This window comes from Coturnix japonica, unplaced genomic scaffold (assembly GCF_054131305.1).
Source record: "Coturnix japonica strain WE unplaced genomic scaffold, WE-NBRP24 Scf044, whole genome shotgun sequence".
NCBI lineage: Eukaryota > Metazoa > Chordata > Aves > Galliformes > Phasianidae > Coturnix > Coturnix japonica.
Window position 1 is genome coordinate 2,807,890 of NW_028188947.1, and position 144,179 is coordinate 2,952,068.

The 144,179-nt window shown below is 48.6% G+C and overlaps 1 protein-coding gene across 1 annotated transcript; it reads left to right on the plus strand.

Moving 5' to 3' along the window:
• The first annotated feature begins 2,996 nt into the window (after nt 1–2,996).
• On the plus strand, nt 2,997–100,686 carry LOC146752610 (obscurin-like). The gene is made up of 3 exons (XM_085531783.1): nt 2,997–3,018; nt 99,842–100,108; nt 100,319–100,686. The coding sequence occupies exons 1-3, from the start codon at nt 2,997–2,999 to the stop codon at nt 100,591–100,593; spliced, it is 564 nt and encodes a 187-aa protein (XP_085387909.1). The 3' UTR covers nt 100,594–100,686.
• Nucleotides 100,687–144,179: the final 43,493 nt, after the last annotated feature.

The window sequence follows — 144,179 nt, forward strand, 5'->3', positions numbered from 1 at the left end:
ATAATGTTGTAATTTTGCTATCAGTATTCCACATCATAACATCATATAAAGCATGGATAATTTTACTGAATCTGCAACTTACAGAAGAAGACTACATCTCCCAGAGAGCAACACGATGGGTCACGGGACCTGGACTCTATATTAACTCTGTCGCAGAACAGACAGACGTCTTTCGAGTTCTGGCGTTCAGGGCAGTGTGTGGGAGCCTTCAGCCGTTCGCCCAGATTCACAGTAGGCCTCGGTTACGGGACTCATTCTTTCTCCTATTTTGCTTGATTCATTAGCTCAATTTTCAATTATATTGTATTCTATTGTGTTATCCTGTATTTCGATATAGTATTTAGTAAATAAGTGTGCCTCCTTACATCGTTGCCGCTGTTTTCTTTTCTTAATTAACTTTTTCTTTTCGGCTGAGGGCCCTTCGGGGGCCCACGGCCCTTGTCACGGACGCAGGTGGATTTTTCGTTCAAACCGTGACAGATTTGGTAGCAGAGGATGGTTCCACTGTTGCAGCCACCCCCATAAGGCATTTGCCACCATCCATGAATCAGTATAAAGATGAAGCATTGGCCACCTCTCCCGTTCAGCCACATCTAAAGCCAGCTGAACAGCCTTTACCTCTGCAAATTGACTTGATTCTCCTTTACCTTCAGTGGCCTCTGCAACTTGTCGTGTGGGGCTCCATACAGCAGCTTTCCATCTGCGATGCTTCCCTACAATACGACATGATCCGTCTGTGAATAGGGCAAATTACTTTTCGTTTTCTGGTAGCTCATTGTATGGTGGTGCCTCTTTAGCACGTGATACCTCTTCTGTAGGTGGTGTTTCAATTTTTTTACTCTCAGGCCAGTCCATGATCACTTCTAGAATTCCAGGACGGCTGAGTTTTCCCATTCCAGCTCGTTGAGTAATTAATGAAATCCACTTACTCCAAGTGGCATCAGTAGCATGATGGGTGGAGGGAACCTGTCCTTTAAACATCCAATTTATTACTGGCAAGCGAGGTGCTAGAAGAAGCTGAACCTCTGTCCCAACTACTTCAGAAGCAGCCCGAACCCCCTCATACACGGCTAAGATCTCCTTCTTAGTCGGAGTGTAGCGCTCCTCAGACCCTTTATATGCTTGACTCCAAAATCCTAGGGGTCGGCCTCGGATCCTCACATCCTGCCCCGTCCGTACTGGCCCCAAGGCCACGGCATGGGCTATTTCTTGTTTTCTCTGCTCAAAAGCCTGCTGCTGCTCAGGACCCCATGAGAAATTATTCTTCTTCTGTGTTACCTGATAGAGGGGGCTCACTATGTGGCTGTAGTTTGGGACATGCATTTTCCAAAAGCCCACTACTCCCAGAAAAGATTGGGTCTCTGTCTTGTCGGTGGGCGGAGACATAGCAGTGATTTTGTCAATCACATCTGCTGGGATGTGACGACGTCCATCTTGCCATTTTATACTTAAGAACTGGATTTCCTGAGCAGGCCCCTTCACCTTGCTGCGCTTAATGGCAAAACCAGCTTTCAAAAGAATTTGGATTATCTGTTTCCCTTTCTTGAAAACCTCTGCTGCTGTATGGCCCCACACTACAATATCATCAATATACTGCAAGTGCTCAGGAGCATCACCCTGTTCCAAAACAGCTTGGATCAATCCATGGCAAATTGTTGGGCTGTGCTTCCACCCCTGAGGTAAACGGTTCCAGGTGTACTGAATACCTCTCCAGGTAAAAGCAAACTGTGGCCTACATTTTGCAGCCAATGGGATGGAAAAGAAGGCATTAGCAATGTCAGTGGTGGCATACCACCTAGCTTCTTTTGACTCCAGTTCATACTGGAGTTCTAGCATGTCTGGTACAGCAGCACTTAATGGAGGTGTGACTTCATTCAGGCCACGGTAATCCACCGTCAGCCTCCATTCCCCACTGGTTTTACACACTGGCCATATGGGGCTGTTAAAAGGCGAGTGAGTTTTGCTAATCACTCCCTGATTCTCTAATTGGCGAATTAGCTTGTGAATGGGGAGCAATGAGTCCCTATTGGTGCGGTACTGCCGTCTGTGAACCACTCTGGTGACAATTGGTACCTCTTGGTCTTTTACCTGGTGCAACCTCCCAGCACCCGCTGGGAGACCCGGCGCTCGCTGCGTTGCTTCCGTCCTCCGTTCGGGGGGTTCCGTGCGCCGTCGCCGGCGCGTGGAAAGGGGGTGTGCGGCTGGTCGCGCGCGGGCGCGTGCCAGGCCCCCTTTCGCCCGGTTTTTCCCCATCCATCCATCCATCCATCCATCCATCCATCCATCCATCCATCCATCCACCTTTCCGCTTCGTGGCGGCGCGGGGTAGACCTGGGCGACCATCCACCCGCTCGATCGGCGGGTGCAGTTTCCCGTCCGTGCCGCGGGTAGACGTGTCGGCCGTAGCGGGGTTGACCTGTCGGCCGATGCCGTTTCCCGTCCGTGCCGCGGGTAGACGTGTCGGCCGTAGCCGCGTGTCACGCAGCTGTGTCAAGCGGTAAGGGTACGACGAACGGCCAGCCGCCCCCCGACCCGACCCGACCCGACCAGACCCGACCCGACCCGACCCGACCCGACCCGACCGCTTCCGCCCTTGACCCACCCCCATCTTTTTATTACTTTTATTTTATTTTATTTTATTTTATTTTACCGCGACATTTTACGATCTATCTGTACTTTTTCACACCTTCTTCTCTTCTACTTTTCTTTGACTTCTGCCTTCCCTTCCCTTCCCTTCCCTTCCCTTCCCTTCCCTTCCCTTCCCTTCCCTTCCCTTCCCTTCCCTTCCCTTCCCTTCCCTTCCCTTCCCTTCCCTTCCCTTCCCTTCCCTTCCCTTCCCTTCCCTTCCCTTCCCTTCCCTTCCCTTCCCTTCCCTTCTTCTCTTTCTCCTCGTCTCCTGCGCGTGAGTAGGCCCGGCCCGGCCTGGACCGGCACGGCCTCTGTCACGAAGAAGGGGGTCGCTTGCGTGGCCGGGTGTCTGCGGCGGGGTTGCGGGTATGCGGGTAGACCTGGCTGCCGGCACCTGATCATCCCGGCCCCACGTCCGTCTTCCACCTTCCCCCCCCCCCAGTCCACACCGCACGAGCGGGAACCCGACCTGTACCCGACGGCGGCCCGCCTCCGCCTGCCCCCACCCCGGCCCTCGCCCACAACCCGCCCTCTCCCGGACGCATCTCGCCCGACCGGCCCGCGACCGTGTTTTTTTATTTGTTTGTTTGTCTTTGTTTTTGTTTTTTTTTTTTTGTTTGGTCGGTCGGTCACTCGCTCGGTTATTTGTTTGGACCCGATTGGCCCGTTTGGTTTTTTTCTTTTCTTTCCTTTTTCCGACAGGGTGCTCCTGACGGCTCGGCCCAATGGCGGCTCGACTCGGCGACCGGAGCCCGCCAAAACACCTCGCCACCCCCGAGCCCCACCGCCACCACCGCCACCACCGCCACCACCTCCTCCTCCCGCCGAAAATCCCACGTACCGTTCCACCTCATCTGCCGGCTGGGAGAGAGGCTAGGCGCGAACCCCGCGGGGGACGCGGCCACCTCCCGCCGGCCCACCTCTCGCCGCTGCCGTCTTCCCGCCGCTCTTTCGCCATCCCTCGCCACGCGGCCTGCCCGCAGTCCGGATATCCGGCCCGAACAGACCACGGTAGGCGGGGCCCGCGCACGCGCCCGCGCTCTTCCTGCAGAGCCGGGGAGGCGGGGGGGGCGGGGCAGCTTTATCAAAATCTAAAAAAGGGGAAAGTAAAGAAGAACCCACGAGAAAAACAAACAAACAAACAAACAAACAAACAAACGGAAAATAATAAAACCGAGAGGGCGCGTGGGGGCACGGACAAACAATCGAACGGACCAAAGTACGAACGAACGGACGAACAAACACGCAGACAAAAGGGCAAAACCGCGGTGGCGGTGGCGGGACGGCCAGCTTCAAGCAAGGCCGAACCGAGAAGCCCTGGTGCGCCCCGACCCGGCGAACAGCGGCCGGCTCATACGTGCACCCAGGTCGTTCCGCGGCTGCGGCCGAGTGGCGTCTCCGTGGCGCCTCCGGTGCTCCGGCACGGTCAACACGGCTTGACCCCTGGCCATCGCGGCTCGAGTGCGCCGGCACGGTCCAGCCTCTCCCGGAGGGCTCCGCTCGGCTCGGACGTTCCGCGGAAGTGGCCAAGTGTCGCTCTCGTGGCGGCTCCTCTGCGCTGGCACTGTCTACCCGGCTCCGAGCGTCTCCGGAGGGTGGGGGAAGGGTGGGGGGGGCACGGCGTCGGTGGCTAGGCGTCGCTTCCCATGCGTCTCGACTAGGTCGGCACGGTCTACCCGGCTCCGAGCGGGCCATGGTGCTCGGCAGCGGCTGCTAGAGGTCGCTGCCTATGCGGCTCGACTAGGTCGGCACGGTCTACCCGGCTCCGAGCGGGCCGTGGTGCTCGGCGGCGGCTGCTAGAGGTCGCTGCCTATGCGGCTCGACTAGGTCGGCACGGTCTACCTGGCTCCGAGCGGGCCGTGGTGCTCGGCGGCGGCTGCTAGAGGTCGCTGCCTATGCGGCTCGACTAGGTCGGCACGGTCTACCCAGCTCCGTGCGTACGCGAGGGCTCGGCGGCGGTCGCTAGGTGTCGCTGCACGTCTGCCAGCCCGTCCGTCAGCGACCTCTAGCGTCCGCGGCGGAGCAGGGTAGACCGTGCCGACGTGAGCCGGCCGCCGCTCAGCGACCCCTGGCCGCCGCCGCATGAGATTCGGTCCGCTCGGAGCCGGGTAGACCGTGCCGACCAACTCGAGCCGGACGTGCAGCGACCGCTAGCCAGCGCGGAGGCTAGTGTGCGCCGGCACGGTCCTGCCTCTCCCGGCGGGCTCCGTTCGGTTCGGACGTTCCTCGGTGGTGTCCGGGGGGTCTCAGCCGCGGCGGCTCGAGTGCGCCGGCACGGTCCAACTGCTCCCGGCGGGTTCCGCTCGGCTCGGACGCTCCTCGGCGGAGTCGGGCGATCTGAGCCGCGGCGGCACGGTCCAGCCTCTGCAGGCGGACTCAGCTCGGCTCGGACGTTCCGCGGAAGTGGCCAAGTGCCGCTCTTGTGGGGGGTGGGGAAGAGGGGCGGGGTGGAGGGGGGAGTAAGGGGGGGGGGGGGGGGCTCGGCGTCGGCGGGTAGGTGTCACTGCCCATGCGGCTCGACTATGTCGGCACGGTCTACCCGGCTCCGAGTAGGCCGTGGTGCTCGGCGGCTGCTGCTGGAGGTCGCTGCCTATGCGGCTCGACTAGGTCGGCACGGTCTACCCGGCTCCGAGCGGGCCGTGGTGCTATGCGGCGGATGCTAGAGGTCGCTGCCTATGCGGCTCGACTAGGTCGGCACGGTCTACCCGGCTCCGAGCGGGCCGTGGTGCTCGGCGGCGGCTGCAAGAGGTCGCTGCCTATGCGGCTCGACTAGGTCGGCACGGTCTACCCTGCTCCGTTTGTGCGCGAGGGCTCGGCGGCGGTCGCTAGGTTTCGCTGCACGTCTGCCAGCCCGTCTGTCAGCGACCTCTAGCTAACGCGGCGGAGCAGGGTAGACCTTGCCGACGTGAGCCGGACGCCGCTCAACGACCCCTGGCCGCGGCCGCATGAGCTTCGGTCCGCTCGGAGCCGGGTAGACCGTGCCGACCAACTCGAGCCGGACGTGCAGCGACCACTGGCCAGCGCGGAGGCTCGTGTGCGCTGGCACGGTCCATCCTCTCCCGGCTGGCTCCGTTCGGTTCGGACGTTCCTCGGTGGTGTCCGGGGGGTCTCAGCCGCGGTGGCTCGAGTGCGCTGGCACTGCACAGCCCCTCCCTGCGGGCTTTGCTCGGCACGGACTTTCCTCGTCGGCGTTCGGCTATCTGAGCCGCGGTGGCTCGAGTGCACCGGCACGGTCCAACCGCTCCCGGCGGGTTCCGCTCGGCTCGGACGCTCCTGGGCGGAGTCGGGCGATCTGAGCCGCGGCGGCTCGAGTGCGCCGGCACGGTCCAACCACTCTCGTTAGGCTCGGCTCGGCTCGGACGTTCCGCGGCGGCGTCCCGCGATCTGAGCCGCGACGGCTCGAGTGCGCCGGCACGGTCCAACCGCTCCCGGTGGGTTCTGCTCGGCTCGGACGCTCCTCGGTAGGAGTCGGGCGATCTGAGCCGCGGCGGCACGGTCCAGCCTCTACAGGCGGAGTCAGCTCGGCTCGGATGTTCCGTGGAAGTGGCCAAGTGCCGCTCTTGTGGGGGGGAGGGAAGAGTGGGGGGGTGGGGGGGGGAGTAAGGGGGGGGGGGGGGGGGAACGGCGTTGGCGGCTATGCGTCGCTGCCCATGCGGCTCGACTATGTCGGCACGGTTTACCCGGCTCCGAGCGGGCCGTGTTGCTCGGCGGCGGCAGCTAGAGGTCGCTGCCTATTCCGCTCGACTAGGTCGGCACGGTCTACCCGGCTCCGAGAGGGCCGTGGTGCTCGGCGGCGGCTTCTGGAGGTCGCTGCCTATGCGGCTCGACTAGGTCGGCACGGTCTACCCGGCTCCGAGCGGGCCGTGGTGCTCGGCGGCGGATGCTAGAGGTCGCTGCCTATGCGGCTCGACTAGGTCGGCACGGTCTACCCAGCTCCGAGCGGGCCGTGGTGCTCGGCAGCGGATACTAGAGGTCGCTGCCTATGTGGCTTGACTAGGTCGGCACGGTCTACCCGGCTCAGGGCGTGCCGTGGTGCTCGGCGGCGTCTGCTAGAGGTCGCTGCCTATGCGGCTCGACTAGGTCGGCACGGTCTATCCGGCTCCGAGCGGGCCGTGGTGCTCGGCGGCGGCTGCTAGAGGTCGCTGCCTATGCGGCTCAACTAGTTCGGCACAGTCTACCCGTCTCCGAGCGGGCCGTGGTGCTCGGTGGCGGATGCTAGAGGTCGCTGCCTATGCGACTCGACTAGGTCGGCACGGTCTACCCGGCTCCAAACGGGCCGTGGTGCTCGGCGGTGGCTGCTAGAGGTCGCTGCCCATGCGGCTCGACTAGGTCGGCACGGTCTACACTGCTCCGTGCGTGCGCGAGGGCTCGGCGGCGGTCGCTAGGTGTCGCTGCAGGTCTGCCAGCCCGTCCGTCAGCGACCTCTAGCGTCCGCGGCGGAGCAGGGTAGACCGTGCCGACGTGAGCCGGCCGCCGCTCAGCGACCCCTGGCCGCCGCCGCATGAGCTTTGGTCCGCTCGGAGCCGGGTAGACCGTGCCGACCAACTCGAGCCGGACGTGCAGCGACCGCTAGCCAGCACGGAGGCTCGTGTGCGCCGGCACGGCCCAGCCTCTCCCGGCGGGCTCCGTTCGGTTCGGACGTTCCTCGGTGGTGTCCGGGGGGTCTCAGCCGCGACGGCTCGAGTGCGCCGGCACTGCACAGCCCCTCCCTGCGGGCTCCGCTCGGCATGGACTTTCCTCGTTGGCGTCCGGCGATCTGAGCCGCGGCGGCTCGAGTGCACCGGCACGGTCCAACCGCTCCCGGTGGGTTCCGCTCGGCTCGGAAGCTCCTGGGCGGAGTCGGGCGACCTGAGCCGCGGCGGCTCGAGTGCGCCGGCACGGACCAACCGCTCTCGGCGGGCTCGGCTCTGCTCGGACGTTCCGCGGCGGCGTCCGGGGGGTCTCAGCCGCGGAGGCACGGGTGCGCCGGCACGGTCCAGCCTCTCCCGGCAAGCTCCGCTCGGCTCGGACGTTCCTCGGCGGCGTCCGGCGATCTGAGTCGCGGCGGCTCGAGTGCGCCGGCACGGTCCAACCGCTCCCCGCGGGTTCCACTCGGCTCGGACGCTCCTCGGCGGAGTCGGGCGATCTGAGCCGCGGCGGCACGGTCCAGCCTCTCCAGGCGGACTCAGCTCGGCTCGGACGTTCCGCGGAATTGGCCAAGTGCCGCTCTTGTGGGGGGGGGGGGAAGGGGGGGGGGGGGCACGGCGTCGGCAGCTAGGCGTCGCTGCCCATGCAGCTCGACTAGGTCGGCACGGTCTACCCGGCTCCGAGCGGGCCGTGGTGCTCGGCCGCGGCTGCAAGAGGTCGCTGCCTATGCGGCTCGACTAGGTCGGCACGGTCTACCCGGCTCCGAGCGAACCGTGGTGCTCGGCGGCGGCTGCTAGAGGTCGCTGCATATGTGACTCGACTAGGTCGGCACGGTCTACCCGGCTCAGGGCGGGCCGTGGTGCTTGGCGGCGGCTGCTAGAGGTCGCTGCCTATGCGGCTCGACTAGGTCGGCACGGTCTACCCAACTCCGAGCGGGCCGTGGTGCTCGGCGGCGGCTGCTAGAGGTCGCTGCCTATGCGGCTCGACTAGGTCGGCACGGTCTACCCGGCTCCGAGCGGGCCGTGGTGCTCGGCGGCGGCTGCTAGAGGTCGCTGCCTATGCGGCTCGACTAGGTCGGCACGGTCTACACTGCTCCGTGCGTACGCGAGGGCTCAGCGGCGGTCGCTAGGTGTCGCTGCACGTCTGCCAGCCCGTCTGTCAGCGACCTCTAGCATCCGCAGCAGAGCAGGGTAGACCGTGCCGACGTGAGCCGGCCGCCGCTCAGCGAACCCTGGCCGCCGCCGCATGAGCTTCGGTCCGCTCGGAGCCGGGTAGACCGTTCCGACCAACTCGGGCCGGACGTGCAGCGACCACTGGCCAGCGCGGAGGCTCGTGTGCGCCGGCACGGTCCAGCCTCTCCCGGGGGGCTCCGTTCGGTTCGGACGTTCCTCGGTGGTGTCCGGGGGGTCTCAGCCGCGGCGGCTCGAGTGCGCCGGCACTGCACAGCCCCTCCCTGCGGGCTCCGCACGGCACGGACTTTCCTCGTTGGCGTCCGGCTATCTGAGCCGCGGCGGCTCAAGTGCGCCGGCACGGTCCAACCGCTCCCGGCGGGTTCCGCTAGGCTCGGACGCTCCTGGGAGGAGTCGGGCGATCTGAGCCGCGGCGGCTCGAGTGCGCCGGCACGGTCCAACCGCTCTCGGCGGGCTCGGCTCGGCTCGGACGCTCCTGGGCGGAGTCGGGCGATCTGAGCCACGGAGGCTCGGGTGCGCCGGCACGGTCCAACCGCTCTCGGCGGGCTCGGCTCAGCTCGGACGTTCCGCGGCGGCGTCCGGCGATCTGAGACGCGGCGGCTCGAGTGCGCCGGCACGGTCCAACCGCTCCCGGCGGGTTCCGCTCAGCTCGGATGCTCCTCGGCGGAGTCGGGCGATCTGAGCGGTGGCGGCTCGAGTGTGCCGGCACGGTCCAACCGCTCTCGGCGGGCTCAGCTCTGCTCGGACGTTCCGCGGCAGCGTCCAGGGGGTCTCAGCCGCGAAGGCTTGGGTGCGCCGGCACGGTCCAGCCTCTCCCGGCAAGCTCCGCTCGGCTCGGACGTTCCTCGGCGGCGTCCGGCGATCTGAGCCGCGGCGGCTCGAGTGCGCCGGCACGGTCCAACCGCTCCCGGCGGGTTCCACTCGGCTCGGACGCTCCTCGGCGGAGTCGGGCAATCTGAGCCGCGGCGGCACGGTCCAGCCTCTCCAGGAGGACTCAGCTCGGCTCGGAGGTTCCGCGGAAGTGGCCAAGTGCCACTCTTGTGGGGGGGGGGGAAGAGGTGGGGGGGGGGCACGGCGTCGGCGGCTAGGCGTCGCTGCCCATGCAGCTCGACTAGGTCGGCACGGTCTACCCGGCTCCGAGCAGGCCGTGGTGCTCGGCGGCGGCTGCTAGAGGTCGCTGCCTATGCGGCTCGACTAGGTCGGCACGGTCTACCCGGCTCCGAGTGGGCCGTGGTGCGCGGCAGCGGCTGCTAGAGGTCGCTGCATATGTGGCTCGACTAGGTCGGCACGGTCTACCCGGCTCAGGGCGGGCCGTGGTGCTCGGCGGCGACTGCTAGAGGTCGCTGCCTATGCGGCTCGACTAGGTCGGCACGGTCAACCCGGCTCCGAGCGGGCCGTGGTGCTCGGCGGCGGCTGCTAGAGGTCGCTGCCTATGCGGCTCGACTAGGTCGGCACGGTCTACCTGGCTCCGAGCGGGCCGTGGTGCTCGGCGGCGGCTGCTAGAGGTCGCTGCCTATGCGGCTCGGCAAGGTCGGCACGGTCTACCCGGCTCCGAGCGGGCCGTGGTGCTCGGCGGCAGCGGCTAGGGGTCGCTGCCCGTGCGGCTTGCGTGTAGCTGCCAGGTCTACCCGCTTTCGGCTAGGCTTTGCCGCCCTGTGACATGGGGGGGCGCTAAAGCTCCGGAGCTTGCTGGGGGGTCGCTGTAGTTTCTTACCTACCGCTACGTCGACGTAGAGCGCCGCTTACCCTCGGCGCCGCTGCCGGTAGTCGGCGCCGTTCTTTTCCGAAGCCGTTTTTTCTTACGCCTTCCGTTTTCGTCTGCAGGAGCGAGCGCGTGCTCGTCTCCAGAGGCGGCAACGAGCGGGCGCAGGTGAGCGCGGTTGAGCGCCGGGCTGTGGAGTTTTTCGGTTGCGGCTTCCCGCCGCTCTTTCGCCATCCCTCGCCACGCGGCCTGCCCGCAGTCCGGATTTCCGGCTCGAACGGACCCCGCTCAAGTGCGCCGGCACGGTCCAACCGCTCCCGGCGGGCACCGCTCGGCTCGGACGTTCCTCGGAATCAGCCAAATGTCGCTCCCGTGGCGTCTCCGCAGGCAAAAACGCATAGCCGGCGCCGCAAAGCTCGCGAGCCGCACCGAGCCAGGGAAACCGTGCCGTCGAGCAGCTGTGGGGCTGATGTGGGTGAGATCTATGGGGTAGGAGCTGCTGTGCGGCTGATGTGGGTCAGATCCTTGGGGCTGAAGCTGCTGTGGGTCATATCTATTGGGCAGCAGCTGCTTTACATATGATGTGTGTCAGATCTATGGGGCAGGAGCTGCTGTGGGGCTGATGTGGGTTAGATCTATGGGGCAGGAGCTGTTGTGGGGCTGATGGGGGTCAGATCTATGGGGCAGGAGCTACTGTGGGGCTGATGTTGGTCTCATCTATGGGTCAGGAGCTGCTGTGCGACAGATGTGGGTCAGATCTATGGGGCAGGTGCTGCTGTGCGACATATGTGGGTCAGATCTATGGGGCAGGATCTGCTGTGGGGCTGATGTGGGAAAGATCTATGGGGCAGGAGATGCTTTGGGGCAGATGTGGGTCAGATCTATGGGGCAGGAGTTGCTGTGGGGCTGACGTGGGTCAGATCCTTGGGGCTGAAGCTGCTGTGGGTCATATCTATTGGGCAGCAGCTGCTTTACATATGATGTGTGTCAGATCTATGGGGCAGGAGCTGCTGTGGGGCTGGTGGGGTCAGATCTATGGGGCAGGAGCTACTGTGGGGCTGATGTTGGTCTGATCTATGGGGCAGGAGCTGCTGAGGGGGTTATTTGGGTCAGATCTACGGGTCAGGAGCTGCTGTGGGGCTGATGTGGGTTAGATCTATGGGGCAGGAGCTGTTGTGGGGCTGATGGGGGTCAGATCTATGGGGCAGGAGATGCTGTGGGTCAGATCTATGGGGCAGGAGCTGCTGTGGGGAACATGTGGGTCAGGTCTATGGGGCAGGAGCTGCTGTGGGGCAGATGTGGGTCAGATCTATGGGTCAGCAGCTGCTGTGGGTCTGATGTGGGTCAGATCTATGGGGCAGGAGCTGCTGTGGGGCTGATGTGGGTCAGATCTATTGGGCAGGAGCTGCTGTGGGTCAGATCTATGGGGCAGGAACAGATGTGGCCTGATGTTGGTCAGATTTATGGAGCAGGAGCTGCTGTGTTGCAGATGTGGGTCAGATCTATGGTGCAGGAGCTGCTGTGGGGCAGATGTAGGGCATATCTATGGGGCAGGAGCTGCTGTAAGGCTGATGGGTGTTAGATCTATGGGGCGGAGCTGCTGTGGTGCAGATGTGGGTCAGAGCTATGGGGCAGGAGCTGCTGTGGGGCAGAAGTGTGTAAGATCTATGGGGTAGGAGATGGTGTGTGGCAGATGTGGGTCAGATCTATGGTGCAGGAGCTGCTGTGGGGCAGATGTAGGGCTTATCTATGGGGCAGGAGCTGCTGTGAGGCTGATGGGTGTTAGATCTATGGGGAGGAGCTGCTGTGGTGCAGATGTGGGTCAGACCTATGGCGCAGGAGCTGCTGTGGTTAAGATCTATTTGGCAGGAACTGCTGTGTGGCAGATTTGGGTCAGATCTATGGGGCAGGAGCTGCAGTGGAGATGATGTACGTCAGATCTATGGGGCAGGAGCTGCTGTGGGGCTGCTGTGGGTTAGATCTATGGGGCAGGAGATGGTGTGGGTCATATCTATTGGGCAGCAGTTGCTTTACATATGATGTGTGTCAGATCTATGGGGCCGGAGCTGCAGTGGGGCTGATGGGGGTCAGATCTATGGGGCAGGAGCTACTGTGGGGCTGATGTGGGTCAAATCAATGGGGCAGAGCTGCTCTTGGGAACATGTGGGTCAGATCTATGGGGCAGGAGCTGCTGTGGGGCTGATGTGGGTCAGATCTATAGGGCAGGAGCAGCTGTGCGACACATGTGAATCAGATCTATGGGGCAGGAGCTGCTGTGGGGCTGATGTGGGTCAGATTTTTGGGGCTGAAGCTGCTGTGGGTCATATCTATTGGGCAGCAGCTGCTTTACATATGATGTGTGTCAGATCTATGGGGCAGGAGCTGCTGTGGCTCTGATGTGGGTTAGATCTATGGGGCAGGAGCTGTTGTGGGGCTGATGGGGATCAGATCTATGGGGCAGGAGCTGTTGTGGGGCTGATGGGGGTCATATCTATGGGGCAGGAGCTACTGTGGGGCTGATGTTGGTCTCATCTATGGGGCAGGAGCTGCTGTGCGACAGATGTGGGTCAGATCTATGGGGGAGGTGCTGCTGTGTGACATATGTGGGTCAGATCTATGGGGCAGGATCTGCTGTAGGGCTGATGTGGGAAATATCTATGGGGCAGGAGATGCTTTGGGGCAGATGTGGGTCAGATCTATGGGGCAGGAGTTGCTGTGGGGCTGATGTGGGTCAGATCCTTGGGCTGAAGCTGCTGTGGGTCATATCTATTGGGCAGCAGCTGCTTTACATATGATGTGTGTCAGATCTATGGGGCAGGAGCTGCTGTGCGGGCTGATGTGGGTTATATCTATGGGGCAGGAGCTGTTGTGGGTCTGCTGTGGGTCAGATCTATGGGGCAGGAGCTACTGTGGGGCTGATGGGGGTCAGATCTATGGGGCAGGAGCTGCTGTGGGTCATATCTATTGGGCAGCAGCTGCTTTACATAAGATGTGTGTCAGATCTATGGGGCCGGAGCTGCAGTGGGGCTGATGGGGGTCAGATCTATGGGGCAGGAGCTACTGTGGGGCTCATGTGGGTCAAATCAATGGGGCAGAGCTGCTCTTGGGAACATGTGGGTCAGATCTATGGGGCAGGAGCTGCTTTGGGGCTGATGTGGGTCAGATCTATAGGGCAGGAGCTGCTGTGCGACAGAAGTGGGTCAGATCTATGGGGCAGGAGCTGCTGTGCAACAGATGTGGGTCAGATCTATGGGGCAGGAGCTTCTGTGGGGCTGATGTGGGTCAGATCCTTGGGGCTGAAGCTGCTGTGGGTCATATCTATTGGACAGCATCTGCTTTACATATGATGTGTGTCAGATCTATGGGGCAGGAGCTGCTGTGGTGCTGATATGGGTCAGATCTATGGGCAGGAGCTGCTTTGGGGCACATGTGAGTTAGATCTATGGGGCAGGAGATGGTGTGGGGCAGATTTGGGTCAGATGTATGCGTCAGGAGCTGCTGTGTGGCTGATGAGGGTCAGATCTATGGGGCATGGGCTGCTGTGGGTCAGATCTACGGGACTGGAGCTGCAGTGGAGCACATGTGGGTCAGATCTATGGGGTAGAAGCTGCTGTGGGGCTGATGGGGGTCATATCTATAAGGCAGGAGCTGCTGTGGGGCTGACGTGGGTCAGATGTATGGGGCAGGAGCTGCTGTGCGACAGATGTGGGTCAGATCTATGGGGCAGGAGCTGCTGTGGGGCATATGTGGGTCAGATCTATGGGGCAGGAGCTGCTGTGGGGCTGATGTGGGTCAGATCCTTGGGGCTGAAGCTGCTGTGGGTCATATCTATTGGGCAGCAGCTGCTTTACACATTATGTGTGTCAGATCTATGGGGCAGGAGCTGCTGTGGGGCTGATGTGGGTTAGATCTATGGGGCAGGAGCTGTTGTGGGGCTGATGGGGGTCAGATCTATGGGGCAGGAGCTGCTGTGGGGCTGATGTTTGTCTGATCTATGGGGCAGGAGCTGCTGTGCGACAGATGTGGGTCAGATCTATGGGGCAGGAGCTGCTGTGGGGATGATGTGTGTCAGATCTATGGGGCAGGAGCTACTGTGGGGCTGATGTTGGTCTGATCTATGGGGCAGGAGCTGTTGCGGGGCTGATTTGGGTCAGATCTATGGGGCAGGAGCTGCTGTGGGGCTGATGGGTGTAAGATCTATGGGGAGGAGCTTCTGTGGTGCAGATGTGGGTCAGAGCTATGGGGCAGGAGCTGCTGTGTGGCAGATGTGGGTCAGATCTATGGTGTAGGAGCTGCTGTGGGGCTTATGTGGGTCAGATCTATGGGGCAGGAGCTGCTGTGGTTAAGATCTATTTGGCAGGATCTGCTGTGGGGCAGATTTGGGTCAGATCTATGGGGCAGGAGCTGCAGTGGAGATGATGTACGTCAGATCTATGGGGCAGGAGCTGCTGTGGGGCAGATTTGGGTCAGATCTATGGGGCAGGAGCTGTTGTGGGTCATATCTATTGGGCAGCAGCTGCTTTACATATGATGTGTGTCAGATCTATGGGGCCGGAGCTGCAGTGGGGCTGATGGGGGTCAGATCTATGGGGCAGGAGCTACTGTGGGGCTGATGTGGGTCAAATCAATGGGGCAGAGCTGCTCTTGGGAACATGTGGGTCAGATCTATGGGGCAGGAGCTGCTGTGGGGCTGATCTGGGTCAGATCTATAGGGCTGGAGCTGCTGTGCGACAGATGTGGGTCAGATCTATGGGGCAGGAGCTGCTGTGGGGCTGATGTGGGTCAGATCCTTGGCGCTGAAGCTGCTGTGTGTCATATCTATTGGGCAGCAGCTGCTTTACATATGATGTGTGTCAGATCTATGGGGCAGGAGCTGCTGTGGGGCTGATGTGGGTTAGATCTATGGGGCAGGAGCTGTTGTGGGGCTGATGGGGGTCAGATCTATGGGGCAGGAGCTACTGTGGGGCTGATGGGGGTCAGATCTATGGGGCAGGAGCTACTGTGGGGCTGATGTTGGTCTCATCTATGGGGCAGGAGCTGCTGTGCGACAGATGTGGGTCAGATCTATGGGGCAGGTGCTGCTGTGCGACATATGTGGGTCAGATCTATGGGGCAGGATCTGCTGTGGGGCTGATGTGGGAAAGATCTATGGGGCAGGAGCTGCTTTGGGGCAGATGTGGGTCAGATCTATGGGGCAGGAGTTGCTGTGGGGCTGATGTGGGTCAGATCCTTGGGGCTGAAGCTGCTGTGGGTCATATCTATTGGGCAGCAGCTGCTTTACATATGATGTGTGTCAGATCTATGGGGCAGGAGCTGCTGTGGGGCTGATGTGGGTTATATCTATAGGGCAGGAGCTGTTGTGGGGCTGATGTGGGTCAGATCTATGGGGCAGGAGCTGTTGTGGGGCTGATGGGGGTCTGATCTATGGGGCAGGAGCTGCTGCGGGGCTGATTTGGGTCAGATCTATGGGGCAGGAGCTGCTGTGGGGCTGATGTGGGTTAGATCTATGGGGCAGGAGCTGTTGTGGGGCTGATGGGGGTCAGATCTATGGGGCAGGAGATGCTGTGGGTCAGATCTATGGGGCAGGAGCTGATCGGTGGTTTGAAGCATTATAATCAGCTCAACAACTCGGGGCCATCTGTCCACGAACCCTTTAGAACCTGTTACCAATGACTGTGCCATTCTCTCTGGTGCTGTACTTGTGATTTTCTGCCACATGTCAGGATCGGCCCTCACTCTCTCAGGGTCAAGTTCGCTTGGATCAGGGCTGTACAACATTTTCGCCATGGCCAATTCCCTCAGGCGCTGAATACCTTTTTGGACGGTATTCCAACTATCAAATTTAGGCTTCAAAGCATCCTTATAGGGGTACCTTTCTCTCACGGCTTCTAACAGCCGCAACCAGAGAGTGGCAGCTCCATCCGAACATCTGCTAATCCCTCTGTCGATACCTGCATCTTGGGCAATGCTTCCTAGTTGGCGAGCTTCATTACCATCTAGAGACAAGCTGTTGGCCCCGTTGTCCCAGCAGCGAAGCAACCAAGCAAGGATACCTTCATCTTGACGCCGTGTGAACTCCTTTCTTGAGCCTTGGATTTCAGTCAGCTTCAGAGGTCGACAATAGGTGATTTCCTCCTCATCATCAGTCTCTTCTTCATGCCTCTTGGTTTTTGCCTTTGCTTTTTTCGGTACTGCTCCATGCCCGGCACCTGGGTCTTCTGCAGCCCCCCCCTGTGCTTCTCCTTCTTTTCGTTCTAGACGCGTGGACACCCGTTTCCATTTCTTGCCTTCCACAGGGGCAACTGATATTGCTACTGATGCCTCCTGTGACTGATCAGAATTAACTTGGGCTTGAATCTCAGATCGGAAACTCTCTCTCTCCAGAATAGTATGATACAAAGCACGGTATGCATAAGCCAAACCCCACATAAGGTTTACCTCCTTAGATCTCTGACCCAAATACTCACTTAATTTCTTAGGGTCCCTTAGGTGTTCAAGAGTGAAATCCCATGACACTGCGGGTCCCCATGCTTCTAAGACTTTTCCTAAACCTTTCCATATTCCCTGGCAGTCATCATTCTCTGGTTCTGGAGGAGACTTCCGCATAGAACGAATGCATAGGAACATATATGCATTCATTAATAGTGATAACATGGATGCAAGTATGAACCCTATCTCAGTTATTGAAAGGCGTGTGGAAATCTGAGAGTACAACCTAAATAAAAAGGGTTTTGTTAGCCTGTACAATGAATTAAACATGGTGGTGTTTGTAAAATTGCCTGTTCCATCTGGGATGCAAGTACTTGTAAGATTCGCAATTCCATCTGGGATGCAAGTGTTTGTAAGATTCACAATTCCATCTGGTATGTAGGTGCCAAAATTCTGTCCATACCACATCTCATAAAAGTACCAGGCAGGTGTCTCCATCAGTATCCACCTTATTAGGCTATATACCTGCACAATTCCACAACACCAAATTATGGTGTTAATAGTTGACCAATACTTTAAGAAGATCATAATTGCTTTCAATCCCTTAAACAGAGCAACTGGGATGAAGAGTGGATTCATAGCTGGCAGGCTCTGTAAAAGTCAGAGCTAGCTAGCTTTGCTCTAAGGGAGAAAGAAATCCCTTTGTTTTCTACACAAAAGTTAGATAGCAGTGCTGAGAATGTACAGCAGCCCTTAATGTTGACAATTTGTCTGGTATTTCAAGGTCACGTTCTCAGTGAGCAGCTACGAAAAGATAACACTCCCCTAACGAAGCTCTTTAAGAGTAAAGAGAGAGTTGTTCTAAAAGCTAAAAAGCTCTATGCCCTCATTCTCCACCAAAAAATCTGTCACGGGTTACTTAGATTTACCTATGCCCGTGACAGGGGAAGCCACCCCGTGGGCCCCCCTCCCGGGGCCCGGAAAGGAGGGGGAAAAAAAGGGAGTGGGATAAAACAGCGACAATCTAAGGAGGAAAAACTTATTTTACTAAATACGATACCGAAATACAAGATAACACAATATAATATAATTGAGGCTAACAAATTGAACGAAACAGAGAGAGAGAGTCCCCGAAAACCGAGAGGCCTACTGTGAACTCTAGGCGACACGGCTGGAACGCTTCCCACTCTCCGAGAAGTTCGAGAGAAGAAGGAGGGCACTCCAGCCTGGGAACGAGATTATACAGCGTCCTGGTCCCGTGACTTATCATTAACCCTGTTGTTCTCTGGGATATGTAGTCTTCTTCTGTGGACTGCACATTCAATAGAAGTATCCATACTTTACATGATGTTATGATATGGAATACTGATACTGATAGCAAAATTACAAAACCATGACAGTAGCAAAAGGAACCTTAACCCTGATCATAATCCAAAAAAAAAATCATTATGGTAACAATAATCTTTACCTTAAGAGTAATATTAATCAGAGCCCAGATGATGCCTGCATCCAATCAGAAGCATGCTTTGCATTATTTAAGAGTTGTATTTTTTCCAATGAACTCTCTCTATTATCACGTTTATAAAGTAACAGAGTCTGTTCTTTTTCTCCTGACACTGTGCCTTACTCCTGACATCCCCTGGAAATGACCCAGATAGGGCACCATCAAAGTAATGCTAATAGTAATGTCAATCCTAAGGGTATCTCTAGCCTCAGTGTTAATGGGACGCTAACAACAATCCCAACAGCCTTAAACATTCTGGTGGTGTGAAAGAGGTGCTGCCTTGCACATGCTGGGCAGTCCCATTGCCTGTTAAATGCAGGCGGCAGCGTAGAAACATGATGCCCGTGGTCAGAATGCCCTGTGGCAGATCCTGGCACCGGAGAACTGACCGGAGAACCATGAGAGAACTGACAACAAATCACGCGACATCAGAACCGACCCAGTGGTTATTTACAAGCCTTGGGAGACCCAGACAGGATCTCAGAGTGGTGAATGTAGGTACAGAAGTTGTTACTACTCTGTTTTCTTCTAAAAGAAGTGTTTTTTTTTCATCTCAGAAGTTGGTGGGGGGGGGGGGGGGGGGGGCGGGAAAGGGATATCAATTTATTTACTCATTAATTTATTGACAGACATTCACGTTTGCTACGTTTGGAGAAGTTTTTATTTGTTTGCTGTGGTTTGATTTTTTTTTTTTTCTTTTTTTTTTCCCCCTTCCCTCCTCTTCCATCTTTGTGTTCTTCCCCTATAATCAAAAGAACGGATCCCCAGGGTCTGTCCCGCAGACGTTCTTTCCGTGGTCTCTGCTGCCACCTGCTGGCCAATAAGCGGAACTGCCACTGTTGGGCGTTTGGTGCCGCAGGAAGCACAACGCAGATCTGAGTTCTGACCGGTCTACGCAGCAAATCCGCCAATCTTTATTACGATAAGCCCTCCAGACAAGAGCATAAAGTCTTTGCCTGAGGGCAGGGTTAGTAGTAATGGATGTCAGTTTTGAAATTTCCAGTCCATTCACCACAGCGCTTTCTGCCTCCATGTCCCATAACCAGAGCAGCTATGCTGGCATGCTCTCTTGGTTTCTGTCTAAACCACTGTACTATATCCATCAGTTCAGCTGCTGTATTATGGGCAGCAGGGTTTGGGGGGTGGACACTGGTCAGGGCACTCCCACCAGCCTATCCTGCATTTTTTTTTTTTTTTTTTTTCATTTTTGGGTTACAATCAGTCAGATCTCAAATAGATCTAGTCCAAATGGAACCTCAAAATCTGACCTTTTAGTGCCTTCATTTACAGAGTCCATTTTATACAGATTCCCTTGTACAGGGCCCCCATGGTCCTCCAGACAGTTGTTACTGATCTTCCATAGGAGAATGATTGAATTAGGTTTTTTCCCATCAAAACTGCCACCTGTCTTTCCAATTTTTCAACACTATCATTCAATAGCTGATTTGCATCAGCCTGAGCCTCTTCAGTTATGTTCAGACAGTTCAAGGCCATTAAAAGTGGCCATGCCACCATGAACACAGCTAACTGTCATTCTCAAGTTGTAAGTATGTCTTTGCTAAGACCATGGAAATACTCAGTCAGGTGGGCCAGGGACTCATGGACCCTCCCTCCGTCCCACACAGGGCCCCATTTTTCAGTGACAGAAGCAGTGCTGCATTTTGAGGATCCTAGGAATCCCAGGACATGCCCTGACAAAAGGTCATTCAAAGGGGTAGTCTTTCCCCATCCAAACAACTCCATGATATTCACAGAATCACAGAATTGTAGGGGTTGGAAGGGACCTCCAGAGACCACTGAGTCCAGTCCCCCTGCCAAAGCAGGTTCCCTACACCACAAAAGAGGTTTAAAGAGGTAGATCTGAGTTGCACATTATATGATTCCCACAAAGATTAAGGAAATCTGAAGCTTTCAATATATTTTTTTAATTCTTTTTTCATTTCATTTTTTAAACACCTGACCCAGACCCCAACCCTCACAGGAGCTGTAAAGATAACAGCATTAACCTGCAATGTAACTCTAATCCTAACCCTTACCCTGATTCTACAGGGGACTGTCTGAAACGGACATCAATTCAATTACTCATTTATTTATTGACAGACATTCAAGTTTGCTACGTTTGGAGAAGTTTTTATTTGTTTGCTGTGGTTTGGTTTTTTCTTTTTTTCTTTTTTTTTCCCCCTTCCCTCCTCTTCCATCTTTGTGTTCTTCCCCTATAATCAAAAGAGAACGGATCCCCAGGGTCTGTCCCGCAGACGTTCTTTCCGTGGTCTCTGCTGCCACCTGCTGGCCAATACACGGAACTGCCACTGTTGGGCGTTTGGTGCCACAGGAAGAACAACGCAGATCTGAGTTCTGACCGGTCTACGCAGCAAATCCGCCAATCTTTATTGTGATAAGCCCTCCACATGGCATTGCGCATGCACTCGAACACGCAACAGGCATAGATTTCTCTTAACTCCTTGAGGAGCAGGCAAGCAGAACAACTGAGCGCACCACTGCTTGTGATTGGGCCACCCCCATCATAGAGATGTGTGTTAGATCTTTTACCCACCCCTGGACTGGCCTTGTTGTTTAACGATAACCTCTGAAATCTGAGCTACTGGTTCTACCACCTGTAGTGTAGAATATAGGTAGCCAATAAATGCTTTTCAACTGTGATGTATCTTTATTCTGCTCCATGCCAAACCTGTGGCCAAAACCTCATAGGGGTTCACAAAGAACTCTGGCTCTGCCAGAGCCCCCATCCAGACCCTTCTTGAGTTACATTCACATCTAGTTTGGCTGAAAAGGTTGGACTATAAATACTCAGTGCTTGGGCCTGTTTAACAGATATTTTTTCCTGATTATGCTGTCCATCGATCTTTTTAAACTGAACTCCTGCTCTAATCTGGTCTTTAAACATTTGTTGTCTCAAGACCCTAATGGGTCCAGACTGGATTACCTTAGGGGCTGGACGCCTAAGTCATGGCAGCAGATGGTTCTCTGCCTTTCTCAGACCTTTCCACCACCATTCAGAGCCTGCATCTGGCCGTAGGCACTCTTGTCTCCCCATCAATTGGGCAGCCTGTTGTATTACAGCACCTGAGGGCCACTGGGGGGTTCAGTATGGATAACATAGACCCATACTGATGTAAAGGTGATGGCTGTAGGATGAGATCCCTCGTTCCTGATGAAAAATTTATTGACTGGGCTCTCAAAATCATCTTCATAGATTGCCTCTTTCATGCCTAATTCTCTAATATAATTTTGTTAGTCCTCCATAGAGGACCACAGGCTGATATTTAATGGTATGTCATTCTTATTTGGCCATGTTATATGACACACAGCCATAAATCATTCACTGATCAAATGGCTATCCTCATTATGTTGGACAGAGCATACAGTCTTTGCCTGAGGGCAGGGTTAGTAGTAATGGATGTCAGTTTTGAAATTTCCAGTCCATTCACCACAGCGCTTTCTGCCTCCATGTCCCATAACCAGAGCAGCTATGCTGGCATGCTCTCTTGGTTTCTGTCTAAACCACTGTACTATATCCATCAGTTCAGCTGCTGTATTATGGGCAGCAGGGTTTGGGGGGTTGGATACTGGTCAGGGCACTCCCACCAGCCTATCCTGCATTTTTTTTTTTTTTTTTTTTTCATTTTTGGGTTACAATCAGTCAGATCTCAAATAGATCTAGTCCAAATGGAACCTCAAAATCTGACCTTTTAGTGCCTTCATTTACAGAGTCCATTTTATACAGATTCCCTTGTACAGGGTCCCCATGGTCTTCCAGAGAGATGTTCCTGATCTTCCATAGGAGAATGATTGAATTAGGTTTTTTCCCCATCAAAACTGCCACCTGTCTTTCCAGTTTTTCAACACTATCATTCAATAGCTGATTTGCATCAGCCTGAGCCTCTTCAGTTATGTTCAGACAGTTCAAGGCCATTAAAAGTGGCCATGCCACCATGAACACAGCTAACTGTCATTCTCAAGTTGTAAGTATGTCTTTGCTAAGACCATGGAAATACTCAGTCAGGTGGGCCAGGGACTCATGGACCCTCCCTCCGTCCCACACACGGCCCCATTTTTCAGTGACAGAAGCAGTGCTGCATTTTGAGGATCCTAGGAATCCCAGGACATGCCCTGACAAAAGGTCATTCAAAGGGGTAGTCTTTCCCCATCCAAACAACTCCATGATATTCACAGAATCACAGAATTGTAGGGGTTGGAAGGGACCTCCAGAGACCACTGAGTCCAGCCCCCTGCCAAAGCAGGTTCCCTACACCACGTTGCACAGCTCAGCATCCAGGCAGCTCTTGAATATCTCCAGAGAAGGAGATTCCACAACCACCCTAGGCAGCCTGTTCCAGTGCTCTGTCACTCTCACCGTAAAGAAGTTATTGCATACATTAGTGCAGAACTTCCTATGGTGCAGTTTCTGTCTGTTTCCCCTTGTCCCGTCTCCACACACTGCTGAAAAGAGTCTGGCCTCAACACTTTGCCCCCTACACCTCAAATATTTATAGAACCTGGATCCTGTCCCCTCTCAGCCTTCTTTTCTCAAGGCTAAACAGACCCAGTTCCCTCAGTCTCTCCTCATTGGGGAGATGCTCCAGGCCCTTCACCATCTTAGTGGCCCTCTGCTGGACTCTTTCTAAGAGATCCCTGTCTTTTTTGTACTGGGGAGCCCAGAACTGGACACAATATTCCAGATGAGGCCTCACCAGGGCAGAGTAGAGGGGGAGGATCACCTCCTTTGACCTGCTGGACACGCTCTTTTTAATGCACCCCAGGATGCCATTGGCTTTTTTGGCTACAAGGGCACACTGCTGGCTCATGGTTAATCTGTCGTCCACCAGGACGCCCAGGTCCCTCTCAGCAGAGCTCCTCCCCAGCAGCTCTTCCCCCAGCCTGTACCGGTGCATGCAATTATTTCTCCCTAGGTGCAAGACTCTACACTTGCTTTTGTTAAACCTCATCCGGTTTCTTACTGCCCGGCTCTCCAGCCTGTCCAGGTCTCGCTGAATGGCAGCACAGCCTTCAGGTGTGTCAGCCAATCCTCCCAACTTCGTGTCATCAGCAAACTTGCTGAGGGTGGTCATTGATGAAGATGTTGAACAAGACCGGACTGAGCACAGACCCCTGGGGGATGCCGCTCGTTACAGGCCCTCAGCCAGACACTGCACCGCCAACGACAACACTCTGCACTCTGCCAGTCAGCCAATTCTCGACCCACTTCACTGTCCAATCACCTATCCCATACTTCCTCAGCTTTGTTATAAGGATGTCATGGGAGACTGTATCAGTTATAGAGGTTATAGAGTTCAATTCCTGTAGTCAATTTGGCGGCCCAGGTGGGACCAGCTCTGTTCGCTGCAGGACCAGCTGAGAGGGAGACACTTTTGGCGCACCCTGAGATTTCTCTGAAGGACTCCCTTCCTCACCTGATCACTGCAGGGACAGACAAGGACCACCCATAGGTGGACCAGGTATGTGTATGGTAAGTGGAGCCCATATGTCTTGAGGAGACATCCTACACAGTTTACAGCCATACGTGCTGCTCCCAGGGAGGTGAGCTCATGGCTTTGGTTGCCAGCTGGGGTAGGAAGACTCCTTGGGTGAGTTCCTATGAAAGGGAACTCTATGTCATATGAATGGAAACAAGAACAAGTACTCTCTCCCAGGTGGGTGACAATAGGAGGGACCTAGGTTGGTCTCTCCTACGGGTATGGGATATAGTGGATAGCCTGTCAAATGGTAGCCTGGGTTCTCCAAGTTGTAATCACGGGGGTTATAGGTTGTATGTTCAATATTATCATCTGCTTTAAGTGTTTGGTACCGTGTGTCAAGCCGACTCTGGGAAAAACATTAACGTTTGCAACTGGTCGACCAGAGTATGAGTGTTATTAAGATTCCAGCTAGAAAACGTTGTCAGCATTGTGTAGTATGAATAAACCATGGTTTTTGATCTAAATGTCAGAGTGAGTGTGGTGTGAGTGAGACACAGAACAGCTGCAGGGTGAGTGCCGAGTCCCGATCCATGTTTCCTTCCTCCTGTGAGGGAAATGGCCAGACACGGACAAAGTGAAAGACTGTGTTGTGTGTCCACTCATAAGTACTTTCTGCTTGTATGTAAGAAGACAGGAGTTTGTACTCTGTAGATTAGTAAGATTGTCCTGAGGAGAGGTGTACATTCCACCCGACCAATGAGTGTCAACCCATTTATGTAATACTATGTACTGCTTGCGAGGAAGTGTGTGAGGGAGGTGGTTCAATCAGTGCTGGTTCTGTGGCACAGTGTTTATAACTGAAGAATACAGACTGTATTAAGGGAGTTTATGTGAACTGAAGAACTGTACGTTTTGACAAACTGTTTTGATGGTATAAGAAAGTGTAATTGTTAATGATATATGAAAGTGTAGTTGAGGGAATGTGGAAGTGTATCTGAGCATAGAAATAGAGGAAGCATTTACAGAGGAAAAAGGATTAAAGTGAGTTTACCTGCATTGACATGAGAGCAACACCCTGCCAGACCGCTGCCCTGTGAGCTGAGCAGAGCAGAGCAGAGACACAGTCCCCATGTATCAGGTAGTGTTATTCTGCTTACCAAAAGAATGAGTTCACTACAGAAGAGGCAAATCTTCCCCTCTGCTCCATCTGTGGCATACTCTGGAGTTCAAGGCATTGCAAAGCTATGGCACATCTACTTTCTTTCAATGATGAAAACTTAGTGTGCTCTGGGCTCTCATTTCAATTGCATCTAAAGAAGTCTAGGGTCATGCCAGCTGACAGGAAGCTGGCAAATGTTGTCTCATTGTAAGGAAGAGCAAGAAAGATGACATGGGCAATTATGGACCTGTCAGTCCAGAGCCTGGTAAAATTATGGAGAAAATGATGGTGGGAGTTATGGAAAAACAGCTGAAGGACAATTCTGTCATTGGTCGCAGCCAACACAAGTTTGTGAGGCAAAGGTCCTGTTTAATTTAAGCTCATTTTGTGACACAGTTATCCGTTTAGTTGACCAAGGGAAGCCAGTTGATGTAATCCTTGAGGATTTCAGTGGAGATTTTGATACTGTTTCTCACAACAACCTTCTGGACAGAATGTTCTGCATATGGCTAGACAGAAACACAATGTGGTGGGTGAGCAGTTGGCCAGTAGGTCAGTCCCAAAGGATTATAGTCAGTTTTTTCCATCAGGCTGGTAGATGGTCACTGTCGGGGTCCCCAGGGTTCCATTTTGGGGCCACTTTCCTTTCATGTTTATGCAGATGACTTGAATGCAGGACTAGAAGACGTTCTGAGCAAGTTTGCTGATGAGACCAGATGAGGAGGTGCTGTTGCCTCCACTGAGGGTGGAGAGGACTTGCAGAGAGATGTGGACAAGTCAGAGAAGTGGGTACCAGTTGGTACTAAGCACCAAGTGCATAACGTATAACAAGAACAAGTGCCTGATTGTGCACCTGGGTAGGGGCAATGCTGGACATACACACTGACTGGATATGGGACACTGGAGAGGATTCTGACTGGAAAGGGTTGGGGTGCTGGTCAGCATCACACTGAATGTGAGTCAGCAGTGTGCCAAGGCAAACAGGAAAGACATCAGTCCCCTGGAGTGCATGAAGCAACTTATTGCCAGCTGGGTGAGGGAAAGGGTTGTCCCTCTGCTCTGCATTGCTACTGCCTCACTATGTTCTGGGCACCACAGAACATAAAGGACTTCAAACTCTGGGAGAATGTGCAAAGGAGGGCACTGAAACCGAGAGATCTGAAGTTCAGAGTTTCACAGGGATTGGCTGCTTGTTCAGACTGGGCCCTTCTCACATCCCTGCTCACATCCTGCAATGAAACATAGGTCTCATATGGGACATGAACCTCACAGCGTCCTTGCACCACATGTAGAGCCTGGGATCTTCTGTCCCCATGTCTTTCATTTAACATCATACGGACCTCCAACCCATTGCCCCAGGAAATGCCAGGAGCCAACATGAGAGACAGGATCTCTCTACCACTGGTCTTGCAATCAGGGCTTGACCTGTCTGCTTTGTAAGGCAAAGGAGAGGTTTCTTAGCATGCCAGTGCCTTTGCCTGCCTGTAGTCATGGCTTCCAGTTATCTTCTCTAACAAGTCCCTTGGGAAGCTTACTTGGTAATGTTCCTCAGCGGGCCCATTAATACTCCAAGAAACTTCACTGTTACTTCTGACTTTGTCTTGTTGAGCACTTTGTGCAAACTTCTCTCTGCACTAGAGGCTGATGAACTCAGCATCAAATGCACCCTGGGACCATTATAACCTAAAGAATCTCCTGTGCCTTATGCCATCTTGTTATCTTCTTCAGGTTATCAGAACTTGTTCAGCAAAAAGGAGGGATATCTGGAGAGAGCTTAAAGAATCCAGTATAAATTTATTGTCTATTTATTTATAGTTGGGTTTAAAGAAGACATTAAAGCAGCACTGTGCAACTGATACCAATCCAGGATGTCCCAATGAGTTCTGTACTGTTACTGTGTTGACAAAGGTCCTTCTCAACCTCCCCACCCAATTTCTGCTCACAATGGACCTATGGGACTTGCATCACTTTTCTTCACATCACTCTTCTCCTCTGCATTCATCCGCTCAGTGTTAAAACTGCTTTGCACCAACTCACACTGGCTTTCCTCAGAGAACCAGCTACACATGGAAAAGGAAAGATTTCTCTTTTTTATCTGGCCAGCAAATGGAAAGAAAGGTGATGCAATTGAATGAACAGTAAAACACAGTGATCAACTGCATGCCATGTTCAAGCTGCATCTATTGAAGTTTGTCTTTCATATGGAATACTTTTAAAAGAAATGATTTATTCTGAGGTAGGATAGGATAGATTGAATCACAGTGAAGTAGTTGACAACAGAGGCCATCAGACTCTGGTAGATAGAGCAAATTCCAGTAATCTCCCTGGGATAGATCAGCCAGGTAGTTGAGAGGTATCAACTTAAAATTGATCAGGACTTGTGAGTATTTCACACATTGAGACGGGTTAACACATTCTCACTGATTCTCAGACTTTGGGGAGATGGAACAAATTCCAGTAATCCCCCTGAAAGTCAGAAATCAGACAGATAATTGGGAGGTATCTGACTGAACAAAGAGCAAGGGATGGAGAAATCTGGAGGGCAGTGGGAGTAGTTTGTGCCCAAATGGCCTGCTGAAAACATGCCCTTAACCATGGCCATTTATTTAGGAGAGCTGAAAAAACTTGGAGGATGAGACACATCAAATAGGCAGCAGGGAAGAGTAGTGCTGGGCACCGGGCTATAGTCACAGGGCATTGGCACTGGCACCACTGTCTGTGTCTCTGAATCTGAAGACATTTGTGTCCAGCGAACACAGTTCTGGAAAACATTGTAGTTTCAGTAAAAGAAAAAAAAAGACATCAAATCACCTCAAAGATTCATATTTACAACTTAAAATGGAACAAGACTCATGAGAATTTTTCATGTTGAGAAGGGTTAACACAATTTCAATGATTTCCATCTTTGTCTTCAATTATTTGTTTCAGTTTTATTGACATTTATGATCAACTATTAAGCTTACAGCCTCAAAATAAATAAAAAGAGATACATTTGCATCTTGCACGTGGCCTGATGCCCCTTTCACCTTCGCAGTTCCCACAAGTCCTTCCATGCCGGAGAGTATGAGATCCAGCAGAGCACCTCTCCTCTTTGGTTCCTCCACTGCTTGGTCAAGAAGCTGCCATCTGTGCTCTCCATGGATCTGCTGGATGCCACATGCCCTGCTGTGCTGTCCCTGCTGCAGATAATGGAGTGACAAAGGCCACCAAATGGGACAAGGGACAGACAACATCAGATTCCCATCTGTCTGCAGAGGGCACCTTCCATTTACTCTCCCTGATCAGGAAGACAGGAAAAGACACTGATGGTCTCCTCTGTTTGCCATTTCCATTAGCTCTGACCTGTCTGCTCTTCCATCCCCAGGCAGAGCTCAGTGCACTCTCACAGAGGGCATTCACCCTTCTTTATCTCCTCGCCCATCCATCCTAAAGACTCGGTATCCCCCTTGTGCTACAGTGCAGTTGTGGAAGCCATTAAACTGTGTCCCCATGGTCCAAACAGGAGCTCAGGCCTGCAGCTCTATCAAGATTTCTAGCTTCTTGTGTGTTGGTGTTTGCATTAGTGCAAAACCACAGAAGTAAACATCCTAATTGGAAAGCATCACTGGACATAGCCTGACTGGATAGCTAATCTATGGTATCAGTGTGCAGAAGGTGGCACACAAACATTAGACTGATCGTGGGCCTTGGAGTTGACACAGCAACATGGTCACACCATGGGCATGGCTTTCCTGAAGGCCCTGTGCTGCTCTTGCAGCTGTGAGTGAATTCACCAGACAGCCAGTGCTATCCCCTCTCTGGCCCTCAGCTGATGCCCAGGAAGGAGCTGTCTATCTCAGGGATTTCCCACATGGTTTACAAGCACTGGCACACATCAGGAGCAGCCCAGGCACCTTGGGCATCACCCAGTGTCTGTGTGTGAGCAGCTGCCTCCCAGCTGAAGGTCCGAGGACTCAGAGCAGGAGCTCACATGCAGGCATCTCCTTGTGCTCTTCTGAACTGAACCAGAGGAATCCCAGCTCCTGTGGGTGTGTAGGGAGCTGAATCCCATTTCAGCTCCAGGATTTCTGTCAAGGGATGAGACTCCTGCACTGCCTCAGCTGGATCACTGCCCTGCACAGGGAAAGTCCAAACCTTGCCTTCCTTGTCTGGTTGCCCTTATTGTTTCATCAAACGATCTCTGGGAGCACTCCCCATATGTCTCCAATCAGTCACTGACCACTGGACATGTGGTGGTTAATTGAGCGAATTTCAAAGCACAGTCATGATGCTGTTGTCTTTCAGGAGCTGTTGGCCATGAGGACCCAGGGACATGTCAGGGGAGACAAGTCGGAAAGATAAAAATGACATAATCTGCTGCTTGCCTGTCCAGGCTCCTGGGACACAGGGAGCTCATAAAAGTGTGCAGGGCTGCAGAGAGACAGCTGTGCCCAGGAGCAGCTCTTGTGCACAGCACAGCCTGCAGGTGACAGAAGGAGAGGAGAGAAACTGAAGAGAGCTTGCAGGATGTGTGTGGTGTGAGCGGGCTGTGAGCTCACTGCAGGAGCATTGCTCACAGACCATGACAGGGTAAGTCTCACTGCAGACCATGAGCTGCTTTTCATAGAGGGTCAACTTAATTTGGGACATCCCATAGGAGATCTGGATGCAGGCACTGCATGTTTCTTTACTGTGGAAAAAGCCTTCTGCTCCAGCTGAGGGCTTCCATACTGCAGTATGAAATCACAGCCCTGAGGGCTGCATGTCCCAGCACGGCTGCAGGCTGTGCAGCCGGGGCTGCAGGCGGGTGCCCAGGGCTGTCCTGCAGAGCAGGGTCCCTGCTGTGCCCCAGGGGCTGTGTGCCGGGTATGGGACTCTGCCGCCTGCCAGGCTCAGCACTCAGCCTGCCCGGGGAGCTGCCCAGGGTGCTGCAGGGAGACGGGTGGGGGGAAGGAGCCCCCCGGCAGGGCTTGTGCTGCCACAGCTGCTGCCTGGGGCAGGGGATCACAACTCCACTGCACAACGGAATGTTTCTGAGGGCACTTTGCAAGAGGAGAGCCAAGGCAGGGGGTTTCCATTTCCTGTTCTGAGGCAAAGAGGTTTGGAGTCAGAAATCTAAAAGGGGCAATAAGAGTTCTGAGAATTTTTCATCAATCAATTGCTTGTTTTGTGAACACTCACACATGATGTGCTTTCAGTCTCCCCTTTCTCGAAGGATGGAATTATCATTTTCTGTAGGCATGAATAATTCACTTATCCTACAAACAGGCAGCATTTTCTAACTGAAACTGAATGCCACAGAAGCTCGGGTAGGGGGCTCTAAGAGCACTTGGGGTAAAGATATGAGACATGAAACAGATGAAAATATCCAGGGAGAAGGGATAAGAAAATAAAAGGAAGGTTAGAGCTCCATATGCTGCTTCTGCTTAAGGAATGCTGAAATACATGAAATTAAATGCAAGTAATGGTGCTAAATGTACACTGTTGTAAGAGAATAAAAACATTTCATATTATAGCAGGAGGAGTGCCTCTGAGAATGGTCTGGACTTGTCATTATCTTCTGCACTCTGAGCAGGACTCCAAGCCCAACAACAGCAGATGTCCAACAGCAGCTCCATCAGCGAGTTCCTCCTGCTGCCGTTGGCAGACACGCGGCAGCTGCAGCTCCTGCACTTCTGGCTCTTCCTGGGCATCTACCTGGCTGCCCTCCTGGGCAACGGCCTCATCAGCACAGCCGTAGCCTGCGACCGCCGCCTGCACACCCCCATGTACTTCTTCCTCCTCAACCTGGCCCTCCTCGACCTGGGCTGCATCTCCACCACTCTCCCCAAAGCCATGCCCAACGCCCTCTGGGACACCAGGGCCATCTCCTACACAGGATGTGCTGCACAGCTCTTTTTCTTTACCTTCTTCCTCTCAGCAGAGTATTCCCTTCTCACCATCATGTCCTATGACCGCTATGTTGCCATCTGCAAGCCCCTGCACTACGGGACCTTGATGGACAGCAGAGCTTGTGCCACCATGGCAGCAGCTGCCTGGGGCACTGGGGTTCTCTATTCCCTGCTGCACACTGCCAGTACGTTTTCACTGCCTCTCTGCCAAGGCAATGTTGTCAACCAGTTTTTCTGTGAAATCCCACAGATCCTCAAGCTCTCCTGCTCTGGCTCCTACCTCATGGAATTTGTATTTCTCTTTTTTGGTGTCAGTTTAGGCTTTGGTTGCTTTGTTTTCATAGTTGTGTCCTATGTGCACATCTTCATGGCTGTGCTGAGGATGCCCTCTGAGCAGGGACGGCACAAAGCCTTCTCCATGTGCCTCCCTCACCTGGCTGTGGTCTCCCTGTTTCTCAGCACTGGTGCTTTTGCCTACCTGAAGCCCCCGTCCATTTCCTCCCCACTCCTGGATCTGACAGTGGCACTTCTGTATGCAGTGGTTCCTCCAACACTAAACCCTATTATCTACAGCATGAGGAACAGGGAGATCAAGCACGCTTTCAGGAAGGTGTTGCAATAAGCACTATTCCAGCTACAATAAAATGCACAACTTCCTCAATAGGATTCCCAGTGGTGGTTCTTTATGTTTTATGCATCTTTGTCTGTTTGATTATGTGAGATATAGGAATGTGCAAAAAAAAAATGTTATTGAACTTAAAAATAAAAATATATTTAAATTCTTTCCTACCTAATTTCCATTTTCTCACTCCAAGAACTCATGTAAACATGGAACCAGATTCCCTGAATATGTTATAAGATACCTAAAAAGCTTTCAAAATAGACTTACTTAGATTTTCTTTCTTCCTACTTTGCCTGGATTTGGGGAGGTACAGCCACAGACAGCAGCTCAACGTGCTCTTTTCATTCATGTGCTCTTACCAGTGCTGCAGTGCTCTTGAGTCCTCTCATTTGTGCAGTCCTGAAGGTCTTGTGTGTCTCACAACAGTCCTGTTGCCTCTACAGCAGCAATCCAGGGCTGCAGTCAGTAGCCGGCAATATGAACAGGTCTGTCAGAGCTGGTCTCCTTGCTGGCACTGCCATAACAAGAGGGCCCCTTTAGAGCAGGACCAGAGAACTGGAGGGAGGCCTCTTCCAAAGCTGGTGTAAGGAATATACCTCAGGAGCTGCTCCCTGAGAAAACCTTGAGATCTTCAGGTGCTCTTCACTGTGTGACCAGATCAGATTGAATAGTCCCAAGGAGATCCGTAAGCATCTCAAGGCAGTGCTGTGGTTTAAGGTTTATGGGTTGAGACAAAGAGAAAAAGAAAAGGATAATAATTATGACAAATGTATTTATACATATATAATATATTTAGTGTATTTTCACACATATACAACATATGCAGTTGCAAACATATATGAACTAATCCCTATGCGCATCTGTCTGCAAGTCCAGGATTAGTTGCAGGGGTTTTAACAGCCACAGGGTTCACTGTAGGAGCTGAAGTGGCTGTTGGGCTGTTGCAGGAGTTGAAGTGACCTCAGAGTTCATTGCCAGAGCTGGAACCACCACAGGACCTGTGACTATGTTGGAGCAGCCACTGGGCTCATTGGAGGGGTTGGAGCCACCGCAGGGCTGTACTTCCTCCCTTGGGAGGAATTTGTACCATTTTCTTATTACCATACTTGGAACAGCTACAGGACCCGTAGCAGGAGTAACTGCAGAGCTCATTATGAGGGGTGGAGTGACAGAGGGATCTGCCCAGAGCTTGGAGCAACTGCAGGACGTGTAGCAAAACCTTGGAGCTGCTGCATGGTCTGTGCCAGGAGTTGCAGAGGCTGCAGCACTGTCAGCAGATCCAGCTCTCTGGATCTGGCACACTGCAGTCATTTGTGCCTCTTGGGGGTTACCAGTGCCACAGCAGACCTGCCCCCAATATTCTACCAGTTTATCAGGATCCTGAAGTTGCTCGGAGATGAAGTTCCAAAGCCCTGGGGGTGCCCACCACTCCAGGCAGCTGCCCAGACCGTCCCACACCCTCTGCCATGCAGAGCCTTCTCACCTTGGGGCAGATCTCTCACTGATATTCCTGAATAATTGTTTAACCTCAATCATAGATTCATAGAATCACCAAGGTTGGAAAAGGCCTAAAAGATCATCCAGTCCAACCGTTCACCTATTACCTATAGCTCCCACTAAACCATGTCCCTCAACACAATATCCAGTACACCCCCGGACTCACAGAGGCGACAATGTAAATTGTGTAATTCCTAATCATATGGACAATATTACTTCCAAAACCCAAAGATGACCGCAGAGCTGAATGTGCACAAAACTTCACTTTGTCAGCTGCCAATTTTATCGTGGTACAAACTGAGGTCAAACAGCAGAGCAAAATAAATACCCTAATGCAGCATCCAAGCACCAAGTAAGGAGCTGTGCAGTGAAGCTTCATGAGAAGACTCAACAAGCTCCACACATAGGGAGCACATCCACACATATCAGCACCATGGCCTGCACTTCTCCAGCTCCCACAAAGCCCTGTCCGCTCTGGACAGATGTGCTGCTATCTCAACCCTTGGAGCCTCACATCAGGCACCAAAATGACAGTGGTTGTTGAACCCAACATGTGGCTCAGCAGCACACAGTGCTTTGTGCACTGCCCAATTCCCAGTGGGATGGGGATGAGAACTGGGAAAAAGAGTACAACTTCTGGGATGTAACAAAGCAGTTTACTAAGAGAGATAAAAGAAGTGGAGTAATAGTTATCACTATATATCCGTTGATATGGAATTGTATGTAACAACTGATGCACAAGCACTTGCTCAGCACCACCAGACTGATGCTCAGCTGGACCCTGGGCAGTGAAGAGACTGAGATGAACTCCCACCCCTTTCAATACAATTTCTGCTTGCTGTCAGCTGATAGAGAACGTCCCTTTGGCCACTATCAGTCAGCTGTCCTCACTCTGTTCCCTCCCAGCTCCATGTGCCCTCCACTGACCATGGCCTTGGCTCTGTACAACACTGCTTAGCAGCAGCTGTAAACATCAGAGTGTTATCAATGGTTTTCTCCTAGAACCAAAACACTGCACCACAGCAGACAGTCTGAAGAAAACAATTCCATTCCAGCTGTAACTCAGATTCCTGCCTGTCCCCTCTTCTTGTTCTTCCTGATCAGGAAGCAAGGAACAGAATCTGCCGCTCTCCTCTCTGAGCCCTTTCCATCAGTTCTCAGCTGGCTCCTCTGCCATCCCCAGGCAGAGCTCAGTGCCCTCTCATGGATGGCAGCAGCCTTTTCTCTTCTTCCTTGCCCATCCGTCATGCAGAATCTGTACCCCATTTGCTACAGTACAGAGCTGAGAATCAACCCACCATGTCTCTGTGAACCAAACAAGACCCTAGGCCTGCAAAGGCACAGAGATTTGGAGTTCGCTGAGTGAATGTTTGTGGTCCTCTCATTAGTGTAACGACTCTTCAGAAAGGATCCCCTTCCAGAAGCATGTTTTGATTTTGCCTGGCTGGGCCTTGCATCTACACCGTGCTACTGGTGTTCAGAAGATGGCACACAGGTACGAGACCCATTGTGGGGCTCACAGTTGTCCAGTGAACATTGTCACTACCCAGGGCATGTCTTTCCTAAAGGTCCTCAGTGGCATTTGCCAGCTGGCTGGGGGTGTGCTGGAGACCCCAGGGAACTGCCATTCTGTTGTAATACAAGAAGAATTTTACAGAGCAGCAGCCATGGATCAAGATAAGCACTTTACAGAGCAGCAGCTGCAGAGCAGGATAAACAGCATGAGAACCAAGGACACCTCTAGCAAAAGAGTTAAAGGCTCGTGGCTTTGAAGCGGGGTTTTAGGGTTCTTATTGCAGAAGCTTTCTTCCAATTAGTACGTGTGATTTTTGAACACCCTTGTTTGTTTGCTATAAAAGTACGGCTCTTCAGGCAATAGATGGACACAGCTATATTTAACTATATTGGTGTGTGGTTGTTTGTCCTAGAACGCTGACTTTTGCCTTCAGGTTCGCCAACACATGGGGGCCCGCAATGTCATGGGATTTAACTCTTGAACACCTGTGGGATCCCGAGAAACTAAGCCAGTATTTGAGTCAGGGATGGCGCAGCCTAGATAGATCTAAGGGGGTATGACTTATTTGGGGCTTGGCTTGTGCTTACCGTGCTCTATATAACACTGTTCCGAAAAGAGAGAATTTCCGAGCTGAGGTTCTAGCCAAAAAGGGAAATCCCCAAGTCAATTTTGATCAGTCACAGGAGGCACCAGTAACAATATCAGTTGCCCTTGTGGAAGGCAAGAAATGGAAATGGGTGTCCTCACGTCTAGAACGGAAAAAAGAAGTGGAGGAGGAGGCAACAGAAGATCCAGGTGACAGGTCTGGATAAGTACCGAGAAAGGAAAAAGGAAAAGTGTCATGAAGAAGAGAGTGATGAGGAGGAAATCTCTGTTACTGTTTGTCGATCCCTGAAGATGACTGAAATCGAAGGCGTAAGAAAGGAGTTCACACGGCACCAGAATGAATCTCTTGTTACCTGGTTGCTTCGCTGTTGGGACAGCTGGGACGGTAGCTTGTTGTGATGTGACAGGCCCTTCCCCATATTCTGGAAGAATCTTAGTGTAATACAGTGGGTGTAGACAAAAAGGCGTAGGTTATATAAGGATGTGTCTGTTTCAATAAATCGCCATTTTGCCACTTCATCTCCTTGGTGTCACTTGGTAATTGGCCTAGCTGCTGCTTCAGTTGAAGGCGAGAGATCGTAAAGAAATTAACGACCATAAAGCCTTCATGTGTATCATTAAAATTCTCAGCTATTAGACACAAGCGCTTTCCAGATTGAGCAAGGAACAACAGTAAATTGCACTGTGTGTTTCCTTGTGGTGTTACCTACGTGACCACAGAGAAGACACGAGGAAGTGGCATGACCAGCCTACTCCTGTACTATGAGCACGGGTGAGGGAACTACAAAACAGTCCAACCACCAGTACGGCTGCTCCAGTTATCACAGGTAACCAATAGAGGGGCCCTGCCCTCATTCAAGGGAGTGGAAGGGATAATAGAGTTTATTGGACTGTGTGGATTTGATGGCCTAGCACATCAGAACCACAGAAATATAAGGCACTGGTGGATACTGGTGCACAGTGCACCCTAATGCCCTCCAGTCATGAAGGGACAGAATCAATCCATATTTCTGGATATCTCTCAAGAATTGACTGTGTTGGAGGCTGAAATAAGCCTCACTGGTAAAGACTGGAAAAAACATCCTATGTGAGTGGTCCAGGGTTTCCGTTCATACTTGGTATTGAGGATACCTCAGAAGAGGGCATTTCAAGGATACTAAGGGGTATCACTGGGCCTTTGGAATCGCTGCTGTAGATATGGACAACATTAAGCAGCTGTCTGTTTTGCCTGGCCTGTCAGAGGACCCGTCTGTTGTGAGGCTGCTACGAGTAAAAATAAAAGAGCAGCAGGTACCGATTGCTACAAAGACAGTGCACAGACGGCAGTATCGCACCAACAGGGATTCCTTGCTCCCCATTCATGATTTGATTCGCCAGTTGGAGAATCAGGGAGTGATCAGTAAAACTCACTCACCTTTTAACAGCTCCATATGGCCAGTGCGTAAAGCCAGTGGAGAATGGAGGCTGACAGTAGACTACCGTGGCCTGAATGAGGTCACACCCCCACTGAGTGCTGCTGTGCTGGAGAGCAAATAATTCAAATTCTTCTATGAGCCAGTTTTGCTATTAAGTGAAGCAAAGTAAAAGGGCCTGCCCAGGAAATTCAGTTCTTAGGTATAAAGTGGCAGGATGGATGTCATCACATCCCAACAGTGATTGACAAAATCACTGCCATGTCTCCACCAACTAGCAAGAAAGAGACACAATCTTTCCTGGGTGCAGTGGGCTTTTGGAGGATGCACATTCCAAACTACAGCCTCATTGTAAGCCCCCTTTATCAGGTGATGCAGAAGAAGAATGATTTTGCATAGGGCCCAGAGCAGCAGCAGGCTTTTGAACAGATTAAACAGGAGATAGCCTGTGCCATGGACCTGGGGCCAGTACGGACTGGACAGGATGTAAAGAACATCCTCTATACTGCTGCTGGAGAGAAAGGTCCCACTTGGAGTTTGTGGCAAAGAGCCTCAGGAGGGACCCAAGGCCGACCCCTGGGATTCTGGAGCTGAGCGTACAAGGGGTCTGAAGAGTGCTACACTCCAACTGAGAAGGAGATCTTAGCCGCGTATGAGGGGGCTCGGGCTGCTTCCGAAGTAGCTGGTACTGAAATGCAGCTCTTTCTGGCACCTCGACTGTCAATGATGAACCGGATGTTGAAAGGGGAGGTTCTCTCCACCCATCATGCTACCGATGCCACCTGGAGCAAGTGGATTGCACTGATTAGACAACAAGCGCGGACGGGGAACCTCAATCGTCCAGGAATATTAGAAGTGATCATGAACTGGACTGAAGATAAAAAGTTTGGAACATCACCAGGAGAAGAGGTGTCATGTGCTAAAGCGGCCCCACCATACATCGAACTACCAGAAAATGAAAAGAAATATGCTCTTTTCACTGATGGATCATTTCATATTGTAGGGAAGCATCGGAGATGGAAAGCTGCTGTTTGGAGCCCCACACGACAGGTCGCAGAGGCCACTGAAGGTAAAGGAGAATCAAGTCAGTTTGCAGAGGTAAAAGCTGTCCAGCTGACCTTAGATGTGGCTGAACGGGAGAGGTGGCCAATGCTTTATCTTTATACTGACTCATGGATGGTGGCAAATGCCTTATGGGGGTTGTTACAGCAGTGGGAACAAAATAACTGGCAACGGAGGTGTAAACCTATTTGGGCTGCTGAACTGTAGAAAAACATAACTGCTCAAAAAAAAGATATGATTGTAAAGGTGTGTCACGTGGATGCACACTTGCCCAAGAGTCGGGCTATTGCAGAACAACAAAACAACCATCAGGTAGGTCGAGCTGCCAGAATTGAGGTGGCTCAAATAGACTTGGACTGGCAGAACAAGAGTGAATTATTTCAAGCTTGATGGTTCCATGAGACCTCAGGCCATCAAGGAATGGACATAACATATAATTGGGCTAGAGACTGAGGGGTGGACTTAACTATGGATGCTATTGCACTGGTTATTCATGACTGTGAATCATGTGCCATAATTAAACAAGCCAAGAATATGAAGCCTCTCTGGGGGGAAGGCCAAGGCAAAAGTATAAATATGGGGAGGAGTGACAGGTGAATGATGTCACCTTGCCAGGATCTCATAATGATAAGCGTTTTGTGCTTACCATGGTGGAAGCAACCACTGGGTGGCTTGAAACATACGCAGTACCCCATGCTACTGCCAGAAACACAATATTGGGTTGTTAGAAACAAGTCCTATAGAGACATGACACCTCAGAAAGAACTGAGTCTCATAATGGGACACATTTCAAAAATTCCCTTAATAAATACTTGGGCCAAAGTTCATGGCATTGAGTGGATTTATCATATCCCCTACCATGCAGCAGCTTCTGGTAAAATTAAAAGATACAATGGGGTGTTGAAAACTATGTTGAAAGCAATGGGTGGTGGAACACTGAAGCACTGGGAAAAGCATTTGCATGTGGTGCAAGGATGCTGTTAAAGTTCATATCCCACATGTGCCCTGTGTCTCATCACAGGATGTGGGGTGTGAGAAGGGCCCAGTCTGAACAAGCAGTCAATCCCAGTGAAACTCTGAACTTCAGATCTCTCAGTTCCAGTGCCCTCCTGTGCACACTCTCCCATAGTTTGATGTTCTTTATGTTCTGCATTGCCCAGAAGTGCACCCAGTGCTCCAGGTGAGGCAGTAGCAATGCAGAGCAAAGAGGGACAAACCTTTCTCCCACCCAGCTGGCAATAAATTGCTTGATGCACTTTAGGGGACTGTTGGCCTTCTTGGCTGGCTGGGCACACTGCTGACTCACTTAAAATTTTATGTTGAGCAGGACCCCCAATCCTTTTCAGTCAGACGTCTCTCATGTGTCCAATATACAGACAGTGTTTATGTCCAGGGTTGCCCATACCCAGGTGCACAATCAGGCACTTGTTCTTGTTATACTTTATGCACTTGGTGCTTAGTACCAACTGGTACCCACTTCTCTGACTTGTCCACATCTCTCTGCAAGTCCTCTCCACCCTAAGTGGAGGCAACAACACCTCCTCATCTGGTCTCATCAGCAAACTTGCTCAGAATATCTTCTAGTCCTGCATGCAAGTCATCTGCATAAACATGAAAGGAAAGTGGCCCTAAAATGGAACCCTGGGGAGCTCTGACAGTGACCATCTACCAGCCCAATGGAACCCACTGACTATAATCCTTTGGGACAGAACTACTGGCCAACTGCTCACCCACCACTGCTGGTGAACCTGAAAGGCAAAATGTCAGCGTGCTGGGTCAAACAGAGAAACACCAATATAGTTACATATAGCTGCATCAATTTATTGCCCGAAAGCCAGACTTTTATAGGAGACAGACAAGGGTGTCCAAAAATCACACACGCTAATTGGAGGAAAGCTACTGCAATAACAACCCTATAACCCCCCTTCAAAGCCACGAGCCATTCATTCTTTTCCTAGAGATGTCCTTTGTTCTCATGCTGTTTATCCTGCTCCGCAGCTGCTGCTCTGTGAACTCCTTATCTCAATCCATGGCTGCTGCTCTGTAAAATTCTTCTTGTATTACAACACACCACGTTTTGTTTCTGTCTAGCTGTATGCAGGAATTTCTGTCCAGAAGGGTGCTGGAGAAATAGTATCAAAAGCTCTACTGAAATCATCAAGGATTACATCAACTGCCTTCCCTTGTTCAGCTCAATGGATAAAGGTGTCATAAAAAGACCTGAAATTAAATAGGACCTTCCCCTCTGTATCTTGTGTTGTCTGTGACCTGTCCTTCAGTTGTTTTTCCATAACTCCCACCATCATTTTCTCCATAATTTTACCAAGCACTGTAGTGAGACTGACAGGTCCATAGTTGCCCGTGTCATCTTTCTTGCTCTTCCTTACAATGAGACAACATTTGCCAGCTTCCTGTCAACAGGTATGACCCTAGATTTATTAGATGCCATTGAAATGCGAGCCCAGAGCATGCTAAAGTGTCATCAGTGCAAGAACGTAGATGTGCCATAGCTTTGCAATGCCTTGAAATCCAGACTATGCCACAGATGGAGCAGAGAGGAAGATCTGCCTCTTCTGTTCTGAGCTCATCCTTTTGATAAGCTGAATATCACTACATACTCCATGGGGTCAGGTGCAAAAGACACAATGGGTGCCCTAAGCACGTGGCTGAGGTGGTATTTAGGATGGCCAAGAATACCTCCCTTCTGGCCCTCAGCTGATGCTCCAGAAGGAGGTGTCTATCTCATAGATTTTCCGTCACAGTTTACAAGCACTAGCACAAAACTAGGATCACCCAAGGCACCTTGGGCATCACTGAGAGACTGTGTATGAGTAGTGCAGTCCCTGTGGAATAAAAACCAAGGATTCAGATGAGGGACTCACACATAGACACCTCACTGTGCACATCTGAACTCAGCTAGGTGAACTTGTAGCTCCTGTGGTTCTTTGAAAAACTGATCCCAATTCAGCCCCAGGGTTTCCATCTGAGGATGAGATGCCTAACGCTAGAATAAGGATGGGATGGTCTGTTGATAACAGGACAAATGGAAACGGATTTAAATTAAAAAGGGGAGACATAGGTTAGATGTGAGGAACCTATATTTTTACACAGCAACACTGGAAAAAGTTGCCCTCAGAGGCTGTGCATGCCCAATGGATGGGATCCTGGGTTTACTCTGGGTTTACCCTCACGTCAGTCCATGTTTCTACTCATACTTTTGTCTAGGTGAACTCTCACTTTACTCAAGGTTTTACTCACAGTTTACCATCAGGGAGTGTGATCGGGAGATGGGCTGGTGGAGTGACTTGCTGGCATCCCCGAGGGAAGGCTGCCAGGCAGATACCCCCAGAAAAGTGGTTGACTCCCTGCCCTGTCACAGTCAGACAGACCTGACTGATGAGAAGGGTTGGAAGAGAGTCCCAACTCAACATCACAGGAGCCCCCCCATGCCTGCCTAGCCCTCGACCCCTGATCCATCTAAGCAACAGGTTTGACACTCTGAAATCTGAAGGAGATAAGAATGGGGAGGCAATGGAGGATCTGCCTAGGAGGAAACCTAATGCAAGGCAGTCACTACCAAGCCTTGTGACTTCCTCTGCCATGAAAGAAAGAAGGGTGGCCGTGGTGGGTGACTCCCTTCTCAGAGGAATAGAGGGCCCCATTTGCAGACTGGACCCCAGTTGTCAGTAAGTCTGCTGCCTTCTTGGTTTCAGGTCAGGGACATAATGAGGAAACTCCCAATGCTGGTTAGGTCCACTGATTATTTTCCACTACTCATAGTTTAGGTGGGTAGTGATGAAATTTCTTAGATAAGACTACAAACTATAAAAAGAGATTTCAGGAATTTAGGCCATTTAGTTCACAAAGTGGGAGATCAAGTGATTTTTTGTTCTATACCTTCAGTGGCAGTGAGGGACACAGAGCAGGCTTGGAAAGCAAAGCAATGAACAATTGTCTCAGAGGTTGGTACTGAGCCAGAAACTTTGAGTTCTTTGATCACAGGACAGTTTACTTGGCCCATGGTCTGTTATCCATGAATGGAACCCAACTGTCTCAAAGGGGGAAGTGAATCCTAGCATAGACGGTAGCGGGGCTTATCGAAAGAGCTTTAAACTAGCTACGATGGGGGAGTGGACAAAACAGGGCTTACCAGAGATAAGCCTAGGGAAATGCTGTTTGAGCTGGGAGAGAGGCAGATGCCTCAGCTGAAGTGCGTCTACACCAACGCACGCAGCTTGGTCAACAAGCAAGAGGAGCTGGAAGCAACTGTGCATCTGACAAACCATGACCTAGTTGCTATTACCGACCCATGGTGGGACCACTGCCATGACTGGAGTGCTGTGATGGATGGTTACAAGCTCTTCAGAAGGGATAGAGGAGGAAGGAAGGGTGGTGGTGTGGCCCTTTATATTAAAGAGAGTTTTGATGTTGAAGAGCTTGGGCTTCAGAATGAAGTGCATGTTTGTAAGGATCGGGGGAAAGGCCTGTAAGTGTGACATCTTGCTAAAGGTTTCTTATAGACCGCCTAATTGATGGGTGAGGCATTCTATGAGCAGCTTACTGAAGTCGCAAGATTGCCAGCACTCATTTTCTTGGGAGACTACAACTTCTCTGATATATGCTGGGAATATAATAAATAGCAGAGGAATCAGTCCAAGAGGTTTATAGATTGCATGCAAGACAGCTTCCTTACACAGCTGGTATGAAGTCCTACCAGGGGTGGTTCCTTGCTAGACCTGCTCTTCACTAACAGTGAAGGACTGGTAGGAGTTGAGAAGGTTGGGGACTGTCTTGGGCAGAGTGGCCATGAAATGGTAGAATTCTCTATTCTTGGAGATGTCAGAAGGGTGACTAGCAAAACTACTATCCTGAACTTCTAGAGGGCGGACTTTGACCTGTTCAGGACACTTGTAGCACAGGTCCCTTGGGAGTCGCTCCTTATGGGTAAAGGGGTCCAGGAAGCCTGGACACTCCTCAAGATGGAAATCTTAAAGGCACGAGATCAGGCTGTCCCTGAATGCCATAAGGTGAGCCATAGGGGAAGAAGACCAGTGCAGATGAACTGGGAAAAACTATTGAGACTCAGGAAGAAAAAGAGAATCTCCGTCCTCTGGAAGAAGGGGCTGGGTACTTGGGGAGATTACAAGGAAGTTGCTAAGGCATGCAGGGAGGAAGTTAGGAAGGCACATTAATTCCCTGTCCCTTAATCCATGCCCAGAGCTTCTCAGCCATGTCACTGCCAACTGTAAGCTCCATGCAGAGTTCAAGTGGGACACAGAGGGCACAGCCTTCTGCTGGGTGGATGCAAGTGTTGGTGGAACCAGATGGGACAAAGCCCTCCTACCATGCCCTCCTGGGAAAATGGCCACCCCAAGAATGGCAGTCTGCCTCCTCCATGACCCCATCTGAAATGCTCCTGCACTGATTGATTATAGGGCTTTAAACCAGGTCCAGATGGGGAAGGGTGGGGAATTGGATGTGACAGAGAAGGGCTGAGGGATATTGTTGCTGTTGGAGATTGAATGGAAAGCCTCTGAGTTGTTCTATAGGATTGTGTGAGGATTCCTCAGAGAAAGTCTTGTTGCCAATACCCCGTCCTAAATCTTTCTGTGTACCCTCTGGGGGTAACCCCAACCTACTGCTGCCCTAAAGTGCCTGTAGACCAGTGCGGGTAGCATGGGAAATAAACGGGACAAATCAAGAGAAAACCACAGAGCTTTTCCTTTCATGCAGGCTGCTGATTCTGAGCAAGGCCCTGAACATCAGTACCACAGTGTAGATGCAAGACCCAGACAGGCTAAATCAAAGCATGCTTCTGGAAAGGGATGCTTTCTGAAGAATCCTTACACTAATGAGAGGACCACAAACATTCACTCAGCGAACTCCAAATCTCTGTGCCTTTGCAGGCCTAGAGTCTTGTTTGGTTCACAGAGACACGGTGGGTTGATTCTCAGCTCTGTACTGTAGCAAATGGGGTACAGATTCTGCATGACGGATGGGCAAGGAAGAAGAGAAAAGGCTGCTGCCATCCATGAGAGGGCACTGAGCTCTGCCTGGGGATGGCAGAGGAGCCAGCTGAGAACTGATGGAAAGGGCTCAGAGAGGAGAGCGGCAGATTCTGTTCCTTGCTTCCTGATCAGGAAGAACAAGAAGAGGGGACAGGCAGGAATCTGAGTTACAGCTGGGATGGAATTGTTTTCTTCAGACTGTCTGCTGTGGTGCAGTGTTTTGGTTCTAGGAGAAAACCATTGATAACACTCTGATGTTTACAGCTGCTGCTAAGCAGTGTTGTACAGAGCCAAGGCCATGGTCAGTGGAGGGCACATGGAGCTGGGAGGGAACAGAGTGAGGACAGCTGACTGATAGTGGCCAAAGGGACGTTCTCTATCAGCTGACAGCAAGCAGAAATTGTATTGAAAGGGGTGGGAGTTCATCTCAGTCTCTTCACTGCCCAGGGCCCAGCTGAGCATCAGTCTGGTGGTGCTGAGCAAGTGCTTGTGCATCAGTTGTTACATACGATTCTATATCAACGGATATATAGTGATTACTATTACTCCTCTCCTTTTATCTCTCTTAGTAAACTGCTTTGTTACAACCCAGAAGTTGTACTCTTTTTCCCAGTTCTCATCCCCATCCCACTGGGAATGGGGCAGTGCACAAAGCACTGTGAGCTGCTGAGCCACATGTTGGGTTCAACAACCACAGTCATTTTGGTGCCTGATGTGAGGCTCCAAGGGTTGTGGTAACAGCACATCTGTCCAGAGTGGACAGGGCTTTGTGGGAGTTGGAGATGTGCAGGCCATGGTGCTGATAGTTTCCCTATTTGTGAAGCTTGCTGAGTCTTCTCATGAAGCTGCATTTCACAGCTCCTTGCTTGCTGCTTGTTTTCCCTGCTGCATCATTTGTCAACTCTGGATGCTGGATTAGGGTATTTATTTTGCTATGCTGTTTGACCTTGGTTTGTACCACGATAAAATTGGCAAAGTGAAGTTTAGTGCACATTCAGCTCTTTGGACATCTTTGGGTTTTGGAAGTAATATTGTTGGTATGATTAGGAATTACACATTTTACACTGTCGTCTCTGGGAGACCAGGGGTATTCAAGGAGAGACTGGATATTGTGTTGAGGGACATGGTTAAGTGGGAGCTATTGGTAATAGGTGAACGGTTGGATTGGATGATCTTTCAGGCCTTTTCCAGCCTTGGTGATTCTATGATTCTAGGATTGAGGTTAAACAATTATTCAGGAATATCAGTGAGAGATCTGCCCCAAGGTGAGAAGGCTCTGCATGGCAGGGGGTGTGGGACAGTCTGGGCAGCTGCCTGGAGTGGTGGGCACCCCCAGGGCTTTGGAACTTCATCTCTGAGCAACTGCAGGATCCTGAGAAACTGGTAGAATATTGGAGACAGGTCTGCTGTGGCACTGGTAATCCTAAAAAGGCCCAAATGACTGCAGTGTGCCAGGGCCTGGCCCACACCTACTGAGCTGTGTTCAACACTATTCAGCATCTTCAAGGGGAAGAGAGCTGGATCTGCTGACATTGCTGCAGCCTCTGCAACTCCTGGCACAGTCCCTGCAATAGCTCCAAGTTTTTGCTACACATCCTGCAGTTGCTCCAAGCTCTGGACAGATCCCACTGTCACTCCACCCCTCATAAGGAGCTCTGCGGTCACTTATGCTACAGGTCCTGTAGCTGTTCCAAGTATTGAGATAAGAAAATTAAGCAAACCACTGAGTGCTGCTGTAGAGACGACGGGACTGCTGTGAGACACACAAGACCTTCAGGCCTGTAGAAATGAGAGGACTCGAATCCTCTGTGCACTGTATCAGTGTAAAGAGAGGAGGAATGAAAAGAACTAGTTGTGCTTCTATCTGTGGCTGTACCTTCCCCAAATCCAGACAAAGTTGGATAAGAGAAGAGCTAAGGAAAAGCGTATTTTGAATGCTATTTATTTATCTCTTAACCTATTCGGGGAATCTGGTTCCATGTTTACATGAGCTCTTGGAGTGAGAAAATGGATAGTAGGTGTGAAAGAAGTGAAACAAATTTTTATTTATAAGTTCAATAACATTTTTTTGCACGTTGCTATATCTCACATAATCAATCAATCAAAGATGCATAAAAGATGAAGAACCATCACTGGGAATCATGCGATGAAGATGTGCACTTTATTGAAGCGGGAATAGTGAGTATTGCAACACCTTCCTGAGAGCGTGCTTGATCTCCCTGTTCCTCATGCTGTAGATAATAGGGTTCAGTGCTGGAGGAACCACTGAGTACAGAAGTGCCACTGTCAGATCCAGGAGTGGGGAGGGAATGGAGGGGGGCTTCAGGTAGGCAAAAGCACCAGTGCTGAGAAACAGGGAGACCACGGCCAGGTGAGGGAGGCACGTGGAGAAGGCTTTGCGCCGTCCCTGCTCAGAGGGCATCCTCAGCACAGCCACGAAGATCTGCACATAGGACACAACTATGAAAACATAGCAGCCTACGTCTAAACTGATAGTAAAAATGAGAAACACAACTTCCCTGAGATTTGATTCTGAGCAGGAGAGCTTGAGGATCTGGGGAATTTCACAGAAAAACTGGTTGACAACATTGCCTTGGCAGAGAGGCAGTGAAAACGTACTGGCAGTGTGCAGCAGGGAATTGAGAACCCCAGTGCCCCAGGCAGCTGCTGCCATGGTGGCACAAGCTCTGCTGTCCATCAAGGTCCCGTAGTGCAGGGGCTTGCAGATGGCAACGTAGCGGTCATAGGACATGATGGTGAGAAGGGAATACTCTGCTGACATGAAGAAGGTAAAGAAAAAGAGCTGTGCAGCACATCCTGTGTAGGAGATGGCCCTGTTGTCCCAGAGGGCGTTGGGCATGGCTTTGGGGAGAGTGGTGGAGATGCTGCCCAGGTCGAGGAGGGCCAGGTTGAGGAGGAAGAAGTACATGGGGGTGTGCAGGCGGCGGTCGCAGGCTACGGCTGTGCTGATGAGGCCGTTGCCCAGGAGGGCAGCCAGGTAGATGCCCAGGAAGAGCCAGAAGTGCAGGAGCTGCAGCTGCCGCGTGTCTGCCAACGGCAGCAGGAGGAACTCACTGATGGAGCTGCTGTTGGGCATCTGCTGTTGTTGGGCTTGGAGTCCTGCTCAGAGTGCAGAAGATAATGACAAGTCCAGACCATTCTCAGAGGCACTACTCCTGCTATACTATGAAATGTTTTAATTCTCCTACAACAGTGTACATTTAGCACCATTACTTGCATTTAATTTCATGTAGATCAGCATTCCTTAAGCAGAAGCAGCATATGGAGCTCTAACCTTCCTCTTATTTTCTTATCCCTTCTCCCTGGATATTTTCATCTGTTTCATGTCTCATATCTTTACCCCAAGTGCTCTTAGAGCCCCCTACCCGAGCTTCTGTGGCATTTAGTTTCAGTTAGAAAATGCTGCCTGTTTGTAGGATAAGTGAATTATTCATGCCTACAGAAAATGAAGATAATTCCATCCTTCGAGAAAGGGGAGACTGAAAGCACATCATGTGTGAGTGTTCACAAAACAAGCAATTGATTGATGAAAAATTCTCAGAACTCTTATTGCCCCTTTTAGATTTCTGACTCCAAACCTCTTTGCCTCAGAACAGGAAATGCAAACCCCCTGCCTTGGCTCTCCTCTTGCAAAGTGCCCTCAGAAACATTCAGTTGTGCAGTGGAGCTGTGATCCCCTGCCCCAGGCAGCAGCTGTGGCAGCACAAACCCTGCCGGGGGCTCCTTACCCCACACGTCTCCCCGCAGCGCCCTGGGCAGCTCCCCGGGCAGGCTGAGTGCTGAGCCTGGCAGGCGGCAGAGTCCCATACCCAGCACACAGCCCCTGGGGCACAGCAGGGACCCTGCTCTGCAGGACAGCCCTGGGCACCCGTCTCAGCTGGAGCAGAAAGCTTTTTCCACAGTAAAGAAACATGCAGTGCCTGCAGTCAGATCTCCTATGGGATGTCCCAGTTATAGTTACCCCTTAATTAAAAGCAGCTCATGGTCAGCTGTGAGACTTACCTTGTCATGGTCTGTGAGCAATGCTCCTGCAGTGAGTTCACAGCCCGCTCACACCACACACATCCTGCAAGCTCTCTCCAATTTCTCTCCTCTCCTTCTGTCACCTGCAGGCTGTGCTGTGCACGAGATCTGCTCCTGGGCAAAGCTGTCTCTCTGCAGCTCTGCCCACTTTTATGAGCTCCCTGTGTCCCAGGAACCTGGACAAGCAAGCAGCAGATTATGTCATTTTTATCCTTCCCACTCATTTCCCCTGACATGTCCCTGGGTCCTCATGGCCAACAGCTCCTGAAAGACAACAGCATCATGACTGTGCTTTGAAATCCACTCAATTAACCACCACATGTCCAGTGGTCAGTGACTGATTGGAGACATATGGGGAGTGCTCCCAGAGATCGTTTGATGAAACAATAAGGGCAACCAGACAAGGAAGGCGAGGTTTGGACTTTCCCTGTGCAGGGCAGTGATCCAGCTGAGGCAGCGCAGGAGTCTCATCCCTTGACAGAAATCCTGGAGCTGAAATGGGATTCGGCTCCCCACAGAACCACAGGATCTGGGATTTCTCTGGTTCAGTTCAGAAGTGCACAAGGAGTTGCCTGCATGTGAGCTCCTGCTCTGAGTCCTCGGTCCTTCAGCTGGGAGGCAGCAGCTCACACACAGACACTGGGTGATGCCCAAGGTGCCTGGGCTGCTCCTGATGTTTGCAAGTGCTTGTAAACCGTGTGGGAAATCCCTGAGATAGACACCTCCTTCCTGGGCATCAGCTGAGGGCCAGAGAGGGGATAGCACCGGCTGTCCGGTGAATTCACTCACAGCTACAAGAGCAGCACAGGGCCTTCAGGAAAGCCATGCCCATGGTGTGTCCGTTCTGCTACGTCACCTCCAAGACCCACGATCGGTCTAATGTTTGTGTGCCACCTTCTGCACACTGATTCTATAGATGAGCTATCCAGTCAGGCAATGTCCAGTGATGCTTTTCAATTAGGATATTTACTTCTGTGCTTTTGCACTAATGCAAACACCAACACACAAGAAGCTAGAAATCTTGGTAGAGCTGCAGGCCTGAGCTCCTGTTTGGACCATGGGGACACAGTTTAATGGCTTCCACAACTGCACTGTAGCACAAGGGGGATACCGAGTCTTTAGGATGGATGGGCGAGGAGACAAAGAAGGGCGACTGCCCTCTGTGAGAGTGCACTGAGCTCTGCCTGGGGATGGAAGAGCAGACAGGTCAGAGCTAATGGAAATGGCAAACAGAGGAGACCATCAGTGTCTTTTCCTGTCTTCCTGATCAGGGAGAGTAAATGGAAGGTGCCCTCTGCAGACAGATGGGAATCTGATGTTGTCTGTCCCTTGTCCCATTTGGTGGCCTTTGTCACTCCATTATCTGTGGCAGGGACAGCACAGCAGGGCATGTGGCATCCAGCAGATCCATGGAGAGCACAGATGGCAGCTTCTTGACCAAGCAGTGGAGGAACCAAAGAGGAGAGGTGCTCTGCTGGATCTCATACTCTCCGGCATGGAAGGACTTGTGGGAACTGCGAAGGTGAAAGGGGCATCAGGCCATGTGCAAGATGCAAATGTATCTCTTTTAATTTATTTATTTATTTTGAGGCTGTAAGCTTAATAGTTGATCATAAATGTCAATAAAACTGAAACAAATAATTGAAGACAAAGATGGAAATCAATGAAAATGTGTTAACCCTTCTCAACATGAAAAATTCTCATGAGTCTTGTTCCATTTTAAGTTGTAAATATGAATCTTTGAGGTGATTTGATGTCTTTTTTTTTCTTTTACTGAAACTACAATGTTTTCCAGAACTGTGTTCGCTGGACACAAATGCCTTCAGGTTCAGAGACACAGACAGTGGTGCCAGTGCCAATGCCCTGTGACTGTAGCCTGGTGCCCAGCACTACTCTTCCCTGCTGCCTATTTGATGTGCCTCATCCTCCAAGTTTTTTCAGCTCTCCTAAATAAATGGCCATGGTTAAGGGCATGTTTTCAGCAGGCCATTTGGGCACACACTACTCCCACTGCCCTCCAGATTTCTCCATCCCTTGCTCTTTGTTCAGTCAGATACCTCCCAATTATCTGTCTGATTTCTGACTTTCAGGGGGATTACTGGAATTTGTTCCATCTCCCCAAAGTCTGATGGAATGTGTTGTCAACTCCTTCAATGTGATTTGATCTATCCCTTCCTATCTATTCTTTTTCTTTTTCTTCTTATACTTTTTCTTTTTCTCAATCACTGTCTCTTTTTTATTAAGGCACGAAGTCTGAAAGATGTTCATTAATGTCAGTAAAAGTGAAAAACAGAGTTGGAGACAAAGATATAAATCAATGAGAATGTGTTAACCCATCTCAATGTGTGAAATACTCACAAGTCCTGATCAGTTTTAAGTTGATACCTCTCAACTACCTGGCTGATCTATCCCAGGAAGATTACTGGAATTTGCTCCATCTCTCAGAGTCTGATGGCCTCTGTTGTCAACTACTTCACTGTGATTCAATCTATCCTATCCTACCTCAGAATAAATCATTTCTTTTAAAAATATTCCATATGAAAGACAAACTTCAATAGATGCCGCTTGAACATGGCATGCAGTTGATCACTGTGTTTTACTGTTCATTCAATTGCATCACCTTTCTTTCCATTTGCTGGCCAGATAAAAAAGAGAAATCTTTCCTTTTCCATGTGTAGCTGGTTCTCTGAGGAAAGCCAGTGGGAGTTGGTGCAAAGCAGTTTTAACACTGAGCGGATGAATGCAGAGGAGAAGAGTGATGTGAAGAAAAGTGATGCAAGTCCCATAGGTCCATTGTGAGCAGAAATTGGGTGGGGAGGTTGAGAAGGACCTTTGTCAACACAGTAACAGTACAGAACTCATTGGGACATCCTGGATTGGTATCAGTTGCACAGTGCTGCTTTAATGTCTTCTTTAAACCCAACTATAAATAAATAGACAATAAATTTATACTGGATTCTTTAAGCTCTCTCCAGATATCCCTCCTTTTTGCTGAACAAGTTCTGATAACCTGAAGAAGATAACAAGATGGCATAAGGCACAGGAGATTCTTTAGGTTATAATGGGCCCCAGGGTGCATTTGATGCTGAGTTCATCAGCCTCTAGTGCAGAGAGAAGTTTGCACAAAGTGCTCAACAAGACAAAGTCGGAAGTAACAGTGAAGTTTCTTGGAGTATTAATGGGCCCACTGAGGGCCATTACCAAGTAAGCTTCCCAAGGGACTTGTTAGAGAAGATAACTGGAAGCCATGACTACAGGCAGGCAAAGGCACTGGCATGCTAAGAAACCTCTCCTTTGCCTTACGAAGCAGACAGGTCAAGCCCTGATTGCAAGACCAGTGGTAGAGAGATCCTGTCTCTCATGTTGGCTCCTGGCATTTCCTGGGGCAATGGGTTGGAGGTCCGTATGATGTTAAATGAAAGACATGGGGACAGAAGATCCCAGGCTCTACATGTGGTGCAAGGACGCTGTGAGGTTCATGTCCCATATGAGACCTATGTTTCATTGCAGGATGTGAGAAGGGATGTGAGAAGGGCCCAGTCTGAACAAGCAGTCAATCCCTGTGAAACTCTGAACTTCAGATCTCTCAGTTCCAGTGCCCTCGTTTGCACATTCTCCCAGAGTTTGAAGTCCTTTATGTTCTGCGGTGCACAATCAGGCACTTGTTCTTGTTATACGTTATGCACTTGGTGCTTAGTACCAACTGGTACCCACTTCTCTGACTTGTCCACATCTCTCTGCAAGTCCTCTCCACCCTCAGTGGAGGCAACAGCACCTCCTCATCTGGTCTCATCAGCAAACTTGCTCAGAACGTCTTCTAGTCCTGCATTCAAGTCATCTGCATAAACATGAAAGGAAAGTGGCCCCAAAATGGAACCCTGGGGACCCCGACAGTGACCATCTACCAGCCTGATGGAAAAAACTGACTATAATCCTTTGGGACTGACCTACTGGCCAACTGCTCACCCACCACATTGTGTTTCTGTCTAGCCATATGCAGAACATTCTGTCCAGAAGGTTGTTGTGAGAAACAGTATCAAAATCTCCACTGAAATCCTCAAGGATTACATCAACTGGCTTCCCTTGGTCAACTAAACGGATAACTGTGTCACAAAATGAGCTTAAATTAAACAGGACCTTTGCCTCACAAACTTGTGTTGGCTGCGACCAATGACAGAATTGTCCTTCAGCTGTTTTTCCATAACTCCCACCATCATTTTCTCCATAATTTTACCAGGCTCTGGACTGACAGGTCCATAATTGCCCATGTCATCTTTCTTGCTCTTCCTTACAATGAGACAACATTTGCCAGCTTCCTGTCAGCTGGCATGACCCTAGACTTCTTTAGATGCAATTGAAATGAGAGCCCAGAGCACACTAAGTTTTCATCATTGAAAGAAAGTAGATGTGCCATAGCTTTGCAATGCCTTGAACTCCAGAGTATGCCACAGATGGAGCAGAGGGGAAGATTTGCCTCTTCTGTAGTGAACTCATTCTTTTGGTAAGCAGAATAACACTACCTGATACATGGGGACTGTGTCTCTGCTCTGCTCTGCTCAGCTCACAGGGCAGCGGTCTGGCAGGGTGTTGCTCTCATGTCAATGCAGGTAAACTCACTTTAATCCTTTTTCCTCTGTAAATGCTTCCTCTATTTCTATGCTCAGATACACTTCCACATTCCCTCAACTACACTTCCATATATCATTAACAATTACACTTTCTTATACCATCAAAACAGTTTGTCAAAACGTACAGTTCTTCAGTTCACATAAACTCCCTTAATACAGTCTGTATTCTTCAGTTATAAACACTGTGCCACAGAACCAGCACTGATTGAACCACCTCCCTCACACACTTCCTCGCAAGCAGTACATAGTATTACATAAATGGGTTGACACTCATTGGTCGGGTGGAATGTACACCTCTCCTCAGGACAATCTTACTAATCTACAGAGTACAAACTCCTGTCTTCTTACATACAAGCAGAAAGTACTTATGAGTGGACACACAACACAGTCTTTCACTTTGTCCGTGTCTGGCCATTTCCCTCACAGGAGGAAGGAAACATGGATCGGGACTCGGCACTCACCCTGCAGCTGTTCTGTGTCTCACTCACACCACACTCACTCTGACATTTAGATCAAAAACCATGGTTTATTCATACTACACAATGCTGACAACGTTTTCTAGCTGGAATCTTAATAACACTCATACTCTGGTCGACCAGTTGCAAACGTTAATGTTTTTCCCAGAGTCGGCTTGACACACGGTACCAAACACTTAAAGCAGATGATAATATTGAACATACAACCTATAACCCCCGTGATTACAACTTGGAGAACCCAGGCTACCATTTGACAGGCTATCCACTATATCCCATACCCGTAGGAGAGACCAACCTAGGTCCCTCCTATTGTCACCCACCTGGGAGAGAGTACTTGTTCTTGTTTCCATTCATATGACATACAGTTCCCTTTCATAGGAACTCACCCAAGGAGTCTTCCTACCCCAGCTGGCAACCAAAGCCATGAGCTCACCTCCCTGGGAGCAGCACGTATGGCTGTAAACTGTGTAGGATGTCTCCTCAAGACATATGGGCTCCACTTACCATACACATACCTGGTCCACCTATGGGTGGTCCTTGTCTGTCCCTGCAGTGATCAGGTGAGGAAGGGAGTCCTTCAGAGAAATCTCAGGGTGCGCCAAAAGTGTCTCCCTCTCAGCTGGTCCTGCAGCGAACAGAGCTGGTCCCACCTGGGCCGCCAAATTGACTACAGGAATTGAACTCTATAACCTCTATAACTGATACAGTCTCCCATGACATCCTTATAACAAAGCTGAGGAAGTATGGGATAGGTGATTGGACAGTGAAGTGGGTCGAGAACTGGCTGACTGGCAGAGTGCAGAGTGTTGTCGTTGGCGGTGCAGTGTCTGGCTGAGGGCCTGTAACGAGCGGCATCCCCCAGGGGTCTGTGCTCAGTCCGGTCTTGTTCAACATCTTCATCAATGACCACCCTCAGCAAGTTTGCTGATGACACGAAGTTGGGAGGATTGGCTGACACACCTGAAGGCTGTGCTGCCATTCAGCGAGACCTGGACAGGCTGGAGAGCCGGGCAGTAAGAAACCGGATGAGGTTTAACAAAAGCAAGTGTAGAGTCTTGCACCTAGGGAGAAATAATTGCATGCACCGGTACAGGCTGGGGGAAGAGCTGCTGGGGAGGAGCTCTGCTGAGAGGGACCTGGGCGTCCTGGTGGACGACAGATTAACCATGAGCCAGCAGTGTGCCCTTGTAGCCAAAAAAGCCAATGGCATCCTGGGGTGCATTAAAAAGAGCGTGTCCAGCAGGTCGAAGGAGGTGATCCTCCCCCTCTACTCTGCCCTGGTGAGGCCTCATCTGGAATATGAGAACAGCATTGCAGGTTAATGCTGTTATCTTTACAGCTCCTGTGAGGGTTGGGGTCTGGGTCAGGTGTTTAAAAAATGAAATGAAAATAGAATTAAAAAAATATATTGAAAGCTTCAGATTTCCTTAATCTTTGTGGGAATCATATAATGTGCAACTCAGATGTACCTCTTCGTACCTCTTTTGTGGTGTAGGGAACCTGCTTTGGCAGGGGGACTGGACTCAGTGGTCTCTGGAGGTCCCTTCCAACCCCTACAATTCTGTGATTCTGTGAATATCATGGAGTTGTTTGGATGGGGAAAGACTACCCCTTTGAATGACCTTTTGTCAGGGCATGTCCTGGGATTCCTAGGATCCTCAAAATGCAGCACTGCTTCTGTCACTGAAAAATGGGGCCCTGTGTGGGACGGAGGGAGGGTCCATGAGTCCCTGGCCCACCTGACTGAGTATTTCCATGGTCTTAGCAAAGACATACTTACAACTTGAGAATGACAGTTAGCTGTGTTCATGGTGGCATGGCCACTTTTAATGGCCTTGAACTGTCTGAACATAACTGAAGAGGCTCAGGCTGATGCAAATCAGCTATTGAATGATAGTGTTGAAAAATTGGAAAGACAGGTGGCAGTTTTGATGGGAAAAAACCTAATTCAATCATTCTCCTATGGAAGATCAGTAACAACTGTCTGGAGGACCATGGGGGCCCTGTACAAGGGAATCTGTATAAAATGGACTCTGTAAATGAAGGCACTAAAAGGTCAGATTTTGAGGTTCCATTTGGACTAGATCTATTTGAGATCTGACTGATTGTAACCCAAAAATGAAAAAAAAAAAAAAAAAAAAAATGCAGGATAGGCTGGTGGGAGTGCCCTGACCAGTGTCCACCCCCCAAACCCTGCTGCCCATAATACAGCAGCTGAACTGATGGATATAGTACAGTGGTTTAGACAGAAACCAAGAGAGCATGCCAGCATAGCTGCTCTGGTTATGGGACATGGAGGCAGAAAGTGCTATGGTGAATGGACTGGAAATTTCAAAACTGACATCCATTACTACTAACCCTGCCCTCAGGCAAAGACTTTATGCTCTTGTCTGGAGGGCTTATCGCAATAAAGATTGGCGGATTTGCTGCGTAGACCGGTCAGAACTCAGATCTGCGTTGTGCTTCCTGCGGCACCAAACGCCCAACAGTGGCAGTTCCGCTTATTGGCCAGCAGGTGGCAGCAGAGACCACGGAAAGAACGTCTGCGGGACAGACCCTGGGGATCCGTTCTTTTGATTATAGGGGAAGAACACAAAGATGGAAGAGGAGGGAAGGGGGAAAAAAAAAAGAAAAAAAAAAATCAAACCACAGCAAACAAATAAAAACTTCTCCAAACGTAGCAAATGTGAATGTCTGTCAATAAATTAATGAGTAATTAAATTGATATCCCTTTCCCACCCCCCCACCCCCCCCCCCCCCCACCAACTTCTGAGATGAAAAAAAAACACTTCTTTTAGAAGAAAACAGAGTAGTAACAACTTCTGTACCTACATTCACCACTCTGAGATCCTGTCTGGGTCTCCCAAGGCTTGTAAATAACCACTGGGTCGGTTCTGATGTCGCGTGATTTGTTGTCAGTTCTCTCATGGTTCTCCGGTCAGTTCTCCGGTGCCAGGATCTGCCACAGGGCATTCTGACCACGGGCATCATGTTTCTACGCTGCCGCCTGCATTTAACAGGCAATGGGACTGCCCAGCATGTGCAAGGCAGCACCTCTTTCACACCACCAGAATGTTTAAGGCTGTTGGGATTGTTGTTAGCGTCCCATTAACACTGAGGCTAGAGATACCCTTAGGATTGACATTACTATTAGCATTACTTTGATGGTGCCCTATCTGGGTCATTTCCAGGGGATGTCAGGAGTAAGGCACAGTGTCAGGAGAAAAAGAACAGACTCTGTTACTTTATAAACGTGATAATAGAGAGAGTTCATTGGAAAAAATACAACTCTTAAATAATGCAAAGCATGCTTCTGATTGGATGCAGGCATCATCTGGGCTCTGATTAATATTACTCTTAAGGTAAAGATTATTGTTACCATAATGATTTTTTTTTTTGGATTATGATCAGGGTTAAGGTTCCTTTTGCTACAAACTTCTAGCATCATTTTTGTTGTTGCATTTGGAGTTAGGGACGATTTTAGAATCAGGGTAAGGGTTAGGATTAGAGTTACATTGCTGGTTAATGCTGTTATCTTTACAGCTCCTGTGAGGGTTGGGGTCTGGGTCAGGTGTTTAAAAATGAAATGAAAAAAGAATTAAAAAAATATATTGAAAGCTTCAGATTTCCTTAATCTTTGTGGGAATCATATAATGTGCAACTCAGATCTACCTCTTCGTGCAGTGACTGCCTGTAAATTTGCTGGAGCCTAATATAATATGGCCTTGTGCTTTCCACTAACTCACCTTCATTTCATTTTCATTACATTTGCTTGGTAGTCAGATTTTGGTGTGTGGATATTTTAAAACAATCTAACTGACATTAGCAAAAAATTAAAAATAAAATTAAAAAAAATGCACAACAGCATCGTATCAATTTTTATAGATAAGATAAAGAAGAGCAGTTTCCCTTAGTTTTCTGTGCCTCTTTACTTTCTTACCCTCTCCCCTTGTGTGAGATGGCAGCGATAGCAGCAGTGCTTATTCATTATTGCAATACTGCGCGCACATCCCCTATTGGCAAGGGAGAAACTGCACACCAGTCAGTGAAATCAATTCTGTTCTGTGCCCTAAACCCACTGCAGGTGATGCTCTCATGGCTCTCATTGGTTGAGCATCTCAGGCTCACAGACTCCTCGAGACTGTGGCTAGGATTCATTTCCATAGAAGGTCAATTACCAACCTCTTGTTTTTAGGTCTGCCTTGTACTTTTCTGCGGACAGAGAAGGGCAATGTTTCCAAAAGTCAGTACATTCATTCTGTCCTGTGCTGGGCTCTACCCACCCTGTATTTATCTTGTGCTTGTCTCAATTCTCCCCATGTCAGAATGCCCCCAGTCTGAACTTAATTCTGTTCAGCAACTTTCTTGGTGGAAAAACTACTTATACAGCTGTTTTACAAGAGGGTTATACATTCAGTTAGGGCCTACACTATGTACTGAAAATACTGGAAACTTCCACTGCAAAAACACAATCTACCTCTCCCATCTGTGCAGCCTTGCAGACCCAGAGCATGCCAGGTTATTTCTGCTTTCATAGCATTTGCATGCTGTAGGGTGAGCACAAGGTTCTGCTGCTTGATTCTTCTGCAAGAGCTGCCTACCGGCAAATGGTTGCAGGGATGGAGGATGTGACAGAAAGCATTTGTCTCCACAAGAGCAGAGTTACATTCAGTGCAGAGTGTGAGAGTCAGGTTGGTGTGGAAAAGCACTGACACGCTGGGGATGATGCAGTGCTCACATGTCTAACACTCACAGACATTACTGTCAGAAGGATGGTGCTGTGTTGTGCTTCTACCTTTGGCAGCCCCTGGAGAAATGCTATGGCACACAGAACACCTTTGTATTGCACTGACTGCTGCCATGCAGCATGGATTTAACACACCAAATCCAGAGGAGCATGACTGCATCTAACTGCCCTGAGAAAAACTACTGTAGCTGAAGAGATGAGGAGGCAGCTGCTCATCTGCAGAACAAGCAGTACTGCCAGACATTGGGCCAGGTGAGCACCTCCTGCTGCAGCGTGATGATGACAGGGCTGGAGATGATCTGCAAAGCCAGCTTAAAAGTGGGAGACGTGAGTCAACATGGCAGGAGGACAGAGGTGTTAGGGAGCAGCCAAGGCATCAAATAGTATCAAAAGGCTTTGAAAAGTATCACAAAGTGACAGCCAGGAAGACTGGGATATATCATGAGCAGCAACCTGGATGCTAGAGATTATTTGCTCCCATACAAAATGGTAGAGATCTTGCTGCAGACATCCCAAAGCCAGGCAAAATGGGAACCCAGAGCTCTGCCTGCACGAACCCCACAGCCATAGCATTGCAAGCTGAGCTGCCTTGCTGTTTGTTGCATTCATCCCAATCCCTGTGATTGAAGACTCAGAATGCAGTCGAGGCGATGACTGAGCATGAGAGTGACTTTATTCAATAAAAGACAGGAGGGCTTGAGAGGTCAAGGGTGAAGATGGGACTCCTCTTGTCAAGATGAGAGTGGCTCAGAGCTGGTGCTGCTGCCTGGTGCCTGGGACTGGCAGCCTGACTCTAAGTCCCCATCTAAGATGCTCAGCTTCACCTCACTGATGCTGCCCTGCTCCTGCATGGTGGTGCTGCTGCTGGGACACTCGGGCTGTGCTTGGGATGGGCAGCACTGCAAAGGCGCTGGGTCACAATCCAGGCAGGTGACTGCTGTGTCTGGCAGGCTCAGGTCAGGAGCTTCAGCAGAGCCAGGAGATATGAGAGCATGAACGTGGATGAGCCCCTTGTGTCCATCACTGTTACCATGTGGAAGGCTGTCATCCGAATTGCAGCGATTCATGCTTAATAAGAACTCTCCATTGATGGAAAGACACTGCTTGGTTTGGATCTTTGGGGTTGACAAGGGCTCAAATCACCTAGGAAGGCATAGAAACACAAGGGTTAGTTTCAAACATTTGCAAGTTGAATCATGAAAGGTTGTTGATATTTGGTAATAGAGTGGCGGCAGGAAGAAGCAAGTAGGCTTGAAGCAACAGAGCCACTGTCTTGAAAGTGATCCTCATTCAGGTCCAGCTCGTGTGTTGTTTCACTGTAATCTGCTTCTTTGGGTCTACCTAGTGGGCAGCAACACTCGAGCTGTTACTGATATCATTGAAAAGAACTGGAGACAATTGTTCTATTCCTAAGAGCTTCAAGGTGCCTAGAAGCACAAATAGAAACCAGCAGTATTTCATCACTTCACCAAAAGGAAGGTCAAACACCTGAGCTGTGAAGAGCAGTTACAGAACCTATGCATAAGATCACACCAGACATACTTTGTTCTAACAACAGTTATGGCACATAGTCCATTTCCTTCAATATTCCCAAAATGAAATGATGTGGAGCATTACAGGGAAAGAAACACTGCACACAGACACTATGACCCTGATTAGACTCAAGCAGCAGACTTAAAACAAGTCAGAGTTTTTGATTCCAGGATATTTCAGGACCTATCGTGTGAAATTCAGTTACACAACAGTGCCTAGGTGCCTGCGTTTCAAGCAACTTTCAGATCACAGCCATGTAAAATAAAAACAAATTCAGTGCAGAAATAGCAAGCCTGTACCTTAATACTCATGAGATTATCCATTTTTTACTGCATTCTGACTAAGTTCTAAAACTTGCTCATCCCAGTTCACTTCAACAAGTTCCACCAGTTCAAGCAATGCAGTTCTGAGATCCGGTGTATGTTAGGCAGATAGAATTGAACAGTGCAGAAATAATCTCTGACAGCTTTAAGAGCTCTGTTCTGCTTACAAACTCTCAGTCCAAAACTATTCACAGTTTTAAGGAAATGAACACCTGAAGCAGTTGGATCATCTGCCATTTGCCGCATTATGCTTCTTGGCATCATGATTAGCACAAAGGGTTTTCTGCTGTCCTGCAGAGATGGAAAAAGTCCTGCTTACAAATGGACCAGGTTTCAGTGTACAGCAGAGTTTGTACCAGACTAAAAAGCCACGCCATTCAATTCATGTGCTCAGGTTGTTATGCACTCCGAAAGGAAACAGAACTAACTGTTGGATTCTGAAGGCAATCTGTGGGGTCCTACATTACCTCCTGATTCTGGAAGAGGAAATTCTAATAGCAAATGCAGAACTTTGATCTTTGTAGACATGAGAAGAGCTGGCATTTAGGAACATTCATTTCAGGGAAATCAAATGATGTGTCTGTATTTTTTACTACAGATAGTATAGGGAGCAGCCAGTTGAAGAACCAGATACAAAAAATCCAGCCCATTGGCAAGAAAATACTTCTCCTTAAATTCTGTATGCTATCATGGTACAGAATTAGGCTACAGTGCCACATAGGCCAACCAAGTGTAGAACCAAATCCACAAAATACTGGTAGACAAAGCAGCAAAAACAGGGACAATATTCAGCAGACAGGCCTTTCTACCCACAGCTCAGCATGTTCTGCCATCCGAAAAGCAAGGCCTCTTGTCAAGCTCAGCTATTTCCCTTCTCAGTGTATTCTAGCACCACTGATACCCACTGGTATCCTCCTGTAGAGTGCCATCATATTGTCATCATCCAAAGGGAAAACCCACACAGCAGAGCATACAGCACTACACCCATGCTCCAAATATCCGCCTGAAAAACAAAAAGACAAGCTTACAAACCTGAAGCACCTCAAATGGCTTCCTGACAGACTGGATTGTCTGCCCTTGCCAAAGCCCACATATAGCCCATGAAAAGCTGGCTCTTTCCCTCAGGAAATAAAACCTTATCGTCCCAGAGAAAGCATATAACCCTCATTCAATTGCCCTTCCACTCAGCTTAGAGCACTACTAAAACCAGCATCTTCACCTTAGCTCATCACACTGCTGCAGTTCCTTTTACAAGGATTTCACTGGCAAAAATGAAATCAAAGCCGTCACAAGGGATTTAGCACAGTTACATGTTACTGGCTACGAGAGCTGTCAGCACAGTCACCTGTCAGGCTTTGCTGCTGTTCTATTTATGTAGAGGCACAACAAGGTTCAGACACCTCACAGTGCAGTTCTCACTTTGACTGTAAAGAAAAAGGAGGCTTGAAAAGCAGTGTGTGGAAAACAAAGAAACAAGAATTAGAACAACAGTGGGGCCATGGCACTTGTAGGAATTGCTCCGCCTTTAACAGCGATTCAAGAAGTACGAGGGCATTCCAAACCAGACCAGTTTGGACAGATTAACAACTGCAAGTAGTGGGTTCCAAAATTCCAGACATGAAATCAAAGCTGGAAAAACTCTTCACATTTTCATCTCTCAATTTTTAGTACATTGTGCATTACAACGGAAACAATTCTTCACATACAACTTGGAAGCTAAAGACAAGTCTGACAAAACAGACTGCACAGAAATGATGGATAATTAACAGAGCAAATTGCTCTTTCAAACACTTAGTAATAGAAAGAGATCTCTGAAGTTGCTGTTCTGTAGAGCACCAAAGCAGTCGCTTGAGGCAGTTCAGGATTAGCCTGAGACGAACCAGCCAGCTGTGTGAACTGAGACCAATTGCACTTCTTCTATTTTACTTTCATTCTATGTGACCTCACTAAGCAAATATTGTCTAAGACCATGAGTATCACATAAATGTGCAGATCTCAAGCTGCTCACTTATCTAGTACCCTTGGCATGATGCTTTATTTTCCTCAGCTATTCATCTAGATTGTGTCTGTTGATTGTGCAACAACAGCCTGTTGGTCTCGATTACCTGTGAGAGGCTCTAACTTTGGCCAGGAAAAATCATTTGAGGATAAGTAATTATCTGGGACTCAGTAAGGCAGTCTTCCCATGCTTTCATAACAGCCGAGATACACACACACACAAACTCATGGAACCCCACTGCTTTGCACAATCCTGTGCACACTCACATGTGTCATGCACTGATTTCCCAGCCAGTCCTCATGGGGTCTATTACTTAGGACAGGAGTGTAGGGGAGCAGCCAGAAGCTGTTTGCATTCCCTGCTGTCTGCTGGGCAGCTTTGCTGGAGATGCTTGGGTTGCTTTGCTTTTCCTTGGGAGGTGGGAAGGAGCTTTGGGTTGGAGGCACATCCCGTGCCAGAGCATCTCGATGGCACGTGTGTGGCACTGATCTGCAGCAGATGAAGGGGAGGAGGTCCCAGCACAGCTCTGCACCATGCTCTGCCACACTGGGCAGCTTGTTCCTGGCTCAGCAGCGCCATCAGACAAGGAGCAGGGAAGGAAATCAAGGATGGGGGGTACCATCAAACGCAGTTAGTGCATGCCTGTGCAAGACAAACAGACCCAGAGCTTGCGGGTTATTCCTGCTTTTGTAGCATTTGTGTGCTGTAGCTGAGCAAAAGGTTCTGCTGCTTGAATCTTCTTCTGCAAGAGCCACCTACCGGTAAATGTCTGCAGGGATGGAGGATGTGACAGAAGCATTTGTCTCCATGACAGCGTAGTTACACTTGGTCTAGAGAGTGAGAGAGGCAGGCAGCACTGCCTGATGTTGGTCAGGGCGAGTTCCTCCTGCCGCAGCACGATGATGGCAGGGCTGGAGATGATCTGCAGGGACAGCTCACAGGTGAGAGCCAGGAATGGACACGGCGGGAGGACAGAGGTGTTAGGGAGCAGCCACGGCATCAAAGAGCATCAAAAGGCCCTGAAAAGCATCACAGCCACAGCCAGGAAGCTTGGGGTTTTCATGAGCAGCATCCAGGATGCTAGAGACTATTTGCTGCCATACACAACGGCAGCAGAGCTCTCGCTGCAGGCATCCCAAAGTCAGGCAAAATGGGAACACACCCAGAGCTTGGCCGCACAAACCCCACAGCCAGAGTGTTGTAAGCTGAGCTGCCTTGCAGTTTCTTGCACTCATCCCAGTCTCTGCGAATGAAAACTCGGAATTCAGTCAAGGCGTTGATTGAGCACGAGCGTGCCTTTATTCAATAGGAGAAAGGAGGGGGTGTGAGGTCTGGAGGAAAGATGGGACTCATCCTCTCTTGTAATCATGAGAGCTGCTCAGAGACCGTGCTGTTGCCCGGAGCCTGGGACTCGTGTCCTGATTCTGTGCCCCCCTGCGAGATGCTCAGCTTCTCCTCGGTGATGCTGACCTGAGCCTGCATGGTGGTGCTGCTGTCGGGGCACTCGGGCTGTGCTTGGGCTGGGCTGCACTGCAGAGACATTGAGTCCAGGCTGGTGCCTGAGGTGTCTGGTGGGCTCAGGTCAGCAGCTTCAGTAGGGATGGGATGAATGAAGGCTTCAACGATGATGACCTTCTTCTCTTGATAGCTGATGTTATACGGAAGGCTTTCATCTGAACTGCAGCATTCTGTGCTTAGTAACAACTCTTCATTGATGGAAGATGCGTCATCGTAACATGCCCTGCGTCTTGGGGATATACAAGGGCTCGGGTCACCTAGGAAGGAGCAGATGTACAGCAGTTAGTGTCGAACGTTCACAAGATGAACCATGGAGATTCTTGACATTTGGCTATGTAGTGGTGGTGGGCAGAAGCAAATAGGCTTCTAGCAACAGTGTCACTGTCTTGAAAGTGATCCACGTGCAGGTCCAGCTCTTGTGTTGACAAGAGACTCATTTGGGAAAGACAGGGATCAAGACGGGCATGAACGCCAGAAGGAGGTACAAGCCCACTGAAAGCATGAATTCTACCTGTGTTGCTGACAAGCAGTGTTTTGTAAGCTGGACTTGCACCCTTACCTGCCAGGACCAAGACTTCTGCTTCAGAGGGCTCCCTGGCACTGCTCTGCAGTTGGCGTTTGGCCACAGGGGATGGTTTGCCCAGGCAGAAGCAGGAACACCAACTGCCAGCTGCTGACTCTGCCCTCTTCCTGGGAGAAATCATTCTGCAGAGAAAACAGAGCATGCTGTCAGACGTGGTGCAGGGTGATGGAAGAGCTGCACCGAGCCCTGGCCAAAAGTTGCCTGTTCTGGGCACTGCCTGCTTTCTGCTGAAACACAGCTTAGAAACGCCCTCTGTTTCAAACAGCAGAGGATGCTTCCATTCCTACAGCTCAGCCCTCAAGTCCTGAAGGCTAAATACCTCTCAACGATGTCAAGCAAGGACATGGATCCGGAGAATGTCGGAGGCTCAGGCTGCTTTGCTCTCCCGGGGCTGGCCTTCACCAGGGAACAAAGGCCGTTGATGAGCTTGCCCCATTTCTTTGGCTCTGCGCAACAGAACAAAGAAACCAGTTCATTTCAGGCCTGGCTCGGTTGGACGAAGCTGAGTGCAATGCATTCGACAGAGCATGTAACAACGGGAAGAACATTCCCAACAAGGACACGTAAGAATGGATTTTCCCCATCCCTGGAGGTGCCCAAGGAGATTACTGTAGTTCTCTTTCTAAGCTTGCTGAACTTGGGCATAAACAAACCCCCTGAAAGTAACATTCTGACCCTATTTGACTAACTCGCGTTGTCAAATGTAAATTACGCACCTGGCTTTGGCAATGAATTGAGGAGGGAATCGGGAACTTTTCCGCTGATGAGTTCCATGCACTCACCAGGGAAAAGCCCAACCTGTAATTAGAACAAAAAGACAGGTGAGCATTAGCCCGAGCCCAGAGCCAAAGGGAAGGTCCACTGACAGTGACACAGGGCAACTGTTTGCATCCAGCAGCCATCCTGTGCAGGCAGAGCAGCTCCAAGCTGAGATTCCCAACTCTACTGAAGTTGTGCTCTCTAGTCAAAAACGTGTGCCTACCTCAAAGCCACGCTTGCCTCTCCACCAGGGGCTCAGCCTGTTGATATGTCCTCATATCAACAATGCTCACCAGATCTCTGACCTGAAAGAGATTGAAACATCAATCCCAGATTCAGCAAATCTGGTAGGAAAACAAAGCAGAAAGGACTGCCCTCTTCTATGCACGACAACACGGAATGCCTGGAACTGCTTACCTCCAGAGAGAGCTCATCTGGCCCCTGGGTGACGTGGCTCTTAATAACATGGGCTGCCGCAAATGCTGGTACGTTTAAAGATGACATAGCACGCACCAGCTGCGGCTTCTGCATGTTATCAGCCTGCAAAACAGAGAACAGGCCGTGGTCAGGAGCTGAGGACAAACCAGGAGGATTTCAAGGTGAGGAGCACATCTGCAGAGAAAGCTGCAGCAAATGCGCTCCGTCCTTATCAGGAGCACTTCAGAAGGAGCTGCACGTCTCATAGCTCTGGAGCAGCACTTCTTCCCCACCCTTCACTACTCCAAGCAGCTCCAACAAACTTCTCAGAAGAAATCCAGGCCAGCACAGACCTGGCAGACCAGAACCAAGTGCAGCTTGTGTGACGGCAGTGCCCACTCCTTGCTTCCACCCTGCTCCAGCAGGTTAAGGAGTCTGAGCATCACTGGCCTTTGACAACTCAAGACTTTCAGCACCTCATGCCAACATTTCTCACTAAGATACACCTAAGGCATTGAATTCTCTTCTCACTACCTCCTCTCAGTCCTCCCCTAGGAACAGAAACCATTTAGATTCTACAGCAAACTACAGCATCTACCCTGCAAGAGCACACTGAACCACCTGCAACAATGAAACATGGTTTTGGAGAGTGGGTCTGAAAACACACCTTTAGACAGCTGTCTCCCTGTAGCCAAAAGGAAACCAAGTAGCAAAAGAAGAGTCCAGCCTGAAACATGCCCATGCTACTAGCCCAAGTTTCTCACAGTGAATGCAGAATCCATCCTGTTCTTGAGGTAACAAATGACCAGTGGGTCTCCTCTTGCTCCACCCCTTCTCCTTCAAAGCCAGAAAAAGAAAAACAGGTAGAAGAAAACCCAGACGTACCTTTCCACACAAAGAGCAGAAAGTGGAACAGCAGTTGTCTCCTTCCTGAGACATGGTGGGGAGCATCCCAGAGGAAGCCCAAGTTCTTTGCTTCTCTCCACAGGGACTTCAAGCATTCTTGGCAAGAGCTGCTTTTGTTCTTTCTTCAATTGCTTCCATCACCAGAATCTCCTTTGGAAAAGGAACCCGAATGAAAGAATCAGCAAATGAAAAAGAATGAGCAATAGCCACTTTACCAGCTTTCTCCTAACATGCAATTTAGACCCCCAATTCGGGCAAGGTCTTAAAATCAGCTGGTTACAAGAACTGTCCCAAAATATATCCAGCTTCTGTACAGCTGCTGTTATTTCTGACAGCGAGTGTAATCACAGAATCATAGAATGGCCCGGGTTGGAAGGGACCTCAAGGATCATGAAGATCAATCACCTCCCTGTCCCTGCTGGCCATCCCCTCTTCTGATGGAGCCCAGGGGACCATTTGCTCTCTGAGCTGCAAGAGCACGCTGATGGCTCACGTTCTGTTTTTCATCCACCAGGACCCCCAGGTCCTTCTCTGCGGGGCTTCTCTTAAGGACTGCTCCTCCCAGTCTGTAGAAATGCCTGGGATTCCTCCAGCCCAAGTGCAAAACCTTGCACTTTGCTGTGTTCAACCTCATTAGATTCACGTAGGCCAACCTCTCGGTTGAGCTCCCTCTGAATGGCATCCCTTCCTTCCACTGCGTCAGCCGCACCACTCAGCAAACAGCAGAAGGCGCACTCCATTGCATCATTGGTGTCTCTGATAACCATGTAAAAAAGCACTGGTCCCAAGACAGACTCCTGGATGACACCACTTGTTATCGGCCTCCACCTGGACATCAAACCATGAATCACCACCCTCTGTCCTCTACAAAACCTCTTTGTCTTCTACTCCTGCTGCAGCTGCAATGGCTGCACCAGCATGACTCACGTTTGACAATCCTCCAGCTCTGGCCTAGCCATGCACAGCAGCAGTCCGTCTCCCTCCCAGCTCACTCACCAGTGTGCTGCTGTGCCCCAAATTCAGTGCAGTAGCACTGAGAGCAGGCAGCACCCATCACCCTCCTCTAACTCTCTCTGCCAGCTGCGATGAGGACTGACATAGCACGCCCACCCCAGCCCAGCTTTTCTGCTGAGACACCTCCCAGCAACCACCCAGCACCAATCCCAGTTGCTGCAAGCTGTCTGAGAGCCTGCTGGAGTGCACTGACAATAACTTTGTGGGTCAAGTATTAAGCACACCAAGCAGAAGGGAAGCATTACTGGACATGGTGCACAGCAGGGGTTAAGACTGGAGGTGGTCAGGGCTGTAGTGACCATGCCCTCCTAGAGTTCCTCATCTCAAGGAATGCAGGCCTGGCAAAAAGCAAAGTCAGGATCCTGAGCTTCAGGAGAGTCAGCTGCAGGCTGTTCAAAGAATTCTTGCATGAGAGACACTGGAAAACTGTTTTTAGGGGTAAAGGAATGGAAAAGAGATGGTAACTTTCTCAGAAAACCTTACTCAGAGCTGGAGCTCTGAGCTCCATCCCGACCACACGAAACACAGTAGAGGAGGTAGGAAAGCAGCATGGCTGAACCTGCTGGTTACAGGGAGCAACAAGAAGGAAATGGAGGAACAGCGGAAACGGAGACATGCAGCCTGGTCGCTTTGGTGGCCTTCTACAGTGGAGTGACAGCATCAGTAGGGAAAGGAAAAGCAACTGACATCACTCAGCCAGACTTTTGCAAGGCCTTCGATGTTGAGCAAGTTTCCTGTTAGAACTCAGTGTGAACAAATCTACCACTGAGGAACACCCTGAGCCCCCACTCACCTCAGCAGAGGAAAGCCTGCACCCCAGCCTTCCGCCTATTCTGCTCCATTGATGGAAGCACACCGGGCATCATTGCTACTCACCCGACCAATGATGATAGGGGCAGAAAAGGGAATTCCTCTTTACCTTTCAGATGAAAAATTGATGACTGTGTGGAACCTTCCCAGTACCGCTGCGGGGCCTTCCTTTACTTGTATCCTGCTGCTCCGTGTCACAGTGGGAGAGCTGCTCTGGCCTCTCCTCTCAGCCTGTGCCTCCTGCAGTGTGAGCAGCTTTGTGGATAGAGGAGACACCCACACAGACTTGGGCCTGGATAGAGAACTGTGCCCTACAACATAGGTACATTTACATCATGCTCTTTTCCTTGTGTGTGAGCAATCCTTGCTCTTTTCAGATGGTACTATGAGCGTGTGACACCCCAAACACATAGTTAGCATCTGTCCATATCATTAAGGCTCTCGTCAAGGCAGTTATTTCAGCCTTCTGAGGGGTAGTCCCCACGGCTGATGGTTGTGCTTCCATTCCCTGCTCAGTAGCAGTTACTGCATGTCCTGCCTTACAGCCTCCTTGTCTCACAAAACTGCAGCTGCTGGTAAACCAGGCGTCTTCTGCATCTTCTAAGGGTTCGTCCTTCAGCTCCGACCGACTGGATGTAATGTGCAGCATCAGTTGTTTCAAAGCAGTGATGTCATCCTGGTTCTGCACCAGGGGAGTTCCGCTAAGGAAAGATACTGGGTTGGCAATAGTAGTTACAATTATTTCTATATCACCCTGCTCTACCAGGATGGCCTGGTATTTCGGGAATCTTTGGGGTGAACAGATGCCATTCAGAGGGACCTTGACAGGCTGGAAAGCTGGGCTCGGGTGAACCTAATGAGGTTCAACACAGCAAAGTGCAAGGTTTTGCACTTGGGCCGGAAGAACCCCAGGCACCTGTACAGGCTGGGAGGAGTTGTCCTTGAGAGCAGCTCGGCTGAAAAAGACCTAGGGGTCCTGATAGATGAGAAACTTAACATGAGCCAGCAGTGCGCTCTGGCAGCCCGGAAAGCAAATGGGATCCTGGGCTCCATCAGGAGAGGGGTGGTCAGCAGGGATAGGGAGGTGATCGTCCCTCTCTACTCTGCTCTTGTGAGGCCCCATCTGGAGTACTGTGTCCAGGTGCGGAGCCCTCAGTACAAAAAAGATATGGAGATTTTGGAAAGGGTCCAGAGGAGGGACAGGAAGATGATCAGGGGGCTGGAGCACCTCCCCTATGAGGACAGGCTGAGGGAGTTGGGTTTGTTCAGCCTGGAGAAGAGAAGGTTGCGGGGTGACCTCATTGCAGCCTTTCAGTACCTGAAGGGAACTTACTCCCAGGAGGGGAGTAAACTCTTCGAAAGGGCTGATAATAGCAGGACTAGGGGAAATGGTTTTAAGTTGAAGGAGGGAAGATTTAGGTTGGATGTTAGGGGAAAGTTCTTTACTAGAAGGGTGGTTAGGTCCTGGAACAGGCTGCCCAGTGAGGTTGTGGATGCCCCGTCCTTGGAGGTGTTCAAGACCAGGTTGGACGGGGCCCTGGGCAACCTGATCTAGTAAAGGCGTATGTTTGGTGGCCCTGCTAGGCAGGGGGGTTGGAACTACATGATCCTTGAGGTCCCTTCCAACCCGGGTAATTCTGTGATTCTGTGATTCTGTGGGGTGAAAGCCAATGTCCCCCTTTTGCCTCCAATACAGTAAACACTGCATGAGATATTAAAACTGGTATCCTTTGGCCCAGTGTAGATTGATGGGCTTCTTGAATATTGAGCACCAGTGCACCCTGGATATCCCTTACTCACTTCAAGCTGTTTCAAGTTTACCATCAGTCCGTAGCTGTGTATCCATGGTCGGCACCCTCCTGTCATTCCTGGCAACGTATGGAGTTCCTTGGCAGTTTGCAGCTCAGGGGTTGAGCAGATGGCTTCTTTCTTGGCAGTCCTTAAGGTTCAAAGTCCAGCTGTCATCTCCTATCCCAAATACGTCACTTGCTGCTGAGTTAGTTGTGCTTTCTGTAAACCAAGAAACTCAGCAAACTCTCAGTCTATTGTACACAGTCCTTTTGTTGCTGTGGCACCCACGTGCTCCAGTAAAGTTCCACCCTAGGATGGAGGATCCCAGGTCTCAGGCTCACGAGTTGACCAGTTCTCAACAATCATTTAGCTGTTCTCACAACCCTGGGTAACACTGTCCAGGTTCACTGAGTCTCTTCTCCCTCTATTAGGGAGAACAGATACACGCAAGTACTCGTATGCTATCATGAGGAATTCAGTAGGTTACATTTAATTTAGAAGCATGATGCAATCAAAAGCTCGCTTAAATAAAAGCATACCCTTTTCTTTCACTCAAAATAATAGCCCAGAAAAAAATAAAAACAAAACAAAACTCTCATCATAATTGTTAAAGAAATTATCTACTAAATCTCGATGGAGAGTGGAGACACATGCTAGTTTTAGGAACACAGCACTTATCTCATTATCTGAATGCATCTCAAGGCATGCTCCTTGTGAAACTGTGAGAACTTCTATCATTAACAGACGTGTACCATGCCCTGATATATGGTTAAACCGCTTGCAGTGCACTGTCAGATGTACAGGATGGCAGCTGTATGTGCTGTGACCAAATAAACCCCACACTGAAACCTTTCAGAATTTTAGGACCTACAAGTACTGCATTCATATTAAAAGTAAAAAATTCCTAAGCTACACATGTTCTAGGTTTCCATTTGTTAGATACAACATACCTTTGGAAGTAGGCGCCTAAAAAGATATGCCTTCTACTTGCTTCTCTGTCTGGCTCTTCGAAAAGAAGGCCTTTGGAGCAGGAAATGCAAAGGGCAGCTCATTTCTTAACACTGACTCTGCATCAACATTCTCTGTGTTTGCACGCTTCTTAGATGCCACTTTTCTTGTCACTGGAGTTGACAGTGTGAATTCCATATCACCCAGTTGAGTATCATGCCTCGAATGGTGCCAGAGACGGAACAAAAGGTTTTCTGATCACAGCCGGAGAAGTTACTGTCAAAGAAATTCTAACAGCTGAGAAGGTCAGACACAATGCTTATAAAAATATCATACATTATTTGGCTATTGAACAAAACAGTTGAAAACTCTGATTCTCTCCTAGAATAAGTTCGTTTCTTATAGACTGTCAAACACCATTTTTTTATTTGTTCATCTCAATTCTCCATTGAGGATTAACCCTCACCAGCTTATCTAAACATAAATATGAATTATCACTTGGTTTAGTTAAAAATTTGAAGAATATCACAGTGGATTTTGTTGTCCAACACAGTAAGATTGAATTTCTTTCGGTACCTTTCAACCTCTGCCTACCTCCAGCCTAACTCCAGAATCTTATTAACTGTGCCTTATCGCTTCCCATTGTGTTTTAAAATCCTCACTGACTCCTTTACTTGTTCCCTTGCTTGCTGTTTCTGTGCAAACCAAACACTGGAGTTAGGGATCACGTCAAACCAACCATGGCCTACAGGTAGAAGGCAACAAAATTTATGCTTAACATACTTCTTTGCTCTATCTTTATCTTCCTTTGGTCAAGGTCCACTAGATACTTAAATATGGAGTAAGCACTAGATACAATGAGAAGCAGATTTCTAGATTAAGAGCTGTATTTTTTCTGTAAGAAACTAGCTGTACATCTTCACACACCTGCTTTGTTTTCTGAGTATTTAGATCGAGTGGAGATTCTTCAAACACTGAAGCTACATCAGAAAATTCCATGGATCCAAACGCATCTGGCACATGGCTGCAGTCTGGCACATCTTCATATGCCAGAGCCTTTTCAGACAGAAATGTTCCACCGAGATTCTTTTGCAGAATTAGAAGGAAGATTTCATCAGAAGATTTCACCACTAAAGTCTAAATAAGATTGGTTTGCAAGTTCCAAACTATGGCTAACAGCTAATGGAAGTCCACAGGCCAGCAGCAACAACTTTTATATTATGTTCTTAATATTCTAATTGTTGATATGACGTTCATATAAAGAGCAGAAGGGAAATTACTCTTAGAGCTCAAGTCATCTTTCACAGCCTGCGTCAACAAGAGCAGCACCTCATAGCCTTTGGTTTCAAGACCTGGACCACAAGCTAGCTAATGATTTTACACAGAATTCCAGAGTTCAAGTCACTGTTTACATTAGGGCTGAAATTGTACTGAAAGCCTTCAAGTTCATCACACTTAATTATCACTGGCACCACACATAACTCCACGTTACATATGTGATCACACGCAACCTGGCAACTTCAGACAATTCCCAAAGCACTCCACTTGCACTTGGCTACTAAAGTACAGAAAAAGGAATTAACATCAGAAATAGCTGCAGTCAAAACCATCTAAGAATCCAAGTCTCCAGGAAACAAGGAAAGCAAATCCTCTCCAGGACTGTGTTCTAAAAGGAAACAGATCAGAAAGGTGAGTTCTTCCCCCCTTTGACCACCCACTCATGTAACGTCCATGTCATTTCTAAGTATGCTGCCCAGACCAAGACTGAGGATGCTTCAGAAGAAGACCTTCCCTGCTAAGCCAAACAGAACAAGTAAGGTACCAAAATATGTAGAGCCAAACGAGGAAAGGTGCTCTAAGAAGGTAAGCATCACAAGAGACCAACAGGAATACTTACACAATCCAAACAATGCACAGTTTCTGTTCCACAAGCTGCCAAGAGGAATGTGTGCAGTACTCACAGCGCACCATGTACACTGCTTACTGCAGTCATACTGCTTCGTAGGACCAGCCCAACTTACTAAAACACTTTAATGAGCAATCCGAACTGTCTGGATCAGCACGGTTCACTTGGAAGGGACCTTCACAGATAAACCTGAAGAGGTGAGGCGACTGCACTATCTAAACCTTAAAGCATATAGGACCTTAAAGCATAAGCTTAAAGCACAGAAGCATGACCAGCAGGTCGAGGGAGGTGGTGCTGCCCCTCCACACTCCTCTCATTGAAACCCCATCTGGAGCACTGCACGCAGTTCTGGAGCCCTCAACACAAGAAGGACTTGGAGATGTTCAGGCAGGTCCAGAGGAGGGCCATGAAGGTGATCAGAGAGGGCTGAAAGCACCTCTACTATGTGCACAGGCTGAGAGAGATGGGGCTCTTCAGCCTGGAGAAGACTCCAAGGAGACCTTAGAGTGGCCTTCCAGTATCTGAAGAGGGCCTACAGGGAAGGCTGGGGAGGGACTTTTCATAAGGGCAGGTAGCAACAGAATGAGGGGAAATGGCTTTACATGGGAAGAAGGTAGATTAGGATTGGATATTAGGAAGAAATGCTTTACTGTGGGTGTGGTGAGACACTGGAGCAGGTTGCCCAGCAAGGCTCCAATATGATTGCTTTGCAAGTTCCAAACTATGGCTAACAGCTAATGGAAGTCCTCAGTCCAGCAGCACAAAATTTTATATTATCTTCTTAATATTCTAATTGTGGATTTGACGTTCATATAAAGAGCAGAAGGGAAATTACTCTTAGAGCTCAAGTCATCTTTCACAGCCTGCGTCAACAAGAGCAGCACCTCACAGCCTTTGGTTTGAAGACCCGGACCACAAGCTAGCTAATGATTTTACACAGAATTCCAGAGTTCAAGTCATTGTTTATGTTAGGGCTGCAATTCTACTGAAAGCCTTCCAGTTCATCACACTTCATTATCAATGGCACCACAGATACCTCACAAAGAAGCATTATGACACCACAAAGGGGCATTATGACGTCAGAAAGGGCATTATGACATCACAAAGGGCATTATGAATCACAAAGGAGCATTATGACATCACAAAGGAGCATTATGACGTCTCAAAGGGCATTATGACGTCACAAAGGGCGTTATGACGTCACAAAGTAGCATTATGACATCACAAAGAAGCATTATGACACCACAAAGAAGCATTATGACATCACAAAGGGGAATTATGACGTCAAAAAGGGTCATTATGACGTCTGAAAGGGGCATTGTGATGTCACAAAGGGGTGTTATGACATCACAAAGGGGTATTGTGACATCACAAAAGAGCATTAAGACATCACAAAGGGGAATTAAGACGTCACAAAGGGCATTATGACGTCACAAAGAGGCATTATCACGTCACAAAGAGGCATTATGAAAACAAAGGAGCCTTATGACGTCTCAAATGGCATTATGACATCACAAAGGGCATTATGACGTCACAAAGGGGCATTAAGACATCACAATGGGTCATTATGACGTCAGAAAGGGGCATTATGGCATCAGAAAGGTGCATTATGATGTCACAAAGGGTGTTATGATGTCACAAAGGGGCATTATGATGTCACAAAGGGGCGCTGGGAAAAGATCTCTGTGTGGAGATTGCTTCTACTAGAGGTAGTTCTATAAGACTGTTATATAGAGCTGTGCAGGGGCTGTAAATCTGTCTGCAGAGGGTGATGATCAGTTCCAAGTGTCTGCAGTCAATGCTCATGGACAGAGCCCATCCAACCTGGCCTTGAATGCCTGCAGGCCTTGAATGGGGCATCCACAGCCTCCTTGGGCAACCTGTTCCAGTGTGTCACCACCCTCTGAGCAAAAAACATCTACCTAAGATCCAACCTATACCTCCCCAGTCTCAGTTTTAAACCATTCCCCCTTGTCCTATCATTATCCACCCTCATAAACAGCCATTCCCCCTCCTGTTTATACGCTCCCTTCAAGTACTCTAAGGCCACAATGAGGTCTCCCCACAGCCTTCCATTCTCCAGGCTAAACAAGTCCAGATCCCTCCACCTTTCCTCATAGGAGAGCTGCTCCAGCCCTCTGATCATCACAGTGGCCCTCCTCTGGACCCCCCCCAACAGCTCCACATCCTTCCCAGGCCTGGACACAGTGCTGCAAATATGGCCTCACAAGAGCTGAGCAGGAGTGGACAATCACCTCCCTCTCCTGCTGGCCACCCCTTTTTCAGTGCAGCCCAGAACACACATGGATCTATCTTTTCCATACGGATATTCCCATCTGTGTACATATATATACCACACCTACACCCCCACAATCTGCTACAACTCCATAGAATTTTCAAGGTTGGAAAAGACCTGGATGATCTTATGATCTTATGATCTCAGATCTTATGATCTGGATGATCTTATGATCATCCAGTCCAACCATCACCAATACTTCCCAGTTAAATCACATCCCTCAACACAACACCCAAACTTTTTGTGAACTTCCCAGGGTTGGTGACTCTACATGAGAGAAAAGGGCACTCAGATAAGGGATTCTGCATTTGCTATTAGCAGAGGTGGGATGAGACCGAGCACTGCCCCAGCTCCTGGGATAATGCAGAAGGGCTGAGACCTTCCAGCTGCTTCCACCCAGGGTCACACAGCAAAGCTGACCCTGCAGGAGTCTGCATCATTCTTTGCATGGCATTGCTAAGAGGAAGATCCCCCCCTACCCTTGGCTCTACACTCCAGCTGCTGTCTGCCATCTGTAAAGCCACCACAGCTCTCCTACTGGAGTTCCCATCTGCACAGTGACAGCTTGGTTTCTTCTTACTGTCAAAGCAGCCACAGCCTCAGTGCTTCTCAAATCTCCCCTTTTCAGCTGATTTCCTCTTTCTTGTGGCTGGGCAATTCCTCCCTCTCACAATCATCCCTCTGCCCCACTCTGTGCCCACAGACCCAGAGAGGGCACACAGAGCCAGCCCTGTCCCAGCTGCTGCTGCTTCACATCTGACAGTCTCAGGAGCTGAGATCCAGGCCGAGACAGCAATGCCCAGACATGGTTTGTAGGACGTTTGTGATAGGAAATAGGGAGGCTTGTGATTAAACCTGCCCCCTAAGGAGGAAGGCAATGCTGCCTGCAGCCCCAGCAGGCATTACAAAACATCCCCATTTACAGGAGGGTTTTAAATAGCACAATTCAGGAACTACAACTGCACAAATTCCCGCATGCCCTGGAATAAGTTTGGGAATGGACATGGTTCTACCACCTGTGCAATGCCATAGAAATAACAACCATCCACCTGTAAACCTCCATCCTCTCCCCTGCTGCACAAAGGGAAGCTCAACAGCAGTGCACAAATGTCCCAGCAATGTCTGAGCACTGCTCTGTGCATCCCAACCTGCTCATCCCATCCACTCCTGGCTGGGCAGCAGGATTGGGGTGGCACATTGCAATGGGCACAGAGGAACATGGAAGCCCCACACATGTGAGGAAGGGGCTGGCTGTGCTCCACACTCACGTTATCAGACGTGATTTGCCCTTCTGTGGGGAGCCTCTGCTCTTTCCCAGCTCATCCTCCAGCGTCTGGGACTCCAGGATCTCATTCAGGCTGTTGTTGGCTGCGGGGCAGCTCCATGAAGAGCCTCCCCTCCACCGACCGGCACACAACAGCCGCTCCCGCGCACTGTGGCTCAGCCAATCGGAGCCGGCGGAGCTGCCGCTGCCTGATGGGACCCCCCCCCCCACATATTGACCCCCCAGACGAGGAAGAGGAGGAGGAGAGCAACGAGGAGCTGCCGCAGGAGCTGACGTTGGGGCGGGGGGGCAACGCGGGGGGGGGGTCGGCAGTGGGGGGTGGGGGAGGGGGTGGGGCAGCATTACCCCCGGACCCCGTGGACCCCCCCCAGCCAAAGTGCTGCTCTCCGACCCCCGCGGGCTCTTTGTGCAGCCGCTGCCCTCCAGTTATAGGACCCCCCCCCCCATATTGCGCTTTGCTCACCCCCACCTCCGGAACCCCCCCCCCACTCACCACATCGCCCCCTTCCCCCCCGGGTGGGGTTATGGGGGGTGGGGTGGGGTCGACGATGTGCCGTAAGCCGCGCCGGGGTCGTGTGACAAACCCCCCCCCCCATCAAGATGAATGGGGCGCTGTCGGGGGGGGCTCAGCCGTAAGGATAAAGCGGGGGGGTTAGTGACGGGGGGGGCAGTGCTATAGGGAACGCAACTAATCTAAGCCCCTTCCCCCCACATTAACACCCCATTGTGTGTGGGGGTGGTGGGGGGTGGTGGGGGTGGGGCACACAATAACCCCCCCAAAGGCCAAACAGCCCCAACACCCCCCCTCAAAGCCGCTGACTTACGCTGTGCCCCCCCTGCATGAAAGGCCCCCCCCAATCGATTGAGCCCCCCCCAATCCCATCTATAGTTGAGAGCTATGCTTTTTGTAACCCCCCCCTTTTAAAGCCCCCCCCCCCCACAATGTTGTGCACGATGTGCTGCCCCCCATGAGCCCCTGACCCCCCCCCTTAAAAGATGGGGTGGGGGGGGTGGTCTCGGACCCCCCCTCCTTTAAACGATGGGGTGGGGGGGCGGATTGTCACTGCCCCCAAACACCAAAATGGACACCCCCCTTTTAAAGGATGGGGTGGGGATGGGGGGGTGGGGGGTGAAGGTGATCTCGCCCCCCCCCCCATTAAAACGGACCCCCCACCCCTTTAAAGGATGGGTGGGGGTCGGTTACGGGCCCCCCCGGCGCTGTGTGTGTATGTGCCCCCCCCCGTTTTGCTCCCCCCGTGGCGCAGTGTGCTGGGAAAGGATCTCTGTGTGGAGATTGCTTCTACTAGAGGTAGTTCTATAAGACTGTTATATAGAGCTGTGCAGGGCCTGTAAAGAGAGTTGAGGGGGACTCTAGTGGGCATATGGGGCTGTGGTGGGCAATAGGAGGACTAGGGGCTCTAGGGGGCTCTGAGGGTGTGTAGGGGTTGTGGATCAGGTTGGATCTTAGGAAGATGTTTTTCACTCAGAGGGTGGTGACGCACTGGAACAGGTTGCCCAAGGAGGCTGTGGATGCCCCATCCCTGCAGGCATTCAAGGCCAGGCTGGATGTGGCTCTGGGCAGCCTGGTCTGGTGGATGGCGTCCCTGCACATAGCAGGGGGTTGGAACTGGATGATTTTTGGGATCCTTTTCAACCCAGGCCATTCTATGACTGTACAGTTCCATAGTGGAACAAATATAATATGCTAACTATGTAAAACATGGAGTCAGACCTGTGTGATTTGTCCACACCAGGAGGTGATTAGAAAACAATTTGTAAGCTACAAAGCTGCTTGCTGGAAAGGAAAAGAAAATAAAACTACAAGAAAAAGGGAAATCATTTCTTCCTGAAAATAGGAAGATTTATAGATCTGACATGAAATTTGAGTGAAGCTCCTGATTTTATGAAGCTATTCCCATTATTTTCTTGGTGCTGTGTTTCCCAAATGAGTGGTTTCTCTCTGCTGCAGCACCAGTCTGCATGTGAACATCAACTCTGTTCACCATCTGGGAAGATTAGGACTTCCCTTCTCCTACCAGCACCACTGAATTACAGTTACTCAGTGGTTAAACAAAGGAATCCTTAAAGAAGGGTTTACAGCTGTCCTGTTGTCTGAAGTGCTTGGGGCATTCTGATGCTATTAAGCTCTATGTATTAACAAGTTAAAAAAGAAAAGGTAGGCATCTGATTGTTGTGACAGTTTCTAAGCGATTTGGAAAGCTGTACCACCCAACCACTCCTTCTATTTGATGGAGGTGACAAAGCTCAGTTTAATTTCTGACTGCTGTTTAAATTCTGAAGCTCGAGCTGGTTCCTGGAGCAGAAAAAGCTCGGAAGCTGTCCCTCCTACAAGCAGGCACCTCTGAGCAAAATATGACATCTCAGTTTCTGATGGTAAGGTCAGGAGATCTGATTCCAGCATCTAGCTTTTGGCTTAATACTGTGTTAGTGGGACCTTTGGCATCTAGCACTTAATGATCTTGAAGGTTTCTTCCAACCCAAGCCCTCCCATGATCCTATGATTCTGTGATTTCATTCAGGTTTATTGAGATGAGTTCTCCTGAATGTGCTGTTCTCCATATGATTATAATTGGAGTCCAGATGGGTGACTGAAACCAGACACCAAACTTTCTGATGGCCAAAATTAAATGAAATCAATCCTTTACTGTGTCAGTAGTCTGTAACTAGAGCCCATCAGGTAATTCCCAGCCTCCTGCCTGTATCAGTGGCTGCACACAGTGAAAAAGTCTGATGGGATTTTAACCTCTAAAATGTTCCAAAGCAACCAGAGGGTGAATATATTCACTATGTAAATACCTGCAGGAATAAGCTTGTCATGTATGTCCTCAGGTACCACAGTAGTTAATGGTGGGACTCAGTAGGTCATGCTGAAAGTTGAGTCTGCTGATTTTGAAGGTCTTTTGAAGGTCTTTTCCAGCCTACATGACCTTATGCTAATATTTCTGAAATTTATTTCTGTTCAGCTCCCAGAAAACCTCCCACCCAGCCCCCAACTGACCCCGTGGTGAAAAATAAAACAGAAACCTCAGTGACGCTGGCATGGTCCCCTCCGAAGATGCACCGCCCCATTCCAGTCGATGGCTACATTGTGGAATGCAAGAAACTAACTGGCTTCACCTGGGTGAGGTGCCACGAGTCTCATGTCCCCGTCCCAGAGTTCACGGTGAGCAATCTGTCTGAAGAGGCTGATGATCAGTTCCGAGTGTCTGCAGTCAATGCGCATGGACAGAGCCCGTCTCTGGAATTCCCAGGGAGCGTGCACCTTGGTAAGCACAAAAACCCCAATGGAAATGGGTCAGTGTGTGCTGAGCAGCTGTGTTGGTTCCCTAAAGATGCTTCCTTTGACTTTAAGGTTAGCAGTGCATTAACACACCAAAGGCTTTCCTTTATTCCTAGTTCTCCTATCTCCTATCAACCTCCAGCTACCACTAAAGTGATACGAGTTGTTTCTGTGACAGAGACATGAATATCCTTATCTTTTGATATCTCACATGTGCAAGAGGCAGAACTTTCTGTAACAGATCTTAAGCACAGAAGTGCTTCTTCTAGCACTCATGCAAAGGGAGAAGTAGAAATGTACCTATGATTTAATCTTCCATCTCTAAATGAGATACCAGACTTGCATCTAAAGAGCATTAAGACATACATGTTCTTCCTCAGACCCAGTCCTGGCTGTGAAATCCCCCCTAACAACTGGTGAAGCTGTACCTGGAGGGGATGCCATGTTTACTATTGACCTTACAACAACGTGCAAGCATGCCAGCTGATGAATGTCTGCAGTTCACAGCTATTGGCCAGTGCATTCAGTCACCAGGTTTACCACTGCATGACCATAGAGCAGTACTTTCAGCTGCAGGTTCAGACAGCCTTTCTGATTGCACTGGAATAGTTTAGAAGTAGGGGAGCAATCATTCCAATAATATCTCTATCAATCAGCTTTGCATGACAAAGTAGAACAAATAAACATTCATGATGGGAGGACCTGTTTGTCATTGGGTGGAAACCTCTGCAGAAGCATGTTTAGAGCATTATTAATCAGTAGAAGGAGATGTTTGGTTGATTTTTACTTAGTAAATCCAGCAAGAAGACCAAATGAAATATTGTGAATTGCTCAGCACTGACACAATGATGAGTGCAGGAACAGAAGGTGATACTTTTTCAGAGATGTTGCAGCAAACATTGACCACGTTAGCCTGATATAAATTGAAATAACGAGGCCTTTGCTCCTGACAGGTGCTGCAGTGAGATTTACCAAGAAGAGCAAAGATGTAGAAAAGATCTGCGCTTGGCTGCGTGAGGAAGCCAAACTGCAGGCTGAGCTTTCAGACACAGGCGCTACTGTGGAGTGGATGAAGGATGGGAAGGAGCTCAAGGCCAGTGAAAATTATGAACTGCAAATTGTGGGGAAGAAACACACCCTGAAAATTCACAACGACTCAATGGATGATGCTGCAAGTTATCAGTGCATCTGTGAGGGGGATAAAATGCTCTATCAGCTTTCAGTGAAAGGTATGTGACAGTCTGGGCTGTCCTCTTCCTGCCCAGGGCCAGCAGACTGCATTCACCTGAGTCCCCGACAGTCCAGCTGTTGTCAGACAGCATCTGGGGTGTTTTCAGTGGCTGTTTTGACTTGAACTGGCCAATCTGCTTTGTAGAGCCATTTGATTTCTGTGTTCTGTCCTGTGATTCGTCCCTAAGATATAGAGGAAATCAAGGGAAAGACAGGAAAAAGAGCATCCCAGCCTTCCTGCTCTTCTGTCAGGGTGGCCACAAGAGATGATGTCAACATCTCTTTTTGTAGCAGTGATCCCAAATGTAGAAAACACCTGTGAAGAGTCACAGGGACTAAATTGATGGAGAGCAGAACTTCCTGCCAAGGCTTGTCAGCTAGTCTTAATTTTGCTTTTCTTCTCTCTCTTTGTCATGTTAGCATAATATTTCATACTGGCAGGTCTGCCCATAGAATTAACTGGCACAGGCTGCCCAGGTAGGTGGTGGGATCCCTGGAGGTGTTCAGGAGCTGTCGAGATGTGGCCCTGATGGATGTTATCAGGGGGCATGGTGGGGTGGGTTGGGGTTGGAATCAAAGGAGGACCCCCATGTATTTCATCGGGAAGCACTACTGGTAATAAGACCTTTGGAGCAAATCCTGGTAGGGCCACGCTCAGCTGGTCCAGTCTGGAGGCTGTTTCTCCTTACTGCAGTATCTGCAGTGAAAACCAGCAGCTGCTTTTGTGTGGTTGGGCTCACATCCAGCAGTGGTGACGGGACTACAATGATAAGAGACAGTTCCTGAAAAAATGAATGAAATTTGACTGTATGATAGGATGGAGTTAAATGTATTGACAGGATCTCAGGCATCCCAGTGTCCATCAGCTGGCTCTCGAGCTCCTAAATACAGGCATTCTGTAGAACGTTGTTGAATTTGTATTATACATGCGTGTTCTTGGAACTGCAGAACAAATGCATGCATAATCCAGACTTTGATTTTAGCAGCTCTGACTGCGCTGTCTCAACAGACCCAACTCAGTTGTGTGCGCTGTTTTGAAATGATATGTTAACAAGAAGTTGGAAAACAAGCTCAATTACCCTCAGTAAAATAGGACCGTGGACTTAGGCTTGAACTTTTGGCTAAGACAGTGGTGAGATTTTGAATCTTTGAAGTCAATTATTCCACTGTGTGTTAATAAGGGCCAGTTTTATCATCTAACTTTTGCACTCCAATTAATTTCCATAAAGGAATTCTTTTTTTTCTTTTTTCTTTTCAGTCCTAAGTGATATCTCTATCTTTTAGGCTTGATTTGTTTGCCAGGGGGTTACAGTGCAGTAATAGATACCCCCTCCATTGATTTCCTTCTAGTTTGCTTGTTCCAATTCTTTCCTCAGTTTTCCTATTTTAGACATTTTCTTGAAGCCTTGGGCTTCTTCCTTTGGCTCTGTCCCCTGTACAGTGTACGTCCTTCAACTTGTGGAGATAAGGTAATCTGGTACGTGGTTTATAAAAGCTGCCATTTGCCAGCTTCTGAATTAGAATCTAGCAATTAGAACTAGGATTAAACGTGCACGTTTGATCTTATGATAAATGAATGCCTCATGGTCACCAGTGTCCCTGCAGTTCTTTACCATCATATGTATTTTGTGTCTTCATATTTTGTTTCAGCACTGGCAAACTTCGTAATCAAAGAGACAAGTGGAGGAGTAATCAGGGCCGTTGCTGGAAAACAAGCTGAATTTGTTTCTGAGACCTCTGAAGCCAATGTCATGGTGAAGTGGTACAAAAATGGCAAAGAAATCAAGACCAGTAAGAAATTCACAATGGAAGATAAAGGGAAACTGCATAAGCTTGTGGCTTCAGCTGTAACGAAAGAAGACGAGGGAACATACATCTACACAATTGGAGATGACACTCTGATTTTTGATTGGAAAGTCTCAGGTAAGTTTGTGAGGCAAACATAGGATCACAATCCATGTAAAGCACTTCAGACTTAATTCATTTTATTTGTCCAACGCTGTGGGTTTCCAGTATTTAGGACAAAGATTGCATAGCTCTATTGAAGCAATTCTGACCTTCCTGTTGTCCCTATGCAAATCCACAGTATGAGCAAATAATGTAACTGTGTTGTGATGAATTCAAGACAGCCTTAGCTCCAGCTGGGGCTGGAGTCACGACTTGAGCCCTGACATCTGGGCTTCATTCATCTAGTTCATGTATTGCCTCAGCACTTACATCATCTTTAAACCTATGACTGAAATGGTCCTAAGTTATTAGCATGGGAATCCTGTCTCCTCTTTGGACAAATTAAACTCCACATTTGGAGAGTTGAGTGTCTCCTGCTGTACCCGAAGGACATTGTGATCTCTGAGGTGTCTCCCTGAGGTGCTGTAAGCACAGCCATTAGCTCATAGTGCAAGTAAAGCACTGTTAGGTCAAGCCTGGAGGAGTAATGCTTGTCACTGACATGTTCCTGTTCAGGGTGGAGCTGGAGGGTAAAATAACACAAGAAATTGTCATTGAAATTCAATATCTGTGAAATTCAGCTGGTTGCATTCACAGAACCTGGCGTTAAGATCTGTTTTCTGTTTTATATCTTGAGCCTATTTTCCATAACCCAGTCCTCATTTATGAACTGAAGCTCTACTGAAAGCCTTTCGCTGTGTATGCTCATGCTGCAGTGCAGCGCTTGTGACCTTTAACAGCACATTCACGTTCCTCTGATCACAGGATCCTTACGGTTGATTAAGACCCTCTAGTCTGACTGCTCACCCATCACCACCGTGATGCTCACCATCAGCTTAGCTAAAAACTCAGCAGAGATGATAGATCAAGCACAACACTGGATTTGGGGTGGCTAGAGATTCCTAAGATATTGAAGGATTGCTTGCAGGTGGTGTTGGTTCAGGTATTCACCCTGCATCCCACCTGCTGTTCTGTTTGGTTGAGAATCATGCATTCTGCAATTTCACTTTGTAATTCAAAGACCCTGGCTTTATCTGTTGAAAAACTGATCTAAAACAAGCCAAGAAGACTCCGTTGGAACTGGTTGATGCAGAACAAAGGCATCCCCAAAGGACAAGTTGCACTGTTTGATGAACATTATTGGATGAGAGCTAAGCTAAGATTTAAAAAGTTCTGGGGCTGTCTCTGAGCATCAAATACAGAGGAAGCCTGCATGATTCCCTGAGAATGGATACCTCCTACTTTGGTGTAGGGTTAAGGGAACACTAGCAGTAACTCCTATCACAAAATGTTGCATGGCTCAGACAAAATGCCATCAAGAGGGCTTAATTAGGAGCACCAAATGGTCGCAAGATGGTCTTAGGGCAGGGAAGTAATCTATCTATGTGATATTGATTGATGCTATTAGTTCTTAACAGCTTGACTCTAGAAGGACTGTTGTTCTTTGGTCACCTAGTTATAAAAGAATAAATGGCTCCTGTCTATTACAATTTTTAACGCATTTTTTGTTCACTGATGCCATAAATGTTCCTGGCATAGTAATTGGCCTTGGTATATTCAGTGACTGAAAGCAACAGTTGTTGCTCTAAGAAATGCAGTACAAAGCTAGGTCTGCCTGTAGCTGACAGCCATCAGCTTGCTCCTCAGGCAGGTTCTGTCTGTGTATGGGAGATCACAATGTGAACCACTGATTGATCAGCTGAGGCAAGTGTGGGGTCAGCTGTGGGAGCACAGGTGAAAGTTATGTAGCTGTGCTCCCTGGAGGGGTGGAGTTCGACTCCACCTCCTCTGAGACCTCATTTAAGGGCTGACCCTCACTGAGGCAGCATCTCTTGGAGATTGCTCACCAGGGAGGATCACCTCAGCTCTGGTGAGTTCCCTTTTCCTTATATCTTCTGTATTTCTACCATTTTACTTGTAATTGCTATCCTTGTTAATACCAGCATAGTTATTGCCAATACATTTGGCAAGCCAGGCAGGAGCCACTGACTTGGCATCTAGAAATATAAGGAAAAAAAAAAATGTCCTTTGTGTGGAAAATCTTTAATTGGTACAAGGGGGAGAAGACCACCCCCTTAGGGACATGCCTTCCTGGACAAATTCCAGGTTTTGAGGTGTCCCCATATTACCAATTAGCAACAATTATTGAACAATGGGGCCCTTTAAGAGTACCAAATAACATGGATGCCTATTGTCTAACTGATTACTTTCTAGGACTACAAAAAGATATCTTAATTACAAAAGAAAAGCAAATGGCTGCATCTATGGCAGCCTGGCCATTATTAAATGCTTTAAATCGGGCAGAGATAAAATCAAACAACATTGCACATGAAAATGAATTGTTAAAGGCCCGTATTGAAAAATTGGAGGGTGAGATCAATCTATTGACAGGAAAAAAACCGTCATTTTCTTCCTCCAACCCTCAAATTAGATACATTTCATTTAATGACGATCAAGATCCTGAAGAAATGAATCAAAATAAGATCACTAAATCTGATCTAGAAAAACCATCTGAGACGGACTCACTAGAAGTCCGTCCAGTAATAACTCAAAAAACAAAGACAATTCAAGATCGACCAGCAGGAGTGCCTCCTGATCAATGGCCCCCTGCCGAATCTGTTTTACATGTAACAGCCCGTCCATATACGCCTACTGAACTCATGGACCTAGTGCAACGATTTAGGCAAAGGCCAAGGGAAAGTGTTCCGGCTTGGTTATTACGGTTATGGGATTCAGGGGCAGATAGTGTACTGGTTAGTGGCCCCGAAGTATCTAAGTTGGCCACAATAACAGTACATCCTGCCCTTCGGCAGAGACTGTATGCTGGGACTCAGTTCCCTGAAGAAAACCATTCAATTGTAGAATGGATAATGGCTGCTTGCCGCATGGTGTGGACAAATAAAACTGACATGCCAGTAAACACAGGGATGTGGTCTTCTATGGAAGACCTTCAAAATTATATACGCGAATTAGGTATGAGAGAGGCTATCTACGAAGACACATTCGATAGCCCTGATATGGTTAAATTTTCTGCGGGAATGAGGGACCTAATTTTACAGTAAGCACCCTCTCATATGTATGGAACCTTGGTTTCCATACTTAATCCAGTAGTATCCGCAGAGGCAGTAGTCCAACAAGCCGCCCAATTGGTAGCAGACCTCGGAGAAACTGAGCGTTTACGAGCTAAGTGCAATATCAGGGTGATTGAGGATGCCGAGGCTTTTCCAATAGTGCGAGCCAGAAGATCGGCCCCGCGAACTTCTCGGGCAGGACCTGTTAGGGTATCCCGGAAACAAATGTTTAATGATCTGCTCCGGGCAGGCGTTCAGTTTTCAAAAATAATGGGCAGCCCAATCAGGTTCTCCTTCAGTTGTGGAAGCAACTGAAGGATGAACAAAAATTTCAGAATAAACCCAAAAGGCCAGGGATAAGATTTATAGAGCGGCGACCAACAACAACATGGAATTTAGAAGATTTTATAGTTCCAAATAGGAAAAAGAAGCCACCTCAGGTGCCTCGGGTTATGACACCGGAGGTATCGGAGGTAAAAGACTTGAATCTGGCTCAGTTCATGGCTTGACGAGGGATGTCAGTCCTCCTAGGGCCTCTAGACGGGACCGGAGGCCCTATGTGGAACTGACGATATACTGGTCCCGAAAGAATATACAGAAGGTTATGGCCCTAGTTGATACCGGGGCAGAGACATCTATAATATATGGAGACCCAACTAAATTTAAAGGTAATAGAGTGATGATTGGAGGTTTTGGGGGACAAACCATTCCGGTCACCCAAACCTGGGTAAAACTGGGGGTCGGGCGTCTTCCACCACGGGAGTACAAGGTATCCATTGCCCCAATTCCAGAGTATATATTAGGAATTGATATCCTGTGGGGTCTGGCTCTCCATACAACAGTGGGAGAGTTCCGATTGCGGCAGAGATGCATTAGTATCCAGGCAATCCAGACAATATTGAGAGGCCATGCAAAACATGAGCCTATTTGTTTGCCGAAGCCACGCCGGATTACTAATGTGAAACAGTACAGACTCCCGGGTGGGCAGGATGAAATAACAAAGACGGTGCAGGAATTAGAAAGAGTGGGTATTATAAGGCCTGCACATAGCCCATATAACTCCCCAATATGGCCAGTGCGAAAACTGGATGGAACATGGAGGATGACAGTAGACTATAGGGAATTAAATAAGGTCACGCCACCTGTTCATGCGGCTGTACCCAATATTGCCTCCCTAATGGACACACTAAGCAGGGAAATCAAAACATATCACTGTGTCTTGGATTTGGCGAATGCATTCTTCAGTATTCCAATCAGTGAAGAATCGCAAGATCAGTTTGCATTTACATGGGAAGGGAGGCAATGGACTTTCCAGGTCCTACCCCAAGGGTACGTACATTCGCCCACTTTTTGTCATAATTTAGTGGCACGTGATCTGGCTAAGTGGGAAAAGCCAAATAATGTCAATTTATATCATTATATTGATGACCTCCTGTTAACATCCGATTCGTTAGAGGTGGTGAGACAAGCAGCAGATTTGTTGATAGCTTACCTGCAGAAAAGAGGGTGGGCTATAAACCCACAGAAGGTGCAAGGTCCGGGGCTATCTGTAAAATTCCTGGGAGTAATTTGGTCCGGGAAAACCAAAGTACTACCCAGTGCGGTAGTAGATAAAGTCCAAGCGTTTCCAGTCCCTACAACATCAAAACAATTGCAAGAATGTTTGGGTATATTGGGGTATTGGCGCTCCTTTATACCTCATTTAGCTCAGCTATTAAGGCCATTATACAAGCTTACAAAGAAGGGTCAATCATGGAATTGGGGAAAGATAGAACAGGATGCTTTCCAACAGGCAAAACTGGCAGTTAAACAAGCTCAGGCGTTGGGTATATTTGATCCGACCCTCCCAGCTGAACTAGATGTTCATGTTACTCAAGATGGTTTTGGCTGGGGCCTGTGGCAACGCCAGAGTTCTGTTCGAACCCCCATTGGATTCTGGTCTCAGGTTTGGCACGGAGCAGAAGAATGATATAGCATGATTGAGAAACAGTTATTGGCTGCCTATTCGGCATTACAAGCAGTAGAGCCGATAACGCAAACAGCAGAGGTCATAGTTAAGACTTCATTACCAATCCAGGGGTGGGTGAGAGATTTGACTCACCTTCCTAAGACGGGGGTGGCCCAAGCACAAACGGTGGCACGATGGGTCGCCTATCTAAGCCAGAGAAGCAGTCTGTCTTCATCTCCACTTAAAGAAGAACTACAGAAGATCCTAGGCCCAGTGACGTATCACAGTGATACATCAAAAGAACCGATGGTTGCTCCACCAGAGAAGAGTCCCGTTCAGGAAGGAAGATATCCTATTCCTGAAGATGCCTGGTATACGGATGGGTCCAGCAGAGGCAACCCGAGCAAGTGGCGAGCAATAGCATACCATCCCTCTACTGAGACCATCTGGTTTGATGAGGGGGATGGTCAAAGCAGCCAATGGGCAGAATTGCGAGCCGTGTGGATGGTTATAACTAAAGAACCTGGTGACGGCGTCCTGAACATCTGTACAGATAGTTGGGCTGTGTACCGCGGGCTCACTCTGTGGATTACGCAATGGGCTACCCAGGAATGGACTATCCACGCCCGACCGATTTGGGGTAAAGACATGTGGGTAGACATTTGGAATACGGTCAAACACAGGACAGTATGTGTCTACCATGTCTCTGGTCATCAACCCTTGCAGTCACCAGGAAATGATGAAGCTGACACACTGGCCCGAATCCGATGGATTGAGAATTCACAATCTGAAAATATTGCCCGTTGGTTACATCAGAAGCTACGGCATGCTGGACAGAAGATAATGTGGGCAGCTGCTAAAGCATGGGGGCTGCCTGTACAACTATCTGATATCGTTCAAGCATGTCAGGATTGCGATGCTTGCTCAAAGATGAGACCGAGACCGTTGCCTGAAACAACATCCCACATTGCTAGAGGATATAGTCCTCTTCAGAGATGGCAGGTCGACTACATTGGGCCCCTCCCTCGGTCTGAGGGGGCGAGATATGCCCTGACCTGCGTTGACACTGTAAGTGGACTGCTGCAAGCCTATCCTGTACCAAAGGCAAATCAAGCATACACAATTAAGGCACTTACTAAACTGATGTCTGCATACGGGACACCTCAAGTTATCGAGAGTGACCAAGGGACTCACTTCACTGGAGCGATGATACAGCGCTGGGCAGAAGAAAACAACATTGAATGGCGATTCCACCTGCCATATAACCCAACAGGGGCAGGCCTTATTGAATGTTATAATGGTATCCTTAAGGCTGCCCTGAAAACAGACTCTCAGTCCCTGCAGGGGTGGACAAAAAGATTATATGAAACCGTGCGGGACCTGAATGAAAGACCTCGGGATGGCAGACCCAGTGCCCTGAAAATGTTACAAACTATATGGGCCTCCCCTCTTAGGATCCAAATTACAGGCACCGATAATAAGGTAAAAGCGCAGGTTGGTACTGAAAATAATCTTCTGCTCCCTGCCCCTGAGAATTTAGAACCGGGAATCCATAAGATAAATTGGCCTTGGAAGGTGCAGGTAGGACCCAAATGGTGTGGCCTACTTGCACCTTGGGGGAGATTATTGGAGGTGGGAGGTTCAGTCACCCCCTCGGTGATAGGTACATGGCCTACTGACATCGTGGTCAATACTCCGGCCTTTTTTGCTAAAGGAACACCTATTATGTCCCTATGGCAGATCAAGACTCCTCCTCTGGTGCCAGATATAGTTATACAGCCACAGATATCTGGCCAGAGGGTATGGTATCGGAGGCCGGGACATAATCCAGTACAAGCAGAAGTATTGACCCAAGATAAGAATACGGCCTGTATCTTGCCCTGGAGGGCGGATCTTCCCCTCCTAGTACCCTTGAAACATCTATATTACTCCCCTTAAGATTGATTCTAAGCCTCTAGGACCATTACTCTGGACTGATGAAACGCAGACGGACCTGCACTTCAAGATGATTTGTCTCCGGTAACATCTATCAAGCACTGGCCCATGGAAGATCATAAACACCCATCCAATCATCATCATTTGAATAATATCAACATCTAATGCGACGGGAGATTGTATCAGCGTCGTGATTGGGTCTCTGTAATAAGGGGAACTCACCTAATCATTGGTTCACGTTGTGAAGGGGTGGAGTGTATGGGAGATCACAATGTGAACCGCTGATTGATCAGCTGAGGCAAGTGTGGGGTCAGCTGTGGGAGCACAGGTGAAAGTTATGTAGCTGTGCTCCCTGGAGGGGTGGAGTTCGACTCCACCTCCTCTGAGACCTCATTTAAGGGCTGACCCTCACTGAGGCAGCATCTCTTGGAGATAGCTCACCAGGGAGGATCGCCTCAGTTCTGGTGAGTTCCCTTTTCCTTATATCTTCTGTATTTCTACCATTTTGCTTGTAATTGCTATCCTTGTTAATACCAGCATAGTTATTGCCAATACAGTCTGGATGGAATGAAGGGCATGAAATACTGATGTGCTCATCAAACGCTGCTTGTTAGCTTAGAGACAAGGTGTTGAATTGGTTTGTTCATGTATTGCAAACAGGTTACTTAGCTGCCTTCATTTTAGCTTCAGAAGAACATGTGCAGAATACAGAATTGATTAGAAGAAATAAGAACTGTCTGCATAGAACTTACTCTTTCCTTACACAGGAGAATCAAGCACACGTTTGTATGTGAGTACCTCCAGAGGTGAAACTTGATCCCCCAGATGTAATGAGCAGAGACATTACAATCAGTTCTAACTGTATCTTAATGCTGTGCTGAATAAGCCTGAGTCAGGATGTAAACCACTTTCTCTTTTTTTCTTCAGATGAAGCCATTAATTTTGTCAGCAAGTCCAAAATGACTCCAGAAATATCAGTCAGTCCTTCTGAAGACCTGGAGCTGGTGTGTGAGGTGTCAGCTGCAAGCGGAGCTGTCGTATAGAAGAAAGATCAAATAGAGGTGAAGCAGGACCAGAGGACAACCATCATCTCCCAGGGGACGCACCGCAAGCTCATGGTCAAAAATGTGACCCTGAAAGACCAAGGGAGCTACAGCTGTGAAACAAAAGATGACAAAGCAACATTCCAAGTGAAAGTCAGAGGTGAGAAAATGCTTGGAATCCCAGAGATAAAGGAACACTTCATTTTGTGTGTCTTGCATTTGGAGGATCAACTTACAGCCTCTCTGGTGCAAAACATTTTGGCTATAGGACTTTCTTTGTCATCTAGTGTCATAGCAACACTTTTCTACATGTGCTTTTCCATCCAGGAATGAATTACTGCAACAAACAATAGGCAAGGAGGGTAACTTGTGCAGCTCTTGTAGTCAGCTGGTGTCTGCAGGGTTACAGTGCAAGAGCACACCAGGCATGCAAGGAGTGAGAAAAGGGGAGGTGTTTGATGAGATCTGGTTACAAAATTTGAATGACACAATGAGGTGGAAAATGCCACTAATCAGACTCATAAATGGCCTGGGTTGCAAAGGCCCACAGTGCTCATCCAGTTCCAACCCCCTTCTTCCTATGTGCAGGGTTGCCAACCAGCAGCCCAGGCTGCCCAGAACCACATCCAGCCTGGCCTTGGATGCCTGCAGGGATGGAGCATCCACAGTCTCCTTGGGCAACCTGTTCTAGAGGGCCATTCCCTTCTGATTTACTGGAAATGTAGAGAGACATCAGAAGAAACAAAGAGAAGGGAGGAGGTTCAGCAGTGCATGCAGGTGTTCTAAATCTCATGTCCAAATCTGCTATCAGACTGCGAAATGTTTAGATTTATGATATGATATGAAATGATATGCCTATTCATTTCCCAAGGCAAAATAGAGGGGAAAGTATTTTCCTGTCTTAATGAGGCATCATGATGGTCCCTGTGAAGGGCAAGTATAATGAAAATGGGGAACTGGAGTAAGCTCTGCAGCAGACTACAGCAAAATGGTGTGACTGTTGTGATGTCCCTGCAGAGAAAGAAGACGTGTTTACAAACAAGGACAAGGTACAAAAGGAGGTGAAGGCTGCACTGACTCAAAATGCCACGCTGAGCTGCGAGGTGGCCCAGGAGAAGATGGAGGTGAAGTGGTACAAGGAGGGGAAACTGATCACCTCGAGCAAGAAGTTCAAGGTAGAGTCAGAGGGCAAACAGCGTCGGCTGGTGGTGAGCCAGGTGGAGAAGAAAGATGCAGGGGAGTACAGCTGCGAGGCTGCTGGCCAGAAACTCACCTTCAAGATTCATGTCACAGGTAAGACAGGTGTTGTATGAAATACAGCAGAGAACAGTAAAGTAAAATCTAGTTTCTATTATACTGCACCTGGATCACTGTAGTCTGTGCTGAGGTTTTTTCCCTAGACTTGATTGCCTGGGTTTGTAGAAAGTATTTGGTTTCAGTATGACACAAAGACCTGTTTCAGTCTGTCTGTAGAGCAATAATTAGTAATATATGTACAGTGGAAGCAATATTCAAGATATTATTCAAATCTCTCCTGTGCCTGAGATCCCAAACTGTAATTCTTGTTCACCTAAACATTTGACTAAGATAAGTATGTGCAGTGAGGCTGGAGTGCATGTTCTACGTGCAGCCTTTCATGGCAGGAGAAGCAGGAACTTCTCCTAGTAGTACACTGCCTTTTTACTATGCCTTTATGTTGGAGGCTGCATCTGGATAGGTGAGTCTGCTACTCACAGTAAGAGACCTGGTAGAGCTGACTATTGCCAGAGCTCAAAGTAAGATAGATATCTGCAAATCACACACAAAGAACAAAGGACTGCGTTGGTGAGCATATTTCCTTTGTGCCTTTGACAGTCACAGTTGTGGCAATGGTAGAGGCCATGAGGAGTCTGTTCAGGAAGCCAGGAGTACTGTTCTGGGTCATGAAAAGGCAGCCAGTGGTTTGACTATCACATGTTTATGTGTTTTGATGTTTCACAGTGGGTCTTAAGTAAAAGGAACTCAGGTTTTGGTTGCCTGCAGGACAGATGTTCTTTTGGGTTCAATATGTTTGCATAGTGACTTGCAACCATGGGACTGGTGTTCAAGGACCCTCTTGGTTCCTTCAGTTCCTAGGTTCTTTCTTGCCTAGATTTGACACTTTGTTTCAACAGAAGAGCTGATATTCTCTAGTGAAGGCTATTAGTTTGGGCACAAGTGGTAACCTAAACCTGTTCCAACCTGTACATACAAACCTGCAAGTTGGTCTCATTTCGGTCCCTCAGTCAATACTTTTTCTTTTCTTCCCTCAGAGCCAAAACCTGTGTTTATAAACCAGGAGAAGGTGCAGAAAGAGGTGAGTGCTGCCCTGGCAGCAAGTGCCTCCCTCAGCTGTGAAGTAGCACAGGATCCAACCGAAGTAAAATGGTACAAGGATGGAAGACTGCTTGCCTCCTCCAGAAAGTTCAGAATGGAATCTGTGGGCAAAACACGGCGTCTGGTTGTGGAGCAGCTGGAGAAGAAAGATGCTGGAGAATACATCTGCGAGGCTGCTGGCCAGAAGATGACCTTCAAGTTGGAAACAACTGGTGAGCATTCGCTTTGGGAGCACTAAGCAGCTTTTTATGTGGCTTAGAGGAAGACTGGCTGTCTTCTACCCTGTGGGCATGGAACAGCCACAATTCCCCCCGGAACAACATCAATGACCCACACCACAAGTTGGATTCTCCTTTTTAATGTAGTGGTAGCAAGGTGAAAATCTGGCTGTGGAATATTTTTGACTAAGGAACTTCTACTTTAATTTCTAGATGCGCTGAATTACCCTCTGGAGTGTCTTTCTGAATATATAAGCAACCATGGGTGACTATGATCCTGATTTATATCTAGGTTCAGGCTTACTTTTTCAGTTAGGTTAGATCAATAGCTCCAGAGAAGATAGGGAAATACAGCAGTTCACTGATACCATGTGTCAGAAGAATGCAGCTCAGTGCTGGGCAGTTTGCTGCTTCATTCCCTCTTACAAGTTGCACCCAAGGCTGGAAAAGACCACTGAGATAGCTGAGTCCAACCCAGCCCACCCTCACTGGACTTACTAACCACGTCCCCAGTGCCACATACCCGTGGCTCTTGAGCACCTCCAGTGACTGCGGTATATCAGCGTGGTTGCTTCAGTTGTGGGAGTTTTCAGACACTGGCTGTTGTTCTAGCGAGACAAAAAACCAAAACTGATGGAACAGTGTCTATACAGGAAGCAACTGGCTGTCCTGATGGCTGCCAACAGTTTTACACAAGGTGTGTCATGCAAGCTTGCATGAGTCTGGTTTAAAAACTTGCTGTTCTGATGGAAGGAGAGGATGTTGGTACAGGATAACTGCGGGATTTGTGCTCTCCCGACATCCAGTTGCAATCACAGCTTATTGTTGCTATAGAAAACAGCTTCTCTGTAGACAAATTGAGTTAGTTCCAATAAGTGGCTGAAGCCCTAAGTGATCCAAGGTGAAGCATGATCCAAACTGGAATTTAACTAATTGTAGTAGGGAATCCAAGCCTTAATGAGATGAGTTACTTAAAATATGAGTCCTCCATCTAAAACAGCATTGAACTCTTACTCTGGTTTATGATAGAAGTGAGAGTTTAACAGCAGAAGTCTGAAGTTATGCTCCATATTTCTCATCACTCAAGAGAATATTTGAATATATGAATTCCTTTGGCTATGTTAGAGCTCATAATGAGGTCAGCTGATGTTCTTTAAATGCTCGGAGTCTAGCAATGTGGGGAAGTGGACTGCTATTTGCTGTTGAGCTTTAGGCTAAGAAGCCTGATTTTAGAGGACTGTGGACTTCCCCTTTCCCTTCCCCTCTCCTCCCCTTCTCCCTGGACTGATCCCACATGGTTTGAGAATGATTTCAGATCAAGGTAAATGAGGAATCGCCGTGTGAAAACCTGTTGTTTTACTGCACTATAAGAGACACTTAGTCAAAAGACAAGTGTGTGTTCCAAGCTTGAGATTGCAGGAGATCCTAGAAACAACTCAGCTGCTCAAACGTGTAGTCTGGCTGAATCTTTTATTGTCAGTTTTGGTCAGGAGGAGATGCTTGAGTAAGACAAATAAAAGGTCACGGGTAAGTTGGTCCTTCTTGTGATATACTTCTAGGCTTTCATCAGGGAGAAGCTTAATTAGTCCAAATAATCATAGCAGAAACCACACCAAGAGCATGAGAGTGAAATTTATACTTTCTTGACGTGAAGGAAAATTTTACCTGGTTCTGCCATTCCCCAAATATTTGTTTCCTTATGACAAGAAGAACTTTGCAGAAGTAATTTTTTTTTTCAGTCTTGCGTGCAACACAAAAAGGGGTAAAATCTAGGAGGCCACCTGAAATGTTTTTTCCATCTGGAAGGATCCATTTAACAGCACCCATGGACCTGGTTATGAACAAAACTAAGTTCCCAACTAAATCCACATTCTTCTTTCTCCTTCTCAGAATTGCCTGTGAAAATCAGCAAACCATTGGCAGACAGTAGCGTCATTGAGAAGGACAAGGTCACATTTGAGTGTGAGCTGTCCAGGCCCAACATGGACGTCAAGTGGTTCAAGGTATGGCATGTAATGGTATTTTCCTTTCTGACTTCTCTGGAAATGAATGAGAGCCTTTAATTTCACTTCCAAGGGATGCGAGTCTGAGCTTTTCCTTGATAGCTTTTTCACTGCTCTCTTTTCTTTATGCTCTTTTATTTGCCCAGATCAGCACTCTTTGTTATTATGTCCTGAGTTCATTTATCAAGTTGAAATTGAAGTTTGTTTTGGTTTTATTGTGAACTTTTTAGGTCATGCTGCACAAAATATTGTTGGTTGAACTACAGTACAGTCTTGAGCTTCAAGTCTAACACAGAAATTCTCAGCCGGGATTTTGTAGCCTTGTTGTGAACTGGGTTTTTGGGGTGAAATCTCAGTTTTCTTTGCACCTGACAGTGTGAGAATTTGCTCTGGCACTTTGTGTACCTCCCTGGTGCTCAGCTGTTCCTTCCCTTACTTGGGGATAATGTCATTTATTCAAGGTGATGTCCAAACAGGCTTGTTAACAGTCCTCCGCAGTGCTTTAAGCTGTCATAGGTCAGCCAGAATTTATGCATGTTCTATAGCCATTCCTTCATGTTGAAAACACCGCACTGTGCTTAAGCTTCAGCATATGTTCCAGTAAGCACAGTTCCATTAATTCTAGGGGAGTGGGTGAATTAAGCATAGATCTGAAGGCTCCCTTTGCTCAGTGCAGAGATGGAAGGACTAATGGAGATCTGACTTGATATTTTCCCTTCTAGGATGGGAAGGAGCTCTGTCAAAGTAAAAAAGTGGGCATTACTTCCCAGGGAAATAAGAGAAGTCTCATTATTCACAAGTGTGAATATGAAGATCAGGGAACATCCACATGCTGAGCAGCCTAAGACAAGACATCAGCTACCCTAAAGGTTCATTTTATGTTTAACTGAAAGAGCAAATAAATCCTCTTGTGGTATTTTGCACCACGGGAAGAAATGCTTCATGGGCAGTTTGGGCATTTCTTGGTTAGTCCTTTTGGATACCTTTCTCTTTCTTCTTTATGCTCAAGACAGATTTTCCCTCCATGTGTTGCATTGGTTAAACCCCAGTTTGTAGCTCATCATTGGGCTCTGAAGCATCAGACTTGTTACTGAACACATGGGTCTGCTGTGCCCTGGTAGATGCCACCTTCCCAAGGGACGTATGAAAGGATGCTTTTTTCTGATTTCCTACTAGATGCTGTCCTCATGTGGCCACTTGGGTTCAGTGTTAGCATGAACATGAACATGTGTCCTGTCCCATGACTTTGGTGAACTCTCATTTTCTCTCTCATTCTGCAACCAGGTTGGGTTGCTGTTTCAGTACTGGCTGTTTTATGTAGCCATTCCATTTGTTCTGGTTTACGTTCTTTTTTATTTTCTTTTTTTCAGGCATACTTTCTATACAGTAGACAAAGCCAGCCTATTACATTTGATTTACAGTTTTTAGCTTTTGCTGGTAAGCATTTCAGCTCTCAGGCAGTTTTACCAACAGCTTTGAAGAGCTGAAATGAACCAGCCTGGACACGATGGTCTGTTTTTGTTGGTGTAATGAATTTATGAAGTTAAACTGATTGACCCCATAAGGTTTTACAGTGTATGACTCACGTCTGGCAGAGTTTTCACAGCAATGAGTTTATATACTTAGCATTTCAGGAGGCAAATGGTTGGGGATACTCTTTCATTTGCTTGCGTCTCAGAGTGAATCACTAGTATGTGAACCATCCTTCATCTCCTTTGTATTGCTTTTGTGTGTGTCTGTGTGTGGTTTCCCCTGTGAATTTCATTCTTTCCAGTTATATGGAAGTTCTCTTTTGAGCAGTGAAATTAGATGTTCCATCATCAGTCATAATGGTAAAGCTGAGTTGCCACGTTATCTGTGTCCTTTCTGTCTGGCGTCTCAATAACTGCTGCCCCACCACAATATCTGCCTAATACTTCAGCTCCATGGATGCCTCCTTGTGCAAACTGAGAGCCTGTATTTGGTGTGCATAGATCTGGGCTTACATCTGTGCTGGTAAATGCACTAGTGCATGGGCTAAGCAGTCCTGCCTCCTGTGCTGTGGGCATTGAGATGGGGCTCCTACAAGCTGCCCATTGCAAGATATTTAGAAACTAATTGCTGCGGAGGTTTCCATCCTCTTTTCAGACTAACTAAAATTTGGTTAGTGGGATCAAAACAGAAGGGGCAGGGAGGGAGAGCTGACCAAGGACTACTGATGGAACAACTATGAATCCTTGGTTCCTCAGGATTCCCTGCATCAGCAGTTGGCAACAGGAGTAAGGGGGCTCAGGAGGACACTGTGGAGTAGTGTGAAAAATGAGCGAAGAGAGTTACTAATTGATACCTCTTGGAAAGTAGTCCAAGAGTGGTCCTCTTCCTAAACTCTCCTCTTGTGTGTGGTTGTATCTTTATGAGGTGTTCATAACAAGTGATGTGTAGATCTCCCTTATCTCATAATGTCTTTTCCTGCCTGCAGTGAATATGCAGGATACTGGATCATATACCAGCTTCTTTGAATTACTGCTCATGTCAGGAGATAAAATCTGCCTATTCTTTGAACTAACACTGGCGAGGGTTAGTTATTCTGGCTACCGAGAGAATGACACAGCAGATTAAACTCTTTCATTTCCTTCTTTGTCAAATGCCTTTTCATCTAACTGTGTGTCCCATAGAAATTCAGAGCAGTGTTGGCTGAGGGAAGTGGAAATATTTATCTCCTGTGTGTATCTGCCACCCTATTTAGACATGCTGGCAGAGCGCAGAGATTGGAGGAGTTGGATTAGGCAGTAGTTTCCCTATTGCTCACAGAACCACTTTTTCTGTGGTCTCCCAGCTACCCTGTGCCCAGTGGCCTATGCAAGATGGAGCGGAAAAGGCTCATTTTATGAACAAACAGGAACCTTTCTGGTCAGATTAATACCTGTGCTCTTTTAGAGAGATTTAGATACTAGAGATTTTAGGTACTGGAATAGGCTCCCCAGAAAGGTGGTTGAATCACCATCCCTGGTTGTGTTTAAGAGCCTTTTGGATGTGGTACTCAGGGATATGATTTAGTGTAGGGTTTTTAGAGTTAGGGTACTGGTTAGGCTGCGGTTGGACTTGATGATCTTCAATGTCTTTTCCAGCCTGGGTAAATCTATGATTCTATGCAGGAACTCTTCTCCTGAGGTTAATCCAAGTTGTATCCAGGCCCTTCAGAAGGAAAGGGATATAGCAGCACAGAAATATGGCCTGATTCTGACATAACTAAATGCAGACCTGGAGAGTTAAAAGGGATTGTGTGATGTTCAAAGGATTTTGAAGCAAAGATGTCCCCTAGGTAAGATTTGTGGCTGACATTCCCCATACATTGTTTGTAGGCACACAAGCTAAGGAGAGACTAGTGATGAGCATGCAGAGAAGCCAATGGTTCAGACAGGTTTGTAGTGACACAACACTGTAGAGTTCTGTCTAGTTCTCCTTGGCATAGTTTGGAAAATAAAGATGAGGTAATTGGTGGTAACCAATATGGCTTCATCAAGGTCAAGCCATGTCTGACAAACTTGGTGGCCTTTCATGATGGAGTAACAGCATCAGTGGATAATGGGAGAGCAACTGACATCATCTACTTGGACTTGTGCAGAGCATTTGATCCCGTCCTGCATGACATCCTGGTCACCAAACTGGAGAAAAATGATTTTGATGGATGGACCAGTTGCAGGATAGGGAACTGTCTGGATGGTCACACTCAGAGAGCTGCAGTCAATAGCTCAGTGTCCAGGTGGAGGGTGGTGTTGGGACCAGTGTTATTTAACATTTTTGTAGGCAACATGGAGAGTGGAATCAAATGCAGCCTCAGCAAGTTTGCAGATGACACCAAGCTGAGCGGTGCTGTTGATGTGCTAGAGGGAAGGGATGCTACTCAGAGGGACCTGGACAGGCTGGAGAGGTGGGCCCTTGGCAGCCTCATGAACTTGAGTGTGGCCAAGTACAAGGCCCTGCACCTGGGTCAGGGCAATCCCAAGCACAGGCACAGGCTTAGAGGAGAATGATTTGAGAGAAGCCTTGACCCTGAGGAGAAGAGTTGGTGTGGAGGGAGGTGTCCCTGCCTATAGCAGGGGGACTGGAACTAAATGACCTTAAAGATTCAGTCAGTTCTATTGTTTTTCTACCCTTAATTTTGCTTGAAAGGTTTTAGAATAAATGAGATTCTGGTTTCCATGAAAACTGTTTGCAGGGAGCTCCATTGTTGCTAGTAGGTCTGTCTTTAAGTTCAAGGGCAATAATGCATTGACTGTGTTGAAGAGAGAAATGACTCAGGAATGGATGATGGTTTAGAATAAAACATAATCCTACTTATTTTCTGTGCAAATATGTGTAAGGAAAAGATGCTGCACTCAGTTCTGGAAATACCCTGACAAATATATCTCTACTGTTTCACAGCTGGAGATATTAAGATTGTTAAAGCACTGGAAGATGTGGAAGTGAATGAATATTGGAGTGCATCTTTTGTCTGTGAGATTTCACACGATGAGGTTCAGACCCAGTGGTACAAAGAGGACAACAAGCTGAAGGCTGATGACAACATCAGAATGCAACAAGATGGTAGGGTGTAAGCGAGGGGTCTTTCTCCTGAGTGGGGGGTGGGTTGGAGATCAAGCATATAAGACATCTGAAATGAAGTGAAGAGGGTTCAGAAGCGAGTTCCCCTTTTGTTTTGGGACTGAGGTTTAGGTGGAACAAGTGACATGGTGGGATGCTTAGTGTGGGAAGTGTGATGCTATCCCACCATCCCACACTGCTGGGAGCAGGTAGGAAATGAGTGCAGTTATTTCCAAAGTGGGGGTGAACAGGGCAGTCAGTTCACCTCTCCAAAGAGGTTTTGTCTGACAGTGAGTGTGATCCTTCTGTATCAGATACTTTGAATTTGACGGTGGCCGCATTTGATCAGTCCTTGTAGAAGCCATGTTTAGATTCTGCTTTGGTCTGCTCCATTTCCAGTTCAAAGTCGTTGGACACTAAATGAGACAGCTGCATCTCAGTAAAAGATGTGTTTGAATAGCTGTGATGTGCTTACTATTCAGATTTACAGAGCTGAGGTTTTGTCCTTGGCTATAGCAAAGAAGTCAAATCAGGTGAAATTAATTGTATTTCTGAACTAGACAAGTTTAAGTTTGGTAGCACCTAAATTTGGTGCGGTTCGTCATTGATTTCATCTGAAAGAAACTTGCAGGCTTTTTATCTGCTGTTGTCCCCAGCGTAAGATTATCCATTCACATCCTAAAGTACTTGTTATATTTTCAACTCACTCTTATTTGAATAAAAGCCTCAACAATTGGGAGCAATTTAATAAGCACAGAACAAGAGCTGGACCTTGCATTTGGTAGATACTGTACAGTATTACTTCATAGAAATGTAGTCAATGGCATTCCCTATAGACAATCGTTTGTTTTATCTTTAGAGTCGTTCAAAGAACCATTGTGAACTTGACATTAATTGGAATGGAATACACGCAAGAGACTTTCCTCTTCTTCCAATTGTCCTCATCCTTTCTTCTCTTCCACCCCTGCTTTGCAGATTACCATATAGAAATCACCAGGAAGTTGGAGGACAAGACAGCTTTGGAACGTCATTCTGTCATCCTGTCCTGTGACTTCAGGCCTTCTCCAAAGGTTGTGAAATGGTTCAAGGGCCGCACACCCATCGAGCCCTCTGAGAAGTACAAGATCAAGAGGGATAAGCATTCAGTAGAGCTCAGAATTCTGAAGCTGAAGCCCGATGATGCTGGTGTGTACAAGTGCAAGGCAGGAATTGCAGAGACTGAGGCCATGCTGACAGCTGAAGGTATGAGCAGGGAGGGTGGCCTCTTCCATGTCCTATTTCACCTCAGATTTCTCTTCTTGAGGTTGACTTCTGCCGTTCTCTCCTGCTAACTTTATACATGTATTATCTTCACATAGATGATTACACAAAGATCATCTAGTCCAACCATTCTACCACATCCCAGTATGATTTATAGTAACAGTGGTAACAGTTCACCTTGTTTCCCCACAGCCCGCAATGTAGAAGTAACGAAGCACCTGCAGGATGTAGAAATTGAAGAAGAGAGCTCTGCTGTCTTCTCCTGCGAGCTGTCCCATAATGACGAGGACGTGGAATGGTTCCTGAATGGCAACCTCCTTTACACCAACAATTACAATGACATCAAGAACGTTGGCAATTGCTGCACACTGACAATGAAGCAGGTTAAGCCTGAGGATGCTGGCACAGTGACAGTGAAGTCAGACAAGGTGTCAGAAAGCGCACCTGAAGGTGATAGGTGGGTCTGATCACACCCCTCCTGGATGTAAGAGATGCTAAGGAGCTCCAGTTCATTCTATTGTGCAGCAGTCCTGCTTCTAAAGCTGACCTCTCTGGGGTGACAAGTCATCAGAGGCTTTCTTCCAGTGGAAGGTTCCATTGCAGCAGATATCAAGGAAGGAGGATGGTTTTGGTGTCCTGCCAAAGCATTCCATTGCTTTTTATCATCATTTTACTTAACACAAGGAGAGTTACAGGAGCAATTTCTTTTACTGCTTCAGTAACATGCAGTGTCAATGCTGTTGTCTCCAAGGATTTATGACTGAAGGAGAGATCATTCAGTGTGTGTTTTGCCTCTGGGATGACTAATGACCAGGCTGTGAGCAACCTGATCTAGCTGTGAATGTCCCTTTTTATTGCAGGGGAGCTGGGCTAGATGGCCTTTAAGGGTCTCTTCCAATTCTAAGGAACTTGTGCCTGAAGTGCAGAAGTGGATGAATTATACCACTTCTTCATATCCTCCCCATGATTACAGAGGAAATACAACAAAACAACATGCATGGTCTTACTGTTGTCATTTGCTTGAATACGAAGACGTCTCTTTTTTATGGTTGAGATTTTTGTTGATATGGGTCAGGAGGAACTCACACTTTTTAGCTTTCTCAATAGGCAAAAAGTTCCAGTTGCTGCAAGCCACCGAGGTAACCAATAGAGGGGCCCTGATCCCCCTTGTGCCATCGGGATGCTCTGGCACGGGATGTGCCTCAAATTCAAAGCTCCTTCCCACCTCCCAAGGAAAAGCAAAGCAACTCAAGCATCTCCAGCAAAGCTGCCCAGCAGACAGCAGGGAATGCAAACAGCTTCTGGCTGCTCCCCTGCACTCCTGTCCTAAGTAAGTGACCCCTCGAGGACTGGATGGGAAATCAGTGCATGACACACGTGAGTGTGCACAGCATTGTGCAAAGCAGTGGGGATCCATGTGTGTGTGTGTGTGTGTGTATTTGTGCATGGATGGTGTTGTACACACATTTGTGTCCATGAGTGTACAAACCAGTGGTGTTGCTCAGGTGTGTGTAGGTCTGTGGGTATGTGTGCAAGGACGAGCATGCACATATATGTACGTGCACAGGGGTGTGCAGAGTGTTGGAGCTGCACAAGGACATTGTGGTACCGGTGTGTGCGTGCACTTTGGGAGTGAAAGGAAGGGGTTACACATGTGTGAGTGTGTGTGCGCACAGGGCTGCACTAAGGGATGTGGTTGTGTGAGTGTGTGTGAGCACATAGTGCGTGGATGCGGTGGCACAAATGTGTGCTTGCACAGGGCTGTGCTGAGGAGTTGGGCTGCACACAGGTGCACACAAAGGGATGTTTGAACCCTTTGCCCCTAAGAACAGTTTTCCAGTGTCTCTCGTCCAAGAATTCTTTGAACAGCCTGCAGCTGACTCTCCTGAAGCTCAGGGTCCTGACTTTGCTTTTTGCCAGGCCCGCATTCCTTGAGATGAGGAACTCTAGGAGGGCATGGTCACTACAGCCCTGACCACCTCCAGTCTTAACCCCTGCTGTGCAGCATGTCCAGTAATGCTTCCCTTCACAGAATCACAGAATCACAGAATTACCCGGGTTGGAAGGGACCTCAAGGATCATGTAGTTCCAACCCCCCTGCCTAGCAGGGCCACCAAACATACACATTTACTAGATCAGGTTGCCCAGGGCCCTGTCCAACCTGGTCTTGAACACCTCCAAGGACGGGGCATCCACAACCTCACTGGGCAGCCTGTTCCAGGACCTAACCACCCTTCTAGTAAAGAACTTTCCCCTAACATCCAACCTAAATCTTCCCTCCTTCAACTTAAAACCATTTCCCCTAGTCCTGCTATTATCAGCCCTTTCGAAGAGTTTACTCCCCTCCTGGGAGTAAGTTCCCTTCAGGTATTGAAAGGCTGCAATGAGGTCACCTCGCAACCTTCTCTTCTCCAGGCTGAACAAACCCAACTCCCTCAGCCTGTCCTCATAGGGGAGGTGCTCCAGCCCCCTGATCATCTTTGTGGCCCTCCTCTGGACCCTTTCCAAAATTTCCATATCTTTTTTGTACTGAGGGCTCCACACCTGGACACAGTACTCCAGATGGGGCCTCACAAGAGCAGAGTAGAGAGGGACGATCACCTCCCTATCCCTGCTGACCACCCCTCTCCTGATGGAGCCCAGGATCCCATTTGCTTTCCGGGCTGCCAGAGCGCACTGCTGGCTCATGTTAAGTTTCTCATCTATCAGGACCCCTAGGTCTTTTTCAGCCGAGCTGCTCTCAAGGACAACTCCTCCCAGCCTGTACAGGTGCCTGGGGTTCTTCCGGCCCAAGTGCAAAACCTTGCACTTTGCCGTGTTGAACCTCATTAGGTTCACCCGAGCCCAGCTTTCCAGCCTGTCAAGGTCCCTCTGAATGGCATCTGTTCCCTCCACCGTATCGACTGCACCACTCAGCTTGGTGTCATCAGCAAACTTGCTGAGGGTGCACTCCATTCCCTCATCGATGTCATTAATAAAGATGTTAAAGAGCACCGGTCCCAAGACAGACCCTTGAGGGACGCCGCTCGTTACCGGCCTCCACCTGGACATAGAGCCATTGACCACCACCCTCTGTCTGCGGCCTTTCAACAAATTGCTTATCCATCTAGTTGTCCACCCATCAAATCCACCTCCCTCCAATTTGGAGATGAGGATGTGATGGGGGACCATGTCAAAGGCCTTGCTCAGGTCCAGGTAAAAGACATCGGTCGCCTTCCCTTCATCCACCAACGCCGTCACTCCATCATAGAAGGCCACAAGATTAGTTAAGCATGACCTTCCCCTGGTGAAGCCATGCTGGCTGTCTCGGATCACATGCTTGTTCTTTATGCGATCAAGCATGTTGTCCAGGAGGATCTGTTCCATAATCTTCCCAGGCACAGAGGTGAGACTCACCGGCCTGTAGTTACCCGGGTCGTCCCTGCTCCCCTTCTTGTAAATGGGAGTGACGTGACCCTTCCTCCAATCATCCGGGACCTCACCTGACAGCCACGACTTCTCAAATATGATGGAGAGCGGCTCAGCAACCACCTCAGCCAGCTCCTTCAGGACCCTGGGATGCACGCCATCTGGCCCCATAGACTTATACTCATTCAGTCTAAGGAGGCACTCTCGGACTTGCTCTACCCTTACAGTGGGGAGGGATTTACCTCCTTGGTCCCCACATGGAGGTATGGGGGTGCAAGACTTAGGGACGTGAAAAAGACTAGAATCCTGGCCACCAGTGAAGACCGAGGTGAAGAACTCATTCAGCACCTCAGCTTTCTCTTCATCTGTTGAAGCCATTTCTCCTTTTAAATTTACCAGAGTAGGCACGCCCATTTTGGCCTGTCTCTTCTGGCCAATGTACCTGTAGAAGGTTTTCTTGTTGTTTTTCACATCCCTCGCCAAGTTCAGTTCTGCCTGAGCCTTGGCTTTCCTGATCCCACATCTGCAAGTTCGGACGGCATCCCTGTATTCTTCCCGGGTGACACAGCCTTGTTTCCAGAGCTTGTACACCCCTTTCTTCACCCTCAGTTCTCTTAGCAGGTCCTTGCTGAGCCATGCCGGTTTTCTACCTCTCCTGCCCACTTTCTTAATCAGGGGAATGGAGACCTCTTGTGCTGCCAGGAGGGCATCCTTGAACAGTAGCCAGCTCTCCTCAACGTCCTTATCTTTGAGGGCAGCGCGCCAGGGGATCTTGGCCAGCATTCCATTGAGTAGCTTGAAGTCTGCTCTTCTAAAGTTGAGCATCCTGGTCCTGCTCTTTGCCAGGCCCACATCGCTTGAGATCACAAACTCAACCAGGGCATGATCGCTGGAGCCCAGGCAGCCTCCAACCCTGACGCCTTTGATGATCTCCTCAGCGTTGGTGAGCAGCAGGTCCAGCAACGCTTGACCTCTGGTCGGTCTGTCCAATACCTTCCCTTCTGCTTGGTGTGCTTAATGCTTGGCCCACAAAGTTATTCCCAGTGCAGTCCAGCAGTCTCTCAGACAGCTTGCAGCCAGCCATGCTGATTTCCCAGCCTGACTGGAATCCCCCATCAAGTTGAGAGTCAGTGAGCGCGGTGCTTCTGGTAGCTGCAGTAAGCAGGGCCCATCAACAGGCTCCCTTGACCAGGCGGCCTGGAGCAGACCCTCACCTCCAGAAGCCCATTATTGGTTCAGTCCCGAATTTTACCCGCAAGTTCTCAACGTGATCGTGGCTGTTCTTAGTCCTTTGCAGTCAGCTTCTTCATAGAGAGGGCAAATACCTTGCCCTCCGGAATTCCATAGTAACAATCATGTCTCCTTTATGTCAGGTGAGGTGTTTTTTGTTGTTGTTGTTTTTTGTTTGCTTGTTTGTTTGTTTTCCATTTTCTAGGTAGAAAATTTAATTTCTGAGCCAGGAGAAGAAGAAGTGCAACATGTAACAATCTTCCTGGCACTGTGCAGTTTGCATGAGTAGCCAAGTGCTCCTCAGGTAACGTGTGCTGCAGAGCTGACCTTGGTGGCAGGGGTTGTGTCTTCATTTTCTTCCTGTCATGTGGGAACATAAGAAGACTCTTCAGAGCAGGAGCTGCAGAGGAAGATGAACGGCATGAGAAGGTAAGGCTAGGAACCAAGGACACCTCCAGAAAGAACAGAAAAACTAAGTCATTTAAGATGCATTATGGCCGTGTGATACTGTCCGTGACTGGAGGAGAAGCACATGGCTAGGAATGACTGATGGCTCTGGTGGGATGAGTGCCTACGTGCGCCGTAAAGGAGAGTTTGTGGGATGTTCTGTGGACATGTGAAGGCTGTGGGAAAGTTAAGAGAGAAAACGTGTGAATTCACAGAAGTGGTATTAGAACCTGGAATAAACCATTTGGATCACTCACATCTGAGTCCGTGCCAGATTGTCGCACTGTCAGAACCTGAGGCCTGGGATTTTCCTTTAGTAGTGCCAACTGCCTGTTGTAAATGAGAAAAGATATTACTAAACATAGCTTCCCTCCTTGTAGTTTTGATATTTCTGTCTTTGCATTCCTTTAGCACCCAGGGTGTTGATGCAGCTGCACAAATCCGCTGTACTGTCCTCCTGTTTTGCATGGAAGAATGGTAAAATAGCAATCTCTGGGTGAAATTTTGTTCAGGCGTTTTCCTTTCTGTGCCCCTAGGAAGCAATGGCTTGGAAATGGCAGTGCCGCCTGGGAACCCACACAGCAACCCAGTATCTCATTGTCTGGGTCTGTGAAAAACCACAATGATGACAAAAGATGTTTCAATTCTGTCTGTGCTGTCAGTGCAGCCCTGAGGAGCGGTGTGGGCATGGCATGGCAGGGAGAAGGGATTTCCCTTCCAATGGGAAAGTGCCTGTTCATGTGTTGGTATGTAACCGCTCCATGGCCTGCTCCATGTGCTTCTGAATGGGCAGCTCAACTTTTGTGTCACTCAGCCACCTGTGGCAGAGGTCAGGATTAGTGCCTTTCAAGGAGCTGAGAAGCATTTCTTGCTCAAGTCCTGCTTCCAAGCTTAACCACCTACAATGAAGTAGATGTCGTTTTTCTGGTGTCCTTCAATTCCGTGTCCGCATTTTCCCAAAAGCAAAAGAATTTGGAGTTAACCAGCTGCAGTGAAGTGAGCGATTTCAGTGCCTATTTCTGATGGTGGCAATGAGTTCAGAGGTCACACTTAATTGACGGTGCCTGTTTCCATTCTGACAAAGGCTGTAGTTTCAGCTGACTTCCCGAGGCTGCCATGTGTGGTGGTGACACAGCCTTGGGCTTGTGCGTTTGCATGACTCCCACCTTTCCTTTCTGTGTCTTGCAGGTCAGCTGGTGCTGGAAGCGGCTGGTATCTGAGTAGGAATGAAGGTGAGTGCAGGAGCAGCTGCTGAGGGGAGGAAGGAAGTCCATGCTAATGAGCTCTGAAGCATCTGCGGGTCCGGTACCAGAATAGGCAGCAGTGATGCAGGGGGCTCCTCGGCAGGAAGCTGGCTGATCCAAATGCTTGCTGAGAGTTTGGAAGCCCAAACCCTTATGGTCTCTGTAAGGGTGGTTAATAAAAAGATATTAACCAAGATGGTGGTAAATAGCCTAAGGTTATTAGCAAAGGGAAACTCACCAATATCGATACCTTGACTAGAAAGCTGAGGCAGCCTCAACTAGGGAGCAATCTCTAAGACATGCTGTCTCAGTGGTGGTCAGCCTTTAAATGAGGTCTCAGAGGAGGTTGAGTCGAGGTCCACCCCTTCTGGGAGCACAGCTAGATTACTCTCACCTGTGCTCCCGCAGCTGACCCAATACTTGCCTCAGCTGATTAATCAGAGGTTCAAGCTGTGATTTCCCATACAGTCTCTAAGCTGAAGGCAGCATCTCCTTGATCTGATGGTGGTGTGCCTGAGTGAGGGAGTGATCCAAGCTGGATGCAGAAGAGTCATCTTAATTTCTCTGCTATTTTACTTCAGATGACACCTATTGGGTGTTGGTTTCTTAAAATTTGGATCTAGGAGGTGGTCTCTTCCTTTGCTTCTGATGAAAGCACAGAAGTGCAGCAGGAGTAGAAGACAAAGAGGTTTTCTTGGTGACAGGAACACCAATTATTTGATTCAAATGTGTAACTGATGTAGATGGTGAAGAACAGATCTGCCTCAAAGACATGCTTGATCACATAAGAAATGAGCATGTGATCCAAGACAGGCAGCGTGGCTTTAGCAGGGGAAGGCCATGCCTAACCAGTCTGGTGGCCTTCTATGATGGAGTGACGGCATTTGTGGACAAAAGGAAGGTAACAGATGTCATTGACCTGGACTTGAGCAAGATCTTTGACATTGCCCTCCACCACATCCTTATCTCTAAACTGGAGGGATGTGGATTTGACAGGTGGACCACCTGGTGGATAAGGGATTGGTTGAAAGGCCACAGACAGAGGGTGGTGATTCATGGTTCTATGTCCAGGTGGAGGCCGATAACAAGTGGTGTCATCCAGGAGTCTGTCTTGGGACCAGTGCTTTTTTACATGGTTATCAGAGACATCAATGATGCAATGGAGTGCACCTTCTGCTGTTTGCTGAGTGGTGCGGCTGACGCAGTGGAAGGAAGGGATGCCATTCAGAGGGAGCTCAACCGAGAGGTTGGCCTACGTGAATCTAATGAGGTTGAACACAGCAAAGTGCAAGGTTTTGCACTTGGGCTGGAGGAATCCCAGGCATTTCTACAGACTGGGAGGAGCAGTCCTTAAGAGAAGCCCCGCAGAGAAGGACCTGGGGGTCCTGGTGGATGAAAAACAGAACGTGAGCCATCAGCGTGCTCTTGCAGCTCAGAGAGCAAATGGTCCCCTGGGCTCCATCAGAAGAGGGGATGGCCAGCAGGGACAGGGAGGTGATTGATCTTCATGATCCTTGAGGTCCCTTCCAACCCGGGCCATTCTATGATTCTGTGATTACACTCGCTGTCAGAAAGAATGGCAGCTGTACAGAAGCTGGATATATTTTGGGACAGTTCTTGTAACCAGTTGATTTTAAGACCTTGCCCGAGTCAAGAGTCTAAATTGAGTGTCAGAAGAAAGCTGGTAAAGTGGCTATTGCTCATTCTTTTTCATTTGCTGATTCTTTCATTCGGGTTCCTTTTCCAAAGGAGATTCTGGTGATGGAAGCAATTGAAGAAAGAACCAAAGCAGCTCTTGCCAAGAGTGCTTGAAGTCCCTGTGGAGAGAAGCAAAGAACTTGGGCTTCCTCTGGGATGCTCCCCACCATGTCTCAGGAAGGAGACAACTGCTGTTCCACTTTCTGCTCTGTGTGTGGAAAGGTACGTCTGGGTTTCTTCTGCTTGTTTATTCTTTCTTTTTCAGGCTTTGAAGGAGAAGGGGTGGAGCAACGGGAGACTCACTGGTCGTTTGTTACCTCAAGAACAGGATGGATTCTGCATTGACTGTGAAAAACCTGGGCTAGTAGCATGGGCATGTTTCAGGCTGGACTTTTCCTTCTTGGTTTCCTTTTGGCTACAGGGAGACAGCTGTCTAAAGGTGTGTTTTCATACCCACTCTCCAAAACCATGTTTCATTGTTGCAGGTGGTTCAGTGTGCTCTTGCAGTGCAGATGCTGTAGTTTGCTGTAGAATCTGAATTGTTTCTGTTCCTAGGGGAGGACTGGGAGGAGGTAGTGAGAAGAGAATTCAATGCCTTAGGTGTATCTTAGTGAGAAATGTTGGCATGAGGTGCTGAAAGTCTTGAGTTGTCAAAGGCCAGTGAGGCTCAGACTCCTTAACCTGCTGGAGCAGGGTGGAAGCAAGGAGTGGGCACTGCCGTCCCACAAGCTGCACTTGGTTCTGGTCTGCCAGGTCTGTGCTGGCCTGGATTTCTTCTGAGAAGTTTGTTGGAGCTGCTTGGAGTAGTGAAGGGTGGGGAGGAAGTGCTGCTCAAGAGCTAAGGCTCTGCATGATCATCTTGGATGGTTTTAACCATGATATCTGAAGACATAGTTTCCATCAGAATGATCCCAACATTGTGCGAGTGTCTCAGATGTATGAGAGCACCCGCCTCCTCCAGCTGAGCCATAGGAAAGCTAACTGTGCCCAGTAATTACAGCTTCTGCAGATTGAATATGCTTCCAAGTGTTTTCCTTAGTGATCAATAATGTCCCAGCACTCTGAGATTCCATCTCTGGCACAGTCTGGAGCATCTCTGCAATCCTTGGTTGCTGGAGGGCACGTGGTGAGTGCATGGACAGGGTGGCACAAACGCGTGCGTGTGCTGAGGAGTTGGGTTGCACACAGGTGCACACAAAGGGGTGTTTGTGGAAGGTGTAGGCACGTAGGTGTTCCCAGGGATGGTTTGCACACGTCTGTGAATGCAAAGGAGGGCACACGATGCAGAGTGTGCATGGGGGTGTGCAAAGCAGGCAGGGTGGTGAATGGGTGTGCGTGTGCACATGGATAGGGGAAGGTTGGGGTTACAGGTTGACCTGTGCTGAGGTGAGTGGGGACTCACGGTGTTGCTCAGTGGTAGATTGGTTCACACTGAGTGCTAACAGGAAACTTGCACACCCTTTTTGTTTCAGCTGTGCCAGCGCTGTGATCCCTTGCTGCAGGGATGGGGTGTTGGAAGGATGGTGTGCGTGCCGAGCTCCCATCTCTTGCAGGAATCAAGTGTAGAGCAAAAGGGATGTTTGGGCCAGGTGACTGTAAGAAGGCTGGCTGCTTTGGATGGTGGTAGCTGATGGAAACAGGTGCTCTGGGGACCGTTCAGCTTTTAACAGAAGACAGGGGTCCTGCAGCAAGAACGACTAGGTTCTCAAATGGCTTCAGACGTGCACACCGACTACATCCCCGCAGACATTTACCGGTAGGTGGCTCTTGCAGAAGAAGATTCAAGCAGCAGAACCTTTTGCTCAGCTACAGCACAAAAATGCTACAAAAGCAGGAACAACCTGCAAGCTCTGGGTCTGTTTGTCTTGCACAGGCATGCACTAACTGCGTTTGATGGTACCCCCCATCCTTGATTTCCTTCCCTGCTTCTTGTCTGATGACGCTGCTGAGCCAGGAACAAGCTGCCCAGTGTGGCAGAGCATGGTGCAGAGCTGTGCTGGGACCTCCTCCCCTTCATCTGCTGCAGATCAGTGCCCCACACGTGCCATTGGGATGCTCTGGCACGGGATGTGCCTCCAACCCAAAGCTCCTTCCCACCTCCCAAGGAAAAACAAAGCAACCCAAGCATCTCCAGCAAAGCTGCCCAGCAGACAGCAGGGAATGCAAACAGCTTCTGGCTGCTCCCCTACACTCCCGTCCTAAGTAAGAGACCCTATGAGGACTGGCTGGGAAATCAGTGCATGACACACGTGAGTGTGCACAGGATTGTGCAAAGCAGTGGGGTTCCACGAGTTTGTGTGTGTGTGTATCTCTGCTGTTATGAAAGCATGGGAAGACTTACTGAGTCCCAGATAATTACTTATCCTCAAATGATTTTTCCTGGCCAAAGTTAGAGCCTCTCACAGGTAATCGAGATCAACAGGCTGTTGTTGCACAATCAACAGACACAATCTAGATGATCAGCTGAGGAAAATAAAGCATCATGCGAAGGGTACTAGATAAGTGAGCAGCTTGAGATCTGCACATTTATGTGATGCTCATGGTCTTAGACAATATTTGCCTAGAGAGGTCACATTGAATGAAAGCAAACTCTAAGATGAATGAAAATATGCACAGGAGAAGAAGCCTCTGAGGCTTCTCAAGTGTTATGACCAGAAGACATAAACTCTGTTAAAGCAAACGTTTCTCTCTATTTTTTGTGTTATTCCAGGCAGGCCTTGATTACCGCCTGAACACATGCTGTGGAAGCCCAGCTTATGCAGCACCAGAGCTAATCCAGGGCAAAGTGTCTATTGGCTCAGAGGGATGTAGAGCGGTGTTTGTTTTCCCCTCTTTCCCTTCCCTCTCCACAGAGCATTTAAAGGCAGTGGAGCTCAGGTAGGCTCTCTTGGTTTCCCTTCTGAATTCTGCTAGGTTGCATCGCTTGGTAGCTCTCAGAAGCTGTCAGTGGCCACAGACTAGAAAAGTGCAATTGGTCTCAGTTCACACAGCTGGCTGGTTTGTCTCAGGCTAATCCTGAACTGCCTCAAGCGACTGCTTTGGGGCTCTACAGAACAGCAACTTCAGAGATCTCTTTCTATTACTAAGTGTTTGAAAGAGCAATTTGCTCTGTTAATTATCCATCATTTCTGTGCAGTCTGTTTTGTCAGACTTGTCTTTAGCTTCCAAGTTGTATGTGAAGAATTGTTTCCGTTGTAATGCACAATGTACTAAAAATTGAGAGATGAAAATGTGAAGAGTTTTTCCAGCTTTGATTTCATGTCTGGAATTTTGGAACCCACTACTTGCAGTTGTTAATCTGTCCAAACTGGTCTGGTTTGGAATGCCCTCATCCTTCTTGAATCGCTGTTAAAGGCGGAGCAATTCCTACAAGTGCCATGGCCCCACTGTTGTTCTAATTCTTGTTTCTTTGTTTTCCACACGCTGCTTTTCAAGCCTCCTTTTTCTTTACAGTCAAAGTGAGAACTGCACTGTGTCTGAACCTTGTTGTGCCTCTACATAAAGAGAACCCAACAGCAGCAAAGCCAGACAGGTGACTGTGCTGACAGCTCTCGTAGCCAGTAACACGTAACTGTGCTAAATCCCTTGTGACGGCTTTGATTTCATTTTTGCCAGTGAAATCCTTGTAAAAGGAACTGCAGCAGTGTGATGAGCTAAGGTGAAGATGCTGGTTTTAGTAGTGCTCTAAGCTGAGTGAAAGGGCAATTGAATGAGGGTTATATGCTTTCTCTGGGACGATAAGGTTTTATTTCCTGAGGGAAAGAGCCAGCTTTTCATGGGCTATATGTGGGCTTTGGCAAGGGCAGACAATCCAGTCTGTCAGGAAGCCATTTGAGGTGCTTCAGGTTTGTAAGCTTGTCTTTTTGTTTTTCAGGCGGATATTTGGAGCATGGGTGTACTGCTGTATGCTCTGCTGTGTGGGTTTTTCCTTTGGATGATGACAATATGATGGCACTCTACAGGAGGATACCAGTGGGTATCAGTGGTGCTAGAATACACTGAGAAGGGAAATAGCTGAGCTTGACAAGAGGCCTTGCTTTTCGGATGGCAGAACATGCTGAGCTGTGGGTAGAAAGGCCACAGCACAGTCTGCTGAATATTGTCCCTGTTTTTGCTGCTTTGTCTACCAGTATTTTGTGGATTTGGTTCTACGCTTGGTTGGCCTATGTGGCACTGTAGCCTAATTCTGTACCATGATAGCATACAGAATTTAAGGAGAAGTATTTTCCTGCCAATGGGCTGGATTTTTTTGTATCTGGTTCTTCAACTGGCTGCTCCCTATACTATCTGTAGTAAAAATATAGACACATCATTTGATTTCCCTGAAATGAATGTTCCTAAATGCCAGCTCTTCTCATGTCTACAAAGATCAAAGTTCTGCATTTGCTATTAGAATTTCCTCTTCCAGAATCAGGAGGTAATGTAGGACCCCACAGATTGCCTTCAGAATCCAACAGTTAGTTCTGTTTCCTTTCGGAGTGCATAACAACCTGAGCACATGAATTGAATGACGTGGCTTGTTAGTCTGGTACAAACTCTGCTGTACACTGAAACCTGGTCCATTTGTAAGCAGGACTTTGTCCATCTCTGCAGGACAGCAGAAAACCCTTTGTGCTAATCATGATGCCAAGAAGCAGAATGCGGCAAATGGCAGATGATCCAACTGCTTCAGGTGTTCATTTCCTTAAAACTGTGAATAGTTTTAGACTGAGAGTTTGTAAGCAGAACAGAGCTCTTAAAGCTGTCAGAGATTATTTCTGCACTGTTCAATTCTATCTGCCTAACATACACCGGATCTCAGAACTGCATTGCTTGAACTGGTGGAACTTGTTGAAGTGAACTGGGATGAGCAAGTTTTAGAACTTAGTCAGAATGCAGTAAAAAATGGATAATCTCATGAGTATTAAGGTACAGGCTTGCTATTTCTGCACTGAATTTGTTTTTATTTTACATGGCTGTGATCTGAAAGTTGCTTGAAACGCAGGCACCTAGGCACTGTTGTGTAACTGAATTTCACACGATAGGTCCTGAAATATCCTGGAATCAAAAACTCTGACTTGTTTTAAGTCTGCTGCTTGAGTCTAATCAGGGTCATAGTGTCTGTGTGCAGTGTTTCTTTCCCTGTAATGCTCCACATCATTTCATTTTGGGAATATTGAAGGAAATGGACTATGTGCCATAACTGTTGTTAGAACAAAGTATGTCTGGTGTGATCTTATGCATAGGTTCTGTAACTGCTCTTCACAGCTCAGGTGTTTGACCTTCCTTTTGGTGAAGTGATGAAATACTGCTGGTTTCTATTTGTGCTTCTAGGCACCTTGAAGCTCTTAGGAATAGAACAATTGTCTCCAGTTCTTTTCAATGATATCAGTAACAGCTCGAGTGTTGCTGCCCACTAGGTAGACCCAAAGAAGCAGATTACAGTGAAACAACACACGAGCTGGACCTGAATGAGGATCACTTTCAAGACAGTGGCTCTGTTGCTTCAAGCCTACTTGCTTCTTCCTGCCGCCACTCTATTACCAAGTATCAACAACCTTTCATGATTCAACTTGCAAATGTTTGAAACTAACCCTTGTGTTTCTATGCCTTCCTAGGTGATTCGAGCCCTTGTCAACCCCAAAGATCCAAACCAAGCAGTGTCTTTCCATCAATGGAGAGTTCTTATTAAGCATGAATCGCTGCAATTCGGATGACAGCCTTCCACATGGTAACAGTGATGGACACAAGGGGCTCATCCACGTTCATGCTCTCATATCTCCTGGCTCTGCTGAAGCTCCTGACCTGAGCCTGCCAGACACAGCAGTCACCTGCCTGGATTGTGACCCAGCGCCTTTGCAGTGCTGCCCATCCCAAGCACAGCCCGAGTGTCCCAGCAGCAGCACCACCATGCAGGAGCAGGGCAGCATCAGTGAGGTGAAGCTGAGCATCTTAGATGGGGACTTAGAGTCAGGCTGCCAGTCCCAGGCACCAGGCAGCAGCACCAGCTCTGAGCCACTCTCATCTTGACAAGAGGAGTCCCATCTTCACCCTTGACCTCTCAAGCCCTCCTGTCTTTTATTGAATAAAGTCACTCTCATGCTCAGTCATCGCCTCGACTGCATTCTGAGTCTTCAATCACAGGGATTGGGATGAATGCAACAAACAGCAAGGCAGCTCAGCTTGCAATGCTATGGCTGTGGGGTTCGTGCAGACAGAGCTCTGGGTTCCCATTTTGCCTGGCTTTGGGATGTCTGCAGCAAGATCTCTACCATTTTGTATGGGAGCAAATAATCTCTAGCATCCAGGTTGCTGCTCATGATATATCCCAGTCTTCCTGGCTGTCACTTTGTGATACTTTTCAAAGGGGGGGGGGGGGGGGGGGGGGGGGCGGGAAAGGGATATCAATTTAATTACTCATTAATTTATTGACAGACATTCACGTTTGCTACGTTTGGAGAAGTTTTTATTTGTTTGCTGTGGTTTGATTTTTTTTTTTTCTTTTTTTTTTCCCCCTTCCCTCCTCTTCCATCTTTGTGTTCTTCCCCTATAATCAAAAGAACGGATCCCCAGGGTCTGTCCCGCAGACGTTCTTTCCGTGGTCTCTGCTGCCACCTGCTGGCCAATAAGCGGAACTGCCACTGTTGGGCGTTTGGTGCCGCAGGAAGCACAACGCAGATCTGAGTTCTGACCGGTCTACGCAGCAAATCCGCCAATCTTTATTGCGATAAGCCCTCCAGACAAGAGCATAAAGTCTTTGCCTGAGGGCAGGGTTAGTAGTAATGGATGTCAGTTTTGAAATTTCCAGTCCATTCACCATAGCACTTTCTGCCTCCATGTCCCATAACCAGAGCAGCTATGCTGGCATGCTCTCTTGGTTTCTGTCTAAACCACTGTACTATATCCATCAGTTCAGCTGCTGTATTATGGGCAGCAGGGTTTGGGGGGTGGACACTGGTCAGGGCACTCCCACCAGCCTATCCTGCATTTTTTTTTTTTTTTTTTTTTCATTTTTGGGTTACAATCAGTCAGATCTCAAATAGATCTAGTCCAAATGGAACCTCAAAATCTGACCTTTTAGTGCCTTCATTTACAGAGTCCATTTTATACAGATTCCCTTGTACAGGGCCCCCATGGTCCTCCAGACAGTTGTTACTGATCTTCCATAGGAGAATGATTGAATTAGGTTTTTTCCCATCAAAACTGCCACCTGTCTTTCCAATTTTTCAACACTATCATTCAATAGCTGATTTGCATCAGCCTGAGCCTCTTCAGTTATGTTCAGACAGTTCAAGGCCATTAAAAGTGGCCATGCCACCATGAACACAGCTAACTGTCATTCTCAAGTTGTAAGTATGTCTTTGCTAAGACCATGGAAATACTCAGTCAGGTGGGCCAGGGACTCATGGACCCTCCCTCCGTCCCACACAGGGCCCCATTTTTCAGTGACAGAAGCAGTGCTGCATTTTGAGGATCCTAGGAATCCCAGGACATGCCCTGACAAAAGGTCATTCAAAGGGGTAGTCTTTCCCCATCCAAACAACTCCATGATATTCACAGAATCACAGAATTGTAGGGGTTGGAAGGGACCTCCAGAGACCACTGAGTCCAGTCCCCCTGCCAAAGCAGGTTCCCTACACCACGTTGCACAGCTCAGCATCCAGGCAGGTCTTGAATATCTCCAGAGAAGGAGATTCCACAACCACCCTAGGCAGCCTGTTCCAGTGCTCTGTCACTCTCACCATAAAGAAGTTATTGCACACATTAGTGCAGAATTTCCTATGGTGCAGTTTCTGTCTGTTTCCCATTGTCCCTCCTCCACACACTGCTGAAAAGAGTCTGGCCTCACCTCTTTGCCCCCCACACCTCAAATATTTATAGACCTGGATCAGGTCCCCTCTCAGCCTTCTTTTCTCAAGGCTAAACAGACCCAGTTCCCTAAGTCTCTCCTCATAGGGGAGATGCTCCAGGCCCTTCACCATCTTTGTGGTCCTCCACTGGACTCTTTCCAAGAGATCCCTGTCTTTTTTGTACTGGGGAGCCCAGAACTGGACACAATATTCCAGATGAGGCCTCACCAGGGCAGAGTAGAGGGGGAGGATCACCTCCTTCGACCTGCTGGACACGCTCTTTTTAATGCACCCCAGGATGCCATTGGCTTTTTTGGCTACAAGGGCACACTGCTGGCTCATGGTTAATCTGTCGTCCACCAGGACGCCCAGATCCCTCTCAGCAGAGCTCCTCTCCAGCAGCTCTTCCCCCAGCCTGTACTGGTGCATGCAATTATTTCTACCCAGGTGCAAGACTCTACACTTGCTTTTGTTAAACCTCATCCGGTGTCTTACAGCCCAGCTCTCCAGCCTGTCCAGGTCTCGCTGAATGGCAGCACAGCCTTCAGGCGTGTCAGCCAATCCTCCCAACTTCGTGTCATCAGCAAACTTGCTGAGGGTGGTCACTATCCCCTCATCAAGGTCGTTGATGAAGATGTTGAACAAGACCGGACCCAGCACAGACCCCTGGGGGACGCCGCTAGTTACAGCCCTGCAGCCAGACACTGCACCGCCAACGACAACCCTCTGCACTCTGCCAGTCAGCCAGTTCTCGACCCACTTCACTGTCCAATCACCTATCCCATACTTCCTCAGCTTTGTTATAAGGATGTCATGGGAGACTGTATCAGTTATAGAGGTTATAGAGTTCAATTCCTGTAGTCAATTTGGCGGCCCAGGTGGGACCAGCTCTGTTCGCTGCAGGACCAGCTGAGAGGGAGACACTTTTGGCGCACCCTGAGATTTCTCTGAAGGACTCCCTTCCTCACCTGATCACTGCAGGGACAGACAAGGACCACCCATAGGTGGACCAGGTATGTGTATGGTAAGTGGAGCCCATATGTCTTGAGGAGACATCCTACACAGTTTACAGCCATACGTGCTGCTCCCAGGGAGGTGAGCTCATGGCTTTGGTTGCCAGCTGGGTAGGAAGACTCCTTGGGTGAGTTCCTATGAAAGGGAACTGTATGTCATATGAATGGAAACAAGAACAAATACTCTCTCCCAGGTAGTTGACAATAGGAGGGACCTAGGTTGGTCTCTCCTACGGGTATGGGATATAGTGGATAGCCTGTCAAATGGTAGCCTGGGTTCTCCAAGTTGTAATCACGGGGGTTATAGGTTGTATGTTCAATATTATCATCTGCTTTAAGTGTTTGGTACCGTGTGTCAAGCCGACTCTGGGAAAAACATTAACGTTTGCAACTGGTCGACCAGAGTATGAGTGTTATTAAGATTCCAGCTAGAAAACGTTGTCAGCATTGTGTAGTATGAATAAACCATGGTTTTTGATCTAAATGTCAGAGTGAGTGTGGTGTGAGTGAGACACAGAACAGCTGCAGGGTGAGTGCCGAGTCCCGATCCATGTTTCCTTCCTCCTGTGAGGGAAATGGCCAGACACGGACAAAGTGAAAGACTGTGTTGTCTGTCCACTCATATGTACTTTCTGCTTGTATGTAAGAAGACGGGAGTTTGTACTCTGTAGATTAGTAAGATTGTCCTGAGGAGAGGTGTACATTCCACCCGACCAATGAATGTCAACCCATTTATGTAATACTATGTACTGCTTGCGAGGAAGTGTGTGAGGGAGGTGGTTCAATCAGTGCTGGTTCTGTGGCACAGTGTTTATAACTGAAGAATACAGACTGTATTAAGGGAGTTTATGTGAACTGAAGAACTGTACTGTTTGACAAACAGTTTTGATGGTATAAGAAAGTGTAATTGTTAATGATATATGGAAGTGTACTTGAGGGAATGTGGAAGTGTATCTGAGCATACAAACAGAGGAAGCATTTACAGAAGAAAAAAGGTTAAAGTGAGTTTACCTGCACTGACATGAGAGCAACACCCTGAACCTCTGCCCTGTGAGCTGAGCTGAGCAGAGCAGAGCAGAGACACAGTCCTCATGTATCAGGTAGTGTTATTCTGCTTACCAAATGAATGAGTTCACTACAGAAGAGGGAAATCTTCCCCTCTGCTCCATTTGTGGCATACTCTGGAGTTCAAGACATTGCAAAGCTATGGCACATCTACTTTCTTTCAATGATGACGCCTTAGTATGCTCTGGGCTGTCATTTCAATTGCATCTAAAGAAGTCTAGGGTCATGCCAGCTGACAGGAAGCTGGCAAATGTTGTCTCATTGTAAGGAAGAGCAAGAAAGATGACATGGGCAATTATGGACCTGTCAGTCCAGAGCCTGGTAAAATTATGGAGAAAATGATGGTGGGAGTTATGGAAAAACAGCTGAAGGACAATTCTGTCATTGGTTGCAGCCAACACAAGTTTGTGAGGCGAAGGTCCTGTTTAATTTAAGCTCATTCTGTGACACAGTTATCCGTTTAGTTGACCAAGGGAAGCCAGTTGATGTAATCCTTGAGGATTTCAGTGGAGATTTTGATACTGTTTCTCACAACAACCTTCTGGACAGAATGTTCTGCATATGGCTAGACAGAAACACAATGTGGTGGGTGAGCAGTTGGCCAGTAGGTCAGTCCCAAAGGATTATAGTCAGTTTTTTCCATCAGGCTGGTAGATGGTCACTGTCGGGGTCCCCAGGGTTCCATTTTGGGGCCACTTTCCTTTCATGTTTATGCAGATGACTTGAATGCAGGACTAGAAGACGTTCTGAGCAAGTTTGCTGATGAGACCAGATGAGGAGGTGCTGTTGCCTCCACTGAGGGTGGAGAGGACTTGCAGAGAGATGTGGACAAGTCAGAGAAGTGGGTACCAGTTGGTACTAAGCACCAAGTGCATAACGTATAACAAGAACAAGTGCCTGATTGTGCACCGCAGAACATAAAGGACTTCAAATTCTGGGAGAATGTGCAAACGAGGGCACTGGAACTGAGAGATCTGAAGTTCAGAGTTTCACAGGGATTGACTGCTTGTTCAGACTGGGCCCTTCTCACATCCCTTCTCACATCCTGCAATGAAACATAGGTCTCATATGGGACATGAACCTCACAGCGTCCTTGCACCACATGTAGAGCCTGGGATCTTCTGTCCCCATGTCTTTCATTTAACATCATACGGACCTCCAACCCATTGCCCCAGGAAATGCCAGGAGCCAACATGAGAGACAGGATCTCTCTACCACTGGTCTTGCAATCAGGGCTTGACCTGTCTGCTTTGTAAGGCAAAGGAGAGGTTTCTTAGCATGCCAGTGCCTTTGCCTGCCTGTAGTCATGGCTTCCAGTTATCTTCTCTAACAAGTCCCTTGGGAAGCTTACTTGGTAATGGCCCTCAGTGGGCCCATTAATACTCCAAGAAACTTCACTGTTACTTCTGACTTTGTCTTGTTGAGCACTTTGTGCAAACTTCTCTCTGCACTAGAGGCTGATGAACTCAGCATCAAATGCACCCTGGGACCATTATAACCTAAAGAATCTCCTGTGCCTTATGCCATCTTGTTATCTTCTTCAGGTTATCAGAACTTGTTCAGCAAAAAGGAGGGATATCTGGAGAGAGCTTAAAGAATCCAGTATAAATTTATTGTCTATTTATTTATAGTTGGGTTTAAAGAAGACATTAAAGCAGCACTGTGCAACTGATACCAATCCAGGATGTCCCAATGAGTTCTGTACTGTTACTGTGTTGACAAAGGTCCTTCTCAACCTCCCCACCCAATTTCTGCTCACAATGGACCTATGGGACTTGATTTTCTTCACATCACTCTTCTCCTCTGCATTCATCCGCTCAGTGTTAAAACTGCTTTGCACCAACTCCCACTGGCTTTCCTCAGAGAACCAGCTACACATGGAAAAGGAAAGATTTCTCTTTTTTATCTGGCCAGCAAATGGAAAGAAAGGTGATGCAATTGAATGAACAGTAAAACACAGTGATCAACTGCATGCCATGTTCAAGCTGCATCTATTGAAGTTTGTCTTTCATATGGAATATTTTTAAAAGAAATGATTTATTCTGAGGTAGGATAGGATAGATTGAATCACAGTGAAGTAGTTGACAACAGAGGCCATCAGACTCTGAGAGATGGAGCAAATTCCAGTAATCTTCCTGGGATAGATCAGCCAGGTAGTTGAGAGGTATCAACTTAAAACTGATCAGGACTTGTGAGTATTTCACACATTGAGATGGGTTAACACATTCTCATTGATTTATATCTTTGTCTCCAACTCTGTTTTTCACTTTTACTGACATTAATGAACATCTTTCAGACTTCGTGCCTTAATAAAAAAGAGACAGTGATTGAGAAAAAGTATAAGAAGAAAAAGAAAAAGAATAGATAGGAAGGGATAGATCAAATCACAGTGAAGGAGTTGACAACACATTCCATCAGACTTTGGGGAGATGGAACAAATTCCAGTAATCCCCCTGAAAGTCAGAAATCAGACAGATAATTGGGAGGTATCTGACTGAACAAAGAGCAAGGGATGGAGAAATCTGGAGGGCAGTGGGAGTAGTGTGTGCCCAAATGGCCTGCTGAAAACATGCCCTTAACCATGGCCATTTCTTTAGGAGAGCTGAAAAAACTTGGAGGATGAGGCACATCAAATAGGCAGCAGGGAAGAGTAGTGCTGGGCACCAGGCTACAGTCACAGGGCATTGGCACTGGCACCGCTGTCTGTGTCTCTGAACCTGAAGGCATTTGTGTCCAGCGAACACAGTTCTGGAAAACATTGTAGTTTCAGTAAAAGAAAAAAAAAGACATCAAATCACCTCAAAGATTCATATTTACAACTTAAAATGGAACAAGACTCATGAGAATTTTTCATGTTGAGAAGGGTTAACACATTTTCATTGATTTCCATCTTTGTCTTCAATTATTTGTTTCAGTTTTATTGACATTTATGATCAACTATTAAGCTTACAGCCTCAAAATAAATAAATAAATTAAAAGAGATACATTTGCATCTTGCACATGGCCTGATGCCCCTTTCACCTTCACAGTTCCCACAAGTCCTTCCATGCCGGAGAGTATGAGATCCAGCAGAGCACCTCTCCTCTTTGGTTCCTCCACTGCTTGGTCAAGAAGCTGCCATCTGTGCTCTCCAGGGATCTGCTGGATGCCACATGCCCTGCTGTGCTGTCCCTGCTGCAGATAATGGAGTGACAAAGGCCACCAAATGGGACAAGGGACAGACAACATCAGATTCCCATCTGTCTGCAGAGGGCACCTTCCATTTACTCTCCCTGATCAGGAAGACAGGAAAAGACACTGATGGTCTCCTCTGTTTGCCATTTCCATTAGCTCTGACCTGTCTGCTCTTCCATCCCCAGGCAGAGCTCAGTGCACTCTCACAGAGGGCAGTCGCCCTTCTTTGTCTCCTCGCCCATCCATCCTAAAGACTCGGTATCCCCCTTGTGCTACAGTGCAGTTGTGGAAACCATTAAACTGTGTCCCCATGGTCCAAACAGGAGCTCAGGCCTGCAGCTCTACCAAGATTTCTAGCTTCTTGTGTGTTGGTGTTTGCATTAGTGCAAAAGCACAGAAGTAAATATCCTAATTGAAAAGCATCACTGGACATTGCCTGACTGGATAGCTCATCTATAGAATCAGTGTGCAGAAGGTGGCACACAAACATTAGACCAATCGTGGGTCTTGGAGGTGACGTAGCAGCACGGACACACCATGGGCATGGCTTTCCTGAAGGCCCTGTGCTGCTCTTGTAGCTGTGAGTGAATTCACCGGACAGCCGGTGCTATCCCCTCTCTGGCCCTCAGCTGATGCCCAGGAAGGAGGTGTCTATCTCAGGGATTTCCCACACGGTTTACAAGCACTTGCAAACATCAGGAGCAGCCCAGGCACCTTGGGCATCACCCAGTGTCTGTGTGTGAGCTGCTGCCTCCCAGCTGAAGGACCGAGGACTCAGAGCAGGAGCTCACATGCAGGCAACTCCTTGTGCACTTCTGAACTGAACCAGAGAAATCCCAGCTCCTGTGGTTCTGTGGGGAGCCGAATCCCATTTCAGCTCCAGGATTTCTGTCAAGGGATGAGACTCCTGCGCTGCCTCAGCTGGATCACTGCCCTGCACAGGGAAAGTCCAAACCTTGCCTTCCTTGTCTGGTTGCCCTTATTGTTTCATCAAACGATCTCTGGGAGCACTCCCCATATGTCTCCAATCAGTCACTGACCACTGGACATGTGGTGGTTAATTGAGCGAATTTCAAAGCACAGTCATGATGCTGTTGTCTTTCAGGAGCTGTTGGCCATGAGGACCCAGGGACATGTCAGGGGAAATGAGTGGGAAGGATAAAAATGACATAATCTGCTGCTTGCTTGTCCAGGTTCCTGGGACACAGGGAGCTCATAAAAGTGGGCAGAGCTGCAGAGAGACAGCTGTGCCCAGGAGCAGATCTCGTGCACAGCACAGCCTGCAGGTGACAGAAGGAGAGGAGAGAAATTGGAGAGAGCTTGCAGGATGTGTGTGGTGTGAGCGGGCTGTGAACTCACTGCAGGAGCATTGCTCACAGACCATGACAAGGTAAGTCTCACAGCTGACCATGAGCTGCTTTTAATTAAGGGGTAACTATAACTGGGACATCCCATAGGAGATCTGACTGCAGGCACTGCATGTTTCTTTACTGTGGAAAAAGCTTTCTGCTCCAGCTGAGACGGGTGCCCAGGGCTGTCCTGCAGAGCAGGGTCCCTGCTGTGCCCCAGGGGCTGTGTGCCGGGTATGGGACTCTGCCGCCTGCCAGGCTCAGCACTCAGCCTGCCCGGGGAGCTGCCCAGGGCGCTGCGGGGAGACGTGTGGGGTAAGGAGCCCCCGGCAGGGTTTGTGCTGCCACAGCTGCTGCCTGGGGCAGGGGATCAATGCTCCACTGCACAATTGAATGTTTCTGAGGGCACTTTGCAAGAGGAGAGCCAAGGCAGGGGGTTTCCATTTCCTGTTCTGAGGCAAAGAGGTTTGGAGTCAGAAATCTAAAAGGGGCAATAAGAGTTCTGAGAATTTTTCATCAATCAATTGCTTGTTTTGTGAACACTCACACATGATGTGCTTTCAGTCTCCCCTTTCTCGAAGGATGGAATTATCTTCATTTTCTGTAGGCATGAATAATTCACTTATCCTACAAACAGGCAGCATTTTCTAACTGAAACTGAATGCCACAGAAGCTCGGGTAGGGGGCTCTAAGAGCACTTGGGGTAAAGATATGAGACATGAAACAGATGAAAATATCCAGGGAGAAGGGATAAGAAAATAAGAGGAAGGTTAGAGCTCCATATGCTGCTTCTGCTTAAGGAATGCTGATCTACATGAAATTAAATGCAAGTAATGGTGCTAAATGTACACTGTTGTAGGAGAATTAAAACATTTCATAGTATAGCAGGAGTAGTGCCTCTGAGAATGGTCTGGACTTGTCATTATCTTCTGCACTCTGAGCAGGACTCCAAGCCCAACAACAGCAGATGCCCAACAGCAGCTCCATCAGTGAGTTCCTCCTGCTGCCGTTGGCAGACACGCGGCAGCTGCAGCTCCTGCACTTCTGGCTCTTCCTGGGCATCTACCTGGCTGCCCTCCTGGGCAACGGCCTCATCAGCACAGCCGTAGCCTGCGACCGCCGCCTGCACACCCCCATGTACTTCTTCCTCCTCAACCTGGCCCTCCTTGACCTGGGCAGCATCTCCACCACTCTCCCCAAAGCCATGCCCAACGCCCTCTGGGACAACAGGGCCATCTCCTACACAGGATGTGCTGCACAGCTCTTTTTCTTTACCTTCTTCATGTCAGCAGAGTATTCCCTTCTCACCATCATGTCCTATGACCGCTATGTTGCCATCTGCAAGCCCCTGCACTACGGGACCTTGATGGACAGCATAGCTTGTGCCACCATGGCAGCAGCTGCCTGGGGCACTGGGGTTCTCAATTCCCTGCTGCACACTGCCAGTACGTTTTCACTGCCTCTCTGCCAAGGCAATGTTGTCAACCAGTTTTTCTGTGAAATTCCCCAGATCCTCAAGCTCTCCTGCTCAGAATCAAATCTCAGGGAAGTTGTGTTTCTCATTTTTACTATCAGTTTAGACGTAGGCTGCTATGTTTTCATAGTTGTGTCCTATGTGCAGATCTTCGTGGCTGTGCTGAGGATGCCCTCTGAGCAGGGACGGCGCAAAGCCTTCTCCATGTGCCTCCCTCACCTGGCCGTGGTCTCCCTGTTTCTCAGCACTGGTGCTTTTGCCTACCTGAAGCCCCCCTCCATTCCCTCCCCACTCCTGGATCTGACAGTGGCACTTCTGTACTCAGTGGTTCCTCCAACACTGAACCCTATTATCTACAGCATGAGGAACAGGGAGATCAAGCACGCTCTCAGGAAGGTGTTGCAATACTCACTATTCCCGCTTCAATAAAGTGCACATCTTCATCGCATGATTCCCAGTGATGGTTCTTCATCTTTTATGCATCTTTGATTGATTGATTATGTGAGATATAGCAACGTGCAAAAAAATGTTATTGAACTTATAAATAAAAATTTGTTTCACTTCTTTCACACCTACTATCCATTTTCTCACTCCAAGAGCTCATGTAAACATGGAACCAGATTCCCCGAATAGGTTAAGAGATAAATAAATAGCATTCAAAATACGCTTTTCCTTAGCTCTTCTCTTATCCAACTTTGTCTGGATTTGGGGAAGGTACAGCCACAGATAGAAGCACAACTAGTTCTTTTCATTCCTCCTCTCTTTACACTGATACAGTGCACAGAGGATTCAAGTCCTCTCATTTCTACAGGCCTGAAGGTCTTGTGTGTCTCACAGCAGTCCCGTCGTCTCTACAGCAGCACTCAGTGGTTTGCTTAATTTTCTTATCTCAATACTTGGAACAGCTACAGGACCTGTAGCATAAGTGACCGCAGAGCTCCTTATGAGGGGTGGAGTGACAGTGGGATCTGTCCAGAGCTTGGAGCAACTGCAGGATGTGTAGCAAAAACTTGGAGCTATTGCAGGGACTGTGCCAGGAGTTGCAGAGGCTGCAGCAATGTCAGCAGATCCAGCTCTCTTCCCCTTGAAGATGCTGAATAGTGTTGAACACAGCTCAGTAGGTGTGGGCCAGGCCCTGGCACACAGCAGTCATTTGGGCCTTTTTAGGATTACCAGTGCCACAGCAGACCTGTCTCCAATATTCTACCAGTTTCTCAGGATCCTGCAGTTGCTCGGAGATGAAGTTCCAAAGCCCTGGGGGTGCCCACCACTCCAGGCAGCTGCCCAGACTGTCCCACACCCCCTGCCATGCAGAGCCTTCTCACCTTGGGGCAGATCTCTCACTGATATTCCTGAATAATTGTTTAACCTCAATCCTAGAATCATAGAATCACCAAGGCTGGAAAAGGCCTGAAAGATCATCCAATCCAACCGTTCACCTATTACCAATAGCTCCCACTTAACCATGTCCCTCAACACAATATCCAGTCTCTCCTTGAATACCCCTGGTCTCCCAGAGACGACAGTGTAAAATGTGTAATTCCTAATCATACCAACAATATTACTTCCAAAACCCAAAGATGTCCAAAGAGCTGAATGTGCACAAAACTTCACTTTGCCAATTTTATCGTGGTACAAACCAAGGTCAAACAGCATAGCAACATAAATACCCTAATCCAGCATCCAGAGTTGACAAATGATGCAGCAGGGAAAACAAGCAGCAAGCAAGGAGCTGTGAAATGCAGCTTCATGAGAAGACTCAGCAAGCTTCACAAATAGGGAAACTATCAGCACCATGGCCTGCACATCTCCAACTCCCACAAAGCCCTGTCCACTCTGGACAGATGTGCTGTTACCACAACCCTTGGAGCCTCACATCAGGCACCAAAATGACTGTGGTTGTTGAACCCAACATGTGGCTCAGCAGCTCACAGTGCTTTGTGCACTGCCCCATTCCCAGTGGGATGGGGATGAGAACTGGGAAAAAGAGTACAACTTCTGGGTTGTAACAAAGCAGTTTACTAAGAGAGATAAAAGGAGAGGAGTAATAGTAATCACTATATATCCGTTGATATAGAATCGTATGTAACAACTGATGCACAAGCACTTGCTCAGCACCACCAGACTGATGCTCAGCTGGGCCCTGAGCAGTGAAGAGACTGAGATGAACTCCCACCCCTTTCAATACAATTTCTGCTTGCTGTCAGCTGATAGAGAACGTCCCTTTGGCCACTATCAGTCAGCTGTCCTCACTCTGTTCCCTCCCAGCTCCATGTGCCCTCCACTGACCATGGCCTTGGCTCTGTACAACACTGCTTAGCAGCAGCTGTAAACATCAGAGTGTTATCAATGGTTTTCTCCTAGAACCAAAACACTGCACCACAGCAGACAGTCTGAAGAAAACAATTCCATTCCAGCTGTAACTCAGATTCCTGCCTGTCCCCTCTTCTTGTTCTTCCTGATCAGGAAGCAAGGAACAGAATCTGCCGCTCTCCTCTCTGAGCCCTTTCCATCAGTTCTCAGCTGGCTCCTCTGCCATCCCCAGGCAGAGCTCAGTGCCCTCTCATGGATGGCAGCAGCCTTTTCTCTTCTTCCTTGCCCATCCGTCATGCAGAATCTGTACCCCATTTGCTACAGTACAGAGCTAAGAATCAACCCACCGTGTCTCTGTGAACCAAACAAGACCCTAGGCCTGCAAAGGCACAGAGATTTGGAGTTCGCTGAGTGAATGTTTGTGGTCCTCTCATTAGTGTAAGGATTCTTCAGAAAGCATCCCCTTCCAGAAGCATGCTTTGATTTAGCCTGTCTGGGTCTTGCATCTACACTGTGGTACTGATGTTCAGGGCCTTGCTCAGAATCAGCAGCCTGCATGAAAGGAAAAGCTCTGTGGTTTTCTCTTGATTTGTCCCGTTTATTTCCCATGCTACCCGCACTGGTCTACAGGCACTTTAGGGCAGCAGTAGGTTGGGGTTACCCCCAGAGGGTACACAGTAAGATTTAGGACGGGGTATTGGCAACAAGACTTTCTCTGAGGAATCCTCACACAATCCTATAGAACAACTCAGAGGCTTTCCATTCAATCTCCAACAGCAACAATATCCCTCAGCCCTTCTCTGTCACATCCAATTCCCCACCCTTCCCCATTTGGACCTGGTTTAAAGCCCTATAATCAATCAGTGCAGGAGCATTTCAGATGGGGTCATGGAGGAGGCAGACTGCCATTCTTGGGGTGGCCATTTTCCCAGGAGGGCATGGTGGGAGGGCTTTGTCCCATCTGGTTCCACCAACACTTGCATCCACCCAGCAGAAGGCTGTGCCCTCTGTGTTCCACTTGAACTCTGCATGGAGCTTACAGTTGGCAGTGACATGGCTGAGAAGCTCTGGGCATGGATTAAGGGACAGGGAATTAATGTGCCTTCCTAACTTCCTCCCTGCATGCCTTAGCAACTTCCTTGTAATCTCCCCAAGTACCCAGCCCCTTCTTCCAGAGGACGGAGATTCTCTTTTTCTTCCTGAGTCTCAATAGTTTTTCCCAGTTCATCTGCACTGGTCTTCTTCCCCTATGGCTCACCTTATGGCATTCAGGGACAGCCTGATCTCGTGCCTTTAAGATTTCCATCTTGAGGAGTGTCCAGGCTTCCTGGACCCCTTTACCCATAAGGAGCGACTCCCAAGGGACCTGTGCTACAAGTGTCCTGAACAGGTCAAAGTCCGCCCTCTAGAAGTTCAGGATAGTAGTTTTGCTAGTCACCCTTCTGACATCTCCAAGAATAGAGAATTCTACCATTTCATGGCCACTCTGCCCAAGACAGTCCCCAACCTTCTCAACTCCTACCAGTCCTTCACTGTTAGTGAAGAGCAGGTCTAGCAAGGAACCACCCCTGGTAGGACTTCATACCAGCTGTGTAAGGAAGCTGTCTTGCATGCAATCTATAAACCTCTTGGACTGATTCCTCTGCTATTTATTATATTCCCAGCATATATCAGAGAAGTTGTAGTCTCCCAAGAAAATGAGTGCTGGCAATCTTGCGACTTCAGTAAGCTGCTCATAGAATGCCTCACCCATCAATTAGGCGGTCTATAAGAAACCTTTAGCAAGATGTCACACTTACAGGCCTTTCCCCCGATCCTTACAAACATGCACTTCATTCTGAAGCCCAAGCTCTTCAACATCAAAACTCTCTTTAATATAAAGGGCCACACCACCACCCTTCCTTCCTCCTCTATCCCTTCTGAAGAGCTTGTAACCATCCATCACAGCACTCCAGTCATGGCAGTGGTCCCACCATGGGTCGGTAATAGCAACTAGGTCATGGTTTGTCAGATGCACAGTTGCTTCCAGCTCCTCTTGCTTGTTGACCAAGCTGCGTGCGTTGGTGTAGACGCACTTCAGCTGAGGCATCTGCCTCTCTCCCAGCTCAAACAGCATTTCCCTAGGCTTATCTCTGGTAAGCCCTGTTTTGTCCACTCCCCCATCGTAGCTAGTTTAAAGCTCTTTCGATAAGCCCCGCTACCGTCTATGCTAGGATTCACTTCCCCCTTTGAGACAGTTGGGTTCCATTCATGGATAACAGACCATGGGCCAAGTAAACTGTCCTGTGATCAAAGAACTCAAAGTTTCTGGCTCAGTACCAACCTCTGAGACAATTGTTCATTGCTTTGCTTTCCAAGCCTGCTCTGTGTCCCTCACTGCCACTGAAGGTATAGAACAAAAAATCACTTGATCTCCCACTTTGTGAACTAAATGGCCTAAATTCCTGAAATCTCTTTTTATAGTTTGTAGTCTTATCTAAGAAATTTCATCACTGCCCACCTAAACTATGAGTAGTGGAAAATAATCAGTGGACCTAACCAGCATTGGGAGTTTCCTCATTATGTCCCTGACCTGAAACCAAGAAGGCAGCAGACTTACTGACAACTGGGGTCCAGTCTGCAAATGGGGCCCTCTATTCCTCTGAGAAGGGAGTCACCCACCACGGCCACCCTTCTTTCTTTCATGGCAGAGGAAGTCACAAGGCTTGGTAGTGACTGCCTTGCATTAGGTTTCCTCCTAGGCAGATCCTCCATTGCCTCCCCATTCTTATCTCCTTCAGATTTCAGAGTGTCAAACCTGTTGCTTAGATGGATCAGGGGTCGAGGGCTAGGCAGGCATGGGGGGGCTCCTGTGATGTTGAGTTGGGACTCTCTTCCAACCCTTCTCATCAGTCAGGTCTGTCTGACTGTGACAGGGCAGGGAGTCAACCACTTTTCTGGGGGTATCTGCCTGGCAGCCTTCCCTCGGGGATGCCAGCAAGTCACTCCACCAGCCCATCTCTCGATCACACTCCCTGATGGTAAACTGTGAGTAAAACCTTGAGTAAAGTGAGAGTTCACCTAGACAAAAGTATGAGTAGAAACATGGACTGACGTGAGGGTAAACCCAGAGTAAACCCAGGATCCCATCCATTGGGCATGCACAGCCTCTGAGGGCAACTTTTTCCAGTGTTGCTGTGTAAAAATATAGGTTCCTCACATCTAACCTATGTCTCCCCTTTTTAATTTAAATCCGTTTCCATTTGTCCTGTTATCAACAGACCATCCCATCCTTATTCTAGCGTTAGGCATCTCATCCTCAGATGGAAACCCTGGGGCTGAATTGGGATCAGTTTTTCAAAGAACCACAGGAGCTACAAGTTCACCTAGCTGAGTTCAGATGTGCACAGTGAGGTGTCTGTGTGTGAGTCCCTCATCTGAATCCTTGGTTTTTATTCCACAGGGACTGCACTACTCATACACAGTCTCTCAGTGATGCCCAAGGTGCCTTGGGTGATCCTAGTTTTGTGCTAGTGCTTGTAAACTGTGACGGAAAATCTATGAGATAGACACCTCCTTCTGGAGCATCAGCTGAGGGCCAGAAGGGAGGTATTCTTGGCCATCCTAAATACCACCTCAGCCACATGCTTAGGGCACCCATTGTGTCTTTTGCACCTGACCCCATGGAGTATGTAGTGATATTCAGCTTATCAAAAGGATGAGCTCAGAACAGAAGAGGCAGATCTTCCTCTCTGCTCCATCTGTGGCATAGTCTGGATTTCAAGGCATTGCAAAGCTATGGCACATCTACGTTCTTGCACTGATGACACTTTAGCATGCTCTGGGCTCGCATTTCAATGGCATCTAATAAATCTAGGGTCATACCTGTTGACAGGAAGCTGGCAAATGTTGTCTCATTGTAAGGAAGAGCAAGAAAGATGACACGGGCAACTATGGACCTGTCAGTCTCACTACAGTGCTTGGTAAAATTATGGAGAAAATGATGGTGGGAGTTATGGAAAAACAACTGAAGGACAGGTCACAGACAACACAAGATACAGAGGGGAAGGTCCTATTTAATTTCAGGTCTTTTTATGACACCTTTATCCATTGAGCTGAACAAGGGAAGGCAGTTGATGTAATCCTTGAGGATTTCAGTAGAGCTTTTGATACTATTTCTCCAGCACCCTTCTGGACAGAAATTCCTGCATACAGCTAGACAGAAACAGAACGTGGTGTGTTGTAATACAAGAAGAATTTTACAGAGCAGCAGCCATGGATTGAGATAAGGAGTTCACAGAGCAGCAGCTGCGGAGCAGGATAAACAGCATGAGAACAAAGGACATCTCTAGGAAAAGAATGAATGGCTCGTGGCTTTGAAGGGGGGTTATAGGGTTGTTATTGCAGTAGCTTTCCTCCAATTAGCGTGTGTGATTTTTGGACACCCTTGTCTGTCTCCTATAAAAGTCTGGCTTTCGGGCAATAAATTGATGCAGCTATATGTAACTATATTGGTGTTTCTCTGTTTGACCCAGCACGCTGACATTTTGCCTTTCAGGTTCACCAGCAGTGGTGGGTGAGCAGTTGGCCAGTAGTTCTGTCCCAAAGGATTATAGTCAGTGGGTTCCATTGGGCTGGTAGATGGTCACTGTCAGAGCTCCCCAGGGTTCCATTTTAGGGCCACTTTCCTTTCATGTTTATGCAGATGACTTGCATGCAGGACTAGAAGATGTTCTGAGCAAGTTTGCTGATGAGACCAGATGAGGAGGTGTTGTTGCCTCCACTGAGGGTGGAGAGGACTTGCAGAGAGATGTGGACAAGTCAGAGAAGTGGGTACCAGTTGGTACTAAGCACCAAGTGCATAAAGTATAACAAGAACAAGTGCCTGATTGTGCACCTGGGTATGGGCAACCCTGGACATAAACACTGTCTGTATATTGGACACATGAGAGACGTCTGACTGAAAAGGATTGGGGGTCCTGCTCAACATAAAATTTTAAGTGAGTCAGCAGTGTGCCCAGCCAGCCAAGAAGGCCAACAGTCCCCTAAAGTGCATCAAGCAATTTATTGCCAGCTGGGTGGGAGAAAGGTTTGTCCCTCTTTGCTCTGCATTGCTACTGCCTCACCTGGAGCACTGGGTGCACTTCTGGGCAATGCAGAACATAAAGAACATCAAACTATGGGAGAGTGTGCACAGGAGGGCACTGGAACTGAGAGATCTGAAGTTCAGAGTTTCACTGGGATTGACTGCTTGTTCAGACTGGGCCCTTCTCACACCCCACATCCTGTGATGAGACACAGGGCACATGTGGGATATGAACTTTAACAGCATCCTTGCACCACATGCAAATGCTTTTCCCAGTGCTTCAGTGTTCCACCACCCATTGCTTTCAACATAGTTTTCAACACCCCATTGTATCTTTTAATTTTACCAGAAGCTGGTGCATGGTAGGGGATATGATAAATCCACTCAATGCCATGAACTTTGGCCCAAGTATTTATTAAGGGAATTTTTGAAATGTGTCCCATTATGAGACTCAGTTCTTTCTGAGGTGTCATGTCTCTATAGGACTTGTTTCTAACAACCCAATATTGTGTTTCTGGCAGTAGCATGGGGTACTGCGTATGTTTCAAGCCACCCAGTGGTTGCTTCCACCATGGTAAGCACAAAACGCTTATCATTATGAGATCCTGGCAAGGTGACATCATTCACCTGTCACTCCTCCCCATATTTATACTTTTGCCTTGGCCTTCCCCCCAGAGAGGCTTCATATTCTTGGCTTGTTTAATTATGGCACATGATTCACAGTCATGAATAACCAGTGCAATAGCATCCATAGTTAAGTCCACCCCTCAGTCTCTAGCCCAATTATATGTTATGTCCATTCCTTGATGGCCTGAGGTCTCATGGAACCATCAAGCTTGAAATAATTCACTCTTGTTCTGCCAGTCCAAGTCTATTTGAGCCACCTCAATTCTGGCAGCTCGACCTACCTGATGGTTGTTTTGTTGTTCTGCAATAGCCCGACTCTTGGGCAAGTGTGCATCCACGTGACACACCTTTACAATCATATCTTTTTTTTGAGCAGTTATGTTTTTCTACAGTTCAGCAGCCCAAATAGGTTTACACCTCCGTTGCCAGTTATTTTGTTCCCACTGCTGTAACAACCCCCATAAGGCATTTGCCACCATCCATGAGTCAGTATAAAGATAAAGCATTGGCCACCTCTCCCGTTCAGCCACATCTAAGGTCAGCTGGACAGCTTTTACCTCTGCAAACTGACTTGATTCTCCTTTACCTTCAGTGGCCTCTGCGACCTGTCGTGTGGGGCTCCAAACAGCAGCTTTCCATCTCCGATGCTTCCCTACAATATGAAATGATCCATCAGTGAAAAGAGCATATTTCTTTTCATTTTCCGGTAGTTCGATGTATGGTGGGGCCGCTTTAGCACATGACACCTCTTCTCCTGGTGATGTTCCAAACTTTTTATCTTCAGTCCAGTTCATGATCACTTCTAAAATTCCTGGACGATTGAGGTTCCCCATCCGCGCTTGTTGTCTAATCAGTGCAATCCACTTGCTCCAGGTGGCATCGGTAGCATGATGGGTGGAGAGAACCTCCCCTTTCAACATCCGGTTCATCATTGACAGTCGAGGTGCCAGAAAGAGCTGCATTTCAGTACCAGCTACTTCGGAAGCAGCCCGAGCCCCCTCATACGCGGCTAAGATCTCCTTCTCAGTTGGAGTGTAGCACTCTTCAGACCCCTTGTACGCTCAGCTCCAGAATCCCAGGGGTCGGCCTTGGGTCCCTCCTGAGGCTCTTTGCCACAAACTCCAAGTGGGACCTTTCTCTCCAGCAGCAGTATAGAGGATGTTCTTTACATCCTGTCCAGTCCGTACTGGCCCCAGGTCCATGGCACAGGCTATCTCCTGTTTAATCTGTTCAAAAGCCTGCTGCTGCTCTGGGCCCTATGCAAAATCATTCTTCTTCTGCATCACCTGATAAAGGGGGCTTACAATGAGGCTGTAGTTTGGAATGTGCATCCTCCAAAAGCCCACTGCACCCAGGAAAGATTGTGTCTCTTTCTTGCTAGTTGGTGGAGACATGGCAGTGATTTTGTCAATCACTGTTGGGATGTGATGACATCCATCCTGCCACTTTATACCTAAGAACTGAATTTCCTGGGCAGGCCCTTTTACTTTGCTTCACTTAATAGCAAAACTGGCTCATAGAAGAATTTGAATTATTTGCTCTCCAGCACAGCAGCACTCAGTGGGGGTGTGACCTCATTCAGGCCACGGTAGTCGACTGTCAGCCTCCATTCTCCACTGGCTTTACGCACTGGCCATATGGAGCTGTTAAAAGGTGAGTGAGTTTTACTGATCACTCCCTGATTCTCCAACTGGCGAATCAAATCATGAATGGGGAGCAAGGAATCCCTGTTGGTGCGATACTGCCGTCTGTGCACTGTCTTTGTAGCAATCGGTACCTGCTGCTCTTTTATTTTTACTCGTAGCAGCCTCACAACAGACGGGTCCTCTGACAGGCAAGGCAAAACAGACAGCTGCTTAATGTTGTCCATATCTACAGCAGCGATTCCAAAGGCCCAGTGATACCCCTTAGTATCCTTGAAATGCCCTCTTCTGAGGTATCCTCAATACCAAGTATGAACGGAAACCCTGGACCACTCACATAGGATGTTTTTTCCAGTCTTTACCAGTGAGGCTTATTTCAGCCTCCATCACAGTCAATTCTTGAGAGATATCCAGAAATATGGATTGATTCTGTCCCTTCATGACTGGAGGGCATTAGGGTGCACTGTGCACCAGTATCCACCAGTGCCTTATATTTCTGTGGTTCTGATGTGCTAGGCCATCAAATCCACACAGTCCAATAAACTCTATTATCCCTTCCACTCCCTTGAATGAGGGCAGGGCCCCTCTATTGGTTACCTGTGATAACTGGAGCAGCCGTACTGGTGGTTGGACTGTTTTGTAGTTCCCTCACCCGTGCTCATAGTACAGGAGTAGGCTGGTCATGCCACTTCCTCGTGTCTTCTCTGTGGTCACGTAGGTAACACCACAAGGAAACACACAGTGCAATTTACTGTTGTTCCTTGCTCAATCTGGAAAGCGCTTGTGTCTAATAGCTGAGAATTTTAATGATACACATGAAGGCTTTATGGTCGTTAATTTCTTTACGATCTCTCGCCTTCAACTGAAGCAGCAGCTAGGCCAATTACCAAGTGACACCAAGGAGATGAAGTGGCAAAATGGCGATTTATTGAAACAGACACATCCTTATATAACCTACGCCTTTTTGTCTACACCCACTGTATTACACTAAGATTCTTCCAGAATATGGGGAAAGGCCTGTCACATCACAACAAGCTACCGTCCCAGCTGTCCCAACAGCGAAGCAACCAGGTAACAAGAGATTCATTCTGGTGCCGTGTGAACTCCTTTCTTACGCCTTCGATTTCAGTCATCTTCAGGGATCGACAAACAGTAACAGAGATTTCCTCCTCATCACTCTCTTCTTCATGACACTTTTCCTTTTTCCTTTCTCGGTACTTATCCAGACCTGTCACCTGGATCTTCTGTTGCCTCCTCCTCCACTTCTTTTTTCCGTTCTAGACGTGAGGACACCCATTTCCATTTCTTGCCTTCCACAAGGGCAACTGATATTGTTACTGGTGCCTCCTGTGACTGATCAAAATTGACTTGGGGATTTCCCTTTTTGGCTAGAACCTCAGCTCGGAAATTCTCTCTTTTCGGAACAGTGTTATATAGAGCACGGTAAGCACAAGCCAAGCCCCAAATAAGTCATACCCCCTTAGATCTATCTAGGCTGCGCCATCCCTGACTCAAATACTGGCTTAGTTTCTCGGGATCCCACAGGTGTTCAAGAGTTAAATCCCATGACATTGCGGGCCCCCATGTGTTGGCGAACCTGAAGGCAAAAGTCAGCGTTCTAGGACAAACAACCACACACCAATATAGTTAAATATAGCTGTGTCCATCTATTGCCTGAAGAGCCGTACTTTTATAGCAAACAAACAAGGGTGTTCAAAAATCACACGTACTAATTGGAAGAAAGCTTCTGCAATAAGAACCCTAAAACCCCGCTTCAAAGCCACGAGCCTTTCACTCTTTTGCTAGAGGTGTCCTTGGTTCTCATGCTGTTTATCCTGCTCTGCAGCTGCTGCTCTGTAAAGTGCTTATCTTGATCCATGGCTGCTGCTCTGTAAAATTCTTCTTGTATTACAACAGAATGGCAGTTCCCTGGGGTCTCCAGCACACCCCCAGCCAGCTGGCAAATGCCACCGAGGACCTTTAGGAAAGACATGCCCTGGGTAGTGACAATGTTCACTGGACAACTGTGAGCCCCACAATGGGTCTCGTACCTGTGTGCCATCTTCTGAACACCAGTAGCACGGTGTAGATGCAAGGCCCAGCCAGGCAAAATCAAAACATGCTTCTGGAAGGGGATCCTTTCTGAAGAGTCGTTACACTAATGAGAGGACCACAAACATTCACTCAGCGAACTCCAAATCTCTGTGCCTTTGCAGGCCTAGGGTCTTGTTTGGTTCACAGAGACATGGTGGGTTGATTCTCAGCTCTGTACTGTAGCAAATGGGGTACAGATTCTGCATGACGGATGGGCAAGGAAGAAGAGAAAAGGCTGCTGCCATCCATGAGAGGGCACTGAGCTCTGCCTGGGGATGGCAGAGGAGCCAGCTGAGAACTGATGGAAAGGGCTCAGAGAGGAGAGCGGCAGATTCTGTTCCTTGCTTCCTGATCAGGAAGAACAAGAAGAGGGGACAGGCAGGAATCTGAGTTACAGCTGGAATGGAATTGTTTTCTTCAGACTGTCTGCTGTGGTGCAGTGTTTTGGTTCTAGGAGAAAACCATTGATAACACTCTGATGTTTACAGCTGCTGCTAAGCAGTGTTGTACAGAGCCAAGGCCATGGTCAGTGGAGGGCACATGGAGCTGGGAGGGAACAGAGTGAGGACAGCTGACTGATAGTGGCCAAAGGGACGTTCTCTATCAGCTGACAGCAAGCAGAAATTGTATTGAAAGGGGTGGGAGTTCATCTCAGTCTCTTCACTGCCCAGGGTCCAGCTGAGCATCAGTCTGGTGGTGCTGAGCAAGTGCTTGTGCATCAGTTGTTACATACAATTCCATATCAACGGATATATAGTGATAACTATTACTCCACTTCTTTTATCTCTCTTAGTAAACTGCTTTGTTACATCCCAGAAGTTGTACTCTTTTTCCCAGTTCTCATCCCCATCCCACTGGGAATTGGGCAGTGCACAAAGCACTGTGTGCTGCTGAGCCACATGTTGGGTTCAACAACCACTGTCATTTTGGTGCCTGATGTGAGGCTCCAAGGGTTGAGATAGCAGCACATCTGTCCAGAGCGGACAGGGCTTTGTGGGAGCTGGAGAAGTGCAGGCCATGGTGCTGATATGTGTGGATGTGCTCCCTATGTGTGGAGCTTGTTGAGTCTTCTCATGAAGCTTCACTGCACAGCTCCTTACTTGGTGCTTGGATGCTGCATTAGGGTATTTATTTTGCTCTGCTGTTTGACCTCAGTTTGTACCACGATAAAATTGGCAGCTGACAAAGTGAAGTTTTGTGCACATTCAGCTCTGCGGTCATCTTTGGGTTTTGGAAGTAATATTGTCCATATGATTAGGAATTACACAATTTACATTGTCGCCTCTGTGAGTCCGGGGGTGTACTGGATATTGTGTTGAGGGACATGGTTTAGTGGGAGCTATAGGTAATAGGTGAACGGTTGGACTGGATGATCTTTTAGGCCTTTTCCAACCTTGGTGATTCTATGAATCTATGATTGAGGTTAAACAATTATTCAGGAATATCAGTGAGAGATCTGCCCCAAGGTGAGAAGGCTCTGCATGGCAGAGGGTGTGGGACGGTCTGGGCAGCTGCCTGGAGTGGTGGGCACCCCCAGGGCTTTGGAACTTCATCTCCGAGCAACTTCAGGATCCTGATAAACTGGTAGAATATTGGGGGCAGGTCTGCTGTGGCACTGGTAACCCCCAAGAGGCACAAATGACTGCAGTGTGCCAGATCCAGAGAGCTGGATCTGCTGACAGTGCTGCAGCCTCTGCAACTCCTGGCACAGACCATGCAGCAGCTCCAAGGTTTTGCTACACGTCCTGCAGTTGCTCCAAGCTCTGGGCAGATCCCTCTGTCACTCCACCCCTCATAATGAGCTCTGCAGTTACTCCTGCTACGGGTCCTGTAGCTGTTCCAAGTATGGTAATAAGAAAATGGTACAAATTCCTCCCAAGGGAGGAAGTACAGCCCTGCGGTGGCTCCAACCCCTCCAATGAGCCCAGTGGCTGCTCCAACATAGTCACAGGTCCTGTGGTGGTTCCAGCTCTGGCAATGAACTCTGAGGTCACTTCAACTCCTGCAACAGCCCAACAGCCACTTCAGCTCCTACAGTGAACCCTGTGGCTGTTAAAACCCCTGCAACTAATCCTGGACTTGCAGACAGATGCGCATAGGGATTAGTTCATATATGTTTGCAACTGCATATGTTGTATATGTGTGAAAATACACTAAATATATTATATATGTATAAATACATTTGTCATAATTATTATCCTTTTCTTTTTCTCTTTGTCTCAACCCATAAACCTTAAACCACAGCACTGCCTTGAGATGCTTACGGATCTCCTTGGGACTATTCAATCTGATCTGGTCACACAGTGAAGAGCACCTGAAGATCTCAAGGTTTTCTCAGGGAGCAGCTCCTGAGGTATATTCCTTACACCAGCTTTGGAAGAGGCCTCCCTCCAGTTCTCTGGTCCTGCTCTAAAGGGGCCCTCTTGTTATGGCAGTGCCAGCAAGGAGACCAGCTCTGACAGACCTGTTCATATTGCCGGCTACTGACTGCAGCCCTGGATTGCTGCTGTAGAGGCAACAGGACTGTTGTGAGGCACACAAGACCTTCAGGACTGCACAAATGAGAGGACTCAAGAGCACTGCAGCACTGGTAAGAGCACATGAATGAAAAGAGCACGTTGAGCTGCTGTCTGTGGCTGTACCTCCCCAAATCCAGGCAAAGTAGGAAGAAAGAAAATCTAAGTAAGTCTATTTTGAAAGCTTTTTAGGTATCTTATAACATATTCAGGGAATCTGGTTCCATGTTTACATGAGTTCTTGGAGTGAGAAAATGGAAATTAGGTAGGAAAGAATTTAAATACATTTTTATTTATAAGTTCAATAACATTTTTTTTTTTGCACATTCCTATATCTCACATAATCAAACAGACAAAGATGCATAAAACATAAAGAACCACCACTGGGAATCCTATTGAGGAAGTTGTGCATTTTATTGTAGCTGGAATAGTGCTTATTGCAACACCTTCCTGAAAGCGTGCTTGATCTCCCTGTTCCTCATGCTGTAGATAATAGGGTTTAGTGTTGGAGGAACCACTGCATACAGAAGTGCCACTGTCAGATCCAGGAGTGGGGAGGAAATGGACGGGGGCTTCAGGTAGGCAAAAGCACCAGTGCTGAGAAACAGGGAGACCACAGCCAGGTGAGGGAGGCACATGGAGAAGGCTTTGTGCCGTCCCTGCTCAGAGGGCATCCTCAGCACAGCCATGAAGATGTGCACATAGGACACAACTATGAAAACAAAGCAACCAAAGCCTAAACTGACACCAAAAAAGAGAAATACAAATTCCATGAGGTAGGAGCCAGAGCAGGAGAGCTTGAGGATCTGTGGGATTTCACAGAAAAACTGGTTGACAACATTGCCTTGGCAGAGAGGCAGTGAAAACGTACTGGCAGTGTGCAGCAGGGAATAGAGAACCCCAGTGCCCCAGGCAGCTGCTGCCATGGTGGCACAAGCTCTGCTGTCCATCAAGGTCCCGTAGTGCAGGGGCTTGCAGATGGCAACGTAGCGGTCATAGGACATGATGGTGAGAAGGGAATACTCTGCTGAGAGGAAGAAGGAAAAGAAAAAGAGCTGTGCAGCACATCCTGTGTAGGAGATGGCCCTGTTGTCCCAGAGGGCGTTGGGCATGGCTTTGGGGAGAGTGGTGGAGATGCAGCCCAGGTCGAGGAGGGCCAGGTTGAGGAGGAAGAAGTACATGGGGGTGTGCAGGCGGCGGTCGCAGGCTACGGCTGTGCTGATGAGGCCGTTGCCCAGGAGGGCAGCCAGGTAGATGCCCAGGAAGAGCCAGAAGTGCAGGAGCTGCAGCTGCCGCGTGTCTGCCAACGGCAGCAGGAGGAACTCGCTGATGGAGCTGCTGTTGGACATCTGCTGTTGTTGGGCTTGGAGTCCTGCTCAGAGTGCAGAAGATAATGACAAGTCCAGACCATTCTCAGACACACTCCTCCTGCTATAATATGAAATGTTTTTATTCTCTTACAACAGTGTACATTTAGCACCATTACTTGCATTTAATTTCATGTATTTCAGCATTCCTTAAGCAGAAGCAGCATATGGAGCTCTAACCTTCCTTTTATTTTCTTATCCCTTCTCCCTGGATATTTTCATCTGTTTCATGTCTCATATCTTTACCCCAAGTGCTCTTAGAGCCCCCTACCCGAGCTTCTGTGGCATTCAGTTTCAGTTAGAAAATGCTGCCTGTTTGTAGGATAAGTGAATTATTCATGCCTACAGAAAATGATGATAATTCCATCCTTCGAGAAAGGGGAGACTGAAAGCACATCATGTGTGAGTGTTCACAAAACAAGCAATTGATTGATGAAAAATTCTCAGAACTCTTATTGCCCCTTTTAGATTTCTGACTCCAAACCTCTTTGCCTCAGAACAGGAAATGGAAACCCCCTGCCTTGGCTCTCCTCTTGCAAAGTGCCCTCAGAAACACTCTGTTGTGCAGTGGAGCTGTGATCCCCTGCCCCAGGCAGCAGCTGTGGCAGCACAAGCCCTGCCGGGGGGCTCCTTCCCCCCACCCGTCTCCCTGCAGCACCCTGGGCAGCTCCCCGGGCAGGCTGAGTGCTGAGCCTGGCAGGCGGCAGAGTCCCATACCCGGCACACAGCCCCTGGGGCACAGCAGGGACCCTGCTCTGCAGGACAGCCCTGGGCACCCGCCTGCAGCCCCGGCTGCACAGCCTGCAGCCGTGCTGGGACATGCAGCCCTCAGGGCTGTGATTTCATACTGCAGTATGGAAGCCCTCAGCTGGAGCAGAAGGCTTTTTCCACAGTAAAGAAACATGCAGTGCCTGCATCCAGATCTCCTATGGGATGTCCCAAATTAAGTTGACCCTCTATGAAAAGCAGCTCATGGTCTGCAGTGAGACTTACCCTGTCATGGTCTGTGAGCAATGCTCCTGCAGTGAGCTCACAGCCCGCTCACACCACACACATCCTGCAAGCTCTCTTCAGTTTCTCTCCTCTCCTTCTGTCACCTGCAGGCTGTGCTGTGCACAAGAGCTGCTCCTGGGCACAGCTGTCTCTCTGCAGCCCTGCACACTTTTATGAGCTCCCTGTGTCCCAGGAGCCTGGACAGGCAAGCAGCAGATTATGTCATTTTTATCTTTCCGACTTGTCTCTCCTGACATGTCCCTGGGTCCTCATGGCCAACAGCTCCTGAAAGACAACAGCATCATGACTGTGCTTTGAAATTCGCTCAATTAACCACCACATGTCCAGTGGTCAGTGACTGATTGGAGACATATGGGGAGTGCTCCCAGAGGTCGTTTGATGAAACAATAAGGGCAACCAGACAAGGAAGGCAAGGTTTGGACTTTCCCTGTGCAGGGCAGTGATCCAGCTGAGGCAGTGCAGGAGTCTCATCCCTTGACAGAAATCCTGGAGCTGAAATGGGATTCAGCTCCCTACACACCCACAGGAGCTGGGATTCCTCTGGTTCAGTTCAGAAGAGCACAAGGAGTTGCCTGCATGTGAGCTCCTGCTCTGAGTCCTCGGACCTTCAGCTGGGAGGCAGCTGCTCACACACAGACACTGGGTGATGCCCAAGGTGCCTGGGCTGCTCCTGATGTGTGCCAGTGCTTGTAAACCATGTGGGAAATCCCTGAGATAGACAGCTCCTTCCTGGGCATCAGCCGAGGGCCAGAGAGGGGATAGCACTGGCTGTCTGGTGAATTCACTCACAGCTGCAAGAGCAGCACAGGGCCTTCAGGAAAGCCATGCCCATGGTGTGACCATGTTGCTGTGTCAACTCCAAGGCCCACGATCAGTCTAATGTTTGTGTGCCACCTTCTGCACACTGATACCATAGATTAGCTATCCAGTCAGGCTATGTCCAGTGATGCTTTCCAATTAGGATGTTTACTTCTGTGGTTTTGCACTAATGCAAACACCAACACACAAGAAGCTAGAAATCTTGATAGAGCTGCAGGCCTGAGCTCCTGTTTGGACCATGGGGACACAGTTGAATGGCTTCCACAACTGCACTGTATCACAAGGGGGATACCGAGTCTTTAGGATGGATGGGCGAGGAGATAAAGAAGGGTGAATGCCCTCTGTGAGAGTGCACTGAGCTCTGCCTGGGGATGGAAGAGCAGACAGGTCAGAGCTAATGGAAATGGCAAACAGAGGAGACCATCAGTGTCTTTTCCTGTCTTCCTGATCAGGGAGAGTAAATGGAAGGTGCCCTCTGCAGACAGATGGGAATCTGATGTTGTCTGTCCCTTGTCCCATTTGGTGGCCTTTGTCACTCCATTATCTGCAGCAGGGACAGCACAGCAGGGCATGTGGCATCCAGCAGATCCCTGGAGAGCACAGATGGCAGCTTCTTGACCAAGCAGTGGAGGAACCAAAGAGGAGAGGTGCTCTGCTGGATCTCATACTCTCCGGCATGGAAGGACTTGTGGGAACTGTGAAGGTGAAAGGGGCATCAGGCCACGTGCAAGATGCAAATGTATCTCTTTTTATTTATTTTGAGGCTGTAAGCTTAATAGTTGATCATAAATGTCAATAAAACTGAAACAAATAATTGAAGACAAAGATGGAAATCATTGAAATTGTGTTAACCCTTCTCAACATGAAAAATTCTCATGAGTCTTGTTCCATTTTAAGTTGTAAATATGAATCTTTGAGGTGATTTGATGTCTTTTTTTTTCTTTTACTGAAACTACAATGTTTTCCAGAACTGTGTTCGCTGGACACAAATGTCTTCAGATTCAGAGACACAGACAGTGGTGCCAGTGCCAATGCCCTGTGACTATAGCCCGGTGCCCAGCACTACTCTTCCCTGCTGCCTATTTGATGTGTCTCATCCTCCAAGTTTTTTCAGCTCTCCTAAATAAATGGCCATGGTTAAGGGCATGTTTTCAGCAGGCCATTTGGGCACAAACTACTCCCACTGCCCTCCAGATTTCTCCATCCCTTGCTCTTTGTTCAGTCAGATACCTCCCAATTATCTGTCTGATTTCTGACTTTCAGGGGGATTACTGGAATTTGTTCCATCTCCCCAAAGTCTGAGAATCAGTGAGAATGTGTTAACCCGTCTCAATGTGTGAAATACTCACAAGTCCTGATCAATTTTAAGTTGATACCTCTCAACTACCTGGCTGATCTATCCCAGGGAGATTACTGGAATTTGCTCTATCTACCAGAGTCTGATGGCCTCTGTTGTCAACTACTTCACTGTGATTCAATCTATCCTATCCTACCTCAGAATAAATCATTTCTTTTAAAAGTATTCCATATGAAAGACAAACTTCAATAGATGCAGCTTGAACATGGCATGCAGTTGATCACTGTGTTTTACTGTTCATTCAATTGCATCACCTTTCTTTCCATTTGCTGGCCAGATAAAAAAGAGAAATCTTTCCTTTTCCATGTGTAGCTGGTTCTCTGAGGAAAGCCAGTGGGAGTTGGTGCAAAGCAGTTTTAACACTGAGCGGATGAATGCAGAGGAGAAGAGTGATGTGAAGAAAAGTGATGCAAGTCCCATAGGTCCATTGTGAGCAGAAATTGGGTGGGGAGGTTGAGAAGGACCTTTGTCAACACAGTAACAGTACAGAACTCATTGGGACATCCTGGATTGGTATCAGTTGCACAGTGCTGCTTTAATGTCTTCTTTAAACCCAACTATAAATAAATAGACAATAAATTTATACTGGATTCTTTAAGCTCTCTCCAGATATCCCTCCTTTTTGCTGAACAAGTTCTGATAACCTGAAGAAGATAACAAGATGGCATAAGGCACAGGAGATTCTTTAGGTTATAATGGTCCCAGGGTGCATTTGATGCTGAGTTCATCAGCCTCTAGTGCAGAGAGAAGTTTGCACAAAGTGCTCAACAAGACAAAGTCAGAAGTAACAGTGAAGTTTCTTGGAGTATTAATGGGCCCGCTGAGGAACATTACCAAGTAAGCTTCCCAAGGGACTTTTTAGAGAAGATAACTGGAAGCCATGACTACAGGCAGGCAAAGGCACTGGCATGCTAAGAAACCTCTCCTTTGCCTTACAAAGCAGACAGGTCAAGCCCTGATTGCAAGACCAGTGGTAGAGAGGTCCTGTATGTCATGTAGGCTCTGGGCATTTCCTGGGGCAATGTGTTGGAATTTTGTATGATGTTAAATGAAAGACATGGGGACAGAAGATCCCAGGCTCTACATGTGGTGCAAGGACGCTGTGAGGTTCATGTCCCATATGAGACCTATGTTTCATTGCAGGATGTGAGCAGGGATGTGAGAAGGGCCCAGTCTGAACAAGCAGCCAATCCCTGTGAAACTCTGAACTTCAGATCTCTCGGTTTCAGTGCCCTCCTTTGCACATTCTCCCAGAGTTTGAAGTCCTTTATGTTCTGTGGTGCCCAGAACATAGTGAGGCAGTAGCA

Bases quoted from the DNA above. Each gene is read 5' to 3' on its own strand.
- LOC146752610 (XM_085531783.1), top strand. From the start codon at position 2,997: ATGCGGGTAGACCTGGCTGCCG. The intron at 3,019-99,841 runs GCACCTGATCAT...CCTGCTTTGCAG, and splicing joins GCGGGTAGACCTGGCTGCCG to ATTACCATATAGAAATCACC. The intron at 100,109-100,318 runs GTATGAGCAGGG...GTTTCCCCACAG, and splicing joins GGCCATGCTGACAGCTGAAG to CCCGCAATGTAGAAGTAACG.